Consider the following 122,028-nt stretch of genomic DNA (forward strand, 5'->3'; position numbering starts at 1 on the left):
ATTTTGTTGATTCATAACCGTTTTCTTTCTGTATGGAAGGATGCAAGAAGTTAAATACAGAGGAAAGGCAGGTAATCCTGAGGGCAGCACGCTCTTCTTGAGGCTTTGTTGTTTTTCTTGAAAATTTGCCAATTTATCACCAAAATTCAGCTATGATGAAAATTCCTACTACACTTCAGCAAATGAATTTCAGAGACATCTTGGAAGTAGTATATGTAATATTTGCAACACATGTAGAATTTAAAAACGTGCATGTCAAAAAATAAAAATCAAGATTAATGGGTGCTGAATAAATGTAGACAATATAGGAATAGTCAGTACAAAAGAAGTAGCTGGCTTTGATCATATAGAATGAATGAAGGTCACATCACAAAAGATAGATTTATTTAACCACAATTTTCCCCCTTTCCTTCTTGTCTAATTTGTTTTGCCATTTGCAGTTTGGATGTTGCTTATCCCAAAATGAAATATTTGGTAGTTTGTAGGGAAACACCCATGTCATAGAGTTCTCATAAAAATGCTGACTGTACAGGCAGGCCCAGTCCCAAATACACATTAAGCAGATGGCAAGCAGATAAGATTCTTTTATCACCTTCAGGAAAGCCAGTATCCAACTTTTCTTTTACCATTTTCTTTCAGGCATGACACTTCAAAACAAGATAGGCTCTTCCACATTATTATTAAAAAAAATTATATTGGGCGGTATGTTAGGGAAAGTCTAGAAATTAGGGTGTTGACATCCGACAGTTCTCTGCTGATGTGCCTCTTGCTCAGTTATTGGTTTTAATTAAGAATCTAAAACAATATTGAAACTAGTGTAGGAGGGAATCCAGAAATGCCAAGGTAGGTGTCTAGGAGCACATTTAATATCCTGTGCATCACTAGGCCTATCCTTGCTCTGTGCTATGATGACAGAAATTAAGGCAATGCCTTCTAAAGGCTTACGGAACAAAAGCACCAGCAGAAGGCATCTATTTAGGTGCTTCTACTCTCTAAGAAGCCTTTAATTAACTGATGCATTAAAAACACCAATCTAAACATTTTGATGCAGCAAGGCGGAGACTGCTTGTAAAAATTGTTTTGCTAACGCCTTCCTGCTGTTCTATCGAAATGATTATTTACTTTAAAATAATGTTGCCTTGACAGTGTATAGTCCCTTTATAATACAGTCAGGATGAATGTGCATAACTGCTCTCAATTATTTACGGAAGAGCTTAATTAAAACTAGTGTTGACTTAACTACAACAGCAGGCAAAGTCAGATGATGCATATGAGACATGTTCCAGTGGTAATGTTTTGCTTTCACTATAAATTTAATTTGTTACTTGGTGATTAACATTTTTTGATTATTCCAGTCACAAACCTACCATTAGAGTGCACTGGAAAGCTTACAATATCCCTCTTATAAGAGATAACATCAAAGCAAGTAAGGCAAAGGTGCACATAAAATTGCATTAGTTAAATTAGGGGTTTTGGAACTGAGGTGTACCTCCCTTGGGGAGGTGCAGACACAATCCAGGGGACGTATGAAGAACTTTTTAGTTACATTGTTACAATACATCCATCTTTCCCAAAATTGCATTGTATTGTTTTCATTGTTCATTATGGAATTTTTGGGAGGAGGGAGGGGAAATGTCAGTTAAACAAATGAAATTTAAAGTCAGTTGTGCCCCAAATATCAGTGTAATAGCTGGACACACATAAGCAGTGAAAACCTTAAAATTAAATGCAAATACTGTAGTTATTTGTATTCAGATAAAACTGGCAAAAGCATTTATTTCAAAAAGTCACATGTCAGAAAGTTATCCTCAATTAAAAAAGAATCATAATGCTTTCTTCATGTAAATGAATTACCCAATAATACTTGTAGCAAACAAGCAAGATCGACTGCTTAGCAATTCAGCAATTGGCCAATTCTACTTGGTGGAAGATTATATTGAACCCTGTTTTCCTCACCTTCAAGTATGATAACAAGCTGGTTCCTCCATTCAAGTAAATAGATCAGCTTCAAGCAAATGATGGTTTCATGGCATGCTGAAGCAGAACATGGAAGGCTTGCTCACTTTAGACATGCATTATTAAGATAAAAAATGGGGAAGAGAACAATGGAAAACTCATATCAAAATTAAGTAAAATAGTGACATGTTCCTACTGAACAATAAAAGGCAAAATATTCAACATAATTCTGAATATTTGCATCTCAAACGTCTGAAGATTGTGTCATAAAAATAAAAGGAACAGCAAAATAGTTCTGAGAGAGGGAACCTATTATAGATTATTTATTAGCAGAGTTAACTATGGTTGTCAAGGTTCTATTTTTGTCGTTAAAATATTTAATGCCCCCCAATTAAATGTAAAAAAATTTATTCAATCTAATTCAATATGTGATCACAACAGAAACATTAAACACAACAAAAGAATAATGGTTTTGCTACTGAATTAAAAATAATTTCACATTATTCACAGTACATTTGAATCAAAGATACAGAATAGTTTCTGAAGTTTAACCACAGAATAAATTTCAAATCCACACACTGCACCAGGTGACATTATGAGACTATGTGTTATCTGTTTTAAAAAATCCAGCAGGTAACAAAGGGCTAGTGCTTATACCAGAAATAACACTCACAAGACTTTTCCTCAAAAGAATTTTACAAAGTATTTATAGCACTGAAAATCCTTGAAGAAATCCAGCAGTTTGCAAATACAGCTCCCTTTCTCTCTCTAATTCCAGAGTCCAACTGAATTAAACTTGTAATTCTTCTCAGTAGTTAGAAGATACAACTAGTATTCTATACTTCATATTTCTTCACATATTTTAATACTGGAATACTAGTTGGTCATAATATACATTTTATACATTTTTAAAATAGTACATTTCTATAGTTAAAATAATGTTCATTTCAGAAAATCATATTTTGTTAGCATTCATTATTGCAAACGAACATGAAGCCCATTTTGTTTGTTTAATTTCTGATGAAGAATTATTTACCAATTCTTAAAAAGAACAAGTTTCTACCATTTGCAGTGAATATTACACTGTTGAATCTAGCATTATCTAGTTCTCTAATGCTGCTGACACAAATGCCACCAGTAATCCCAGGAATTGGAATTGATTACATAGATAAATATGACTTCACACTGATATGCTTATTTCTTGTATCGAGAAAAAGATCGCTCAAGTATCATTCCTAAATCTCAACTCTTTATGTTCTAAGAAACCCCTTTCATTTACTAGAAAAGGATTTCACTATGTGCGTATGTAGAATTAGTACCATTACTCCAAGTATTTGCTGGGAGGTTCCATCAAAATCAAAGACACTTAGAAAATGTATTCTCAAAACAAAAGTAAAGTGCCAGATGTCATAGGAGTAAAATATTAAAACAATTCCTATTTAAAAAAGCCCTACTAGTAAATAGAATTTATATTATGTTTATAATTTCCTGAATACTTTTGGAAGTATAGGCAGAATACTTCTACATATAGCTTTATGTTATCAGTCCTGGTTTTGAATCTAACTTTTATATTTATCTTGAACTAATAATATCCATCATTTGACTGGGATTCCATAGTACATTGGTACAAAGCAATAACTCCAATATTGAAGCTTGGTTACAAGCAGATTGTGATTCACTTTTTTCATTTCACAGCAGGCAAATGATACTCAATTGTATGTAGTACAACTTACAATGAAAGGACTAAAGGTAAACCATCGGATGAAACTTTTAAATAAAAAAAACTTACGTTAATATTCCAAGTGCTTATTAAGAACAGGCATGTTCAGTTTTTAACATTCTAGAAATGTCGGCTATTTCGACAGGTAGTTTTGGACTAGCAAAGAGTTATGAATTTACTGCAATGAGCATACAAAAGATATTTCAATACAGTCTGCACATAATTTATTGACTTCATAAGTGTTTGGCTGTTTCAGAAAACCCCCAAAAGGCAATATATCCCCACAAGAAATGGATTCAGATGTCTCCTGCCACAAAGAAAAATACATTAATGAAAACAAATTACATTCTTAAGCTTAACAACTAAGTAGAATTCACCTTGACATTATATTGTCCTTTATTAGTCTATGTGGAAAGGGAAGAGATACAAAATGCAGCAGCATCTCATCCAATCTCGGCTCCTGTAGCTAACTAATAGAATTGTTGCAGAATATAGGAAATGAGATTATAAGAGTCTGACAGGCATACTGTAGTCATTTATGCACCTTCTTGCTCAGGGTAGTTTAAAATTTTCCGATGAGCTTGTCGCAAATATTGCTGCTGTTTGAAGTAGACTTTGAAAGCTCCTTTTATAGCAACAAAAGCAATTCCACCCTAAAAATAAAAGGGAACAATTATTCAAAGCCTACCAGAGAAATTCAATCTTTTTTTAAAAAGTGGCTTTTTATACACATTTGTAATATGCCTTGAAGTTAGGTTAATTAAAACAGTTTTATATAAATACTGGGGACATGCCAATCTCTATCATAATGTTATTCTGAAATGTTTCTCTTATAAAAAATATTTCATGCTGATTTTACACATTATTTTGGGTTTTCTTAATTCATTCACTGGGAGGGAGGTGTTCTTTCTGTTAATTTCTCTTCCCCCCCCACCCCTCCCCCTGTGTTCAAATGACCTTGAGGAATCAGATTTGGATTCTAATTTCTCTCAAGTTCTCAAACAATAATCCCTGGGTAATATTATGCTATAATTCTGGGCAGCAGCTACATTCACATGACTGCCCCTATCTTATTTTCTCACTTCACATTTTTCAATTTCTTCCATGAGCTCCCTATTCGGAAATTCAGCACCTCTTTCAACTTTTATTTCATGTCTCTCTCATCCAAATATTATCACTTATTTTGCTGAACAAGAGCATAATAGAATGTATTTATATTTTTATTCTTTGAAGTTTCATTTTCCATCCTTTAGCAAAGGTAAAAATACTTAATCCAGTACAGTGCTGCAAAAAAAATTAAGTCATTGTCACCTCATCAGTTTATTGAATATCTTCATCTATCTTCATCTCTTTCAAATGTCATCTCCTCTATTTTGATCTTTTTGTAATACTCTGCTCCCAGATTTGCTTTCAGAACACTTCAATATTCAACCTTAAAGCTGAACACTGGCTTTTTGCCTCATCTTGGATTCAGTCCACTCTTCCTGTCCAGGGCCTTGTTTCCTCACTAATCTCAGATTTTATATCCCAAAAGCTCCGTCACTGCTTGCTCTTCAAAGGACAGCTTTTTCTTTCCTTTGCTGCCTCATAAGTGATGCTGTTCATCTTACACTCTCTTAATCCCACCTTTCAAGCCTTTGACAAAATTCTTCAGCAGCTATCCTCCCAGTTTCTCAGTGGCAAGTGCTGCATTTCTCCACATCATCAAATTCCGTGTGTGTCAAGCTGCTAACAGCACCACGAAGCAAGATTCAGTCTTATTAATAAGGTTTAATGCCAGGAAGGGATTAGATTACAGAATCCTGGAAACTAAATAAGAAAACTGTTTTCTTAATTTATTAGTCTGTACTTTAATGAGAATTCTATATGTGTTGCCCAAATTTCTTTCTCATACTTTCCCTAACTAATGGACTGAGGCTTCATTCAATAGATGGGGTGAAATGTCCATTTGCTCATTTGCCATGTTTTTCAGTAACACATTTCATTTCCAATTCTCTTATAGTATATATTTGCATTTAAAGCTCCCCTTTATCTTCCAGTAGCAGTAATAAAATTTTAATTACGTTAAATAATAATATTTTGTCATATTTTTAATTATGGTAATTCATGTAACCTTGATATCAATAATTATCTAGATTGTATTCAGCTTGGTTTAGTTAATTGCTAAAAAGAATAACTTTTGAATACTGTGACTTGTGATAACAAGCAGCATAGAAGCTGCTGTTGTAAATTTATGCATTTATATAAAGTATTTTGAACCCTGATGACACATAGTTATGGCCATTATGATCTAGAAGACACTAATCTGTGAATCTCAGCCTTGGTTCTACATACACAACTCTGTGTAAACTGACTTTCTTATCTATTGTTTAGTCAAAACAATGAGTTAGGAATAAAAAACTGCATCTAGTTCAATGTTTCCCAATTTTGGCAAATTGAAGGTGAGTGGACCTCAACTCCAGAATACTTAGTACAATTTTTTTTTCAAAAATAAAATTATAACACAAAAGCCATTATCAAAACCATTTAAGAACCACTTGTGTTCATCTGCCATTGCCCAAGAATGTAATCTATTTATTTATTGATTTTACTGATTAGCCCTTGGGCCATAGGGCAGAGTTCCAGAAACAAATTATTACTAAAATTTGATAAAAGCAATTTAAAATGGAATTGGACAAAATACGATTTAAAATGAAATTGGAATAAAATACAGTCTAAAACTGAAATTGGAATAAAATACAATAATTTAAGATATAAAATATGATAAAATTATATTTCAGTGTCACCCTACAATCTACCCCAATCAGTCCCACATATGCAGATCTCAACTGAACCATTTTGCCTAAGTACTGTGCTGTGTTAAATGTTATTTTCAGATTCTGGCCACATGTAAGGTAAGTTGTTTTGATATGGGGATCTCAATGGGTCATTCGTTTGGTATAGAGGCCAAGGTACCTGACTCTCATCCTCTTATACAGGCAACAATCAAATAGGATGTGAGCCAGGTCTTCTACTTCTGCCCAAGAATGTCATCATTGCTAGCCACCTCCTGCATCTGGATTAGGGAACTGCCAGCCTCTTGCTCATTGAACATAACAAGAGGTCTGGGGACAGATAAGTTCAATTGCTGGGAAAGAATCTTGATGAAAGCCCTCTGGACCATATCAAATCCATGGTCTGAAAACCTCTCATTCCTGCAATAAATCATGTAATTATACAATAACAGGATTTCTAGGTATGACTGAAAATCAGTTCTGAATAAGGCAAGTCTGAGAATTAAAAAAGTTTCAATATGGACTTATAAAATCACTAGTCAGTCTTGTGAAATGACAGTTTTTAACATGAGGAAATCCTGCTATGACACATGGGTACATCTTACACAATAGATTATATCTCAAAACAGGTGGATTCACAAAAAACATGAAGGTAAGGTTATATTTGATAGTTTATAGTTAGCATGACATAGGAAACCAGCTATTTATTAGATAGGTCTATTTCGTGAAATAGCAATTGTGACTCATTAAATGATTTAAAGCTATGTATGCAAAATTCAGGCAACCCTGGTCAAATTGTATGTTTCAATGGCATTCTACACAAACAAAAGTTGACACAACCTCTACTTGATTTCTGTAACTTTGAATGTATATGTAACTTTTACATACAGTTCTTTACGGTTTTAAAATGAGAATTTAGGTATTTGTTTTACAGAATGTTATTTAGCAGAAGGAGTATAAAAACAATTATGTAAAGAGATGACAAATGGTTAGAAATGTTTCTATAATCTTGCAGTTTTACTTCTACAAGGAAACTTCAGCTTACCAAAATTGTTCTTTGAAGATTAGAATTAACACTGCTGAACATCAATTTTCCCACTATTGTGGCGATTGTGGGAAAGACAAGAGCTCCACATAGGATACGAGTAGCGGAGACATGATCTGCTAAAGGGTTAGCCTCAGCTGGAATCCGAGGAACAGGACATCCAATCCCTGAAGAAAAATACCATTGCTAACTAAATATTAGGATATATACATTAGACATTTCTATGCAACAAACTTTTCAATGCAGTATTTTAATTTTATTCACATTCAAAAAAATTTACACTACATTTTTGTACTAAATTTCATTAAACAAAGTATGAATTTTAATAATCCTATACAAAATAAGTTTATTTTTTATATTTTGGTTTTTTTAACCTACTTCGTCAATTGAGATAGAATTCAACCAGAAGCAGCAAAAACTGTGCTAGATAGGCTTTTCCTTAAGGAAGGAGAAATTTGCTCTACCATTTCACTTTTTCTCACTGAAACCAAGCCCAGCCTAGATATTCAAATTTTGTAGCATTACCTGGAAATATGCTGTTCAGTATCTGCAGTTTGTTAGAGTACTTTCGCCACAGTCTAAGAACGTAGTCTTCCCAGCGGATCATCTTTCCCAATATAAGCATAACTGGGATGGTGGGAAGTCCAATTAAAAGGAATAATGGATCTGCTCTCTCCATGACATCAAGGCCCTCTTTATGACCCACAACCTGACCAAAACAAAACTACACATTACTACATAACTATTACAAGCACCCCATTTTTATTAACACATAATCATTTTATAAAGGATTATTCAAATAATGTAGAATGTAGAAAAAATGCTTTTAAAGGGTTCTGGCGATCCCAGCTGAATTGCCTAATCGCCAGAACCTTTTAAAAGCATTTTTTTACAGCCTCTTCGGCCAAAGAAGTTGTAGAAAAAAATGTTTTTAAAGGGCTCTGACAATCCCAGCTGAGCCGCGTGATCATCAGAGCCCTTTTTTTTCACTTTTAAACGCATTTTTTTCAGTTGAAGAAAAAATGCTTTTAAAAGTGAAAAAAAAAAAACCTGATGATCGCGTGGCTCAGCTGGGCATGGGTGGGGATGGCAGGGATTTTTGCTATCGGTTCTGCGAACCACCCGCCACCATCACTACCGGATCAGGCGATCTGGTCCAAACTGGGAGCATTTCACCCGATATATAAAATCTCCCTGTGTTAAGCTTGACTGCTAGTAACCACATGAACATGTCCATGTGGTTTCATAAAAACAGTATATAGAGGTTTGACACTGGCTTCTTTTGCGGATTTTTTTTTAAGAGGCCAGACAATGGAATGGCTCTCAAATGTTATTTATGGCAGTCTCTTATTTCTATTGGTGGTTTCATATCCAGAAATGAAGTTTTTTTAAAAGATTAGTCAAGATCAGTGAGTCATTGCCACTTTGTCACAAATGTCTTTACCAGTTGCTGAAGTAATACAGGTAATACTTGACTAATGAGACTGGATTTCCAGACATAAATTACTGCATTTAATTTGAGGCATTCACATGAGCGGACCTGATTTTACATCATTTTTTGTAGCAGTCATTAAGCAAAACATTAAGGCTGATAAACAAATTATGTGGTTGTAAGTGTGAAACCATTCTTCTGAATACATGTTTTTTGCTGGCAAAAATATTGCAAAATGCATTCATTTGTCTGTGGGATGTTGCAATTGGTTGTAATGACCCACTTGCAAAGTGCCCAAAATGCAATCATGTAACTATGGGAAGACAGTGTGTGATATAATGTTTTATGATGTCCAGAAGTGCTTTATGGACCAAAAAACACATTCCAGGCCCATCATTATTTTGAATGTTGACCAATTGTAAATTGAAAACTATCCGTAGACTCATAATGAAAAAATGTAAGGCAGCTCAAAAGAAGCAAAACTCCCACAAAATGAGGGAAGGGGAACAGGGAACATAATCTGGACCTAGGTGTAGTAAACTGGGTTTTCCAATCCTGCCTTAGAATTCTCTTTCTTACCCACCCTCAAGGGCGTCTTCAGCAAATCTCTAGCAGTTTCCAGCTCAATTACAGTAATTTAACATTTAGAACATTATCTGAACCTGCATCACTGTTACAGCTCCATAGGTGACAGCTGTCCAGTAGATAGAGCCCACCATTATTCCAGCTGCAGCAAATGGACAGGCTTTTGAGATAAGACGATCTGCTAAGTCCAAGACATAAACAACTGGACCTATAATGTAAAGAAGAAATGAGATTCTGTAGCAATCATCATAAGCTGACAAAGGAGCAACTAGGCAAATGAAATTTATGTTTTATTAGTAAATTTTATAATTGTATAAATTGTTTCTTTCTGCAGAAGTATATTATTGAGCCTTTCCAAGTAACTTGGAATACATATCTGTACATCTGTAATACATATATATAATATATATAACAACAGAGTTGGAAGGGATCTTGGAGGCCTTCTAGTCCAACCCCCTGCCCAGGCAGGAAACCCTACACCATCTCAGTCAGATGGTTATCCAACATTTTCTTTAAAATTTCCAGTGTTGGAGCATTCACAACTTCTGCAGGCAAGTCGTTCCACTTATTAATTGTTCTAACTGTCAGGAAATTTCTCCTTAGTTCTAAGTTGCTTCTTTCTTTGATCAGTTTCCACCCATTGCTTCTTGTTCTACCCTCAGGTGCTTTGGAGAACAGCCCGACTCCCTCTTCTTTGTGACAACCCCTGAGATATTGGAACACAGCTATCATGTCTCCCCTAGTCCTTCTTTTTATTAAACTAGACATACCCAGTTCCTGCAACCGTTTTTCATATGTTTTAGCCTCCAGTCCCCTAATCATCTTTGTTGCTCTTCTCTGCACTCTTTCTAGAGTCTCAACATCTTTTTTACATCGTGGCGACCAAAACTGGATGCAGTATTCCAAGTGTGGCCTTACCAAGGCATTATAAAGTGGCACTAACACTTCACGTGATCTTGATTCTATCCCTCTGTTTATGCAGCCCAAAACTGTGTTGGCTTTTTTAGCAGCTGCTGCACACTGCTGGCTCATATCTAAATGGTTATCCACTAGGACTCAAAGATCCCTCTCACAGGTACTACTATTGAGCAAGGTGCCACATATACAGTACCGGTATACGATATATTCTTAAACAATTTAATCTGAAAATGGGGGAAATTGAAAACACTAAACTGGTAACCTAACTTCTTGCATCATGATCTTAAAAACAATATGTGGTATATTGTTCCACCCTAGTTTTTCTCCTTCATTTTATTTTCATCCTTATCACAATTAGTAACTGTTCTTAACTCATGGACCTCCATATATGGCTTTCTTATTGTTTCAAGTGATGCCATGCCACTTTTTTCCTCTTTGTCCATTTTGCAATTAGTCTTTATTCTATGTTGCTCAAATACAGGCCATTAACAGAAATTCTCTTCCAATGCTGCTAAATTACCTAATAATTCTTCAGTGTATTTGCACTTGGATTCGGGATGGTTTAGCCAATCCTGAATTAGCTGATTAAGTTCTCCCCTCGCCCCCCTGCAAATAGTGAACTAAGCAAGGAAGGAATAGCACAGCATTGGAATTTTTTAATGTACCTTATTTAGTCAAGTAGAGGAAACACCACTCAGATCATCCTTTCTTTGACTAGATATCTGAAACTGATTGTGGGCCATTCTAATTTTATTTCCAAGGATAAAAGAAATGTTGGGGGAAGTGGTGAAAATGCTTTTAGTGTAGAGATGCCCAACAAATTTACAACTACAATCACCTATAAATATTAAAGAATATATACTACAGATGTTAAAATAATTCCTATAATAAAAAGAGCATTGAAACAAAATTAACAAAGAATAGATAGAGAATCTTAATCTTTTGGTCTTCTGGAAAGGTATTATAATTTGGTTTCGCTTGTTAGCTTGAGGCCCTAAAGGGAAGCTCACTGCTGGATGTGGCTGACAGGGTAGGAAGATTTCATCCTCTTTCCTTGGTTCTAATTTGAATAGTTTTTAACTTTTTTTTTGGGTCAAACACAAAGAATCCCTATGTTAAGTTGCAGCACAGAAGATTTATTGAAGCCTATACTCAAGAATCTAGTTAAGTAATAGTTAGCATTAAATTGGCACTAGATAAGGGTCAAAGAAATTCAGAGGGGGCTGGACTTGGATTGTTTGTGGCAACGTAAGGGTTCTAAGGCAATAACATGTTTAACTGCATCCCCCAGCTCTGCCTGCTCTTTGCCTACATTTTTCTATTTATGGGTTTTATGGTTGTATTGTAACCCACCCACACTCACCTTATTGGGGGCACAGGCATCACATAAATTCAATTAATAAATAGAAATTTATTTAAAACAGTAAAAAAAAACTTTGCAACCTGATCTTAAATAATTGACAAATTATGAAAAGTATATGCCAATATTTTAATGAATATATTTTCACACAATATTTTTCTTAAAATCCAGTCTTAAATTATTTCCCTTCTAAATTAAATTATCTAACCAAGCTGAGCAAAATCCTTATATTTCCTCACCAAAATTACACCAACCGTTCTAGCCTTTTAATTAAGTAGATTGGGTTACTGTAAAATATATTTAGAATAGATTTATATTTAAGGCAGTAAAATTTAGAAATGCTATATACTATAGGTAAGGATACAAAGGTACTGGTTTTAAAAAGTGAAGACTGTATGAAAATGGATCGGTCATACTGTGTATATTTTTTTGCAGTCTGACTTCTGAAGAAAACTTCAGCATTTTATTCAGCTGCATTTTGAGTATACCAATCTAACTACAACCTGCCTTAATGTGAAAAATAGAGCTCATTTATTTTCTAATATTGACATCTTCAATAGAGTTCTGAGCTTTATAAATAACAAATATTTACAAAAAATAAACAATGTGTATTTTACAATAAAAGATCTGTTTAGGGCAATATTTCAGCTGCTAGACCCTGAAAACCCCGCTCAGTTTGTAGTATTCCTTAGGCATAGAAGCTGGCTATGATCTAAGCCAATTATTCTTTCTTAACTCTAAATTGGAAAGTTTAAAAAAAATCTACCTACTAATTTGCATGTGACGTTCGATAAATTATCATAATCTTTAATAATAGTAGTAGTAGTATTATTATTATTATTATTATTATTATTATTATTATTATTATTATTATTATTATTATTATTATTATTATTATTATTTAATTTTTATACCGCCCTTCTCCCGAAGGACTCAGAAGAGAATTTGAAGAGAATTTCCTGCAATGGATTGATTTAGGATAATAATGATAATAAAGTCAATTGCAAAAGGCAGTTCTACTTGGAACAGCTTACATTCTGTGACAATACCTTTTATACAATCAAACAATATCTGCCTATCCCGGGTCTGGGGAAATACTTGAGGGGTGAATAAAAATACCAAATCCAGCCTAAACATCTGGCTAGCAGTGTGATCAACCATAATAATTTTACAATTTTACATTAAAATTGGCAGATTTCTGTGTGATTTTTTCCCCAGCATAATTGCATATTAAGGAGACAAAATGATTTATAAGCAAACACATGTAATGCTGACATGGACTAGAAACGGATATCTCTGTTGAATTTTTATACTTTAGACATTTATACCCTATGTACTTTATTACTGACTTGTCGTCTAATAATAATTCTTCCCTAATGCCATAAACTACACTGAAGATCTCATGTAGGATAAAGAACTTAATAAATATTAAGTGTTAATGAAAAACCCTAAAGCTTGCCACACCATATCCACATTTTCAAATACAGGAGATTTGTACTTAAAACCTTGGGAGGAAAAACCTGTTTCAGCCAATATGTGTGTCTTACCTAGCTTTGGAAATACTATCAAGTATTCTGCATTGCACTGTGGACAGGCAACTCGAGCTGTACTGTTTCCTCTTTGTTTTTCATCTACCCAACGCTGTAGACATGTTTGGTGAACCCATTTTGTAGAGCCTCTACATCTGCACGGTCTCACCCATTCGGCTGTTCTGTCATCCTCATCAGTAGCAAAACAAACCCAGCAACTCCTGTAATTCAAACACAACTCTTATCTCAGTTACAATTACAAACAAGAGCAAAATATCCTCATTTGTCTCTATACTTTCTTCTTTAAAAAAAACATTTCAATGTTTTTATTCATCAAATAACAACACAGTAAAAATACCAAATGAAAGCCTCACATCTTTGACTAGTATTTGGAAATCTGAGTTCCAGCGAGAATCTTCATCAACTACTACGTCTTCTTTGGCAGAATCAATCTATTACAGGATGAGTGTCTCTTCCCTGATGTTATGGAACGTGATGGTTATAACATCCAGATTACATCTACTCAACCCACCAGAGCAGAGAGGAAAGGAATGTCCCCTCTCCTAAGAAGATACATCTGATGGGACTAGAAGGGCCTTCTCCATAGGGGTACCCTCCCTTTGGAACATCATCACTGTAAATATTAGACTGCCACTCTGGCACTCTTTCGCAAGACCCTAAAGACCTGGTTTTGCCAATGGACCAGAATGGGAGGGAATCCATCAAGTGGTTTGTTTGAATGCTTGTTATTGGGGGAGAGATGAGAGTTGGGGGTTATTGTTTTTACTTTTTTATATTATGTTTTTTATTATTTGTAACCCATCTCAAGTCACTGAAAGTGAGTGGGTAGCTAAATAAATAAATAAAACAAAGAAATATGCAACGTAAATAATGCAACAATATTGCGTGCAAGAATTCTCTTTCATGCATGGAAGAGCTGAACTTGGCAGGAAACTTTTCTCCATCTGCATGATGACTCTGGAGATTATTTAACAAGTGCAACTGGAAGCAACAGGATTGTGGTCATTGAATGAAGCAGTCAGATGGGCATTTCACTTAGACTGCTTTGTTCACTGATCAAGATTCTGGTTACAATTTTTGTTGTAAATCAAGTACTTAATTGTAGTTTGAACAGGTAGCCAGGAAGTAGAATGAGTTGTCATTGCAGTCATTTGGCAAGAATGTAGAAAATATAAGGCATTGGTTACTCTAAGGGATGAAATTTGTCAGAAAATGTATCTTTTTTTTTTATTATTATTATTATTATTATTATTATTATTATTATTATTATTATTATTATTATTATTATTATTTATTCGATTTTTATACCACCTTCTCCTGAAGGACTCAGGGCGGTGTACAGCCAAAATAAAAACAAACAATACAATATCCAATTAAAATACGAATTAAAAAACTTATTACACAATTGGCCTAAGACTTTAAAACATATAAAAATTAAAAACCCATTAAAATTCATAATAGAAGTTTAAAAACCCAAGAGAAATTTAAGCCAGCCCCGTGCGAATAAATAGATGTGTTTTCAATTCGCGGCGGAAAGTCCGAAGGTCAGATATTTGGCGTAAACCAGGGGGAAGTTCGTTCCAGAGGGTAGGAGCCCCCACAGAGAAGGATCTTCCCCAGCCGACATTGTTTGGCGGACGGCACCCTGAGAAGTCCCTTTCTGTGTGAGCGTATGGGTCGGTGGGAGGCATGAGGTAACAGTAGGCGGTCCCGTAAGTACCCAGGCCCTAAGTAGGCGTTTTAGAACGCCTATATTTTGAGAGCTTTTGGCAATGTTCAATACTATCAAATATAATGTCTCCCTGGATCCCCTGAATGAAAGAGGGTTGGATATTGTTTTATAATGGCTCCAGTCTTATCAGAGTGGGCATTTCCCCCACATCCTGGACATAAACTGTTTCAACTCCTACCCTCAAAACGACGCTATAGAGCACTGCACACCCGAACAACTAGACACAAGAACAGTTTTTCCCTGAAGACCATCACACTGCTAAACAAATAATTATCTCAACGCTGTCAAACTATTTACTAAATCTGCACTATTAATCTTCTCATCGTTCCCATCACCAATCTCTTCCCACTTATGACTGTATGACTGTAACTTTGTTGCTGGTAATCCTTATGATTTATATTGATATTGATTGTTCCTGATTGCTTATTTTTACCCTATGATTATCATTAAGTGTTGTATTATTAAGTGTTAAATTGTACCCTATGACCATCATTTGTGTTGTAAATGTTGTACCTTGATGATCTTTTCTTTTATGTACACTGAGAGCATACGCACCAAGACAAATTCCTTGTGTGCCCAATCCCACTTGGCCAATAAATTCAATTCTATTCTATTCTATTCTATTTTCTATTCTATTCTATTCTAACTGTGAGAAATAGTTAAGTCCATGATTCAGCAATGCAGAGTGCCATATGACATGGCTTCCTTCTTCCCTCCCATATTATTTAATATCTGTGTGAAACTGGACAAATATAGATTTGGGCTGAGATATCATTAATACATGGATAATACTATACAACTGAGAATACTCAGTTGTACATTGCCACTTCAGGCTAACTTGGATACAGTGTGGAGATCCTGATTTTATGTCTAAGGCTGGAAGAGACGAGATGGGGCCAAATCTTGCTTGGTGCACATGGAGATGACTTCTGAGGATCTAAGATATTATGCTATCTGTCCTCTAGAAATGCTGAGCAGAAAACACTGAAGAGGGCACTAAAGAATATCCAGTGACACTTGGGTCACATGAATATAAGTAAGCAGCTGGAAAGCATCTCTGATTCTTTATTAAATTGAAACCGATAAATTAATCAAACTTAATATGTTTAACTTTTATTAAATTTTAATTTAAATTACTCTGAAACTAAAACCCAATGTTTAATAACAGCTTTAGCCTTCTCAAATTCTAAGAATAATAGATGTTTGGGTGAGAGGAAGATTACATATAATACTTGTCCATCACTTAGGCCTATAATTGCCAAATGATATTAACTAGAGGAGCCAAGTTAAACCCTATCTGAACAAATAAAATTACTAGCTAAACGTTGGCTTCAATTCTGAGTAGCTTGGCTCTAGTCTCAAGGTTGCATTAGGAACATATCCAGGTTTTTAAAAAAACACATCTTAAGAAATCTTGTTGTGCTTTTTGAAGTTGGCATAAGCATTTAAGGCCACATCATACAATAACTGTGTAATTAATTCTGCAGGAATAATTTGATGGCAACAGGAATAAAGTTGCTTCCATGCATTTAATGAAGTCTTGTAAAAGTGCTGCAGCAGCACTTCTTTTCTGTCACAGGAAAGGCATAATAAACATAAGCACTTTTCTTTTAGAAGCCTGAAAAAGAACTTAGATAATTAAAAAAAATATAACTTGCTCTATGTCATAGTTGTCTATATGTCACCTTCCACTTCCTGGTACTGTTGGAAAGCCACATGATTTCTGTCTTTTGATAGTTAATAAGCAACTGCATCTCTCTACAGCAGAGGTGTCAAAACTGGCAACTCGCAGGCCAGATGTGTCACGTGCAGGCCACACCCATCCCACCTCTGCAAAGGCAAAAAAATTGTGATATGTCACAGGACATGATGGAGTTTGACACCCGTGCGCTACAATGTTCAGTGAGACTATTAAGACCCTCCTGGGTCAATGAGAAAATAATGGTGTCTTAAGCATAAACCAAAATAGGTAATTTTTTAGCAATGTCTAAGGGGCATATAGTTATATAACTATAATTACAAGTTATTCTAATCAAGGGAAAAAAGGACATATTCATTATTTTTTATCTTAATAACTCACAGTTAAGTCTTGATGGCTACGTCATATAAAGTGGAGGAAAGGAAAAACACATATTGGAATATTCTTGAAGCAACTCAACAGACTAAGTGGGTTAATGTTCATTTGAATGACAGCAAAAATAAAAGCATCAGTGGATCATTATACGTACTTATCAAATAAGTTTAAATAATACATACAGCACCACAAATAATGGATGAATTGCAAAAGAACTGTATAATTACTTTTATAGTCTTAAACCTTTAGCACAATATGAATAAATACTATAATGGTAAAGGATTGCTTTCTGTCAGATGATTTATCTTGTTATTGATACAGGAGAAAGCTAAATAAAACCACTGAAATAAGAATCTTAGCTCTTGCCAAATTTTCCATTTTCTTGTAATGAATAAAACATTACTTTTAGCTAGTACGGAATCAGACAGCAACCTAAAATAGAAAGAGTTTCCTCTGTCAAACAAAACACACTGTCTAAAAATCAGCTTGTGGTCCTTACTATCTCTTAAGAAAGGTACAATAACCTTTCATATTTTAAAGTTCTTGGATATGGTTTATTATATCAGCATTGGGAAAAGGCAGGTTTTTAAAAAAATTCTATGTATCTATTGCTTTTTAAATAAAATACTTATAAATGCAAAAGATAACTTTTCCCATTTTTTTCACTTACATATCAGTCAAAGATATTTCACTGAATGATTATAAACTTCCAGAAGTGGTCTAAAATTCTTTCTTCCAATCAATATATTTATCAATATATAAAAAGCAAACTGATCATATTTTTATTTTCTAATATTCTATGCTACAAAGTTGGCTATTACTTGTGTTCAAATTTTACAGAAAGAGATTTATAGAAATCAGAGAGTCAGAATCACTTTTCAGCTAGTGTGAGAGTTACACTGACAAGTTTTGTTAGCCCTGTGTGTGATAAATTAGGATAACACAAGAATATATGCATAGTCTTTTTACAAATCTAACAGCCATTTCAAGGTGTCAATACAATTATTACCTTTCATTTTTATGTTAGTTGAGGAAAGAATAGATTTGTACAATTCACAGCATTTCTATGCAGGATGTAACAATCCAAAATATATTGTCAGACATAAGTTTATTTCTTACTTTTATCCTGCCTTATTATTATTTCATTATTTTTATATTTAAAAAAACTCAAGATGATGAACATACATAATACTTCTTCTTCTGTCTATTTTCCTACCAGAGCAATCCTGTCAGATGGATTGGACTGAGGGAGAATGATTGACCTAAGGTCTCCCAACTGGCTTTCATCTCAGGAGGGACTAGAATTCACAATCTCCTAGTTCCCAGATTAGTGCTTTATTTACTAGACCAAACTAGCTTTCTTTTGAAGGCAAAGAGTTTACTTTCCCCTTTTTAAAATTGGCAAATAATAAAATAAAAACAAAAAAGCCTCAGCAACACTCAATGTTATGCAAGAAATGCCAAAATTTTCAACTGTTATAATTTTTGTGAATTTTGAATGCTGACTCATTTGTATTTGACTGACATTTATATCCTAGTTGCTCTAACTAAAAATAGAATTAGACTGTAAAGAAGAAGAAAAAATGTATCTAAAAATAACTGCAACATTTTAATGAGCCAGGATTTCAGTATATCTGAAATTAAGCATTTCACTATTTTTTAGGGTATATTCAAAGCACTAGAACATATGTCTTGGCTTTCAAGAGTAAGAATAAAGCTTTAAACTGAAGCACAGCTGGTACAAGGCACTGTTTTGTTCAGAACAGAATGAAGATCCTGTTAAACATACTGAATTATACTTTCAAGTATATTTTAATCTACAAGATAGTAAACTTCAGTTTTTAGAATTGAAAAGCCATTATGTGAACACTCTTAAGAAGCAATTTAAGCACCTAATCTCAATACTATTTAAAGATTCTACAAAGCTTCCTATTGTAGCACTAAACTAAAATGTGCTTTGTCATTCTGTCAGTAACACTACTCAGCCACTCTTTCTCAGCACCTATCACAGTTATTAATTTATCTTGTCAGTAACTTCACAGAAAAAATAAATGTGAGATAAAATGCCTTCTTAAATTAATCCTGCTTTGGGGAAGGCGATATTTTAATAAACATGTGAACAAAGAATCTAAATGCTATTGACAGAAGAGTCTTGTTTCACCTGTTATGTAAAAAGCTTAAAACATTTATTTTCTTTCTCAGAATAAACAGCAATGTGCTACTATCTCTAAAATAATCATATTCTAAAAACTGCATTCTGTGTGTTTACATATGGAAACCACTTAGCATTTGGAATAATTTCTCTTTACACTCCTTTTCAAAATAATTGCCATATTTAAAGAACAAAAAAAGATTTCAAAATTATTTTTCTATGGTGTACAATAATTATGTGGTAATTAGCTTTAAAAATAATGCAGTTGCAAATGGCATCTTAATATTAATCTAAGTACATAAAAAACTACATAAAAGCAGAATCATTTATTTTTTAAAATGGAATAAAAATATCTACTATCCTACAATAACGTGAATTATCATGACTTGATGACAATATATTTAATAGTCTTAATTATCTGTCAGATAACATATTTAGGGATACAGCCCACCAGCTCTTGAATTCTAAATAGAAAGTCAGTATAATATTTTTGCCTCTGTTACGTAACACTGCAAATACTGCTCAGCCTTTACAAACATTGATAGAAAAAAATGAAGAATGATTCTTTACAGTAAATGGCAGAGAATGACAATGCACATTTAATATAGTGCTGCTGTATGAGGAAAGTCTATAGAATAAAATAAAGCTTAAGTGGCTGCAAATGTATCTAGTATACATTCTAGGGAAAACATGCAGGGCGTAGCTTTTAAAATTCATGTAACTGGAAAGGAAAAGTGCAACAAATAGAGCAATCGGAACCCTTTCAAATGCCACCCAATAGGCCTCTCCCACTGGAATGCACTGGATAAGGTTTTGCTTTCACCTCTGGTTAAATCAAGCCCGGTCTTTCCTTTTTTGGCTTCTTCTGTCACACCAAATTCAGTCCCATGATGTTCTGTTTTCAGGCAGTTATCCTTCTGGACAACAGACAGAAGAGTTCTAAGCCTTTTTACATAACTGTCCCAAAATTCCTTTGGGATAAAAAAATGCAAAGGCAAAAATATGCAGAGCATGTTTTTTGAAATCTTTTCCAATTAATTTACCGCAGTAGCCATAGGACATGTCTGAATTTTGTTTTGTTAAGTAAAAACGTGTTGCATCTATGTGTATGTGTGTTCTGGGCCATTTCCCATATGGATACAATAGGCATTTATTCTTATCTTTTTTTTGTCCACTCCCAGCTGAAACTAATCTAATCTATTTTCAACCATTATCTTTATTGGGGGGAGGGGGGGAGGTGATTTCTAACTTTGGTCCTGTTTTGTTTCTGAAAAACAAACAAGAGTCCCAAACCCCTTTGTATAATTTCGGTCCATATTTTGCTAAATTGGGGAAAAAGAGAGACACAGATGTAGTTTGACTGACTATGTGCCATCAAGTTGGTGTCAACTCTTGTCATCCACATAAATCTGGCTTTTCAGGACTTCCCAGAGTGCACTCATCACCACAGCATTGGAACGTTTCTCCAGAGACCTATATGCAATGCATCCAAAGTATGATAATTTAAGCCAGGTCATTGATGATGTAAGTGAGAAATCTGGACTGTTTCATTTTTTAACTTGGCTTTCTCCACAATACTATCAATTTTTTTTCGAACAGTGGATCTCAAAAATATCAATACTTCCTAACTTGCTGCTTTAAAATCTACCTTTCATTTCATAAGGTGTCAAAGGGAATACCAATGCCTGCATTATTCTGATCTTTGTAGAAGAGAAATTACCTAGCCTTCGAATATTATTTCCAAGACCCTCATGACTACTCTGCTAAGTGTATATGTGTGCACACATACACACATATACTATAATGCTATTACAATATCAATGCAAAGCAGTAACATAGAATTGTTCTGTAAACTTTGCCTACCTAACATTAGAATGATTATTGGCTCAGAAAGGGGTCTAGTGATGTCTTATGTTTTTGCAAGTGACTCGAGGATTAATGGAAAGTATCTACCTTGAATGCCATATGGAAAAAAGATATAAATCACCATAATAAAAACATAGTATGTGTTATATCCCAAAGATATGGGATATATTTGGGATATAACACATACTGTGAATTGAAGCTATGTTTTCATCTAATTTGTCTGATGAAAACTGATGGAACAAATGCTCATGAAGCATCTGAATGACAAATGAAAAGAGGATGCGTACAAAGGTTTTGGGAATTGGAGAGTGATGATAGTGTTCTTATAACAAAATTGACTAAATATTGATTTATGTTTTAAAATTTTGTTCTTCTATAGATTTAGAAATGTTAGATTCTATTAGACTTTGAGAATCATGGGGCACAATATTAAACTAGATGTGGGAAGTCTTATATTCTTATTTGGCCACAAAATTAAGTGGTGACCATCAACCAACCATATATCCCTAGATCTACTTCATACGATTGTTTGAAAAGTAAAGTGGATGTGACAAACCCAAAACCATGAGACCTTGAATGAAAAGTTTCATATCAAAATATTAAATAAATATTTCAGTATGTGGTAGATCTTTTAATTATTATATTGCTTACTGTAAATCAGCACATTAAATAACAGCCATTTAGACACATTTCCCCCCCTTCAAAATCTAACATTGTCCAATTAAGAGTATTTCAGGATATCTGATACTGTTTAATGCAACATCATGACTGGAAATGTTTTGGGATTTTTGTATACTTCTATCAATAAATAATTAAAAAAACCCTTCAGATTATACATTTTTTATCATGGCTTTACATAGGGAATAACATTAGAAGTGCAAAGCAGTATATAAAAGCCCCCTATACTCTAAATAACTGTAAGATTCTGTTTACCTACTTTCTGCAAAACCTGTATTTTGCTTTTGGCTTAATGTCATTGTTTATGTTTCCAACATACAGACATGAAAAAATAATTTAAAACAAACATAATTTGGTTATTTATTTTTATAATCAAAGACGAACTCCTAAAAACTACATGTCCATTTTCACATATATATTGTAGAAGTAATAAAGAAATGGTTTTGGCACGGCTTTCAAGAATTTTTTTTTTAAACTTCCAAGTCTAATCTATGCTACACATGCTCTTTAGGGTAAAACGGCCATTGAATTTAATATAGAATTTAATGAAGTGTGGGAGTATACCCTTAGACTTCAGCATAGTTATTGCATATATTTTACTTTTCCTTGCTAAAACTTGTTTTTTTAAAAAATCATATTAATAAAAGTGATACACCACCCTTAAACTACATTTACAACTAACTGACCCCAAACTTATTTATCTTGCTCCCAATAATATCCAAGCAAGTGCCTATAGGATGTCCATATGATATGAGCGCAATTTTATGTTTCTGCTCATATTCCCTAATATTGACATTTCTGCTTTGATCTTGATTATAGCTAACATAATTTATAGCCATTCATAGCTTTATCTATGATTTTGACTAGTTTCCTTTTTAAAAACCACCCAAGTTTGCTCATATCATCCAATTATATAAGTTAGACACTTACAATTCTTTACTGTAAGATAATGGTTTATATTATATTAAAATGATATTTATACATCATTTAAACAGTATATTTTAAATAAAACCAAGAGATAAAACAACCAAAACTGCCATACAGGTTCAGAGCAATGGTCCGCCAACCATAGGATGAAAAGATTGTTCGGTAACTCACAAACCACCAGTTATAGTATTATTATTCCAGATCTATCTGCAGAAGAATAAAGGACTCTTTACTTGAAGGTTATGCACCATAATTAGCCATGCTGGTGCATTTTGGATAGGTAAGTAAATATTTTTAATTTCCCAGTACGACACACAGAGAGACTAACATATAGCCATCTTGCTAGCTCCTGACGGCTAGAACCTGGGTCTACCCACTACTAATTTAGCACTACATCACACTGATTTTCAATTACACATCAATCCCTCAAAAGTATTGCCCTAGATTTTGTAAAATTTATATACCACTTTGGAACATAGGATTCTCTCTCCTACCACAGTTGATCCTACTGAAAGAAAATAGATTTTTAATTAATCAACCTCTGAAGCAGTCAAATATGAAAAGCATGAAAATTATAGATGTTTGGTTTATTCCAATGATATCCTTTCTGATCAAGAGATATTATATTTACCCCATGATAATATCTTTTCTTTTATGTACACTGAGAGCATATGCACCAAGACAAATTCCTTGTGTGTCCAATCACACTTGGCCAATAAAATTCTATTCTATTCTATTCTGATAGATTGAATAGACTAACAGAAAGCCAGATATCTAAGTTCCTACAACTGACCCAATCATCTGATGCATACAATACTGCACAAATCCCACAAAATCCCATTTGTAGAAAGGTTTTGTATACTACCAATCCTAGATAGAAAATGTATCGTTATATAATTCATTCTACCTTGAATTCATCTGTATAGGAGTGGGGGGGGGGAGGGAGAAGCCTTATCAGGTTCTTAGTATTGTAGTTCTGCTAAGCTGTCTTTTTCTACCAGGTAATACTCTCCCAGTTTCTCAGCATGTAGCTTCTCCTGCCACTGTAATACTAAAGTTAGAGACCATGGACTTGATTCCTTCATTAAACTTGGTGAAAGTAAACGCCATGCAGATTGACTTAACATTAATTTGTTTTGCATCTCTCTTTGTATTAACACCTGATGCCCAGGCTTACAGCCATGCTGTAATCTTAATTCTGTCATTGCTGTCACTGCAACATTTTCAACCCAAATGTTTTTTTTTCCAGTGATCACAAAACGAACAAGATCCTGTGTGTTGATATCATCATATTAAGTCTCTGAAGCAATCAGTGCTGAAGGATAATGGCAAAAAGAAGGGAGGGAGTTAAAGCTCCATATTCGATACAGTATCCAAATTCAGTTCAATTCCACTAACTTCCTTATTCACCTATCTGGGATGTTTCTGTTTTTTGTTTTTTTTTAAAAAAAGCTAAACTGAGGGTAAACAATAATCAGATTAAATGCATTCATAAAATCAAGTCAATGCCATATATAAATGCATTCATAAAATCAAGTCAATGCCATAAACGAATTAATATTACGACTTCTAAACTGCTAACGGTACATAACATCAACTCAATTTCAACTGGAATATACGTTCCCAAAGGAGAGGGGTGGCTGTGCCCGAGGTGTCATTCATTTCTGCTTTTGAAAGATGCCGCAACCGCAACAAATTACAGCCCACAGACCTCTTTTTCCTTCCTTCCTTCTTTCTTTCCTTCCCTCGCTTCCTCCTAAATAAGCTAGCCTCTATTTCTTACCCGGCCCCTTTATTCTACCGGCCTCTCTTATTGTGGCCGCGTCTTTCAGCTGGGAGGGGAGGGCATTCCCAGAAGCTTTCCGCCCCCCCCCGCCGCGGTCGGCTCCGTGTGTCTCTGCCCCCTTGACGCACCTCAGCAGGTCACCCGAGTCGGCCGTTACTCGTCCCCCCTCCCCGCATATCTTTACTCCTGCTTGTCTTCTCCTACCTGTCCAGCGTCTGCGACACTACTAAGCCCGTCTGTTCCGACATCCTCCCCGGGTGCGGGAAACCCGGGGGCTCGGCTAAAACAGGCGCCAGCAACCACTCTAGAAAGTAAGGCCCCGAGCCTGCCAGGAGGAAAGGGGAGGGGGGAACCCAAACCACCACAACCCGGAGTGGCCCGACACGCTTTCCCTCGCGGCGACAAAAGACGCCACTGAGGACAGGCGCCACTCACACCTGGCAAGCTCCGAGAGTGAGCGAGCGAGCGCGCGCGCGCGCGAGAAAACGAAGAAAACGGGAAGAGAGGGGGAGGGGAGGGCAGAAAGCAAGGCCGCGCGGCCTCCGAGGAGCAAGAGACGAGAGGGAGGAGCGAGAGCCACTGCGCACGCGCCGGCTCTTACCTCACAGAGGAACCGCTTACTGTGCTCGGCTCCCTTCTCCCCCTCTGCTGTAAGCGAGACTGCAGTCAGCGCTCAAGTCACCATGGGAGATGTAGTTCCCGCTCCTCGCTACCCGTGAGGGGATTTAAATCCCCGTCCTCCCACCCCGCCCGCCCGCCCGCTCCTCCTCCTTCTTCTAACGGCGCGCGCGTTACGGTTGCTCTCACCCTGTCCTTAAGCCGCAGCTGGGTGTGTGAGCGCGAGGCGGGTGGCATTTTTGCCTTCGGCTGCGGACGCGGCGAGATGGCTACGCTCGCTGCCGGAAAGGTCAGCACCTCCTCGCCCCTGTCAATTTCTCTGCGAGTTGGCTTTTTCCTTTCGTCCACCTTGTCTCGTTCCATTCTTGGGGGAGTGGGAAAGAAAAGGCACTGATTCATAGTTAGGTGTTATGATGTGAATTATACCCTCCCTCCCCCTTCTCCCCACCCCGGATTTCCTTTTCTTACAGGTTTGTCTTCTATGGCGTTCTCCTATTTCCAAGTCTCACCGGTGACTTTTTTTTTTATATTATTATGTCAATTCGACCAATAAAATGGGTGGCTCCTTAGCTGTCAGTAGCCAGAAACAAAAACAAATTGCTGTCTTTTGAAGATAGGATAATATCTTCCCCTTTCGTCCCAGTCAGGCCATTAAAAGTAATGCTGAATTGGGAAGACAAACCCTGTCATAATTTTGGGGTGGGTTAGTGTTTCGGTGGGGTAATCTCTTAAAATATCATGTGTGCTCCTGAAGGAAGAGCTTAATGGAAATTGACCTGTTTTCTTTAACCTGCATGTTGTTTACAGAGATACATGAAATGGGGAAGAAAGAAGAAATACACCCTAGGCAAGAAGTGTTAAACTTCCAGCTATTATCTAAAATGTCATATCTTCCTCAAATTATATCAGGATGATATATCTACATAAGGATGATGCCGAATGATCTAGATAAAACATAGTACATGGGGGGGGGTGTCCTTGGTGCTCTCTGAGCTTGGTTGTTTTCTTGCATATGTTTCATTACCCAAACTGATGATGTTACCTAGTTTGGATAATGAAATGTCTGCAAGAAAACAACCAAGCTCAGAAGAAGCACGCAGGACTTTTCATTTCAACCCCACCTATAAATATTCTCCTCTATCGAAACATGGTACAGTATAGCTCAAGCTCTTTGTTAGAAAAAAGAAAACCAAGAAACCTAACCAATGGCTTGGTTCACACCACACACTTATCCATGCATGGTTAACAGAATCAGAGTTTACTCCATTAACCCAATTGTTTTTGAGTCTGAAATAACAGATGACACCACATAGGCTAAGTTCCCTCAAATGGGCTTTGCTAAAATATGTATGGCAAGTTGCTTTTCGTTATGTAGCTAGGGTGGGTTTTCTTCTAGGAATGTAACAAAATAGTGCTAATTTTACTTTAGCTTTGTTGTTTTTTTAATATAGATTAAATAGGCCCATCTGGTTTAGAAGATTGCAGATGGCTTTAGTTTAACAGTTAATAGGGATTGAGCAAATATATCTTTTAAATTTGTAATCAAAAATTACACTTTGTTTTGAAAAGGGTGCTCTCATTTCTAAACTACAAATTTAAAACTATCCAATAGCCTAATTTGGTCATTTTGGTTCCAATGGCCTAATTTAATGATTTTGACTCTCCCAAAGAGAGACAAATCATTCTTTTGTGTAGAGCTAAAGCTCATTTATTTATCAAGAACTAGCAATTTTTCTCCTACCAATTTTAAATACATATCAGCTGCTAATCTGTTTTCCTGATAAACACTAACAAGACACATAGTAGGATATAATGATTTGTACAGCTATTTTAATAATGGGATTCTTATTTTCAGGGAACTAGTTATTTCCTTATCAATATGTGAATTGGATATAAAAACAGAATGTTATTATGTTTAATATAGAACTCTGCATGCTTAATTTAATATGAAAAAAACTACCTGTTTTTACATTCTACCCATAGCATTTGATATCAGTTCCATATTAATTTTGCAACATAAGAATCAGTGTATACTAGTTTTTCTCAACATGATACTTCAGTTATGTTGTATTTCTAATTCTGTTAGAATTCTGTCTCATAGCCTCATCATTTTCCTTAAGGGAATCATGAACCTACACCAAGTTGTGGATTGAGGGACAGTGTTATACTGTTGTAAATATAGCAGCAAGCTGATCCTGTCTTTTTTCTCAAATCTCTCATGTTCATTTACTTTTTCTTTCAGTTTTGGGTGTAACATGTTGTTTTTAAGAAACATATGACTATTTAACTTAAAAGACAAAATGTACCTATCTTTTATACTATTTCTGAACTTTTTGAAGGTACCACTTATAGAAATACAGAACAATATTTGACTTTGAAGTGATAGTCCTTGTGCAACTCTTTGGACTTTCTATATGTTTAACTTCTGAATAACCTTTCATTATGTAATGAAACAAATGTTGAATTCAACCAGTACTTAGTACTCTGGATATAGAAATGAATAGATAGAAGAAACCCTGGGGAAAGAATGAGTAGACGTCACTGTATCTTCTGCTCTAATAACACATAAATGCTTGTTCTCCAGGGTACATTCTTATTTTGCTGCTTCTGTTTCAAAATACTGTAACTTTAAATAAAAATATTCCTTACTGTTCTACATTTGAAGAGTTTGCCCTTACATGAAATTGTTTATTTTTATGCCCTTTTACAACATAAAATCTCTTCCAAGTCACATTTGACTCCTGGTAATTTCAAGGATGTGTCTATTAGGGCTTTGACAATATTCAAAATTTTATGAAAGATACTTCCAATGACATTATTTTTTCTTTATCTTGAACTAATTTACAAAATCCAAATTTGTGATTTCATCTGCAAATGCATATACTAGTATGTTTTTCCTAACACATTTTACATTGCTTTCCTTGTTCAGAGAATAATGAGAAAACAGACATTTTGTTTCCAAATATATATTAATGACCTTGTAATACAAAAATTCTTTTAGTAACTTAATCTTCTAAGGTTTCAGTGGAATCTATCTAGAATGTTTTATTCATTCATATTTTGTGTTGAGCCTTTCCTCTCTTTCCTATTAAAAGAAAACATGTTATTTATTAGATATTTGAGCCACGTTTTATATCTATTAGTACTTCCTCATCTATAGTATAAATGAATTTTTACCCTGATTTTATTTTTTATTAATTTGGTAAAACAACAAATTGCAAAAATAAGAAAAAGGAAAGGAATACTATACATTGATAAAATAAACATTACAGGGAAAATTTGAAAGGAAAATACAATTACAGAATGAAAATAAAAATAGTTTATATAAAAAATAAGAAAAACCATTCTAATAGCCTTTCTCTCTCCTCCCCCCCACCCAATTTCCCCAATTGCTACTTAAATATTTTTATACCATGGTTTGGACATTTGTGATTGTTGCTCATTTTTATTGTGGATTTTAATTATTTTTAAACAGTTTCTCTTTTTCCTCAGAAGCCATATTTCTATATCTTAGCTTGCCTTCTTGGGTAATACATTTTATATAAAGGAACCATTTCGGCTTGAATTTGATGTCTCCTTTGATCTTAATGAATCACATAGCTTTCTTTGGAGACAATACCAAAGTAATTTACCATTACCTTTTTCATAATGTTTTGACTTCTTAATCTAGTCTACAGGCCTGGGATTCCAAGTAATAACAAGATCCAACTGTTTAGCTTTCTGAGATTAGACAATGCTGGCTAGGTGCTGCCATCTAGCTGGGCCATCCACAGTATGTATTGATGTGATTTACATATGACTAATTCTAAGAAATTTTGTTTATCATAATTGCTTGATTATTGTCAATTGTAGGACACATGTCTCACTTCAAAGGAAACCAGAGTGACTTATATTCCCAATACATGGGGTTAGAACAATAAATAAAAAAGCAAATGAGTCAAATTAACAAAAGCAAGAATTTTTGACATTAAAGATAAAGAAAAGAGAAAATAATCACCAAAAGCCCTTCAAAAAGTCAAACCCTAGAATCATATAGAAAATCAAAAAAATATATTACTTCAACTAAGTAGTAAGCAATTTACAATGTTGGTATCACAAATAAAATAATCTCACTCCTTTTGAAGACCTCCCTAAGTGAGTCAGTAAAAAGAATTTGGGGCAAAACAATGCTGAATGAAATAATTGAGTACTATGAATATATGTGGGAGAAATTATCCTTGCCATCTTTAATTATACATTTAAATTGGACTAGAAACTAAAATGGAAACTAGTGCAGATCAAATAACAGGGTAATGTTTCAGCGTGCCATCTTCAGAGAATAGGCTGGCTTTCAACAAATGGATTTTTTGTTCTGTTTGGCTTCTTTTAGTAATTTAGTCTGGAAAAGGCAATTGACGGTATTTGGCTTTAACATGCCATCGTTAATAAAAATACATTTCATTCAGTTGACACCATCTGTGGTGTCAGATGCTCTCAGATTGTCCACCTAAGACTAGGAATGAATATAATTTGCCCTTGCCCGTAAATGCCAACTGTCCAGTAAAATGGATCTCTATTGTATTTATTTTTCCACACATCCAGACTTCCATGCCACTCTCAGACATTAGATTAAAGATCCAACTGCTTCCCTCAAAAAGAACAAAGTGGAGACTAAAGTATAATGATTTTGAGAGAAAGACCCCTTGAACCACATCTGCTAATTTGCTCAGGTATAATTAAAACATGATTTGGATAAATTCCAATATAATTTAAAAATTCAAAAATATGAAAATAAAAAAGTTCCTTGGTATCTTAGCATATAATATCTGAAGCTACTTTATGATGGAATGCTTAGATCTTTTATTTCTTCCCCATGTAATTTTGTCAGACAAAATGCAACTGGCAATAACTGGAAAAATATATATTTCTGTGCATTAATTTAGCATTTAAAAGTTAATCCATCCTGTTATTAGAAGTGATTTGTAATTCTAGCATACTGGTTAGTCACATAGAATTTTTAGTAGGAAAATGCCAGGTTTAATGTTTTGGAAAACATTGATTTATATATTTGCTCATTCTTATCCTTGTTATATTTGACTTGAAGACATATGAATATTGTTAAGTAAGTCAATTACTTAATAAAAAGGATGTTAATATTTTGATGAAAAAAGTTAAAACCTGTCTTAAGTCAATTCCTGTATGTTTCTTAAAATTATAATTTCTTTATTTACAGTTACTAACTAGAAGTTTCCCACCATAAAGAATGTTGTAAATATATAGTACCAGAGTTTCTACAAGTAAAATCAGTTATGGAAAAGAGAAATAAAATTGTCATATTATCCATGATAGATTTTAATTTAAAATCACATAAGATTTTGTTTATGAATGTATGTGCACGTGTATACATTGCCTGAAGAGAATGTTTAACTTTCATTGTAAATAGGAATAAATACTAAGGGATTTTTTAAAAATCCATGGATGTATACAAGAATGGAATATGTATGATTTTTTTAAAAATATTTGCAAAGCAGGGAAAAGGAGGGACACACTAGATCTGAATATGTTGATAAATATATTAAGCCTTTTTAATGGAATGAAATCCAGTGCTTAGTTAAGGTCTAAGGTTATAATAACTTACTTTGGGCAGCTATTACCCGTTTGATTTTAATTCAGATACGACACAAATCTCAAAAAAAAACAAGGAAACGTTAGCATTCTGATCCATGTCTAAATTAAGACCAATTATTCATATATGATTAAATAACTATTAATTCCAAACGTACCTGTTAGGCCAGTTTTCTTTGTTGAAAATCCATACAGCCGTAGTTCCTCTTATTAAACGTGCGTCGCTGCTTTGAATAGTATACTACAGTATTCTCCCAGCCTGCCTCTGTTCAAAACAGCTCATTCGCAGAAGACTTCAACCCCCACAATGCCACTCGCGCGCATGCGCCTTAAGCTTACAGTTGTCAAAGTGCTCTTGCCAGAGCAATTTCTATTTATCATATACCAAACCCGAAAGAAGGAAATAGACATACTGTCCCTACCTTTCATTGATCTTTAAATACAGAACACTCAAAAGGTAAATGTTCTGGGCATCTGGGCAGTATGGGTTACTGCATGCAAATGAAGTACGAAGGGGATATTATTTTTTCCGTAGTATACTTTGGATTGACACAATATATTCAGTGGGAGAAAAAGGGGTGGAGGAATCAGGGGACTCTAGATATTAACCTACAACTAGATGTTTAGCTACCTGCTTTTTTTTTTTTTTTTTTTACTAACGTCCTTTTTTTTTTCTGGTTCAGACTGCCTACATTCACTGTGGATTTTGACCTTGAGAGGGAAAGGTGTGAATTTTAGTGAAATCCTAAGTGTAATATGAAGTTCATAGTGGTATTTAAATCAGTTATTATAGTATAGTTTATCATCTACATTGGAAGACATAGTTTTAATAATATCCTTATTTATAGAAATGTTTTCATAAATAGGTATTTTAAAACCCGGTGCAGAGTAATATCCCCGTTTTTCCCCCCTTTGCATGAAATATTTTGTGTAAATTTTGTCCACACTACCACTTTGATGAATTTGATCCGAGTGCAGCTAATAGAAAACTACACAAAGGCTTTGATATTATGGCTTGCTGCAGTGCTGCTTTAAAGGTTTGCCTGCACCCCCTACAGCAGCGTCAGAACTGCGTGCAAAGATGCGCTAGTTTACTACTTTTGGGGATTCTGAATTTAACTTAGAAGACTCTATATAGGCACTCTCCGCAACACGTTATTTTTAGCTCGTGTGTAGATCAGTAGTGAAGAAAATTATTTCTGTGAACTATCCTGCTGTGGATTAATACCGGTACAATATATGCTGCTGGCTGTTCTTACTTGATTAACTATCTGTTTGAAGAGGAATGATAAATTTATGAATCCCTGGAATATGAGAGATGTGAGAAAGAAAATTACTATGTTCATAATTCTCTTAAGTCCTCTGAGCAGCTGCTGTTATGACGCCTTGATTACTTCTATGCAGTTAAATAGCAAGAAAAAAACGAATGATTTTAATACTGGGTAAAGGGGAGGGAGGGAAGGAAGAAAGCCAGGATACAGCACTGGATTTTGAATGTTGTATTACTAACTAAATCAATTTACAAGTTCTGTATGTTAGATGGATGACTGCCTTTAGTCTATTTTACTATTTTACTTTTTCTCATAGCTTTCTTGCTATAAAAGCTAAGGAATGCTAATGAATATTTTTACAATAAATTTTACAATTTATTACATTTTAAACTGCCCAGTAATAAAAGATTTTTGGAAGAATATTAACATGAATGAAAGCAATGATACCTATATGTTTCTGAAAGTCTAGTTATTTACAATGGCAGTATTTTAAATGATGTATGCATATTCTAATCCTGCCATTTGCCTTTGGAAAATTGTTACAGCTGTTGAATACTTTTATCAGTTTTGACCGTCCCAGTATTTCTAAGCTAAAATAAAATATTTTTAAAGACGGATTAATCGTATGAATGCATTCGTGTTATGAAGGAGTATAACTGAATTCAGTTAACTTTACTCTCAATCACAACGCTGAATTCTTTAAAATTTACGAATAGATTACGTTGTGTTGTATTTAACGTGTTTGAAAGGAATACAGAAGCAAATAGAAAACGAACTAATTATTAAGCCGGTTTTATCCAAAATGGTTGTTAAAGTAAACCAAACTGAATATTTTGTTATGTAGGGTACTTTCCCACTCTCCCCTGTAATTTAAAGAGCAAAATGTCTCGTCTTGAGCGTTTACACTTATTCTAGATTTTAGATCGCGGATGGTGAACTGTTTCGCATTAGTTGGCTGAACCTTTTTGTTGATTAATCAAAATGGGTATTCGGCTCCTTTAAAAGTCTATTCATAGGAAAGGGGTGGAGAAGAGTAAAGGCTGCTGTCTTTTTAACCTTGCTGAAGGACGCAGCAGTATTTATTGACGTATGCAAATAACAGGGGAGGAGGAGGGTGTACGGAAAAACAGGAACCAGAATCAGTTTCTCATTGCAGGGCGAGAGCTCTGAGTTCCGGTATAAGAGAAAGAGACGTGGCGAAATTGCTGTATATCTGTGCCCTATAAGCACATTTTTCCTTTACACTGAAAGGAAGCAAGACATCGAAAAGGGTGAAACCTCTTCAAATGTGTTTTTAGAGGCAATGGGAACTCTAATCGTGCCGATTCAAACCGTTTACCCCTAAAGGGAGTGGGGGTGGGGATTACGTATTAGTATTGCTGTGTCTTGCAATTTGCGGCGGCATTATACTAGCAGTGGAATTTTAGTGAGCGGTGGGAGACTAAAGCAGCTTTATGAATGTTAATACTCTATGGTTTTTCCTTTTCTCCTCGTTTCAGCTGCGCAAACCATGCAGGATGATTTACTGATGGACAAAAGCAAAGTCCAGCCTCAGCAGCAGCGGCAGCAGCAAGATCCAAACGCAGCAGAAGCTCCTTCTACACCCATAACGTCAGAGACACCCAAACCGGAGGACAGTCCAGTGACTAGCATCGGCTCAGCAGCTCCTGCCCAAAATAGCAAAGAAAAGATGCAAATGGAGTCTCCCATCTTGCCGGGCTTAAGTTTCCACCAGCCTCAGCAGGAGCCTACAGCCAGCACGTCCTTGTCTCCCTCCTTCGGAAGCACTTGGTCTACAGGGACCACAAACGCAGTGGATGATAGCTTTTTTCAAGGGATTACCCCAGTTAATGGGACAATGCTTTTCCAAAATTTCCCTCATCATGTCAATCCTGTTTTTGGAGGCACTTTCTCCCCCCAGATTGGCCTAGCTCAGACTCAGCACCACCAACAACAGCAGCAGCAGCAACAAGCACAGCAGCAGCAAAGGAGGTCACCGGTCAGCCCTAATCAGGCATCTTTTGCCCAGAGAAATGCTGCTTATAGCCATCAGCCCATCATGACCAGCAAACCTTCTTCCTCTTCCACCTCCACCTCTTCTCCTTCCAGCTGGAATAACCATCAAAATGCAGCTTGGAGTACACCTTCCAATCCTTGGGGTGGGCTGCAAGCTGGCAGAGACCCTCGAAGGGCAGTAGGTGTGGGAGTTGGTGTGGGAGTTGGAGTTGGAGTGCCATCCCCACTCAATCCCATTTCACCTCTTAAGAAGCCCTTTTCTACCAATGTTATTGCCCCACCGAAATTTCCCCGGGCTGCTCCTCTAGCTCCAAAATCCTGGATGGAAGACAACGCCTTCAGGACAGACAATGGCAATAATCTGTTGCCTTTTCAGGTAAAGTCCTTTCTTGGAGTGCAAAACAAGGGATGGGGGAGAATGGGCAGAGATATTTTAGCATTTGTCTTATAATTTAATCCTGTCTAAAAGTAAATGTTTTTGTCATTACAGCTTATGCCAGCATTAGGTAGCAGTCTTTCTTCATATAATTAAACCTGTATACTTGTAGACAGCATTCACATATGTTAGGGATTCAAAAACAAATCAGATTATTTCTAGGCTCCTTGTTTCCATTTGATTTTCAGTTTTAAAAATATTTGCATTTTGGTTCTAATTCTTTTCCTTAATATTTATTATTTGCCTTCCATTTTATTCATTTTATGCATTTTAACTAAAATAGTATTCTTTAAAAATGCCGAAATACAAAGTTTTAGATCTCATCTAGGTGGTTTCATATTGTAAATTAAATTGTATGACCAAATCCAACAACACTTGAGGAATCTGTTTAATTATCCTTTCCACATTAAAGGGCCAATCCCTTTTGCTTAAACTGCTCTGCCTCACTAATGCTGAGAAATGAGGTTCAACAGGATTGTGTTTGCAAAATTAGGCATATGAATGCAAATAACATGCTGAAATTGCTAAAATGTAATCATCATAATATGTCCAGGGTGTGGATTTAAATAGATTCAGGAAGAGGCTTGGGTGTGTATTGACCTGAATAGCATTTACTATTAATAAGAACATGTATCATGGCAATACAGAGATTAAGACACATTAAAATATTTGTGTAGAGTAAACATTTTTATTCTTTCATATTCAATATCGGAGGAAAGATAGAATAGGACATGACCTTCACAGCCATATTGCAATGGGCCTATTTACTAGCTATATAAGCCTTGAAATATTTAAAGCGGCAGTGTCTTGCAATGGTTTTGTTATCTAAGAGGTCAAGACAGATCAATTGCAACAACTGAGACTGAGTAAAATTGAAGCTTTGCAATTTTAATGTAGAATGGAACGTTAGTTGGTATTAAATGTTTTCTTAAAGCATGTGGGCCAATTATTCAGTTATCTTATATCCAAATCAGTTTATTAAGATAAAAGCTTTTCTGTATTTTAATGTATTTTACCTATAAGCTGTTATAAATATACAGTATATTAGATTCTTTATGCAGTGAAATTAACTAATTTTGGTTTTGCACTACTTCATTTTTCAATACATACAATATAAATTATTATAAAAAATACAATATATTCAGTGGTAAAGAATATCAACTTACTAATGCTGTTTCGTTTCATTTAGAGAACTGCTGCCTTTAGACCTCCATTTGATACTTAACTCTGTTTGAACAAAATAGTTAATAATTTTTATTGGTTCTGCAGTGTTAAGGGTGGGGCATGTTTCTGCTACTTAGTATTAAAATCTTAAAACTAAAGGAAAGATAGATTCAGACAGACTTTTAAAAGTCATGCTATTTTTTACAATTGTATTACAGTGTTGCATTCTAAAATTCATAATTACAGTAAGGTAGTCCTCAATTTATGACCACAATTGAGCCCAAAATTTCTGTTGCTGTGAGACATTTGTTAAGTGAGTTACCCCATTTTACAACTTTATATCCTGGTTGTTAAGCATATCACTGCAGTTGTTAAATTAGTAACTCAGTTGTTAAGTGAATTTGACTTCCCCATTAACTTTGTTTGTGAGAAAATCACATGACCTTGGGACACTGCAACCATCATAAATATGAGTCAGTTGCCCGGTTGCTAAATTTTGATGGCGTGACCATGAGGTTGCTGCAATGGCCATAAGTGTGAAAAATGGTCATGTCCCTTTTTTCAGTGCCATTGTAACTTTGAATGGTCACTAAATGAACTCTTGTGAGTCAAGGACTATCTGTATATGCTTCTAAATATGTAAAATGATAAAATAATTATATGAATATATTTTTATAGAAATTTTAGTAAACATAATTAAAAAGATAAAAACTAATAGAAACTAAAAGAACAAAAAAGGAAATGCAGAAAAAATATAGAATAGAAAAATAGAAAAAAATTAGTAAAAAGAAAATATATATAAAGAAATGACTTTCCCCTTCATCATAAATATGCACAATTTTAGTAACTTATTGCTGCCTCTTAAAATGCAACAAATATCTCTTCTTCCCTTATGTCTCTTATAATAAACAGCTCCTTAAAGCCTCATCATTCAGTCCTTATTAGCAAAGATCTATTAAGAATTACCAGAGAGAGCAACATATCTATTTTAACCTTGATCAAACAAACCAACTTTATATTCCTTCCTTTTACTTTTAACAATCTCTATCTTTAATCCTTTCAAATATGGTTCTGGAATTTGATTTGTTTTAGTAATTTCTTTGTCCGTTTTTACAAAACTCTTCAAGACTTTTAATAAATGTATCTTGTAGTTCTAATATGGAATAGTTATTCAGGTCATTCTTTTGATTTGTTATTTGTATATCCATTTTAATTAGGACATCAATTGGTGTCATTTGTATACCCTATATATCTTTTTCCATATTATAGGCTGTCATTTTTAAATCCACTTTCAAATCAGTCTGTCTTGTCCAGTAAAACTTGTTCTTCTTTCATACCATCCTTTAAACATTCTATAAAGGGAGACAGGTTTAAAATTAAGTTCTGGGTCCATTGCTCATAAATATCCTTTAACATTAAAGTATTCTGCTTCATTCTTTAACAGTAGTTCACATTTAAGTGTGATTTTAATTGCAATCTTTAGTTCTTCCTGGTTCTCTCTAGTGTCCAATGTTCAATGTCCCAGTTATCTTTAAGAATTCAAAAGAAAAGTATTTTCCCATGCAAAGATTTTTATAATTAATTTCAAAATCTTATTTCAAATCCCTCCAGACCCTTACTCCATTTGTAATTTTCCAGAATTAATATTCTAATTACTCTTTTGCTGTTTATTCCAAAAATGATTTTTTTAAGTCCTTAAAGTAATTTCTTTTGCTAAGGAAGTCTAAAAAACCTTGGTCAATTCAAAGGTTCCTGATATCTAAAGAGTAATTAACAAGCAATTCCCAATCATGATTAGAAATGGCTCTGACTGCAGTTTAGGCAGACTACTAAACTCACCAGATACCATTGTCTTCTGGTCTCTTCATAAGGAGCAACCATCTGGAACATGACCCTGAATCTTCTCCCTGTTTAAAGAATAATTTTGAAGAGCTGATGTGCTTGCTGGCTCTTCATTCCACTACAGTTGTAGATTCTACTTTTAGTAGAGCCATCTTCAGTTCTCCATTTTTCTCTCTGAAAACCCAATATATGCTTCTAACAATATACAACATATTGGCATTTGAAAGCATAAATATTTATGCAAAGATAGATAAAAAGTATTGGTATTCTAAATTATATTGTTGGTATAAAGTAAGGTATAACACTTTCCTAATCAGCCTTCCATCCAAGGTCAGTAAAATGAGGACTCAGATTGTTGGGGGCAATATGCTGATGCTGTAAACCAGTGGTTCTCAACCTTTATAATGCTGCAACCCCTTTAATACAATTCCCCACGATGTGGCGACCCCCAACCGAATCGCGGTGATAGGCAGCGATCTCAGCGCGCCCCAGCAGCCGCAGAAGGGGGAAAAAAGCGGCAAACTGTTTTTTTGAATTTATCACGCCTGAAGCCGTATTGGCTAGCGATCTGAACTGCTTGCGATTGCCTTGAGGACGGAGGCATTAAAGCGGAGACTCCTCCCCTATTAAGTTTATTGTGCCTGAAGCCAAATTAGGCTAGCGATTGGGAGTGATTGCAGCTGGCTTCAGAGGGAGACATCAGAGCAAAGATTTCTCTTTTTTAATTCATCGCGCCTGAAGCCGAATTCGGCTAGCGATTTGAAGAGCCTGCAGCTGGCTTGTGGAGTCAACCATTGGAGCACGATTCTTCGACTCGCAAGTATACGTCCCATATTTCCGATGGTCTTAGGCGACCCCTGGCAAATCGTCATTCGACCCCCAACGGGGTCACGACCCACAGGTAAACTGTTGTAAACTGCTGTAAACTGTTTAGAGAGGACAGTAAAGCACTGTGAAGTGGTATATAAGTCTGCTATTGCTATAGTGCAGGAGTGTCAAATGTCATCACGGCAGCATCACGTGACATATTCGGACTTTTTTCCCCTTGGCTAAACCAGGCGTGGCCAACGTGTGACTCATCCGGCCCGCAGGCTGGGAGTTTGACAGTTATAATATATGAAAGCAATAGTGTGTTTTGGAATATAAGCCCCAAACTGAAGGAATTTATGATAAAAGAATGCAAAAATAACCCACACTCCTTTTTTAGGAACTATAATGCTACATTTTACTAAAAGCAAACATACTTTTTAGAGATTAAATGTGATCCTCAATTGAACATATATTTGTAATAGAAGGAATGGACACTGTAGGTTTATTATATAAGATTATTCCCTTTTGCCCTTTCTCTCTGCCCTGCCAAAGAACTATTTTCTTTTAGAGTTGTCTTCTAATGGCAACTGATATTTGTTCTTTTGATATTACGTACAAACAGGGCCATTGTGTTTTTGCCAAACCATATACCTAGATTTTTCAAGATTAGGATATATTTTATCTTCAACACTACATTTCCGTTGAATTTTTTATAATTATTTGAAGTATTTAAATATTTCTTGCTTATTCTAAATGTCCCAATGTTTTTATACTGACAATTTGGCCATTCTTTGGAAGAACATTTCATTTTGAACACAAAGAATCTAGTTATCATGAATGTTTTGTATACTGAATATAAATGCAGAGATTTATGCATATTGATTTAGTAGTTGTTTAGTTGTGTTTTCTATTTCCCTGACAATCCAAGGAACCATGGTTCTGAAATTAGGGCATGAGAATGTTTTATCATTCTTATAATACTTATTAAAGTATTCTGGTTTTATTGTTGTAAGCCCTTACAATTGAAAATTAAGATTTAATAGTAGGACTCCTTGACCTGAGAGCTTGAGTACTGTTAAGAACACCTAATGTCACAATGATTGTTTTCAGTATATGATCAACATTTTGAAAGAACAATTAAGCAGTTTATTACTGGTTTTTGGTGCTGTCTAGGAATATATAATTTTAACTCAGTAGGTTGTGTTATAATCATGTTGGAACTATAAACATTTTTATACTTTGTGAAATTATTAGCTTGGTAAAATATAATGTATACATTTTTATCTACTGTAAGATTTATAACTTTTTAAAAGACACAAAATTGTCAATATGTGACAGTATTATGTCACACATACTATTGCACTGTCATCCAAACCAAACATATACTATTGCACTGTCATCCAAAGAAATAAGAGCATGTTAAAATACAAAAAAACCTCTTCCATTAATTATGGACATCAATTATTTGCTGTACTATATTTAATCAGCACTGCATAATATGCATGTAGTTCAGTTCAGTCTTAGAAAGCAAGTCACTCTTGTTTACAGATATACATGAGGGAACAAGTGGCATACTTAAAAAAAGACAACCTACTCTGCACATCTATTTATATAATGTGCTCTTAAGTGATAGAATGTACAGAATATTTTTATTTATCAGCTGTAAGCGCTAAGAAATCTCTTTTATCCACATTATCCACATTATCTGTTCTATAGCTTGTTCTTCTTTAATATCAAACTATTATTTCTCATTTTTCTCATCTTATTTAATTACATTTAAGTCCCAGCTTGCTTAATAGTTATTGTGCAAGATAGCATTGTTCTATGGTGCTTATGGAAGATCCTGCTTGACTTATTAGCAGGATATCCTGGAACTTAAGATGCCTTTTGCAACAACACATAAATTCAATTCTCTTCTATAGATTTTTGAAAAATGGTGGAAGCCATATATTAACTTTTCAAAATAGGTAATATTTTTTTCTGCTTTGAGCATTCTTCATTTCCTTTGATTAGACTCACAAGGGAACAGTTCAAAAACCTTTGACCGTATACAAAATTCAATAATTATAGGATAACAGTTTGCTTTTGTTATATAGAAGTGGGAGTAACATTTTTATGTTATATTACTTCTTCAATCATATTCTCCTAGTAATAAGTGTTATATGTTCCACATATATTATGTTCAACAATGGAAAAAGATATAGTATCTTGCTATGATTCTAACATTATCAAAATGTCCTTTGATTATTGCTGACAATTGTTGAAGGTGATGGGATGATCTACATCACTTACTTGAAAATATATATTGTATTCTCACTTATCTTATCAACTTTTGTTCAGCGACCATTGGAAGTTATGACAGTGTTGGAAAAGATTACCTATGATCTTTGAACTTATAGCCGGTGGGGCATAACTGTAACCATGAAATTGCAATTTCAGCGCTTAGTAACAGGTATGCATTTATGTTTGCATGATTGCCATTTGTGACCTTCACAGACAGCTTCCGACAAACAAAGTCAGTGGGGAAACTTGAAGGAAGTTGCAAGTTGCAGTCAAATGATGTTGCACTTAATCGCAGCTGGAACTGACATTGTAAGCTGGATGTGATCATGTGATGGTTCACTTAACAGTCTGTCTCATTACTTATGACAGAGTTGCTGGTCCCAATTATGTTTGGTAGGTGAAAACCACCTGTATTGAAATTTGGTTTTCAGAATATCAAGGACTTAATGTAGCACCCAACTTTGTATTGGTTGATTGATTCATTGATTATATGCCATCAATTTGATGTCAACTCTTAGCAACTACATAAATTTTCTTCATGGTAATCTATATCTAACCTAATTTTTCAGGTCTTCCCATAGTGTACCCATTGTCACTTTAAGAAAGCATATCCATTTTGCCGCTGGCGTGCCACTTCTTTCCTTTCACTGCAACAGGATCTTCTACAACATATATGTAATGTGTACAAAATATGATAATTGGAGTCTGGTCATTTTAAAATGGTACTCATCTTCTTGCAATCCAGTTTCCCTTTAAATATATTTAGCATGTAGGCTGACTAAATAAGGGATGAGTTATAGCCTTGCCTGATACTTTTGCTAACCTGATGCCAATCTCTTTTGTCTGTTCTATCAGTCCTATGGCTTCTTAACCTGTATTAGGTTTTTCATGAGGGCAGTGAGATGTTGTGGGATTCCCATTTGACATGACTGGTACAATGAATAGCCTTTCTATAATTAGTAGAGCACATAGTGACTATTTTGGGGTGGTTGTTTTTTCTTCCTCAGTTATCCAGTGTGCATCAGCAATAATGTTTCATTTTCCTCAGCTTTTTCTAAAGCCAGCTTGAACAGATGGCATTTTCTTGGATGTTGACATTTAATCCATGGTGGATGATCAGAAGTTTTAGTTTGCTAGCATATGAAATTAAGAATACTTTGCATATTCTTTAAAGTTTCCCTTTTTTTGGTATTGGAAAATAGATTAACTTATTCCAATCTGTTGTCTACTGTGTTATTATCAAGATTTGCTGACATAGGTTAGTTAGAATCTTCCCTGATTGGTCTTTTGTTGTTTGCCATATTTCTGTGGTATATTCCATCACTTCTTATGGCCTTTGAACCTGGTAATGACCAGAATATTATTTTAACTTCATCTTCTAGTACCACAGGTTCTTGTAAGTGGGAAATATATTCTAAGGCAGGGGTGTCAAACTCATTATCATGGTGGCATCATGTGACGTATCAGGACTTTTTTCCCCTTTACTAAACCAGGTGTGGGCATGGGCAGCACATGACGCATCTGACTCGTGGACCGGGAATTTGACAGCCCTGTTCTAAGGGATCTTGGATGTTGACATCTCTACTGTACTGCATTTCAGTTTATTGCTTCCATCTTCATTTGATTTATAGGAATCCCTGTCTATTTGTATCCTTTAGCACATCAGTTTGAGGCTGGATCCTCAGATATCTTTTGGAAGGCTTTCCTTGTTTTTTTCCATATCTGTTTTCATCTGCAGTGCCTTTGCAGGTGTTGTAACATTGTTTCTTGTCTTTTTAATCGCTCTCTGAAACTCTTTGCTAACTTTCTTCTTGAGATTTTTGCCTCTCTTGGTTTCTTTTCTTGGTAGTTTCTGTAGTTTTGACATCCCGTTTGTTTTCTTCTGTTTTATCTTTGGCGGTCCCTTTTCATTTATCCTTAACTCTGATTTCATTCCACAATTTTCATGGTTGTGTATCAATGGGGCTCAGGACTTAAAAGCTATTTCTAATGTTTTCCTCCAAAATGGTGGGTATATGCACATAACAAGTTCATATGGTGGAAACTGGTTGGCTTTCTTCTTCTGTAGCTTAATTTATGATTTGCACATGAGTGATTTGTGATTTTTTATACAATCAGGATTTGGCTATGTCTTGATTTCTCTCCTCCCTTTAGCAATCTTTTTTACTTTCTCTTTTACTTCTTTGGATAACAAGGGAGATACAAAATTCTGTTTTTTGCATTTCTTGCAGCCTCAACCATTGTTATTTGATGCTGTTGTAGTGTATCTTTGATGTTGTGTCGTGTCCCACTCCTCCGCTGACAGCCGGGTCAGGGAAATCCGAATCAGGCTTGCCTCTGCAGCTCTGCCCAAAGTCTTAGCAAAGTCCTCAGAGCAGGCAGGAGACCAGTAAGTGACTTCAGCAAGATAAGTTCGACTTTGCCTGACTCAGAGACTGCAGATCCTTTATATAGGCCATGGGGTGTGGCTCCATGACTCAGCACTCATTAAGGCCTGCCCCTCCCTTCCTTCTGTTGCCTCCGCCTATCCAATCTTCTGATGCGAGGGTCACTCCAATCAGCTGTTGGAAGTAAACTTTCCTCAGGCTCACATGCTGTGGAGGAGGGGGAGGGGTCTAGCTGCTCCATTTGCCTGGGCATGGGGCCAGGGCTGGGGCCGGGGGATGCTCCCTCCTCTGCAGCTTGTCTGGGCATGGAGCCAGGACTGGGGCCGGGAGGCATACATTCCTCCGTGTTCGGGAGCAGATAAGTAGACCCCGGCTGCGGTGAGAGCGGACAAGACACAACACGTTGTCTCTCCATCTTCTTCTGGGTCTTTGTGTTCTTTGGCCTTCTCTTTTTATATATGCCTTGTATGATATAGAATCCTAAAACATTCTCTTCGGGTAAACAAACATGTACTTTGTATGTACTTTAAAAATGATTCTATTTCAGTTCTTTCTCTTATGATCCTCATTTTTTATTTTATCCCTTCTGGCAGCTTTCTTCAAACATGTCATTTCCATAGTGACTATTACATATGTTTTATTGCAGATGTCCAAGTTTGGCAACGATAACATAACGGAATGAATATGCTTTGTATGAGATTGTTCTTTGTGCTGATCAGTACTACCTTGTGTTGTAGGCGTGGAACTAGCTGTCAATACTTCCTCAGCCTTACTGCAATATATATTAATCTCTTGGTCCATTTCCCCAACTTCAGTGAGTATCATTCCTAGAAGTTTGAACTCTATTACTATGTTTAGAGTGTGCTTTTTTTCTATCAATTGCCTTTACTTCTTTATTCTCTTTTGATACTTACTTATTTTGCATTCTTGATTCATGGATAGAAGATCCTTAGCTGTATGTGCTATCAATGCCTGTTTGTTTGCAAAGAGTAGTTTATTTAATATTAGTTCCATTCATGGGCTTGGCTGTTTCCTTATGCTGTCAGTGTAGGTGATGAATAATAGTGGTGATAGTACACATCCCTATTTTACTCCAGATGTTACAACAAAGGGTTCTGATGTTCCTTGGTTTGTTCTAATTACACTTCTGCCAATGTTGTATAAGCTTTTACATAATCCAATAATATGTTCACTTACTCCATATTGGACCATTGTTTGTCACAATATTTTTCTGTCTATTCTGTCAAATGCTTTTTTTTGGTCTACAAAAGCTACAAGGAGTTTCTTATTGTACTCCATCTTTTTCTATTAATTAAGTATAAAAATTGCATCTGTACAGCTTCTGTTTCTTTAAAATTAATCTGTTCTTCTGCTAGCTGTGGTTCTATAGTTGAATTTAATCTTATTTCTATTACTTGGCATACATTTTTTCCTACATGGCTCAAAAGTGAGATGCCTTGATATTGTGTGGATTCTCGTCTATTTCCTTTATTTTTCCACAGTGGAATTATTATTGTGTGTTGCCAATCTGTGGGTGCTGTTAGATGTGTCCATGCAGCATTAAAGATTCCGTGTAGCCATCTGATGCTGCTTTCCCCTACAGAATTATTTCTGTTGGTAGCCCATTTATTCCTGCTGCTTTGTGTTTAGGTAACTTTACAACTCTTGCTATTTCTTCAATCATTGTTTCTGGTTCTAACAATATTATTTTGTAGTCTTACACAGTTGCTTCGTGACACTCTCCTAAAGGGTTGAGGAGTACTTTTGTATAACATTTGTATAACTCTTTTTCAACTTTCTCATTTCTTTAATCTCTTTATACCACCATGCAGTGTGTTTGGTCCCATTCTGATTTTTCCCCACTCTTTCCTCATAGTTCTTCTACAAAGTTAAGCAGAGTAGTTTAGCAATAATGAAGTCAATTTAATTTCTGTGTATTCCCTCTGATACACATATATATAGGCATAATTTTAGTTGTTTGAAGACAGTGTTAGCAATGAAGAAATAATTGGATTGACAGAAATTGATTAAATGGTCTCTTGCTTTATTTCAATTTCCTAAACCACATAATCCAGCTACATTTTCCTCATTAAACCTTCCAACTTCGTAATTCCAGTATCCAATTGCAAGAAGTTCATATTGCTGGAGTGTTCTGTCAATTTGAAACTTAACTTGATTATAAAATGGATCAACTTCCTCTTCTACCTCAGAAGAAGCATAAATTTGGATGATTATCATATTAAAGAGTTGTCTATGAAGTCTGATATTATTCAATCACTGATTTCATTGTAGTCAAGTGTTCTTGCTATCCACACCCTAAAAGTAAAAGCATTGTTCCTTTTTATTTATGTGTATCCTGCCTTTATTATTTTTACAAATAACTCAAGGCAGTGAATATATCCAACACACCTTCCACATCCTATTTTCCACACAACAACCTGTGAGGTGGGTTGGGCCAAGAGAGACAGGCTAGCTTGCCTGTAACCACCAGATCAAATTTCCTTCTTTGTTTTTCATATTCTGAATAGTAAACAATGTGATTTTCTGACTGAAAGTGTCCAATCCCAGTCCATCTCAATTTGCTTCTGCCTAAAATATCAATGTGCAGTAGTTTCATTTCATTTTTCACTGCGTTGAGCTTTCCTGTCTTCATGTTTCTTAAAAATTGCATAATCCTACTTCAATTCTTTCTTTGCACCTTCGGTTTTTCTTTTCCTGTATGGCAACATCAGCAGTGAAACTCTCAAAGGCTTTATCTTAGCCACATCATAAACACAATTAGTAGTCACAAAAATTCTCAGCTCTCTCTCAGTGGCATGTTGAATGTCATCCACCTGAGGCACCCATAATCTAGCACATATTTTATTTTTTCCATCTCTGGAAAACACGAGTGATTTAACATTGCCTTCTGCTGCATAGTATTAATTGCCATCTTTGCTGTTGTCACTAAAATGATCATATATATGCAGCAGCATCTACTTTCATTAGGTATGAGATTTCTGCATCCATCTCTGGCCTGTTTGATATTTCAGTGTCTTTCAATACCATCAACCATGTATCCTGAATCAATTCAGATGATGGAGGGTGGGCGGCATGGAGTTATTTTAGTTTGCTTCCTTTTTTCATGGTCAATTCCAGTCAGTGATGTTTGTGAGACTAACAGTCTCATCCTTGGCCTCTATTATGTGAGTTGCTTCAGGATTCAATGCTCTCTCCTCTCCTGTTTAATAAGGCTGCTGGGTGAGCTCATCGACTAAGTGATGTCAGGTACCTGTTATCCTGGTGCCTGGAAGCTATGAGGGTCTGGATGGGTCTGGCCCGACTGTATTGTTCTCTACTTGGGGCTCCCCTTGGTATTTGGAAGCTTTAACTGGTTCAGAATGTACCAGTGCAGGCACCATAGGAACAAGTATTACACCTCTGCTCCATGAGCTGCATTGCTGCCAGTTTGCTACAGGTTTCACTTCAAGATGATGGCTTTAACTTTTAAAGCCCTTCGTCGCATGGGACCAGGTTATCTGAAGGACCACCTCTCCCCAACTATATCTGCTCATCCCATTAGATATGACAGAGAAGATATGTTATGGGTACCATTTGCCAAGGACCTGCAGCCATGGTGGTGGTGTGGTTAGAATGCATTATTGTAGGCTGACTCTGCCCACTGCCAGAATTTTGATCCTGACTGGCTCAAGGTTGACTTAGCCTTCCATCCTTGTGAGGTTGGTAAAATAACGACCCAGATTTTTGGGAGAAAAATGCTGACTCTGTAAACTACTTACAGAGTACTGTAAAGCACTATAGAGCAATATGTAAGTCTAAGTGTTATTGCTATTTGGTGGGGCCCAGGACTTAGGCCTTCTTTGCTGTTTTTTTTTATTTTTTTATTTGCATTTATATCCCGCCCTTCTCCGAAGACTCAGGGCGGCTTACACTATGTTAAGCAATAGTCTTCATCCATTTGTATATTATATACAAAGTCAACTTATTGCCCCCAACAATCTGGGTCCTCATTTTACCTACCTTATAAAGGATGGAAGGCTGAGTCAACCTTGGGCCTGGTGGGACTAGAACTTGCAGTAATTGCAAGCAGCTGTGTTAATAACAGGCTGTTTTAGCAGTCTGAGCCACCAGAGGCCCTGTTGTGCCCATCCTATGGAATTCTGTGCCCCATGAAGATAGCTTGGCTCCATCCCTTTTATAATTGTAGAAGACCCAAAACACTCCCTGGTTGTGACATGAGACATGGAAGTTTCAGGGAGCCAGAGGCATTTTTAGATTGGCTCCATTGTGGTTTATTTTTACTCTTTTCAGGTGCTTTGCATATTTTAAATTTCTCAGTATTTTTAGAATTTTTATAAGGATGTTTAATATTTTTGTAATGATTGTTTTTATATATTTGTTTCTATTGATCTACATAGTCAGAAATCAACTTTTTGTAAAAGAGGCAGCCAATAAATGTGAGAAATAAAATAAATATTATTCTGAAGAACAATAAGTAAATAAATGAATAATTAATATAAATGAATCGTAAGAACTATGATTTTATCACTACAATCATACAATCATTATTGCAATATTTCAGTGACTATTGTCAAACTATATCATTACTTTGAAAAAATGGATTAAAATGCTTGCTGAATTATTTTTCATAAAACTTAGATCCCAACAAAAGATTGATTCCATTTAATTTGCCAGAAATCATTTACTGAGAATAGAACAGTGAACTAAAAAAGTTGAATTCATTACTGTATTTAATTCAAAATACAAAAGCAAGAAAAAGTTCACCAGAGAGCACAGCCATTGGATGGATGAATTTTAAATTGTATTAATAAGATTGTCATGACTCTTTCTGTTGGTAATAAGAGGCATTCTAATAACACAGTACAAGATTGCAATCAAACAGCTTCATATCCAAATGTTCCATGGGTAATTGCTTTTCCTCAGTAAAAATTAGAAATATTTCCTTTTCTTTCTAAGTAGCTATTGATTCTAAAGCCTCAATAAGCCAAATCAAAAGAATTAAATGTCATTTAATATAACCTCTATATAGTATTGAACTTTAATATTAAAATACTATAAACGGATCCCCAGAGCACATATGTCATTTTACCATTTTGCATTGAAAACTTAAATTCTTGTGTAGGTGGTCTCAAATTACAACTATAATTGAAATTGGAACTTCTGTTACTAAATGATGTATTTTTTAAGCAATATATGCCTTTAAGCAATGTATGACCTTTTTTTGCTGTGATGGTAAAGTGAATCTGGCTTCCCCCAATGATTTTGCTTGTTGAAAGTCTCTTGGGAAGATCTTAAATAGTGATCACGTGATCCCAGGACACTGCAACTGTCATAAATACATGCCAGTTGCCAAGTGTTGAAATTGTGATCATGTGACATAGGAATACTACTATAATGGCTGTTAAGTGGGAGGACTTGTAATAATTCACTTTGAATAGTCATTAAGCTAATGGTCATTATTCAAGGACTATCTGTAATCCTAGAAATATATTTAGTGAGCTATCTATGGGTAATTATGTCTGTGGTATTCTTCAGGTTTATATTCTATTCACTAATTCTTTATTTAAAAGAATCAAAAACAGTGTAAATTGTGTAAAGCCTAATACAAGCCTACCTTTATTTCAAAAAAATGTTCCTTGGACTAAAAAAATAGAGAAAATAAAAATGGCAGCTACAGTATATACAGTTTAGTGTTTTAAATGTGTTCCATCAGCTAGGAAAAAAGCAAGAAAAAATTATTGTAGTTGGTGTCCTTGGAACTAGATGGGATGTTAAAGCATCCTCAACCAATCTCATTGTACATATATTGTGCACTGACAATAAAGATTTGAACTGAATTGAATTGGAATCCTTATTAGTTTACATTCTAGTGTCTGGATGCTTTGTGATTGCCAACTTGCAATGACTGTTACTTTGTGAATGAGTGTTTTGGCATGCTCTCATAATCCCAGAAGTGTCCTTTGGGGTTAGGTTTAACTAAACTACCTATTCAGTTCTTAGTATATCCTTTTTATGTTCAATGCTAAATCATAAATCTGAACATTTGTTGATGCTACCATGTAAAAATTATGTTATAATTTTGAAATCAAGTGATACTTATAGCCTGCCTTTCATTTAGAAGCTCAGGGTGGTTCCTTCCTGTTTTTCCCACAATAATCCTGCAAAGTTAGAATTAATTTTAAATACATTTTGCAGGAATGGTGTGAATTGTGGCTGTAGGTTTGTGGGCTATTCCTAAAGAGAATTCTGGCTGTCATTTCTGACACCCCTTTTGTGTATGGTAGAGTTAGTTTTTGCATGGTGGTTGGCTGTATGGTGTATCTGTGTTCAGAATACAAAGTTTTTGGGATAGCCATTACAGAGAAAGACATCTGGACACAGCTTCTTTTGTGTGCACAGGGATGGTTGCTTGCGAAGCTGAGGATCTGGTCCATTTGCATGGGTTTGCAGTAAATGTTTCCAGTTCGTCATTGTCTACTAATTTCCTTATGTCTATGTCAAGGAATGAGAATCTGTGGTCTGTTTCCTCTTCACATGTGAATTTGATCCCAGGGAATATGTTATTGAATAGGTAGTGTGTTTCTTCAATTTGGGAGCATTTGATGATGACGAAGTTGTCATTGACGTACGTGTCCAGAATTTTGATTGGATGGTGGGTATAGCTATGGATTCGAGTTGCTACATGATTGCTTCTGCTATTAGGCCTGATATGGGTGATCCCATAGGGGTACCTTGTCATTGCTTATAGATATTCCAGTTGAACTTCAAGTATATGTGGAGGCATAGATCCAGGAGTTTCATGATGGTGCACATGGAGTGTTCTATGGTGGCATCATCTTTGTGGGTATAGTGTTTGGTGAATAGGTGGTGTATGGTTTGTTTACCCAGGTTGATGTCAATTAAAGTGAAGAGAGCGGTGACATCAAAGGAGACCATGATTTCTTCTTGATGATGATGATGATGATGATGATGATGATGATGATGACGATGATTAATTATTTATTATATTTGTATACCGCCCTTCTCCCGAAGGACTCAGGGTGATTCACAGCCAATAAAAACACAGTACATACAATACAAATTTAAAAAACTATATAAAAAACTGATTCAATAACGGCCTAAAAATTTAAATACAATTTAAAACCCCATTTAAAGCCCTGATTAAAACCCTGAAATTAAAACTATGTTCAAGCTAGTCCTGCACGTCGAAACAACAGCGTCTTCAACTCGCGGCGGAAAGTCCGGAGGTCAGGGAGTTGACGAAGCCCCGGAGGCAGCTCATTCCAGAGGGCGGGAGCCCCCACAGAGAAGGCCCTCCCCCTGGAGGTCGCCAGCCGACATTGTTTGGCTGACGGTATCCGGAGGAGGCCCTCTCTGTGAGAGCGCACTGGTCGGTGTGAGGCTACTGGTGGCAGTAGGCGGTCCCGTAGGTACCCCGGTCCTAAGCCATGGAGTGCTTTGAAGATGATAACAAGCACCTTGAATTGGACCCGGAAGATCACTGGGAGCCAGTGCAGACTGCGCAGGAGAGGTGTCACACGGGAGCCACAAGGTGCTCCCTCTATCACCCGCGCAGCCGCATTCTGGACCAGTTGAAGCCTCCGGGTCCCCTTCAAGGGGAGCCCCATGTAGAGAGCATTACAGTAGTCCAGGTGGGATGTAACAAGGGCATGGGTGACTTTGCATAAGGAAGCCCGATCCAGAAAGGGGCGCAACTGGCGTATCAGGCGAACCTGATATTGATTTTGGTGTGTTTGATGCATTGGAGAAATTGTTCTGGGAAGTTTATTGAATGGGTCAAGTCGTTGACCAGGTGTCTGAGTTTCCTCTGCATGCTTTTTGCTAGTTTGTATGTCAGTGTTCTAGGTACAGACACAATTGGGGGTAAGGGGATCCTGTTCTTGTGTAGTTTGGGGAGTCCATAGAACCTGTGTGGGGGAGTCTTGTGGTTGCATGTTCTTTCTCTCTAGTGGTGTTAGCTGTTATCAAGCATCTGAATTTTGGTCACATGACCATGGGGATGCTGCGTCGTAAGTGTGAAAAATGGTCATGAGTCACTTTTTTCAGTGCTTGCTATAACTTTGAACAGTCACTAAAAGAATACTTGTAAGTCAAGGACTACCTGTATTATGTATGTATCCATACATATAGGTAATCCTCAATTTACAACAACAGTTCATTTAGTGACTGTTCGAAGTTACAATAGCACTGAAAAAAGTGACTCATGACCATTTTTCACACTTATGACTGTTATAGCATCCCCATGGTCATGTGATTTGTGGATGCTTGATAACTGACTCACATTTATGACAGTTGCAGTTTCCTGGGGTCATGTTATCACCTTTTGCAACCTTCTGAGAAGCAGAGTCAATGGGGAAGCCAGATTCATTTAACCACCATGTTACTAATTTAACAACTGCAGTAATTCAGTTGACAAATATGGCCAGAAAAGTCATAAAATGGGGCAAAACTCACTTAACAAATTTCTCACTTAGCAACATAAATGTGCTCAATTGTGGTCGTGCTTTGACCTGTATAGCTAAAAGAAAAGAAATGATACAACTTTGCAGTCACAAAGAAGACAGATGGTGCATTTAGAGACATTAGAGGTAAAGGTTCTCCTCGCACATATGTGCTAGTTGTTCCCGACTCTAGGAGGCGGTGCTCATCTCCGTTTCAATCGAAGAGCCAGCGCTGTCCGAAGACGTCTCTGTGGTCATGTGGCCAGCATGACTAAACGCCAAAGGCACATGGAACCTTTCCACCAAAGGTGGTCCCTATTTTTCTACTTGCATTTTTTACATGCTTTTGAACTGCTCGGTTGGCAGAAGCTGGGACAAGTAACGGGAGCTCACCCTGTTACACGGCACTAGGGATTCGAACTGCTGAACTGCCAACCTTTTGATCGACAAGCTCAGCATCATAGCCACTGAGCCACCAGTCTCTTATTTAGAGGCATAAAATTGGGCAAACACAGGACAATATATTCACATAATGGTTGGAAAGGAGAAGTGACAAAAAGTAGCTATGCTAGCGAATTACTTCAGGTTAGAATGGATAAATGTCATCTTAATTTCCTGTAAAAGGAGCTGTCTTCAAGAAATCTGACTACAGAAAAGTAGTTTTATAATACCCCAGCAAAACAGCAGAAGGAAATACTTTCAGACTGGCTAGATAAATGCTAACAAAACTTCTGATCTGTAGTGGAGGAGATATAGAAAGCTGATACATAACCCTCTATATATAACACTATAACACTATAAACTGAGCTGCCGTGTTAGGAACCAGACTGATTTGAGGATCGCTGACCCAGTAATGTAATGTTACATCAAACTTTTTCAGAACCTTTCTGAAACCTTCAGTAAATATGTCCATACTTCTGAAAAAAATTCCATACATGTATTTTCTAGATAGTTTCAATCAGATTTCTTATGGAGATCTTAGGAAAATGTTCTCTGTTTTCCTGTTCTTCATTTCTCCAATTTCTCTGATAGTCTTTTGACATGTCCTCCTTTTATCCATGCAGACTGAGCCACCATTTTTTCTTACAATTTTTAAATTTCACCCCACTGTTTTTTCTAAAATCCAATAATGCTTACAGTCCTTTCTCTGTCCATCAAAACAATCATTTAATCATATTTGTAAGTAAAGGCAAACATATGCTTATCCTATTCTTCTGTCATGTTTCAATTACACATATTTGATCTTCTTTCTCTTAGCATATGAATCAGGCAGTAAGTTGAATTTAGTTTGGAATAACTATCTTTGAAGTAGAAGGGTCTCATGAACAGACATGTGATTGTTCTGTGAAATATATTTATTGTAAAAGTGAAGGAAAGTGATGATAATTTAAAAAGCTTGAAAAATATTCCACGATTTAATTCCTTTAAAGAAAAAAGTAGAGAAAATTGATTTAAATTTCATTTCAACTTGTCACACCCAACAAACTGATATCACAGAGAAGTTATATGTATGTCACAGGCAATATGTGAAAAGCTGGCGTTGTATAGAATGCCTAGGAAATCTATGGAATGTAACGTTTTTAGGCAAAGTATGAAATATCTACGTTACTTTAATATGCTGCCGTATATCCTTTCCCTAGGCATTGTATATCATACCTACACATTGTGCAGAATGACAAGACTTATTTAGGCAGAGTATTAAAAAGGAGTCATGAAAATGAAAGAAGAAATGCAAAATAAAGTACAGTACTTTCTTAGTGAAATAATAAGAAAAGGAATTTAACCTATTTGTTGCAACAAAAGTGGCTAGAATGGCATTTTAGTGCGAGTGTTTTATATTTTGCTGGTTTACCTTTTGGTATTGCATAAAATACCTAGGAAATCTGTGAAATATTAAGGGTTTCATACTTTGATGTCCCATTTTTGGAATTTATAGATTTCCTAGGCATTCTATAAAATGCCTAATTTCATACATTGATTATAACATTTACAATGCAAGTGCACTTTGTATATTTTTCTAAAAAAGCTTAGTTATTCCAGATGTTTTTTAAAAAATTCTATTTAAAAACACTGATACGCCAGTGAGAGAGGGACAGGCCTTCTTAGTGGGGAAAAAATTGCCAAATCAGTGTTACAAAATCAGGGTGGATAAAAATCGATGATTTAAAAAAAAATGGATTTTTTAAAATTTAAATTGGTTTTTTTTATTTTTTTCAAATTTTTTAAATAAAATGCTTTTGGAGTAAAAATCTATCTAAAGATAGTTTTCTATTTAAGATACATTAATAATTTAGTTTATTTAGCATGAAATGGATTTTAGTTATGTAGCATGAGGCTGTATATTCTGCAGTATTTAGCTCTTCAAGCTAAATAGGAAAAAATATTCATTTTGTTTGCAAATAATAATATTAAAGATTCTAACTACCAGCAAAAATAAGTCCTTACATTTAAAGAGCACCTGTCATTTCAGATCCATCATGGCAGCGCCTGTTAGGGGGCATCCAATCACCTGCTTCACTTTGTTGTGTCACTGCCGCATCACTAGCCGTCCCATTAAAGTGAATGGGACTGTCGGTGAGTCAACAGCAGATCAGAGGTGGAACCACTGTAGGATAGAGATACAGTTGCTCTTTAAAAATTATTAGTTACTAGTGATTTAAATCATGATTTAAATTGATTTAAATCAAATCCACCCTGTGCAAGGTGAAGATAAATACGCACAGTTCTCTGTACCAAAATTATTAATGCACATTAGAAAAGTGAAAAGCATCATCAATTGAATCTCTACATATCAACAGAAATTTTAAGAAGGCTGTGTGTTGATGAGTGTATCGTGAAGAATAAGCGCACTCTACTTATGTATAGAGTACATAAGGCAGTCCTGAGCTTCATTTTGAATTGTCTTTAGGTTATAGCATGAGAAGCACATGTAATGGAAAAGATGAGAAATCATTATCTTGATTACTATCAGATTCAAAATATGAATGAAAGTGGTCCAATAAAGCTAATGCAGAGATATTGAATTACAAAAGGCAACAACTAAAAATGTAGATTAATTAAAAGGATGTTGAATGAGAGACTCAAGAGACTAAACTTCAGGATACTTGCCTTTTTTTGAAAGCAGTATTGTATAGAAAAGCACACAATATATTATGAAAAGCAGAATCAGTAATGTAATATAGTATAAAAGGTATTTTTTTAAAAATGGCAATTTGTTTAAATTTGGAAAACAAGCATTTTACTGTAATATACATGTATTTTTTAATTGCTATCAATATACAACAGTGGTAAAATTAAGGCAAAGCAGAAATGTCAGCAATTCACTACTGGAAATCTAAAATGATATTGCAGTATCTATGTGGATTGCCATTGAAAAAGATTTTGGGAAGGGACCATGACGTATAAAAAATGTTAAAATTCAAAATACGCTCTATTAAGTAAAATTACATATAATGGGATTTTATCAATGAGTAAATATGAATTGTGCTACAAGTACAGTAATAGGACTGGAATTAATAGACAAATTAAAAATGTCATTTATTTATTTATTTATTTATTATTCGAATTTATATACCGCCCTATCTCCCAAAGGACTCAGGGCGGTTTACAGGCATATAAAACATCAATATCAATATACAAATTAAAATAATCCTTAAAAAACTTATTCTAGCGCCCGAATTATTAAAAATAGAAATATAAATCAAATATAAATATTAAAATCAATTTAAAACCCCACTAAATTTAAAAATCTAAGCCAGTCCTGCACAGATGAATAAATGTGTCTTGAGCTCGCGACGGAAGGTTCGAAGGTCAGGAAGTTGACGGAGTCCTGGGGGGAGTTCGTTCCAGAGGGTGGGAGCCCCCACAGAGAAGGCCCTTCCCCTGGGCGTCGCCAACCGACACTGCCTAGCTGACGGCACCCTGAGGAGTCCCTCTCTGAGAGAGCACGGTCGGTGAGAGGTATCTGGTCGCAGTAGGCGGTCCCGTAGATAACCCGGCCCTATGCCATGGGCGCTTTAAAGGTGGTCACAAAACCTTGAAGCGCATCCGAAGGCCACAGGTAGCCAGTGCAGCCTGCGCAGGATGGGTGTTATCACGGGAGCCACGAGGGCTCCCTCTATCACCAGCGCAGCCGCATTCTGAACTAACTGCAGCCTCCGGATGCCCTTCAAGGAAGCCCCATGTAGAGGCGTTGCAGTAATCCAGGCGAGGCGTCACAAGGCGTGAGTGACCGTGCAAAGGGCCTCCCGGTCCAGAAAGGCGCAACTGGCGCACCAGGCGAACCTGGTGAACGCTCTCCTGGAGCGGCCGTCAAATGATCTTCTAGAGACAGCCGTTCATCCAGGAGGCGCCTAAGTTGCGCACCCTCTCCATCGGGGCCAATGACTCGCCACCGATGGTCAGCAGCGGTTAGCTGACTGTACCGGGATGCCGGCATCCACAGCCACTCTGTCTTGGAGGGATTGAGCTTGAGCCTGTTTCTCCCCATCCAGACCCGTCGGCCTCCAGGCACCGGGACAGCACTTGATAACCGTTGGGGTGGTCCGTGTGAAAAGTACAGCTGGGTGTCATCCGCGACAGCTGGTACCTCACACGAACCCACTGATGATCTCACCCAGCGGCTTCATGTAGATGTTGAACAGAAGGCGAGAGGATCGATCCCCGCGGCACCCCACAAGTGAGGGGCCTCGGGGCCGACCTCTGCCCCCTGTCAACACCGACTGCGACGGTCGGAGAGATAGGAGGAGAACCACCGATAAACGGTGCCTCCCACTCCCAATCCCTCCAACCGGCGCAGCAGGATACCATGGTCGATGGTATCGAAAGCCGCTGAGAGGTCTAATAGGACCAGGGCAGAGGAACAACCTCATCCCTGGCCCTCCAGAGATCATCCACCAACGCGACCAAAGCCGTCTCCGTGCTGTAACCGGCCGGAAACCGGACTGGAACGGGTCTAGATAGACAGTTTCATCCAGGTGTAAGGAAACTGATATGCCACCATACTCTCAACAACCTTCGCGGCGGGTTGAGACCGGACGATAATTACCTAAAACAGCGGGTCAGGAAGGCTTCTTGAGGAGGGGCCTCACCACCGCCTCTTTCAAGGCGGCGGAAGACACCTCCACCAAAGAAGCGCTCGTAATCGCCTGGAGCCAGCCTCGGTCACCTCCTGCGTGGCCAGCACCAACCAGGAGGGGCACGGGTCCAGTAAACATGTGGTGGCATTCAGCCTCCCAACAACCTGTCCATGTCCTCGGAGCAACAGGGTCAAACTCATCCCATAAAATGTCACCAAGACCACCCTCAGCCGCCTCACCAGATCACCGCAATCTTGGTCCAAACCATCCCGGTTGAGCGATTTTATCGTATAGATAACCGTTAAACTCCTCAGCACGCCCCTGCAGCGGGTCATCCCGCTCCCCTGGTGTAGGAGGGAGCGGGTCACCCAAACAGGGCGGCTGGGCGGTTATCTGCCGATGCAATGAGGAGGCGTAGCTACGCCTCGCTTCCTCAATGCCACTAGGTAAGTCCTAGTATAGGACTTCACTAGTGTCCGATCAGCTTCTGAACGGCTAGACCTCCAGGAACTCTCTAGGCGTCTTCTCCGGCGCTTCATCCTCTCAGCTCCTCGGAGAACCAAGGAGCCGGTTGGGACCTGCGCCGGGTCAGAGGTCGCAAAGGCACGACACGGTCTAAGGCCCCGCGCGGCCCGTTCCCAGGCCGCAACAAGTTCCTCAACCGAGCCGTGAGCCAGACCTCAGGAAATGGCCCAAGCTCCGTCCGGAACCCATCCGGGTCCATCAGGCGCCTGGGACGGAACCAACGTATCGGCTTCGTCTCCCTGCGGTGGTGAATGGCGGTCAGAAAGTCCAGGCGAAGAAGAGAGTGATCTGACCATGACAAAGGTTCAATGACTATTTCCTTTAAGTCCAGATCTCTCAACCACTGACCAGAGACAAAATCAGGTCCAGAGTGCCACCCCAATGTGAGTAGGGCCATCAACTACTTGGGTCAGGTCCAAGGCCGTCATGGAAGCCATGAACTCCCGAGCTGCCGTCGATGACGAGCGGAAGATGGCAAGTTAAAGTCCCCATGACTAAAAGTCTGGGGTCTCAACTACCACCCCAGCCAGCACCTCCAGGAGCTCGGGCAGAGCGGCTGTCACGCAGCAAGGAGCCAGGTCGTGACCAGCAAGCCCATCTGACACCTATGACCCCACCTCACAAGAGGATTCACACCCGGCAATCTGAGGTACAGTGGTCTCCCTCGGCTCTAGACTCTCTTTAATAACAACCGCCCCACCACCCCTACCCTGGGCCCTCGGCTGATGGAATGCACGGAAACCGGTGGGCACATCTCGACCAGGGCACGCCCCTTCAGTGCCCAACCAGGTCTCCGTGCGCCTATAATATCCGCGGCACCCCTGAATCTGATCATGTATTAGGGGGCCTTATTGGCCACGGACCGTGCGTTGCATAACATCAGGCGAAGGCCCAGGCTCTGAGGGTCTTGACCATCCGGGACGGGAGAAGGAGGGGATCGAGCGCGATCGCCTGCAGACATCGGCGCGCCCCCAAAACGATGCGGTCCCCCTTCCGCCATATCTGCCCCTCCACTTACCGTGCAAATGGAACCACCCTCACCAAAAGGAACGTAATCCCCCTATAACCTCCAGACCCATTACTAAACCGCCGCCCAGCGCAGGACTGGCTCCCACCCGGCGGGCTACTCCCAATACCCGCCTAACCTCCCACCCCCTCCCCGACGGGTTCTCTCCCCTACCCGTCGAATCCCTCCCCCCCCTCCCAACCCTTAAAATCCCCATTAAAACTCCCCTTAAAAAATTTCTTAAAACAACTAATTAAAAAGCCCCTAAGCCTCCTATTTTTAGCATGCCACCTCTCAGGGCTCCAAAGCCCGTCCTCAAGGTGGGCCCTCGATAGTATGGAGGGCCAAACCCGCGAGAGAGGGGCGTCTCGCAGGGCAAGAAGGTCAGTCATTAAATCCAGTATATAACTAAATTCTGAAACTCAATTCAGAAATTAATTCTACAAGAGATGTATGCAGCTTTTCATTCAAATAGCTCATTTAACTTGTGATTATGAGAATATTTTTTAAAGAATGTGATTTAATTGAAAAGCCTTATTCTGGTGATCTAAAAAAAGATGAGATACAGATATTAAACTTTGACATGATTAATGTCACAGTTTGTCGAAGTAGAAACAGCATGTCTTTCCCCACAAAACATGTTGTTGTTGTTGGTTGCGAAGACGTGTCCGACCCATCGCGACCCCATGGACAACGTTCCTCCAGGCCTTCCTGTCCTCTACCATCCCCTGGAATCTATTTAAGCTCACGCCGACTACTTCAGTGACTCCATCCAGCCACCTCGTTCTCTGTCGTCCCCTTCTTCTTTTGCCCTCGATCTTTCCCAGCATTAGGCTCTTCTCCAGTGAGTCCTTCCTTCTCATTAGGTGGCCAAAGTATTTCAGTTTCATCTTCACGATCTGGCCTTCTAAAGAGCAGTCAGGGTTGATGATTTCTAGGACTGACCGGTTTGATTGCCTTGCGGTCCAAGGGACTCGCAGGAGTCTTCTCCAGCACCAGAGTTCAAAGGCCTCAATTCTTTGGCGCTCAGCCTTCCTTATGGTCCAACCTTCACAACCATACATTGCTACTGGGAAAACCATAGCCTTGACTATACTTTTGTTGGCAGGGTGATGACATTTTGTACCAAACCGTAAATTCATTGAAAGAGTCAGTTGAAGTTCAGTTCTACTTTAAGGTACTGGTATAATCAGCATTTTTGTCCCAGTGTGCATTTTGTTTCCTTGCACATAAAGTTAAGGTTCTATGGCTTCAAAGCAATTGATCCTGACTCCAGAGTTCTGATTCTAAATGAAAAAAGAAAACATTTAAAAAGAATTAAGGGATTTGATAAAATGTTTTTTTATTAAATCAGGTACTGCATAAATAATAAGAGGGAAATCTGTTCTCTATATAAATCTTTACTGTAAAATAATTTTGTCCAAATCTAATTGATTCCTTATCTCCATAGCTCAAGCTATGTTTGAGTAAATCAGTATGTCTAAAACTTTACCTTTACATATAGGTAGCACTTAAGTTCTGATTATTTGTTCAGTAATTAAAGTTATAGCGGCATTGAACAAAGAGACTTACAACTAGTCTCCAAAGTTGTGGTTGATGCAGCACTCCTGCATCCTGTAACCTAATTATTAGTTGCTTGACAGCTGGCTTGTATGTACGACTGCAGGGGTGGTTCAACTACCCTCCACCTGCCTATCCCTCTCATCTATGCCCTTTTGACTCCCTGTCTGCCTCCCTAGCTGACCTTCACTGTCTTCTTGCTCCCACTGCTTACCAAGCATGCCTGGCCTGGCCCTTTGTGAGGTAGCTGGTGGCTGCATGAGGCTTTCTTCTCCAGGTCATGCATGGGAATTTCTTCAAAAGACCTGGGGAATCTGGCTTTATGTGGCCAGCAGTTGCCTCATGAAGGGCCAGGTGAGCAAACCTCAGCAACAAGAGCAGCAGGAGCAAGAAGACAGCAAAGGTCAGCTGGGATGGCAGAGTGCAGGGTGGCAAGGGTGTCCAGAACAGTCCCTTTATATTGTTGTACTGGAACTTTCTGGGGCATCTGGGGATTTCTGAAGTGGCTGCTTTGCACTGCAATGCTGGGCCCTCCCAAGGAGAGTAGAACTTCCTGTGGTGGCCCCAATTTTTCATGTTGTGCTGTGGCTCAAACGCATCTTACAGCCCCAGAGCCATGACACACTGGGAAGCTCCTGAGCTGCTATGATTCTGCTTCTCTGCTAGGCAGGGTAATAGATGGCCCAAAGGACAGAGATGAAGGGAATAGGGGTTGGGAGAATTGAAGGGGAAACTGTCCCTTACTTTGGAAAAACTGAGACTTGGGACTAAGAGGGACAATTCTGGAATGGCTTAGATCAGGGTAGATTCTCCGCTACCAACCAATGGAATTCAATTAACATTGGCAATGAGGCTTGCTGAGATTGCAATTGCTAAGTGATGTTGTCATGATGTCACACAACAGCATCACTTAGCACTATCTGTCAGGAGGGTTTCAGCTCCATGTATAGCTGAAATCCTTCAAGCGGGCAACATTTTTGTTCTCAAAAGTTCTTGCATCCCGCCAAAGGAGTTCAGCTCCCCTCACCTAGTGCCTGGAGGAGAAATCCTTCCATAGGCTGCAGGAATGGAGCAGAATTTCAGGATTTCAGCTCCATTTCGGCAGCCTGCTGAAGGATTTCAGCTCCCTCTTTCCCCTCCACATGCAACCTTCCCTGGCAGCTTCCCCGTTGACTTTCTTGGGAAGCTGGCAGAGATGGTAAATGGGAATCACTGATTGCCAGGGGCTTGGCAACTGGTTGTAAATGTGTACCTGTTGCCATGTGCCCAAAATGCAGCTGCGTGACTATGATTGGGGCATGTTTTATGATGGCTGGAAGTGCTATACAAACTGTAACCAAACCATTGTAAATTTGAATGGTCATTAAATGATAAGCCATAATTCAACATTATCTAAGCACATGCAAAGGGCACCTTGTTAAAGATTTCCAAGATATCTGATAGTTTTATATAATTTGATTTTGAAAGGATACATAACCTAAAATCACTATTTGTGCACAGTTTGCCTGAGAGTGAAGATAGAATCATTTGCTAGGTGGCAATAATGTTCAAAGTGTCATTAATGATGACTCTTGTTTATAAAGTAATATTACATTAAAAAGGTAAAGTTAAAGGTTCCCTCTCGTACATATGTGCTAATCATTCCCGACTCTAGGGGATGGTGCTCATCTCCATTTCAAAACTGAAGAGCTAGCGCTGTCCAAAGATGTCTCTGTGGTCATGTGGCCAGCATGTCTAAACGCCAAAGGCGCACAGAACACTGTTACCTTCCCATCAGAGGTGGTCCCTATTTTTCTATTTGCATTTTTTACGTGCTTTCGAGCTGCTAGATTGACAAGTACCAGGCACTCGCCCCATTACATGGTTAATATCACATTAAACAGCAGGCCTAATACTTGTATTTTTAAAAACATTTAAAGTATAAAATAAATAACTACATACAAGAGAAAAAGAAATAAGTGGATGGAAAATAAAATATCTGTAAATAAACAAAATTTATACTTATAAAATTTAAAAATTGTTATTATTTCTTTGATTAAATGAATATATAAACTAATATCACATGAGATACTTGCAATCATTACAAACCTCTAAACATTAAAATTTATACAATATGGATATCACTATTTGAAATAAATATGCATGATGTGATAGAAAAATAAAATAAATAAATATTAAGTACTATTGGTAAATACAATATTAATTTCTAGATTTCCTTTTATTGTTCTCCATTGTTGAATACAACAAATTATAAATATTAAGATTGCCTCCACTATTTTTACATTAAATATTTGTCCCATAAAAACCAAATCCTAAATAGCTGAGTTTGCTTGTTGTATGACATGTAATATTTACAGAAGCTATTCTTCTTTAAATTTAATCAAACTTATGTTCTAGAGCTGTACTTTTACTTTTGCCATTAATAGATATTCTCCTAGTTTGGTTTCTGAGTATGGTATTGTCAGCTAATTGTCACTTTCCCTGTGTGGCCTTCAGCATGTATCTTAATATTTTTTAAAAATATTTGTTCTGGAAAAGTTCCTAGTAGAAAAAAAATGAGTTAACAATTCAAACTGTTTTGATTTTTTTTAAAAAAATAATCCTGTGTATTTATTTCTAGTACTTTTGATTTTTTTTACATAAAAAAATCTACATATGACAAAATATTCCTTTGTATTACATTTCAAGCATTTATTATTTTATGATTCATCTATTTTTGCAATTATGGGTTGGAGCTATGTACAATCTGTAAAACTGTTAGTACAATTTTTCTCTTAATTATAGCTTAGGGTAAATTCCATCTCCATCCACTCTTCCATAGTCTTACTTGTTATGTCTCTGTATAAGATTTTAATAACAATGTCTGTATACAGTATATATGTGTGTCTGTGTCTGTACACACACAGACCTATCTCGGTTGTGTATAAGCATTTCAAATTCTATCATTTGTCTTGATGTCACTTTTTATTCTAGAGATCTGTGAATTCAAGCATGATAAATTTTGACGCTCACCAAATAATTCTTGCTGTGTCTTTAGCCACTTCTTTCAGTTTTGTAATTTCAAAGACTACCTGTTAGATTCGGGCAATAACGAGGCAGGAGACCAGGGTAGTGACAACAGCTCTTTACTATATGGTGAACCCAGCAACCAGGCTGGGAAAAACCTCTCCTTATATACTGTTTAACGTGCTTCAACCAATCAACAACGTGCTTGTTTCCCAAAATATTTAAAGATACATTACACTCCTTCCCTCCCAGAAAACACTTTACCTATATATTTACATTTATTTACATATTACTTTTCAACGTAATCACGTAAATAGACTGGGCGTCTCCTGACTCTTCGGACCTACAGTTTCTGGGAGCGGTTTGAGTTTGCCGGAGGGGCTGTTTGCTCCTCTCAGCTCCTCCTCTAGGCCATCCGGCCCTGGATTATTTTGAGTCGTCCCTGCTGTTTTCTACAGGAACCTGTGGCGTCGCTGGACCTCCGGAATTCAGTTAAGTCCTGCGATTTTCCGGGTTTGAGTCAGCTGTTGGTTCAAACATAGAATAGTCAGGGCCTGTTTCGTCTGATTGTTCAGCTCGTTTCCTCAATTGATCTATATATGTCGCCTCCATACTCGGCCATCCGTAACTCTACCAAGTATGATTTTGGACCTGTTATGTTTAGAATTTTCCTGCTACCCAGGTCGGGCCCTCACCATAGTTGTGTGCCCATACCCGTCGCCTATATCCATTCCTCTTGTCTTTTCGAGTCCCCTTGTATCCCTCTGGTGTATAGTTGGGATTTAAGCGGTCTAGTGGGCACCTGAGTTTTCGGCCCATTAGTAATTCGGCAGGGCTTCTGCCGGTGGTGCTGGGGTTCTGTGTTGGACGGCCAGGAAAATATCTATTTTTTTGATTGCCAGTCGCCTGGCTTGAGTCTGGACAATGCCTCTTTGCGCTCGGACGAACGCTCTGCAAGGCCATTCGTCGCAGGGTGGAAAGGCGCCGAGAGGGCATGTCGGATGCCCTCTTCTGCCAAGTATTCCTCAAACTGTGTTGCCGTGAATTGCGGGCGTTATCGGAAACCAATGTGTCAGGCAACCCGTGTGTTGCAAATAGGTGCCGTGGGACTGAGATCACGGCCTCGGCTGTCATGGATCTCATGAGAATGATTTCCAGCCATTTGGAGTAGGCATCGACTACTACCAGGAAGGTTTGGCCGTGGAAGGGGCGGCAAAATCAATGTGGATTCTCGACCAGGGCCCTTGGGGTCTTTCCCATTCGAACCGGGGCCGTTGGGGTAGAGGTCTGGACTCTTGGCAGGCCTGGCATTTCCCTACCCTTTCAGCAATTTCTGAGTCCATTAAGGCCACCACACATAGCTTCTCGCTAGACCCTTCATCCTAACGATCCCTGGGTGACCCTCGTGGAGAGATCCAACACCCTTTTCTTAATTATAGCTTAGGGTAAATTCCATCTCCATCCACTCTTCCGTAGTCTTACTTGTTATGTCTCTGTATAAGATTTTAATAACAATGTCTGTATACAGTATATATGTGTGTCTGTGTCTGTACACACACAGACCTATCTCGGTTGTGTATAAGCATTTCAAATTCTATCATTTGTCTTGATGTCACTTTTTATTCTAGAGATCTGTGAATTCAAGCATGATAAATTTTGACGCTCACCAATTAATTCTTGCTGTGTCTTTAGCCACTTCTTTCAGTTTTGTAATTTCAAAGACTACCTGTTAGATTCGGGCAATAACGAGGCAGGAGACCAGGGTAGTGACAACAGCTCTTTACTATATGGTGAACCCAGCAACCAGGCTGGGGAAAAAACCTCTCCTTATATACTGTTTAACCGGCGGCTTCAACCAATCAGCAACGTGCTTGTTTCCCGCCAAAATATTTAAAGATACATTACACTCCTTCCCTCCCAGAAAACACTTTACCTATATATTTACATTTATTTACATATTACTTTTCAACGTAATCACGTAAATAGACTGGGCGTCTCCTGACTCTTTCGGCAGTACAGTTTCTGGGAGCGGTTTGAGTTTGCCGGAGGGGCTGTTTGCTCCTCTCGGCTCCTCCTCTAGGCCATCCGGCCCTGGATTATTTTCCGAGTTGTCCCTGCTGTTTTCTACAGGAACCTGTGGGCGTCGCTGGACCTCCGGGAATTCAGTTAAGTCCTGCGATTTTCCCGGGTCTGAGTCAGCTGTTGGTTCAAACATAGAATAGTCAGGGCCTGTTTCGTCTGACTCGGGTTGTCCGGCTAACCGTTTCCTCAATTGATCTATATGTCGCCTCCATACTCGGCCATCCGTCAACTCTACCAAGTATGATTTGGGGCCTGTTATGTTTAGAATTTTTCCTGTTACCCAGGTCGGGCCCTCACCATAGTTGTGTGCCCATACCCGGTCGCCTATATCCATTCCCCTTGTCTTTTCGAGTCCCCCCTTGTATCCCTCCGGTGTATAGTTGGGATTTAAACGGTCTAGTGGGCACCTGAGTTTTCGGCCCATTAGTAATTCGGCAGGGCTTCTGCCGGTGGTGGCACAGGGGGTTCGGTGTTGGACGGCTAGGAAAATATCTATTTTTGATTGCCAGTCGCCTGGCTTGAGTCTGGATAATGCCTCTTCGCTTGGACGAACGCTCTGCAAGGCCATTCGTCGCAGGGTGGAAAGGCGCCGAGAGGGCATGTCGGATGCCCTCTTCTGCCAAGTATTCCTCAAACTGTGTTGCCGTGGAATTGCGGGCGTTATCGGAAACCAATGTGTCAGGCAACCCGTGTGTTGCAAATAGGTGCCGTGGGACTGAGATCACGGCCCGGCTGTCATGGATCTCATGAGAATGATTTCCAGCCATTTGGAGTAGGCATCAACTACTACCAGGAAGGTTTGGCCGTGGAAGGGCGGCAAAATCAATGTGGATTCTTGACCAGGGCCCTTGGGGTCTTTCCCATTCGAACCGGGGCCGTTGGGGTAGAGGTCTGGACTCTGGCAGGCCTGGCATTTCCCTACCCTTTCAGCAATTTCTGAGTCCATTAAGGCCACCACACATAGCTTCTCGCTAGACCCTTCATCCTAACGATCCCTGGGTGACCTCGTGCAGGAGATCCAACACCTCTTTCTTAATTTCTCTGGGATCACCACTCTATCCCCCATAGCAGGCACCCCTTGAGCCGAAAGTTCCCACGTTTTTACAAATTCTTTAAACGCCGCCCGGGCGCAGCGGCCACCCTCTTGTACCCAACCGGTACAGTCCTCAAAATAATGTCGGTATGATGCCCGAGCCACCTCCTTAGATGTGACTGGGCCAGAGTCCAGAGAGTCAATTAGCAGAATGGGCGTCCCGGAGTGGGGTCTTCGATCGCCCTGGTAGTGGGCATCTGCTTAAGCGTCCGCATGCCCCAACTCTTTTCCGGTCGATGCTGCAGCTTGTAGGAATAAGCGGCTAAGAAGATAGTCCATCGGGTCAATCGTGGCGAAAGTGCCACAGGCGTTGGTGATCGCCAGCCAGTATCCTAACAGAGGTCTATGGTCTGTAACAATTTCAAAGTCTCTCCAGCGTATTCGTGAAACTTTTACCCCTGACACAATGGCTAGCGCTTCCTTATCCAACTGGCTATAGTTCCTCTCTGTCGAGGACATCGTTCTGGAGTAGAAGGCTATTGGGGCTTCTGTGCCGTTTGGAAGTCTGTGGCTGAGCACAGCCCCACCCGTAAGGGAGGCATATAAACCAATAATAATGGCAATGAGCTATGATACTGGATCAGTAAACTATCGCTCGAGTAGGTTTTTACTGCTTGAAAGCCCTAGCTTCCGACTTTCCCCAAGACCAAACAGTATTCTTTCCCAGAAGCTTATGCAGCGGCTCAGCAGTTGCCTTGTTTTTAAAAGACCGTAAAAATTCACTAGACCCAGGAATGCCTGTAGCTCTGTTTTGTTTTGGGCGCTGGAGCCTTTCTTATTGCCTTGACCTTGCTCTCAGTGGGGTGAATTCCTTCTTGTCTATTCTGTAGCCCAAGAACTCTCTGATTCTACCCCTATCTGGCATTTGTTCACTTTAACCTTTAGACCGGCTGACGGAAAATGCCCAGAACTTTTCTCAAGCGCTCCCCAATTCCTTCTAAATTTTATTGATATCAATACATCATCGAAATAGGGACTACCCTGGGAGCCCTTGCAGAAGTCGTTCCATTAAATTTTGGAATAGCCCCGGTGCCACACTCACCCCAAATTGTAATCGGGTACACTTGAAAGCACCCCTGTGAGTTACAATCGTTTGGGCTTCGGCTGTGTTGGCGTCTACGGGCAGTTGTTGATAGGCTTGAGCCAAGTCTAACTTTGCAAAGACTTGCCCTTGCCCCACGAGTGCAGCAAGTGTTGCACCACGGAACCGGGTGGCGCTTTTCTGTAAGGCTTTGTTTAACATCGCCTTGTAGTCAGCGCAGATTCTAACTGACCCATCTGGTTTCACTGGGGTGACGATTGGCGTCTCCCACTTTGCGTGATCGACTGGCACCAGAATCCCCTGATTTATGAGCTTGTCTATCTCCTTGTCAATCTTAGGTTTAAGGGCAAAGGACTCTCCTTGCCTTTAACCTAATGGGGCTACCTGGGGTCTAAGTTGAAGGAAATAGGGGTCCCCTTGTACTTGCCCAGGCAGTCCTTGAAGACATCTTGAACTCGTTCATGAGTGTGTCTTTTAGGTTACAGTCACTTCTGTAGATGCCAGTCACTCCCATGCCCAATGCGGAACCAGTCTAGTCCCAACAGACTTGGCAGGGTCCCTTGACTATCGTGATGGGCAGGGTCTTCTTGTGTGGTCCGTACTCGGCGGACGGAGGTGGTCCTCGAACAGGGATGCGATTCCCTTGGTAGTCGTGCACTCGTAGCCGTTGTGTTTGCAGTTTGCGTTTGGCGGTTTTCGGCAAAGCTTTGCAAAAGTGTCCCAGGACATGATTGTGATCGCTGACCCTGTGTCCACTTCTAGTCGGCACGGCACTCCTTCTATCTTCGGTCTGGTGAAGATTTTCTTCTCCACGGGTTGCTGCGGCCTATTACACGGTCGTTCGATTTGAATTGCGTCCTTTTGTTTTGACCAATCGCGGGTCGCCTTGCGATCCAGCGCTCTGATTAGTCGATTTGAATTTTCGGCGGGAAGGTTGGGGTGCTCGACAGACTTGAGCCAGGTGCCCTTCTTCTCGCACCGCCGACATGTAGCGTCCTTGAACTTGCATCGTTGGCGCTGGTGTTGCCCTCCGCAACTTCCGCATTCATCGGTCTTCTTTGCCCCTTCTCTCGGTGAGGCAAACTCCTTCCTCATCCTCGCCGTCTGATTCGGTCTGGATTTCTTCACTATGGACGGGGTTGATTTGCTCGCCGTTGGCGTGGCGTAGCTTTGCAGGGTTTCCGCGCTTGGGTGGACATCTCATGAGCTCTGGCTTCGTCCAGGCGTTTGCCAGCGTTAGATTGCTTTTTGATAGCAGCCGCCTCGCAAACGCATGTCTCTGACCCCACGGATGAGTTGCTCTAACAGCTCCTCATCCAAGTCTCGGTACCCACAGTCCTTGGAGGCTTTTCGCCGGGCGGCCATGTAATCCCTGATGGATTCGCCCTCTTGCTGTCTGCGCTCCCCAAATTCAAAACGCCGTACGTATTTGGACGGTGTTGGCGCGAAATGGTTCTTCAATAGATTTTGCAGAGTTTGCCACGGCACCGATTGTACCGGCGTTGGCTCTGCCAGGGCTTCCGCAATGTCGATGACCTCAGGACCGCAGTGGCTCAGGAAATATGCCCTTTTGCGGTTGTCTGGAACTCCTTGCAGTTCGTTTGCTTCTAGGAAGCTTTCGAAACGGGTCATGTACGTTCCCCATTTCTCCCTGGCTGGGTCAAACGGTGCGGGCGGAGTGTAGCTGGCCATCTCCGCGTTTCTGCCCTGAGTTCGCTGGGTTCGGTTCTCCGTGCGTTCAGCTCGTTCCTGGTGCTCTTAGCCTCGAAATCCCACCTTCGTCGCCAGTGTTAGATTCGGGCAATAACGAGGCAGGAGACCAGGGTAGTGACAACAGCTCTTTACTATATGGTGAACCCAGCAACCAGGCTGGGGAAAAAACCTCTCCTTATATACTGTTTAACCGGCGGCTTCAACCAATCAGCAACGTGCTTGTTTCCCGCCAAAATATTTAAAGATACATTACACTACCGGTACACATAATTTGATTATTTCTGAGCTTCGATAGTTATAGTAAATTAAAAGTTTATTATTTACACCCAAACACCCACATACCCACACACACACACACACACATTCAAAGTGATTGCCTAAGCCTGGGAAAAGACACAGTTATTTAATTATCTTGAAATAAGATTCATTGTATGCAGATCCTGCAGATTCTGAAGCTTCTTGCAGAAGATTTGAGGAGCCATATAAGTAGTCCTCACTTAACAACTACAATTGGGACTGGCAAATCTATTGCTAAGTGATGTGACTGTGACATAAAATTTAACTGTTGGATTCTCCATTGATTCTGCTTGTCAAAAACTGGCTGTGATGCTTGCAAATGGTATACATCTAACCGCAGGAAATTGTGACAGTTGTAAAAAACAGTTGTTTGCAAAGTGCCCGAATGTCAATCATATGAATAAGGGAACACTGCAATAATAATAAATGCAAGGACTTATTGTAGAGTTACTTTTTTACACCTCAAAGCTTTGAACAGTTGCTAAACCAGGCATTATACTATATGTATCTTTTACCTGTCCTGTAATTATACTTCAGTGAATTGCAATATATGCTGGCTATAGACTGTAACAATTGACTGGATGATGTTAGAATGAATTAAGGTAAATATTTCTATCAACAAACTAGTTCATAGTATTTAAATATTTAAATCCTGCAAATTATCTCTGTCTTAATGTATCTATATCTATATAGGATAGCTTTGATTATCAGCAAAATAATTTGGTCTGGATTTAATTTGCAGGATAGAAAGTATTTATAAACATTTTAAGTTATTCAGGAAAGAGAATATGAGCAGGTTTTTATCTAACCCCGGTGCTGAACTAAATATAACCATAATTTATATGTGATTGGCAAATGCTCAGTCAATTGTATAAGTCTAGGCACTTAGTTAAAGAAGTAAGAATAATGAGCTTTTATTTTTGTCCAACAAAAAGTCAAAATTTATTAGAGTGACTTGCAGTGTTCCTGCCAGCTTTCCTATTCACTTTGCTTGTGGAAAGCCAACAGGGAAGGTTGCAAATTGTGATCATATGACCATAGCTCATTGCAACATCATAATTGCAAGCCAGGCACATGAGTGCCCGGATCATGATCATTTGACCAGGAGGATGCTGCAATGTCCACAACTTTGAGGATTGGTTATAAGTTTCAAGGTTAGTTTTCTTAAAGACTCTGTTCAGAAAGTTTATATGAGCATATTCCAACAAAGGAGTCTTTAATTACTTCTGATCTCTAGACTCTGTCGAGATGCCTGATAAATTCAATAAATTAGTATAATTTTTTTAGTCAGTAGACCTTGAAATTACACTGGCTAATATCTTTCTCTTTAATCAGCTGAGGTACGGTTACCTATTACCGACTGTTAACTTGGTCTCCTGTGCTTTTTGAGGTAGCTGTAAAGCTTACGTGTAGTTGCCGAACTATTGATTTCAAACTTTTTTTGTGGTCTCCAAGTGTCCTTTTTATTGCTGTTTTAGATGCAGCATTTTCTGAGAATTAATAGAAGGGCCAATAAGAGGGGACCTTAGGAAGGCCGTTTTGCCTATGAATAAAGCAAGGGAAAAAAGGAGAGGGATGAATTTTCTCCTTTTAATTTACATATATTCAAGTTCTGTGTCAATTTTAACACATCCATTTTATGTTTAGGGGCATCAGAAGTTTAAAAACCCTCTGGAAAATCATATGACTGTTAGGGGCTTCTGTCTTCACTTCCCATTTCATCATTTAAGCAATTGTAATTGTTAAGGCAGTGATGGTGAATCTTTTCAGCACAGAGTGCCAAAAAGGGAAACACACATGCACGCATCGGCACCAAGTGCCGAAAAGGGAGCACTTCACGTGCAAAGGCCAGCTGATAGTTGCGTGCGCATGTGCGCCAGAAACCTGGAAGAGGAACGGGCACTGCCGCGTGTGCCCGGGTGACATGGCTCTGAACTGGCATGTGTGCCATAGGTTTGCCATCAAGGGGAACATCATGTGTCCATGTCTGTACTTTACTTCCTCTTTTCTATTGACTGCTTGTCAGTGTTCTGACTTAGGCTCCCTTAACAAATAGGAGGCAGGAATTGGTCCCGGCAAAACATATTTTATTTACACGACTGTGAATTACATTCATTCACAGTCAGCAAGGTTTGTCCAAACAGTTTTTGAAAGGAATATTTCTCAACACACCTTATCTTGTTTGGCAAGCTGCCATGTAACTTGTTTTCAACTGCAGTACAAGGCAAAACTTTGCACAGAGTCTCTCAGAGTCACAGAACGAATGAATTGTTTCCTGCAAAAGCCAACTTCCTGTTCGCTCCTCTTTTATTTCCTATGGGAGGGGCCAATCACCTCCAAGGTGTGGCTTTACTCGCAAGTTGACCCTGTTTTCTGAGTTGTTCTTCTGGCAGCTTGCGCATGCGCACACTGGGAACGGGCTCCAGCTATTCCTCTGCCTCACTGCAGTCTAACTCCCTCTCTGCCTCTGATGCAGAGTCCTCATCCGAGCTTTCTCCAGCCCCCAGGACTAGCCCAAGTTCCTCCCCAACCTCCTCAGTGTCTGTCTATGCTGCCACAACTGTCAATTGCAAAACACACAAATTGTGATCATGCTGCAATTATTATAAATGTGAGGTTTAGTCGCAAAGCTATTTTTTTTACACCATTTTAACTTTGAACATTTATAAAAAAGGCAGTCAAAAATCAAGAATTACTTTTAAGTGTAATCCCTAGTTACTAATAGATTGCCATAGATAGTAAAAAAAGTGTTTTTAAAAATAGCATTAAACAATAAAGTCAAATTCTATGTCACAGTGATTAGGAAATTTCCTTTGATATATCTATCACTAACTGTTAAGCACAAATCCTGGAGTGTTCAGGTATTTCTCTGTCCTGGAGGCAGCCTGGATGAATTTTAGCTGCTCCAATATTGTACCAGATTCTGGGGTGAAGCCATGCAGCCTTGGGTGCCGCAGCCTGTACTCCTGCACATTCCAGAGCTTCAAGAAAGATATTTACAGTAAAATAAGTGACTGATCAGTGATGGAGAATATGAGGAAGACATGGGACCTAGTGGGGTGGGAAAAAGGCCCAAGGCCTGTGCGGACCCAGCGATAGAAGATGGGGGAGATAGGCATGGGCACCTCTGTAGTACCCCTGCAATACATCATAAAGGTAAGTGGATTGACACATCCCAATTTTGTTCACATGCCCATGGGAATGCTGCAGTTATCATAACTTTGAAACCAGATAGTAAGTAGTTTTTTGAAGTTACGACAACCAGTTATAAGTCAAGGACAACCCGTACTGAGAACAAACATAATAGTCTGAGAACACACTGAGGCATTTGATTGCTCATTGTAGAAAAAAGTTGATTATGCAAAAGAGTTAGTATGGTATATTCTAAGGCAGGGGTGTCAAACTCTACTTTATTGAAGGCCGCAGTGTTGTGTTTGACCTTGGGCGGCCGGGGTGGGTATGGCCAGGAGGGGTTTGGCCAGCTCAATGTCACTCCTGTCGGGGGCACCTATGGTCACTCAAGCAATCTGCCAGTGAAAACAGACTCCCAACCCACTGGCAGAGGGTTGCAGGAGGCCTTGGCAGCCGAAAATGGAGCTTGGGAGCCCATTTTCGCTGGTAGAAGCACCGTGGGCTGATCCTTCGCTGTTTCCAGGGTGGCCCTGCAGGCCAGGTCTAAGTACCCCATGAACCGGATCCAGCTCCTGGGCCTTGAGTTTGACACTCCTGTTCTAAGACAAGCCACATTGAGCCCCTTTTCTTACCAGTAAATCCCTAGGGTTGGATTGGTAGTTTCACAGTTTTCTGGGAGGAAATGACAGGAGTTAGGAGAAATGTACCAAAATCTTCCAGTCTTTTGTGCAGTTACTTGCTATCTTGACCTCTTTCCCAAGGGAGGAATAGCTCAGGCACGTTTAAATTGGGCGGTTGGTTAAAGAGGATAGTATTATGCATTAATTCATTTGCAGAATTTAAGCAGTGATATTTGCAGAATTGGCCATCCATACATTAAATGCTTGTCCTATGGAGACTTTATTCATTTCTCTTTCTTTAACTTCATTATTTATTTATTTTATTTGAATTTATATCCCGCCCTTCTCCGAAGACTCAGGGCGGCTTATACTGTGTTAAGCAATAGTCTTCATCCATTTGTATATTATATACAAAGTCAACTTTTATTGCCCCCAAAAATCTGGGTCCTCATTTTACCTACCTTATAAAGGATGGAAGGCTGAGTCAACCTTGGGCCTGGTGGGACTAGAACTTGCAGTAATTGCAAGCAGCTGTGTTAATAACAGAGACTTAGTCTGCTGAGCCACCAGAGGCCCCTATTATTGCCTTTTGTATTTTTATGCAAAGCACTAAAAAGTTAATTGGTAGAAAATTGATTTATGAATGAGTTTATCATTATGTTGAATAGAAAACTACCAAACAGAATGTTTAAAATATATTCATATTTTAACTTTTGTATATTCCATGTATATAGTTCTGTAAATATGCTAAAAGGATAAATTCATTCATGATGAAACTGTTGGTTTTAGCTTCTTTTTCTTTGTTATTTTGTTTGTAACAATTGGTGACTTAGTCACTTCCAGAACAAAACATACTGTGTAGCTTGGATTCCAAGCAATAGTCTATATATTATATAATGTCTGGACTGGGAAGCTCAGAGGAAGTATTTTTCTGCTCCAGTTTAACCAGACAAATTTAAACTTCTCTTTTAGGGCATTTCTACTGAAGATTTTGTACCTCTCTGACAGTAGCTTCAATGTTCTATTTTAGGATTACATGCATTGTGCATCTAGGTAAACTTATTTTGGGTACAGCTGAGGCACTAAAACTTCTGTTTTTAGCCATGAAACAGTGGAACTTCATGGGGCTTCCCATTCACAAAAACTCTTCCTCAGCCATAAGTGCTCTGGTGCATCTTTAATAACCCTTTATCAGCAAATCTAATCTTAATTTTTCTAGTCAGTTTTTAATATGCCTGGGCAATGCTTTGGATCCAGCTCTAAATAATGTTTCTAAATGCTTGGAAACCTGAGAATAAATATGGTTATTTTAATATTTTTTTTTGCCTTTTTAGTCACACTATTTATTTATTTTATTTATTTATTTTATTTTATTTATTTATTTATTTATTTTGTCACAGCAGTATATATGAGCATAAGCATGAAATAACTATACAATATATAAGCATATATATAAGCATAAGTATGTAATAACTATATTAATTGGATATAATGAAAGGAAACAATAGGACAGGAATGGTAGGCACTCTTGTGCTCTTATGCACGCCCCTTAATCACAAATAAGTGATTTATTTAAATAACCATATTTATTATAACACATTCTGCTAGAGAGATGTTCCTTCAGCACGAGCCTGAAAGCTTAGAAGACTAAACCTCTGGTCTTCGTGACCAACCCAGATTGGATTCTGCAAATAAGTGTTTTGTTTATACTCCAGTGTATTCAGGAATACCGCTTTCAGTTCACATCCAAACCACTGTACATTCTTAGTTTCTACTTAGGTTCGTAATCTGTATATAATGTTTGTATATATGAACAAGCCCCATCTTAATCCTGGCAGTCATTTGCTAGGCATTTTAATGATCATTAGAAAAACTATTTTGCTTGTAACAGTAGCAAGCACTGAGTACTTGCGTACAAGTACTTTGATGTTGCTGTTAAACTTGGGTTTTGTGGCACCAGCACTCCTTTAATTGGGAATTTAAATGTAGGAAAAATTACATTCCCATGATCAGACAGTTCAGATTTGGGAGGAATAGGCAAATATACAGAACGAGTATTGGAAGTATGATAAAAGGAATAACTCCATGTATATTTCTTTCCAGCAGTAAACAAGTTCAGATCAGCTACACGTTTGAATATAATTTGTGGAAATAAATTCCTCTTAAATGATAATTATAGTGTGTGTATGTGTATGTGTGTAGATTGTTGTGTAAATCAGATGGTTCCTCCGATTATACTTACTTTTACAAGTTGAACTTGGTAAATGGAACCTAGTGCTGTATTTTCTTCTGGAAGATGAAAATTTAGCAAAAAGAAAGTATTTGGAGCCCAAAATGTATTAACTTTTTATTTTATTCATTTTTTAAAGAGTATAAATGTCTGTTGAGTGTTAATTCTGTGTACACTTTGTGCTTGCACTAAAAAAATAAAATATTTCTGGCAAAGATTTTCAAGAGCTGCCACATATTGCTTATACTTCTGTTGTGCTTCAGTGCATTTATCTGCTCCCAAGTTGTTTGCACAATTTTACTCTACCCAAGGGTTTTGTAGCAAAATAATTGCTTTATTTTGCAAGCTAAAAGTGTAGAACTTTCCTTGGATGCAAACAGTATTATTTTCAGGATATATTTCAAATTAAGATGATTTCATCTCTTGGTTACCTTGTATCTTGGCTTCTGTTTATCAACATACTTTGAAATGTAAAATTCATTTTGGTTAAGTATCTGTTTCTGTATAGTATTTAACTTTTTGTAATCTTCATAGAAATAGCAGTATTATTAAAATAATTGCCTTATGTTGCAAGCAGAAGAGGCAGAACCTTTCCTTGGATGCAAATGGAATTATTTGTAGGTTAGATTTTAAATCAAGCTTATTTTATTTCCTTGCCTACTTTGTATATTGGCTTCCGTTTATCAACATACTTTGAAATTGCATTTCTGGCGAAGGATAAGTATGGTCCTCCTGTTCATGTGTCCTACTGTTCTCAACATTTTTTAAAAGAATTATTAACTTGACCTTTGCATATTTTTGCTAATCTTACAATAATTTGTGATGAATGGAAAAAGTGTTAAATGATTGCATTGTTTAGTGACAATTTTGTAACAGTCCTTTTTTTGTTTTGTTTTGTTTTTTTCCTAGGACCGGAATCGGCCCTATGATACTTTTAACTTGCACTCTTTGGAAAACTCATTAATGGATATGATAAGGACTGATCATGAACCTCTTAAAGGTAAACACTACCCTCCCAGTGGCCCACCAATGAGTTTCGCTGATATAATGTGGAGGAATCATTTTACAGGTTAGGAATATTCATATGTTCATACTTACCTTAAAAGAAAATCAGCTTCTGCTATAACATTTTGATGTGGTATTGCTTTTTTTTTTGCTAGTAAATAAATTGCTAAATGTTTAAAGCTACTCCTTAATTTTAGAATCTCAGTTAACTGAGATGAAAAGTAAGTATATAGTATGATTAATGATGCAGTTAGATGTCAAATCATAGTTTATACCTTAGCCTTTTTCTCCAAAAAATATCTTAGATCATCTATTTTAAATTTACAGTCAAAGAAATAAACGTAATGTTAAAGCACCTGTTTTTGTTCTATTTTGAAAGGAGTGTGTGTAACAAACTGGTGGCATGTGCATTTTAAATCTTGTTAGATAGGTTGCCAGAGGCTTTTGACATATATAACTCCCTAAGTAAACAACTATTACAATTAACTGTGAGAATTTCTCACAGTTATAATTTCTCATGAAAGGGCTGGCCCTTTTTCTACAGTTTTCCTTTTTATTTTTAAGAACTCAGTAAGTGTGCAACCTGGCACATGAATAAGAACAAACTTAAAATTAGAAAAAAAATTATTAATCAGCTCCAATTCCTAATTCAGTATATTTCTTAAGTATAATCCAATCAAGGAGAAACATAAATGGTCCAGAAACATTTACTAACTAAAACGTAACATATGTAACTTCTTTCTGGGTAGTGTACACAGTTAAATTAGAACAAATCAAATAATGTTCATGCCTCTAGAATTGACAATGCCATTAGTCCTTGTATTAGTGGTATCCCACCTGAATTATTGTAGTAGATTTTTTTAACAGGCCTTCCTAACTCTGTTTTCTGTACACTATGCAAGACTATTTGTGTGTTTCTAGATCTTTCCCAACCCATCCCTACTTCTCTAGCTCCTTTCATTGATTGAGTTTTTAGAGGCATTATCACATCCAACACTGGTTTATGTCATTATTTTGTTAGTTATATAGTTACTTTGTTCAGAAGTGATAATGCTAGTGCTTCTTACTTGTAGTTTGTATTAAGATTCTAGCAAGGCTAAGTGAAAAATATACAGTTAAAGAAAAAACACTTTGTTTGCAAGACTGTCCAAAATCTCTATTCCAAGTGCAGTCAGCTGAAGTCATGTGTCTAAAATTATGCAATTCACTTCTAACCCTTTTTAATTCTATACATCTTGAATTGATTGCTTGAAAGCCAGGGAAAGATTTTTCATATTAAATATGTTTAATAAATTCATGCTTATCCTTTTTCATTTATTGGAAAATGGAATTATTTCAGAATCTTTAAAAATTTGAGAAGTAATTGAGCAGTGTGCAAAGGTTCTTAAAATTAAACATTACTTAGCTGTTTAGTCAGCTACTTTCTAATATATGCATGTATATATTTAGAATGCATGTATATATTTAGAATATTCTTCTACTGTCTCAAACATCTGTTTAACAGAGGGGAATTGTAGAAATAAGAACAATAAAAAGCTTAAATATGTATACTAAAATAGTTGAATAGCAAAGTATTAACAGAATAATAAAACTGGAGAATGAAATTGTTAAAAGCTTGGCAGAATAATGTCTTCAATTAAGGACATCAAAAAGAGGCTATGTTAGCCTTCTTAGGAGCAGAAAGATATTTCTGATATTTTAGATTATTAATCAATGTCACTGTTTCAAGGGTATTATGGTTTTTAAATTACATATCAAATGATCTTGTTACTTGTGTTTGTAGAAGCTGAAATTTGAAACTTACTATCCACTATTACTGAATAAAGAGACTTGACTGGTTTCCCTCTAATAAAGTTAATTATTATTGCTGCTTGCTGTGATGTCCATTGGGCAAAGGTCATCAGCCACTATTGCAATCTGGCAAGAAGTTAAAAACAGCCTATAAACAATTTTCAGACACAGGGTAACAGGAAAGTGGTCACTTTCAGGTCAACTGACATTTGCAAGCCTGGATACATAGTAGATTAAATTCTGAGAGATCCTAACATAAGCTAACAAAGGGAGCTTGGAATTAGCCCAGCAGCTATATTCTGCTGTATAATATAATCACCATTAATAAACCTATTTAAAATTACCACACACAGTTTCCTGAAAGTCTGGACAAAGCCCTCTATAATCACTGTATACATCTTTAAACTGGTGACATAGAATGAGGGATGTTGTCTATGGAGATTCTCAGTCATCCAGGTCATGGTTGTCCCAAAGGTGCTTTTTCAAGAGGCAACTGGACTTTCTGGTTTTTCTTTGAAGACATTTCGCTGCTCATCCAACAAATTTCTTCAGCTCAAGGAGCTTCTTGGATGAGAAGCAAAACATCTTCAAAGAAAAACCAGAAAGTCCAGTTGCCTCTTGAAAAAGCACCTTTGGGACAATGAGGGATGTTGTTATAAAAGATAAAGGCTGGCACTCTCTTAACAAAGAGTGATTTATTGTTTGCTCTGATTCTCTTGCATTGAAACTACCAACCAGTATTAAATATATAGTCTAGAGGTAGCCGTTTAATACCACTCTCATTCAGCAACTGTTACAGTGGTGCTGAACAAGTAGTAATCAGTCCTCAAAGTTCCCACAGTCCCAGCACTCATGTGGTCATGTGGTTGCAATCTGGCCCTTGACAACTGGCCTGCACTTACGACAGCATCGTATGATCACCATTTGCATCATTCTCTGCTGACTTTCCCCAAGCAGAGCCAAAGAGGAAGCCAGCCGGGCAGGTGGCAAGTCACTCCAGTAAGTTGCAGGCAACCCATGTACCTTCCCCTGCTCTCCAGTAGCCACTTACTGGCCTGCTGGGGACTTACTTAATGATTCTTTCTTAATGCTGGCAATAAATATTATTTTGAACCCAAGAATTTCAACCAGAAAACCAATTGTGTCTGTAATGGTTTCAGTCACTTATCATTTAGTTTTTAGCTCTTATCTTACTTAAAAATTATTAGTTTTGGATTGTGATTCTTGGGTTTGGCTGAAATAAAATAGAATGCATTCAGTTTTCTGCATCCGTGAGATACTTTTGAAACTGTGTCTATCGTTACTAGTACTATTGAATTAAATAGTTTCTGTAATGTATTTCAGCTTTAATTTGAGTGAAGAGCTTAAAATCATGACACTTTTAGGTTAAATCTCTTTATATTGCAATAACATATAAAGTATGTGTATGGTTGCATGCATATATGCACACACATTATATACACATTATACATCTTGGCAGTTTTGATTTTCTGAGAAGATAGTTGTTAAGTATAACTTAAAAATAGAAAGCCAAAAAGCAGGTGACAAAATGTCAGGCAGCCAGTCCCTGGTAGAGTGACTTGAATGAACACAACATGCACACACGCACATCAGATGTCACAGATTTGGTTCTATTTTTGTACTTGATTTTAGCAAAGCAAGAAAAAAGTATTTTTAAAAGTGTTTAGTGCCATAATTACAAGCTTCACTTTTATATTACCAACTCATATACAAACCATTTACTGCAATTTGGTTATTTGACAGTTATTTTGGCAGAATTTTGTTTGCCAAATGGGATTCTTCTGGACTCTTATCTGAAGTTTAGAAAGGATTTGTTTGCTGTTTCTTCCTTGGCCAAGTAGAAGATTGTCTTGATACCTTTTACAGAAATGCCAAAACTGCTAGGTTAAGGCCTGGAAACTGTTTTTGGCAGGGGCAAAACTGAGTACACTTTTTGTAACATACTTAGATTCTCCTATTCAGAAGATAATATTCTTGCTTCGGATCTCTTTATTGAAGCTAAATAATAAACTTGTGGATTATCTTTGGTGTTTGCGATAGGGGATAATAATTCCTGCTGAAGAGATTAGCCATTGCTATTGAGTTTATATTTACATTATTTTGTTTAAATCATTCTAGGGAAAAGAATAGGATAACATATTAAATTTCAAATAGCGTGGAATAAATTACTGCTTCCATGCTTCTATTAATTCTTGTGAAGTGCAAGATGTTCTAAAATTGTTCTACTTAGAATATAACAAGTATTAGCTCTTATGGATATTTTTATTGTTTCTTTCTTCCTTTTTATTCTTTAAATCTTTCAGACAGCTTTATCTACAATTCTTATTGTAAAGGCTTTAATTTATGGTATATTTTCTATTATAAGATGCTAAAAACCAGTTTTACTGATTTTAAAAGCTGATTATTTCCCATCGTACTGTACTTGGGGGAAGAGGAGCTTTTATGAATTCAGTATGCGCACCTTGTTGACGTCATATTATCAATTAGAGGCTTCCCACCCTTGTTTAAAAGAGATTTCTGTGATGAAGGTATCCTAGAGAACTTAAAGATTTTGGAAGTTTCTAGGGCTTCATATAGACTACCTTGTTTATATCCTTATAATAATCTGCAAGGTACTTTATTATTCACATTCTTACAATATAGATGGAGAGGAGACTCAAATTAAATAACGGAATAAAGGTGCTTTCAAGATATATAAGATTCAGATCAGAGACTCAATGATTAATATTTCCATTGTCTTTACCACAACACAGTCTTGAATGAATTAAAGAGGCTTGTAAGAGTTTCCAGAAGCAGAAGATTTCATACACTCACGAGTTAATGAGAATCCAAACTACCGTACACATATAATACAGGCTTTCGCTTTTCTTGAGGAAGCATAAGCAAGTTATTTCTACTCACACTATCAGTAATCAGCTAAAGAAACACTAAAGAGCTAATAGTTAGTCTTGACAACAAGAAGCTGCTAGTATTTCTTCCCAGATTTCTCTATTGAGTCAGTGGGATGGAGATGAGGGAATAACATGTTTATTTTTCCTCCAAAGCACAATAATTAACATTAGGTACTGTTTCTTGTTATAGTTAATTAATTGAAAAGTATGTTTTCTGTTAATCTAAAAATCAAATTCCAAGAATTAGAAATGAGCAGAACTATTTCCATTCTAAAGAAACCAATAAAAAGAGATTAACATGTTTAGGTTCATTTTTTTCTCGGACGGTTTTTTATCTTTTACCTTTAATGAACATAGCATATAGTTATTATTATATATCTTTTATAGAAGAAGAGATGGAACACATTTTGAGATGATTAACACTATTCATATCTGTTTGATTTTCAAACTGTAGTTTTTTTTAAAAAATTAACCCTAGTGTTAAAATTTTATTTTTTTAGGTCGTATGGGTATAAATTTTCATCATCCGGGAACAGATAACATTATGACACTCAATAGTAAGTTCATATCTACTGTATTTTGTACAACCTGTATATTCAATATGCTTTTGTGTTTACAGTATGTGTCCTTTTTGATTGCAAAGGGAAGGGAGTAGAAATAGATAATATAAAGGTCTCTGGACATCATTCAAAAGTCTATCATATTATTCTAAACTGAAGGGATTCCTGTTAGAAGAAAGTTGATCGCAATACAAGTAGTCCTTGACTAACACTTTGTTTAGTGACTGTTCAAAGTTACAGTGGCACTGAAAAACTTGATTTATGACTGTTTTTCACATTTAGGATTATTGCGACATCCCCATGGTCACATGATCAAAATTCAGATACTTGGCAACTGACTTATCTTTAGGACTGTTGCAATGTTCTGGGGACATGTGATCACCTTTTGCGACCTTCTGACAAGCAAAGTCAATGGTGAAGCCAGATTTACTTAGCAACTATGTTACTAATCTAACAACTACAGTGATTCACTTAACAACTGCACCAAGAAAAGTCATAAAAAGAGGCAAAATTAATTTAACAAATGTTTCACTTAGCAACAGTAATGTTGGGCTCAATTGTAGTTGTAAGTCGAGGACTATCTGTATTGTGATTGTAAAAATTTGTACAGTATATTGGAGAAACCTAAAATGTATGGTAAAGATCTTCTGGTTTTTGGAGCCTCTTAGGAGTCACAGCCCCAAGTGCTCTGACCATTACTGGGACTACTGATTTTTACTTTCCATATTCTCTCTAATTCCTTATGTTGCTGTCACTTGGCACTGTTACATCTATCACCATCCATCATGGCTACTCTCTGATTCCTGTCTATTACTCCGATGTCTGGTTAATTGGTCAGTACCTGCCTGCCCATCTGGATCTGGAAATTGGGATCTAGAAATCAGGATCTTAGCCCTATTATTCTCCATGACCTTCTGTGGAAGCCCTGTTCTAAATTAATCCATTCACAGTGCGGATGTTCCTGTACACCATGCCAGCTGGTTGTGCCATTCAGTGAAATACCCTACCACTTATTGGTAAGATTGTCCCTGAGGTCTCCAGAGAAATAGTCTTCACCCTGAATCCTGTCCGGTGAGGTATACCCCTCCTTCTATGGATCTGGTATTTATTGTCTGTTCTTGTGCTGCTATCTTTTAGTCCAGCCCTCTCTAGCCAATTATAGTATTTCCCAATGCACCCACCTCAACTATCTATCAATGGTAAAATCCCATTCAGTGTCTTGTCTTGACCATAGCTGCTGTTCTGCCCCATGACTGCTGTTACCCAGGCATTCTCTTAGGCATCTCCTCTGTGGGTACCATCTTACTGATGTTCTCTTGGATGCTCTGGGTTTCATACAGGACAGTAACTGACACCCATCAGATTCCGTCTGTCCTCTTTCCAGATGATGTACAGTCTCTTTGTGCAGTGTCAGTATTCCAATATATATACATTTCAATGTATACATTTAAACATTTAAACATTTAAACATTTTCTGAAAGAGTTGAATGTTTGGTTGACTTTCTTTCTTTGGCAGGCAATATCTACTTATTTTATTACTAGTAATAAAATTGTGTACTACGTGTTTGGAGCATTATAATTATTTTGTTAAATATGTTTTAAATAAATTCATTTAAATCAAGGATAATGTGGTTTTCTTTTTTTAAACTCAGCATAGATTTTCTTATCTATTTGCATAAGCAATCTAGTTTGTTTTGAAGAAGAATAGCAGTATGACTAAAGTCAGAGTTATGCACAACCTAAATAGATTTTGTTGTTGTTGATACTATTACTTATCAGATCTGTCTCCAAGAGTTGATGAATGTCTACAAATTTCTGATTATTGGGGGTTTTATTTTTTATTCCATAAACATTCATGTTATAATTAATAATTCATAGGAATTGTATTGTATTACTAATGTGAACTTAATAAATTATCAGAAATCTCATTTTTATGCACCTTGACATTAATACACAGCTAGTGAATATGGATGTATTCATGTTAGCACAGTGGAAATGTTCATCATAATCAATTGTTGAATTAAATTGGTTTAGTGCAGGGTATAGGTTGCTCTTATTTGATTATTAATGAAAGATGCAACCATGTTTTCTCTTCTGACAGTGCATTAAATGCATTTATGTGCTCTTTGTATGATTCTTTTGGCCACTTAGCAAGCAATGTCCAGTCAATATAATCTATCTCATAAATATGCTATTTGCTTTTGCACTTTATTCTAGATTATATTCCTGTAAACTAACTCCAGTAACTGATAGGCTTTTAAAATATAATATGGTCCAAACCACTGGGAAATAATTAGGACCTAGCAAGATACTATTTCTTGGTATCATCACTCCCAGTATTTTAAAAAAAAACCACTAACAGCTATCTCTTTAGCATTGGCCAGTGCTTTGCTGCTCTGAATTAGATAGATAGACAGAGAAGACCTATGGTTTATTAATTTTCTTATTTGAGGAGTGGTCAATTTACAACTTATTGATATTCAGAAAAAGGAGATCATTGGGTCAACTAATTTTTGCATTTATCATGTGGATAATAGTTTAAGAAAAAATACAGGTATTTTAGATACACAGATATGTATGAAAAATTATTTGCTTACAGAAAAGAAAACAAATTGGCTAACATATCAGTCCCTTTTACCAAATGGAACTGCATATTTCATGTAATTTGATTGCAATGTGGACAATAGTTTGACTACAATTAAAATGAAATATAATCTTTTAAAATGTAGAAGGTAATGAAGCAGTGATAATTAAACATATATGTTTAAATACGGAGAACATATTTTGAGAAATTAAACACTATTAATATTATTACTGTACAATGCGTTGAATTTAATTCTACAAAGTACTTCAGAGCATATGGGTATGAGTATAGCATTTCTCATGAACCCTTTAAAATAGCTGTATTTTTTCCTTGAATTTTATAGCAGTTTTGTACTGTAGCCATAAGACCCTGGGAGAAGACATGATTTCTTTAAAGATTTGCAGATAGGTATAGGCATTAAAACAGGACTAATTACCATGGCATCTTATCTATTGAAAATCATTCCAAAAGTTAAAAGTAATTCAGACTGGATTAAATATCTACGTTTGTTTCTTGGTACCATTTCTTATCACTTGTTGTCTAGCTAAATATAATACATTCAATCTCCACAATTAGTCTATCTTCCCAACAAAGTACAAATAAAAAAGGTTTGCAATTAAGAGTAATAAATCCATTCCCCAATCTTCCCTTGTCCTCTTTAGAAAAAGAATTTATCAGTTCTCCATGTCATGATTCTGCTCTTGTAAACAAATGCAGACTTGAAGTTCAGCGAGATGTATGAACTCAACTCAGTTAGTTCTCCATCTGTACAGTCGATATCTCTTTGATTTGCAGCTTTCAAATCAGATTCCTCCAAACTATATGCCTCCAAATATTTTCCATGACCATTATCATCTCATCAAACTTTCATAAAAGCTTTCAACTAAAAGTTGTATGTTGCCAGAAGGTCTTTTCTCAGATTTCAGCCACTGCTTTGTCTGTAATCTCAAACATTATTGCTTTATGAAGCTTAACCAGAGAACAAAGAGGCTGAAGCTGAAGGAAAAAGGAAAAAAATTTCTGGATATTTCGATCCAAAACTAAAAGAAAAATTAAAAAGAAAAAACTCCAAGTACTTTGCAAATTAAAAAGATATAAAAGCCCTGTGGTGAGAGTCCAATATTAATATAAATCAAATGAAAGCACTTCACCATCCAAAAGCACACTGTGTTTCCATACGGAAAGCAAAATTTATTTAGAATAACAGCATAAATCAAAGGGAAAAAGAAACAAGAGAAGAGTTAAAAGTCCAGCAAGGGGTTGAAATAAATCAACATTCAGCTGGCTGGTATACTTTTAAAGATATAAAGCAAAGTAAAAGCTCAAAAAGTGAAATTAAGACCAGGCATGCTTAAAAAAACCTGAATGCTGGCACAAAGGTGGATGCCCGCAACTTTTTTTAAAAAAATTTTTTAAAAAATTTATTTACATTTATATCCCGCCCTTCTCCGAAGACTCAGGGCGGCTTACAGTGTATAAGGCAATAGTCTCATTCTATTTGTATATTTACAAAGTCAACTTATTGCCCCCCCAACAATCTGGGTCCTCATTTTACCTACCTTATAAAGGATGGAAGGCTGAGTCAACCTTGGGCCGGGCTTGAACCTGCAGTAATTACCAGCCTGAGCTACCACGGCCCTTTCTAACTTTCTAATCGCTCCAGACTCCCCTTCCCAAATGGGTCCACCACCATCCAAAAGTCATCTTGGGTTCCTAATTTCTTCCATTCAAATCCAGGGAGCAGCATTGCCAAACAGTCAGTTTAGGCAGCAAAATCAGCAGATCCTCGGCAAGAGAGAAAAATCTCCTTACTGTTCAGCAGCCATCTTGGGGAGAAGTCTCAACATGTGAAACAGTAGTGGATTTCAATTTAGTTTGCTACCGGTTTGCTCGTGCGCTTGCATGTGCAGAAGTGTCCGGGCAGGTGGACGGAGGTTCCCGCCACTGCCGCTACCAGTTCGCCTGATCTGGGGCGAACCGATAGCAACTCACCATTGATGTGAAAGGTCATTTTGTACAGTTCAACAGTTTTTCTCACATGTTGAATTGTACATGGGAATGTACCTCTTTAATGCAGTACTTGAAAATCCATGCAGAGTCTTTCATGTTATCTCTGCACTCAAGAGAATTCACAGATGCTACCTTAAATTTGCTTTATTAGGTTTTGTCCTTTGTATGCTTATTACATTTATTTATTATGGATTGATTAGTTACTTAAATAAAGCTGAAATACAGGTAGTCCTCGACTTACAATAGTTCACTTAGTAAATATGGTAAATGGTTAATTTTTAATTAGCATTTTTCTTATTTGTGTTTCAGTATTTGGTGTTGGTATTTAGTTGCCTATTCTACAGCAGCTTTTAAAAGTGTTCTTTATGTCTTTGTATCTAGTCCTTCTACATTAATTTCGGTGAATTTGGCTCCATTTTTCCTGGCCCTGTCTTTCCTTCAAAATGACCATTTGTTGCAGTGTTTAAATTAACCCTGAAAGAAATACATATGTAAATTGTTTTCTATCTTTTTTTTTTAATTCAAAACGTTTTACAAAAAAATCCCCCTTTCCCCAACCCCTCCTTCACTAAACCCTCCCCTCCCCTGACTTCCCGGATGAAGCACAAGGTATAGTTAAAAATAAAACAAACATATGCTAAGAAAATTTTCCCCAAAACTATTATACCAATTTTCCCTTTCTAGCTCTGACTTCCTCCTAACACATTCAAATCCTTCAAGAAAATATATATATATATAAAAATAAGAAAAATTAAGAATTAAGAATAACAAAATACATAAATCAATAAAACAAATTAATCCTAAAGTATTTAAAATCAACTAAAACATAAAATGCAATCCAATTCATAAAATATCTCCTTATAGCTTCTATAACCATATAATTTCCCCAGGTCTTCCTTACATAAACTCTTTCAAAATATTCTATTCAAGATACAATACAACACATTATAAAATTTCAATACCAAGAATTACAGTAGCTATTCAAATTTAGTCCATCCTCGTCAAAATCCAGTATAAATCCAAATACCTAGTCTTTTATACTAGATATAAAACATATAATCAACCCATTTCTTCCAGGTCCTGGTCATTGTCTTTCAGGGACAATAATATTTTGTCTATTAATAATTCAAAGAATAATACTTTTGTCTCTTGCCATTTTTTTGATGCATTAATCTCTGTCTTTCCTTCATTTCTCCTTTTGAAAAGTCAGTCACAATATTACCTAGTAAATCCTTACGTTCAAAATCCACAAATACTACCATATATTCCATCAGTCCAAAGAGAATTTACCTACCTTATAAAGGATGGAAGGCTGAGTCAACCTTGGGCCGGGCTTGAACCTGCAGTAATTACCAGCCTGAGCTACCACGGCCCTTTCTAACTTTCTAATCGCTCCAGACTCCCCTTCCCAAATGGGTCCACCGCCATCCAAAAGTCATCTTGGGTTCCTAATTTCTTCCATTCAAATCCAGGGAGCAGCATTGCCAAAGAGTCAGTTTAGGCAGCAAAACCAGCAGATCCTCGGCAAGAGAGAAAAATCTCCTTACTGTTCAGCAGCCATCTTGGGGAGAAGTCTCAACATGTGAAACAGTAGTGGATTTCAATTTAGTTTGCTACCGGTTTGCTCGTGCGCTTGCATGTGCAGAAGTGTCCGGGCAGGTGGACGGAGGTTCCCGCCACTGCCGCTACCAGTTCGCCTGATCTGGGGCGAACCGATAGCAACTCACCATTGATGTGAAAGGTCATTTTGTACAGTTCAACAGTTTTTCTCACATGTTGAATTGTACATGGGAATGTACCTCTTTAATGCAGTACTTGAAAATCCATGCAGAGTCTTTCATGTTATCTCTGCACTCAAGAGAATTCACAGATGCTACCTTAAATTTGCTTTATTAGGTTTTGTCCTTTGTATGCTTATTACATTTATTTATTATGGATTGATTAGTTACTTAAATAAAGCTGAAATACAGGTAGTCCTCGACTTACAATAGTTCACTTAGTAAATACGGTAAATGGTTAATTTTTAATTAGCATTTTTCTTATTTGTGTTTCAGTATTTGGTGTTGGTATTTAGTTGCCTATTCTACAGCAGCTTTTAAAAGTGTTCTTTATGTCTTTGTATCTAGTCCTTCTACATTAATTTCGGTGAATTTGGCTCCATTTTTCCTGGCCCTGTCTTTCCTTCAAAATGACCATTTGTTGCAGTGTTTAAATTAACCCTGAAAGAAATACATATGTAAATTGTTTTCTATCTTTTTTTTTTTTTAATTCAAAACGTTTTACAAAAAAATCCCCCTTTCCCCAACCCCTCCTTCACTAAACCCTCCCCCCTCCCCCCTGACTTCCCGGATGAAGCACAAGGTATAGTTAAAAATAAAACAAACATATGCTAAGAAAATTTTCCCCCAAAACTATTATACCAATTTTCCCTTTCTAGCTCTGGCTTCCTCCTAACACATTCAAATCCTTCAAGAAAATATATATATATATAAAAATAAGAAAAATTAAGAATTAAGAATAACAAAATACATAAATCAATAAAACAAATTAATCCTAAAGTATTTAAAACCAACTAAAACATAAAATCCAATCCAATTCATAAAATATCTCCTTATAGCTTCTATAACCATATAATTTTCCCCAGGTCTTCCTTACATAAACTCTTTCAAAATATTCTATTCAAGATACAATACAACACATTATAAAATTTCAATACCAAGAATTACAGTAGCTATTCAAATTTAGTCCATCCTCGTCAAAATCCAGTATAAATCCAAATACCTAGTCTTTTATACTAGATATAAAACATATAATCAACCCATTTCTTCCAGGTCCTGGTCATTGTCTTTCAGGGACAATAATATTTTGTCTATTAATAATTCAAAGAATAATACTTTTGTCTCTTGCCATTTTTTTGATGCATTAATCTCTGTCTTTCCTTCATTTCTCCTTTTGAAAAGTCAGTCACAATATTACCTAGTAAATCCTTACGTTCAAAATCCACAAAATACTACCATATATTCCATCAGTCCAAAGAGAATTCTTGATAAACATTAAGCCTATAAGTTTTTCAGTTCGGGAGACAGCCTCCTGTAGCACAAATTCTGACATTTCATCCAAACTATTTAAAGGAAACTTCTTTACATCAACTTGTTTATTCACGATCATATCTTCATCCATTGCATTTAAGTCCTGTTTCAGTTCGTATTTTGAGTAATTAAATACATTCTTTCTGTGTAATCCTGTATAAAGTCACGAATCCATTCTTCTGAAAGAACCTTCATAACAAAGTTCTTGCTGAAAATCCCCTTATGAAATACTTAAACAACGTAATATGATCCAACAAACCAGAATCCAACACAATAAGATGATGTCTCCATTCAGTTTTGATTTCACAGCAAGCTATTTGCAGTTAGTCTAAAACGCCATTTTAAGAGAAGGAAAAAAAAGAATAATTTTTCTCTCTTTAAAAAGAGGAGGAAGTCAGGAAATCAACAATACTTGCAAACCAATAATTATTCACTTATGCTTCTTCCGCCTGCTTATAAATCCACAAAAAGAAATCAATTGTTAGCAGAACTTGGACACCTTCCTCTTTCCTGCTGTTGCAAGAGACGCTGGATAATGGAGATAGGAGGGATTGAAGGACTCACCTTCCAGGACTTTGCATAACAAAACAAAGCCCCTAAGGAATCTACCTCTCTCCCCTGCTCGTTCCCCTGCTCTCTCATTCAAAATGACCATTTGTTGCAGTGTTTAAATTAACCCTGAAAGAAATACATATGTAAATTGTTTTCTATCTTTTTTAAAGTGGAAGATTTGCTTTATGATGCTTCCTTCTCAGTTAATATAATTTAAAAGTTGCCTATGTTATTTTTCAGTGTTTACCACTGTTTTTTGTTTTTTATTTTATAAACTATATAAGGAGCAATAGATTCATTTAGCATTATATACTTATTTCTAGAATTCAGTGATATTTATATGTGTGTTTTGAATTCGAAACACATTTTACAGTATCTATCTACATGAAATTAGCAGTTTGAAACCATTAAAAAGCTCTAAATAGTAATGCCACAATGAACATTTTATAGAAAAAAACCTGAAATGATTTTGCTGGCAGATAGAGAAAGATCAATATATTACCAATTGCTATAAAAGTTTAAATGTCCACTATGTTAGCTTTCTAGAAATAATGATTTATGCGGCTGAATTTCACAATCTCCTGTACCTAAAATCTTTTTTGGTTCAGAAACTGAATGCGTATTTCTTACCCAGCCTGTACTAGCTCATTCAATGGGAGAAGTAGCAGAACATACAAAAAAGGCGAAGAATTATTGAATTCTTCATTTCAGAAAATTGGAATTTCAGAATGAAATTGTATAACCAAGATTATAAGGATATTAGTTTTGATAGTGAATACTATATATTTAATTTACCGCATTTTCAGTTTTATATTTAGCCATTTAAAGTAATATGACTTGATCTAAAGGATGGTATATAAATTAATTTATTAAACAAAATGATTTTTAAAACTTATTTCAATTAAATAATTGCTTGAGATTGTTTTTTTATAAAAAATAGCACTCATCTTTAGTGTCAAACTTTAGAATCAAATTCTTTAGTATCAAACAGTGGTGGGTTTCAAATTTTTTTACTACCGGTTCTGTGGGTGTGGCTTGGTGGGCATGGCATCACTTGGTGGGCGTGGCTTGGTGGGCATGGCAGGCGAAGGATACTGTAAAATCCCCATTTTCTCCCAGCTGGGACTTGGGAGGCAGAGAATAGATGGGGGCAGGACCAGTCAGAATTTTTACTACCAGTTCTCCGAACTACTCAAAATTTCCACTAACGGTTCTCCAGAACTGGTCAGAACCTGCTGAAACCCACCTCTGGTATCAAATATATTTTGCCCATGTATTTTAGATATCTAGAATTGTGCTATATTTCATATGCTTGATTCACATTTAAATATCTGAATTATTTTGTTCAAAGTTGAGATTTGCAGAAAATTATAAATATAATAATTCTTATTGTGCCAATACCTATTGTATTTTTTTATTTACATGCAGCCAGAAGCTATGGGCGGAGACGAGGTAATTTTTTCTTTTGAATGCTTCATCAGATATGGTTATGAGAACAACAAATTACAGAATAAATAGCTGTATATTTTTGTAAAAGACAAGAATTGCTTTTCTCATCCCATAACAATGATACTGGTCTTTATCCTGTTCAGTAGCTTTGCAATTACCTGAACATAATGAAATGAGAGTATTGAAAGAGCACTGCTATTAAAAGCTAAAACTGGGAGGAGTAGAAAGGATAATTGGCTTTATCTGCTTAAAGAAAAAAAATGCAATATTAATATATTCCAATAGTAAGCATACAGTTTTTCTTTATTTTAAAAACCTGATAAAACATATGGGTAAGCTTTATGCTCTCTGTGTTTAAGTAAATAAATAAATAAAAATAAATAAAATAAATAAAAATGTGTTCAAATAGACTATTCCAGGAATCTGGAATAAAGACTTACAAGAAATATCCTGACAAATGCTTGGGCAAGCTTAAAGTCAAACAGCAGATGATTTTATTAGCAGTCTTCGACCTCCCTAAGAGATATGAAATAGATCAATATGGTTTCAGAGGATGGAACATTGCCTATTTTCATTTATCAATTATTTTCTTGAAATCTGTTTAATGTAGATGATAAAAATGCAGCCTGTATTAATATGAAATCATAGATTTTGCTCAAAAGGCAAATGCTGCTAGCAAAACTGATCCCGGAAATGACTGGAGTGGTGGAAGTATCTTTTTCCTCACTACAATATAAATATATTTAATAAAATATATTAAAATTAGTTATCTGAACACAAATACATGTGAATGAGGGATATTTTAAAAATCTTTGTTTTATTTTAAATTAAAACTCGGATCTAGTACATTTTAGGGACTTAGAACAGAGGTCAAATTAAAATTTTAAATTGCAATGGAAAAATTTCTAGGAGAAGTGTAATTTCAGAACTATTCTTTAAAATATATTTTCTTCATATTCTGTATAGCCCAATATATGCATTCTGCAACTACACAGGACAAAGTCTGTAATTTTAAAATTGGATAATAAATATTATTGACCAAACACTAATTCCTTACCTCACATTATTACCAGTTTTACCTTTCTGCTCCATTGTTTTTTGATTGCAGGCTGCAGCACCATTAAAATTGACCTTTTTTTTAATCGGGTGAAAGGAAATAATAGGGGTTTTTTTGTCTTAATTGTTTCCTCACCCATCTCCCACTTAGCAGTTCTTTGCATCAGTTGGTAATCGGTCAGTATAATGCTTATTGTATATTAGTTCCACTATAGCATGAGATTGTCACGTTGTTTGTTTTCCTTGCTCGATGACATGCTGTCCCCTTGTCAGAATTCAGAGACAAGATCTGAAGCTGTTCTTTTTCTCATCTTCATGAACTGGATGCTAAAGCCAAAACTTTCCTGACTTTGCGAGCCTGGCATGTCTTCATTCTGTTGCTCTTATTACCAGTCTCTTCCTATAGATTCTAGAACAGTGGTATAAGACGTGCAGCTGTCATCTGGCCAAGGTAAACATTGCCAGCGTTGGGAGGTGATAGAGGAAAGATAGGCAAGCTGGTGCTCTTAAACTCTTTTATTTTGTGTTTCATCTCCCACTTGCATTTTCCAGGATAGCTAGGATAATGGATTTTAGGAGTTGTGTCCAAAGCATCTGGAGAGCACCAGCACCAATGTATTTATTTTTTCTGAATAGAACATAATGGTGGTCACTTCGTATCTTTCAGTTTAGTTGGGATAATTTTTTATTCTAGGCAAGTAACTGAATTTGACTCATCAAATAAACCAGTCAGAATTAACATCTTGGAACTTGTCAAAATCAATTTGCAATTTGCTGCTGAATTTGGATAGCTTGAAGTTACGTATTTAAAAATCTCTCTCAGTAATTAAGTCCTTAATGTTTAAAGGATATCCTCCAAAAATCAAATAATCTAATTTGCAGCATGTTAGTTGTGCTTCCTTTCATAAGAGAATGTTACGGACAGAGAAATATATACTGCTGTGATTTTTAAATAACTATTAATACTGCTGATGATAATGATGACAGTCTGCTGATAATGAGAAGTACTGACATAATGTTGATACTAGCAGAAATAAGTGTAATACCTACAGATGATTAAAATAATTGTGAAGATTATAATAATATCTATTATCTATTCTATTTTGGCTCTATTTTTCTACACTGTCTCTACCCCTTTTTTTTAATGCTGCCAACATCAGTTGCAGCATTCAACTTGAAAAGAATTATCTTTCCCTGTCAGGATGTTGATTTTGGAAAATTTCTTCAGAGCAATTGTTTTTCCATCATGAATGGGCTTCTATTTGTTTTTGCTCATTGCTGAGGATGAAACTAAGAAAAGGAAAAGAGCCTAGAACCAATGCCTTTGCAGATTGTTTCTTGATGCACAGTTGCATTTAGATTATAATATTCTCAATTAGAAATCATAGTTACTAATAGATGAAGATTAATGAATTGATTGTGCAGAATCTAAACATATTTGCAGTTTGATCCCTTGGCTAAAGTAGGTAAAATTTTTATTTGATGAATTAAAATTACTAGTAAAGTTAACTGACATATTTTTCTTATAGAATAGATAAGGCTACCTGATTGTCTGGGTTCTAGTTTTCTTTTGCCTATCTTTTGCCAGTCTCAGGATAGAAAAAAGCCAGGCATGCATTGTCACTTATAAGTGAATTTAGATATAAGTTGTTTAGATCTAAATCTTTTTTTTCTCCTATTGTTATGTGGGGACAACTGTCCTTTTTTAAATTTTAATTGGTAATTATGAACCAAAATTATTTTAGTATTCGGTTAATATGTGACTTAACAAGAATTGTGAAGTTAAAGTAAACATGGTCTACAATGTTGCCAAAAGAAATTCAGGAAACTGAGAAATATTCTATGCAAAGAACTAATGATTTGCAAACCTACTAAACGTATACTAACATTAAAAAAGAATATAAAATCATTACAAGATGGTTAAGGCTATCCATTCTAGATTCTTTATCTCAAGCCTTCTAGATTATTGGGTTGCAACTACCATAATTCTAACTTATTGTACTGAGTGAAAAAATATATATAATTTAAAATACCTGGAGCCTGTCTGTTCTGTAACCAAGTGAAAGTTAGGTCATGACTGTTTGGGAATGTCTTTCTACAATTATTGCTTTGTATCCTAAAATAAAAAAGCCAATTTGGGTCACTTCGAGTCATGGTTGGGTTGCTTTTATTCCTGGTGACTGCTTGGACAATTCCCTGCAATTTTCTTGGCAAGATTTTTCAGAAGTAATTTGCCATTGCTTCCTTCCCAGGGCTGAGACAGAGTGACTGGCCCAAAGTCATCCAGCTGGGTTTCTGTCTAATATTGGACTAAAATCACAGTGTTTTAGTTTCTAGCATGGTACCTTAACCCCTGCATCAAACTGGCTCATTTTATATATATATATATATATATATATATATATATATATATGGCCTGGGAACTGGAGGGTTCTGTACAGTATCTTAGCTGTTCCTAGTATTGCAGTCTTCTAGACAGATATCTCTGGGATCTTTCAGAGTTACTGTCCTGGTTTAGGAGTCACAACCCCTAAGTGATCCTACCACCACTGGGGCCACTTTGGCTTTTACTTTCCACATCTTCTCCAGTTCCTCCTTCAGGGCCTGGTATTTTTCCAGTTTCTCACACTTCTTGCTGTTGCTGTCATTTGGTTCTATTTTATCAACCATCATCTATCATCATCACTATCTTCTGTCTTCTGGTCCTTGTCTGTTGCCCCAATATCTGGTTGATTTTTAGTACCTTCCTATCCATCTGGATTTGGAATTCCCATAGGATCTTAGTCCTATTATTCTCCATGACTGTCTAAGGAATCTCCCATCTGGATTTGAGGGTCTTGTCCACACATGGTGCATAGGTTTCTGTACATACTATAGTGCTTGCTACTTGATTGTGCCATTCAGTATAGCCTGCCTGCAGTTTTCACCCTGACAGCTTGTGTTGGATTGTGTCTGAAGTTTCTCAGTCTGTACTTTAGGCCCTGTCTAATATGGTAGACCTCTGCTTCTATGGAACTGGTGCATCGTGCTGGTCTTGTGCTGCTATGATCAGTGCCTCAGTGCTGTCTTTTAGTTTGGCCTTTTCCAGCTACTGATAGGATTTCTCAGTGCCAGCCATCTCTTGATGGTCCATCTTGAGTTGGGTGACTGTTCTGTCTATGAGCAATTATAGTTTTGAGTCTCAGGTATTGTTCATTATGCCTACTGAGCTATGCTCAAGTATTGGCTCATATGGTCCTGTGGCTTGACAGCTATGATACCTGATAGGACTTTCCATGTTGTGGAAAAGTATGTTATCAGCTGCTCATTGGAAGGGTGCTGTTAGCTTATGGGGATTTTTCATGATCAACATTGGCCTTCCTTGTGTTGACCTATCTGGGTGGGAGCCAGCTCTTAATAACTGGTTCAACTGTACAGCTAGGTATTCATTCATTGCTGTCAGTCTCTTTAGTCTGTAGGTGTGGATCAGGTCTGGGCCAGGTGCTGTCCAGCTCTTCATGTTCTTGATCCACTTTTAGAGTCTGCTACTGTGTAGTGACTGGTTCCTATTCTGGAGGATTTCTGTGGTCTATTCTTAAGCCATGCAGCCACCTTACTAGTGTTAATGTATCTTCTCTTTCTCTGCTATATTCTTCCAGTACTATTCAGTATTTACTGTTGGTAGCTCTGCTGTTGCTGTGTTGTTGCACTGCAGTTGGGAGGATATCTTGGATGGTACTTTGGGAAACAGGACCTTTATCTTCTTGGCCTCTGTTTCTCTAGCATGTCTTTTTAGCCTGGTAGCCAGTGTTGTGGGCCTTTGTTTAGAGTCTAAGATTTTAGATCAGGGGTGTCAAACTTGATTTCATTGAGGGCCGTATTGGGGTTGTATTTGACTTCGTGAGGCCATGATGGGCATGGCCAGCTCAACATCACTTGTGTCAGGGGCACAGATGATGGCCCAAGTGCTCTGCCAGTGAAAACGGGCTCTTGAATTCTACTTTCGGCTGCGATGGCCTCCTGCAATCCCCTGCCAGCAAAAACTGAAAAAAACAAAAAGGCATGATTCCATCTAAAAGGGGTGTCAAACTCAAGGCCTGGGGACCGGATTTGGCCCATGGGATGCTTAGATCTGGCCCACAGGGCCGCCCTGGAAACAGCGAAAGACTTCCCACGGTTCCTCTGCCAGTGAAAATGGAACTCGGGAGAAGAACTGCAGGCCAGTCCTTTGCTGTTTCCAGGGCTAAGCCCCCAGGCCTTGAGTTTGACACCCTTATTTTAGAGGGAATCATGCCCTTGTATTTTTTCAGTAGACAAGTCTTACCCTTAATTGTTTCTTCCTTAATCACCCACACCACACCCACCACACCATACCCACCGCACACCACCCATAACTTCTCTCTATGTTACCTTGATCTTATCCTTCAACCTCAATTTCCAGGGAGGGTATGTACTATGGTTCTTCTTGCTTGTATAGACAAGCATCTCCAGGATTACAGGGGTTGTAGCATATATCAGTTCTTTGATTTGAATATCATGGAGTGTGTGTATGTGAGAGAGAGAGAGATCCATCCAATCTTGGAAAGTTATATCAGGGCTGGTGGCGGTGTGTGCTCTCTCTCTCTCTCTCTCTCTCACACACACACACACACACACACACACACACACACACACACACAGAGGTTGGATCTTTCTTTCCTCCCGCCCCCCCCCGAGAACCCCAACCCTGCCTGTCCCATACAGGTACCACCCTCACAAGTGACATAGAGTTGGTCACACCCACTCAGTCACATGACTCACCCAGCCACGCCGACCCAGCCAGTCATTAGGGTAGAGAACCAGTTGTTAAAAAATTTGCAGCCCACCACTGAATGATCCATTCATTTATGCTGCTAAGTGAGAGATTTGTTAAGTGAGTTTTGCCCCATTTTATGACCTTTCTGGCCATTGTTCTTAAGTGAATCACTGCAGTTGTTAAGTTAGCAATAGGATTGTTAAGTGAATCTGATCACAAAAGGTGATCACATGACCACAGGACAATGCAATTGTCATAAATGGGAAGTTGCCAAACTTCTGAATTTTGATCACATGACCTTGGGGATGCTGCAACAGTTATGTGAAAATCGGTCGTAAGTCACTTTTTTCAGTGCCGTTGTAACTTCGAACGGTCACTAAACAAACTGTTGTAAGTCGAGGACTACTTGTTACAGTACAGGGTGGGGATGCGGTGACATTCCAGTTCAGATATTGGCTGCCCATCCAGTTGTTCGTCTGGGTCTTGTTGAGTCTGGGATGTAATATGCAGTGGTCTATCACAACTTGTAAAAGCAGCTTCCTCTTCACTATGTTTAAGTGTTGGGTAACTAGCTGTTTTTCAGTTAGTTTAAATATAGGCCTTCTGTCCATCTCATACAGTTCATATATCCCCTCTCAGCAGGTCTACTATTGTTGTAGCATTTCATCAGTTTCAGATTCCATTGTTTGCTTTGTTCCAGTAGCCCTTTTACATTCAAATTGTCCTCATTCGCCAATATTTGGCACGAACCTTGTTACTCTGAGCAACATCTGAGCCAGCACGACTCTTTTAGTTCATGGCACTCTCATATCTGAGGTAGGCAATTTGAAGTGTTAGAGCAGATGTTTTCAACCTCGGCAGCTTTAAGACTTGTGGACTTCAACTCCCAGAATTCTCCAGCCAGCATAGCTGGCTGGAGAATTCTGGGAGTTGAGGTCCACAAGTCTTAAAGCTGCCAAGGTTGAAGACCTCTGTGTTAGAGGGTCTTTGCCCAAAGATCCGTACTGGTACTGTAGGCACAAGCCAGGATTTGAAACCTGCTTCCTGTGTCAAAGGGTGACACTTTAACCACTATGCTACCAAGCTACTATACATCAAACTGGCTACACACATAAGAGAGTGCACATGGACATGCACACATACAATCACATTTCTAATTAACACTTATCTGTAAAATAATAATATCAGTGCATGTCTTAAAAAGCAAAGGTTAAGCAAACTTCCAGAATTTGAAGTAATAAAGATTCTGAAAATATTGAGAAATTCAGGAAGTTCAAGTCAGATGTTTTGAATAATTTGTACTGAATGGCTGCAGCAATGGCTCATGAAATAGTTCAGTTGTGTTGTGATGAAAATGGTCATGCCGTTACTCAAATTATTAACTAGGGCAATTTATTGGGTTGCTCCTATTCCAAAAAATATACTTATTGAAGATTTGTGTTTTTGCAGATATACCCATAACATAAACACAATGAATAATCCCCCTAATGTTTCCTTTAAATAATCTATTTTAGAATTCTTGTTTTCTTCTCTACCAGTTGGACTCCTTTTGGTAACAAAAACAAGCTTTGATCTTTTGTAGAAGAAGCAAATTTTATTTCTGTAAGCGGGCATTAGGAGAAAGGTCCTTTCCCTTGTACCAAGATTAGGTCATGTAAACACCTTAGTATAGATTTATAAACAACTTAGTATATGAAATATTTTTTTAAAAAAATGCTTAACCCTTTTATCCTGACTTTATTTATTTTTTATAGATAACTCAAAGCAACAAACATACCTAATACTCTTTCCTCTTCCTATTTTCTCCATAACAACAATTCTGTGAGGGGGGTGGGTAAGAGAGAGTGACTGGCCCAAAGTCATGCAGCTAGTTTTTCATGTCTAAGGCAGCACTAGAACTCACAATCTCCTGGTTTCTAGGTCAGCACCCTAACCACTAAAGCCAACTGCCTCAGACTTACATACATCGGTTTGTTTTGAAATGTTTATCATTTATAAAATGTTCTGTTCATAATATTATTTATATTAACTTTAAAGTAGTTACTAAAAAATGAATACTAGTATCTTGAGCCACTATTAACTAGTGAAATGATAAGAGAATTCAGTACTACTTTTTCAGAACAAGATATTTATCTTGAAAGACCCTTGAACTTGCAAAGTGACTTGCAAATCTGCACAGTACTTGAATGTGGAAGTCGAATTAACCAATGTTGTATCTAACAACTTTCTAGGTGTTTAGGACAATTTCTTCTAAGCAAAAGTGAGAAGAGAATAGGGGCTGGAATACTGTGGTGTAGATTATAATATAATTTAACATAAAGAGGTTTATTGAAGGAGTTTCTTGCTTCATTGTTACCATAGCAGCCAGCAGTCACCCAAGTTAGTGAAAAACCTTTTTCAAGAAAATCAGTGTCTCTCCTAAACAAATTTATTAATCTTATTTATTTATTAATCATATTTATATACCGCCCTATCTCCCGAAGGACTCAGGGCGGTTTACAGGCACTTAAAAATACATAATACATAAATACAATATAAAACAATTAAAAAACTTATTCTAAAGCCCGTTATTAAAATATAAAAACAAAACCCAATTAAAACCCATAAATTTAAAATCTAGCTCAGTCCTGCACAATTAAATAGGTATGTTTTAAGCCAGCGGAAGGTCCAAGGTCAAAGCTGACGAAGTCCGGGGTAGTTCGTTCCAGAGGTGGGAGCCCCCACAGAGAAGGCCCTTCCCCTGGGCGTCGCCAGACGACATTGCCTCGCTGACGGCACCCTGAGGAGACCCTCTCTATGAGAGCGCACGGGTCGGTGAGAGGTATTCGGTAGCAGTAGGCGGTCCCGTAAATAACCCGGCCCAATGCCATGCCCAATGCCCAATGCCAATGAGATACGATCTGGTTTGGAGCAATTCTCTGCTTCATAACTGGCCCCCACATTCCTCCCCAGGAGTTTTCTTGAACCTGGGAGTGCTGGCTATGCGATGGAGAATTTCTCCAAATGGGGTGATCTTCTGCATCCTATCTCATTTTTTAGGAGAAACACTGATCCTTTGAAAAGGCTTTTTACAATTCAGAGCCAAATATAGATTTCAGGGCCCAATAGTGGAAAAAAACCCTTCCTTATAGGAAATCCCTTAGGGTCTTGCCAAAAATGTAATCTCGTTTGAGCTGAGCGAATAGCTATAGAGAGATATCAAGGTTCTTTTCTTGACAATAATGTTGAATTAATTTGATGTTGCTTTCACTGTTTAGTCTAAATCAGGGGTGTCAAACTCAAGGCCCGCGGGCCAGATCCAGCCCATAATGTGGTTGGATCGAATCCCTGGGACCATCCTGGAAAATATAAAGGACCAGCCCATGTCGCTTCGGCCCAGTCTACCCGCATCACTTCACCCACTCTACCCAATATGAAGAGGAAACATGCCAGCAGTTTGGGGAGTGGCATCAAGCTGGCCACACCCACCCAGCTGACCACAGCCATCCAGTCAGCCATGCCCAGTGAGTGGTGGCAAGCTGGCCACGCCTACCCAATCAACCATACCTGCCCGGCCCCCCCAAAGTCAACCACAGCCCTGATGCAGCCCTCAATGAAATTGAGTTTGACATCACTGGGTCTAAGCCCTGGGATTTCTAGTTGGTCTCCTATCCTAATATTGTCATCTTGCTTAGTTTTTTCAATATAAGCCAAGATTTCTAGATGCTAACGCCTATAATATATTGCAGTCCATAATATTTGCATAAATACATGCATGGATACATAGACACACAAAGAGAAAAAGAGAATTAGAAGAACTTGGCATTATTTGCTTATGCTTGTATTTTATTTTGTTGGTTTCAGGAAAGAAAGTTTATTATGTGGTCAAATTTATTTTGAAACAAGCACCTTAATTAAAAAGGGAAATGTACAAAATTGTTCAGGTTTTCACTTAAATTAGTTACGCTTAAAACATATTGTACAACAGTGAGCAAGGTTTATGAATGCTGTGTGAGTCATAAACATTCTAAATGATGGAACATATTAATATTTCATATTGGATTTTTATAATCTTTATAATCTGAGTGTCAGATAAAGAACATTAAATATGACAGATCTGCTTTTAGGCTTAAGTTCTAATGAAAATGACCGTGTTGGGAGGGACAAACTTGTGAATTATAAGATGATTTTGTGGGCATGTAGGTTCAGTAAGCAAAATACGTTACTAGTTCCTGATAACTCTTCCTTTCCAGGGTGACTAAAATTAACTTTTGAATTCACTTCAGCAATTTGCAAGTATATGTTGAACAGGACAGAATAAACGCTTAATAATATCCTCTGGGCAAGTGTTCAAGCCAGCCATCCCTAGAAAAGTTTCTAGACTATGCTTGCATCAGAATTATGGTTTTCCATATATAGGACTGGAGAGTATGCCAAACCACAAGTAAACACAAATTGATTGGAGGTATAGCATGTGAATTTATCTCTACTTGATTAGTTAGCATGAATATTATGAATGTATGCTTGTAACCCATCCTCAGCAGCTAATGACATTCTGTTTGAGTGACTGAAGATCCAGAATTCAAACTGTTCTAATTTACTTGAAAATATATTTGTATGTAGAATATGATATGAAAAATTTAAAATATTGAAGGAAAACAATAATTTGCATGTTAAGCTATGTAGATTTATTAATGGAGCGCATCTATGCATATTTGAATCAGATGTGTAAATGTCTGATTTTTAAGCCACTGTAACATATTTCACAGGTCGATCTTCACTGTTTCCTTTTGAAGATGGCTTTCTGGATGACAGTCATGGTGACCAGTCTTTATCATCAGGTCTCAACTCCCCAACCCGCTGTCAGAATGGTGAAAGAGTCGAACGCTATTCTAGGAAAGTGTTTGTTGGAGGTCTGCCTCCTGACATTGATGAAGGTACAGTGGAATGGTGGGAGGAAGGGTAAAGGGATTTTTTGCCCTTTAAAAATTACTGACAGGTAAGGCTCAGCGATATAGTGGCCTTTCATTTCTTTAAAAACCAGATTAATAGAGTGAGCTCTTATATTTTGAGTGCATGGATTTTATTAATTGAAGAACTTTTGTACATGCAAACATATGGAAATATAAAAAGGTGTAAAAACGATTGGGTCTCATTTTTTTAAAAATAAACCTGTTTATATGTGTATGCATTCAGTCATATACATATACACAGTATATATGTGTACACACACACAAAGACATATCTATTCATCTTGACTACTTCTGCTTTCTTCCCCTTCTCTATTGCCTATATACAAACAGAGAAATAGAGGAGACAGAATAAAATAAGATAATGTTGATAACACCATCCCAGTGACAATTAAACTTCGGCAATTTAGACTGTAGTCCAGTAAATTCCCTGAATCCTATTACTTACTACGTTTAAATATACCAACACAGTAGTGAATTCTGTTCAATACCTTAGACAGAAAAAAATATCATTGCCTGATAGAATAATTTAGTGATGATAATATAGTACCTCTAATTCTTCTAGTATAGGTAATCCTCAACTTACAATCACAATTGACCCCAAATTTCTGTTCCTAAGGGAGACAGTTGTTAAGTGAGTTTTGCCCCATTTTACAACCTTTTTTATAAAATGATTGCAGTTAAGTGAATCACTGCAGTTGTTAAATTAGTAACACGGTTGTTAAGTAAATCTGGCTTCCCCATCATGCTTGTGAGAAGATTGCAAAAAGTGATCACAATATCACAGTGATAAATATGTGTCAATTGCCAACATCTGAATTTTGATCACATGACTGTTGGGATTCTGCAAGTTATATGTGTGAAAAATGGTGATTAGGCTTTTTTCCATGCCGTTGTAACTTTGAATAGTCACTAAATGAATGGTTGTAAGTCAAGGACTACCTGTATAATAACAACAAAGAATCTGGATCAAAATAGTTTAAATTGATTTACAGTCCTAATTAGTAATTTCTCCATAGGACAGTGAATATAAAGTATTTTTTATTTTTCTGGTGTTACTTTTATTCATATTGAACCAGTTTAGATAGCAGGACTGTTTTTCCATAGCTAGAGCTACATCTACATTACATATGAGCAGTATACTAGCATTAGTCAGTAGTCCTCAGGTTCATTGACAGGTTCTTTTTCTGCTGCATTTTTTTAAAAAGACAAAAAAACTAGACAGATACAAGACAAGACAAAGAAGTTAACACAGAGTAAAAAAAAAATTAAGAAATTTGATTCCAAATAGGGTTTTGTTTTGAAATATTTTGAAATATATAAAGTGCAAAATTTAGTGAAACATCTTGCTTTGATGTACAAGTAGTGCTTCAAATACACAGTGACTTTTTCCAGTATTTTGGAAGTGTTTCCAACAGATATTTAGGGTAGCTGGCAGGCACATCTGCTTTTGCCTTTGACACGTTCAGGGTTGGAATAGCTCTTTTATCAAGTTCAAAACACCTCAAAAATGCTCAAAACAGTTCGTTTATGATTTATGATCTATGACATCCCTTTGTTGTTGTATATGTACACACCAAGAGCTTATGCACTGGAGACAAATTCCTTGGTTGTCCAATCACACTTGGCCAATAAAAAATTATATTCTAATCACTGCAGTTTTGAAATGAATCACATGATCATTAAGCAAATCTGGGTTCCCCCATTGATTTAGCTTGTCGGAAGCTGGCTGGGAAGGTTATAATTGGTGATCACATGACCTGGGATGCTACAACCATCATAAATACATGCCGGTTGTCAAGTGCCCAAATTTTGATCACTGACTCTGGGGATGCAATGATGGTTACAAGTGTGAAGAACTGTTTTAAGTCACTTTTTTCATGTTGCTATAACTTCAAACAGTCACTAAATGAATGGTTGTAAGTGAATGACTTTCTGTTCTTTAAAAAATCAGAACCATTAAGGAAAATTAGTTTTATCATTCATTTTTATTTCTGATGAATCTTAATTATTCTTTTGTTATAGATGAAATCACTGCTAGCTTTCGTAGGTTTGGACCTCTTGTGGTGGACTGGCCTCACAAAGCTGAAAGCAAGTCATATTTTCCACCTAAAGGTAATTATATCAGTTTTGTGAAGCAGGAAAATGTTCTTCTCCATGTATAAGTACATTTCTAAATGCATTGTTCAGTGTTTGAAATATTGCCTTCATCTTCTTTGTCATCTATAACTTTTGTTATCTATTTCTGTTCTAAGGTTGAATATGCCATTGCATGTCTGCAGTGAAATTCTAGCCATAATCATACTGTGTTTTCTGTGGTTTTATAACCATTTTTCTGGATATCCTGCAACACAGGGGTTATTTGAATCTTTTGTATAATAACTATCCAGACTGGGTGGGTAATTTCACATAAAGATATTGGTATTATTCATGATAGGACAATCAATACCACACTTTTTAATCATAATAAGTACCATTTTCCTAAAATTGCATATACTAGTATGTAAGTACAATTTTGACTTGTTCTTCACTATTGTAGAAACAGTGTGATCAGAGCACAGAGTGTAGGATACAAATGTTTTTGTACCTTTTTAAAATATCCAAACATTTCCTTTTCAGAATAATGTCAAAATAATTGTCAAAAACTTGGTTCATAATAATTACTGTTAAAAACAACTGCATTTATCCCAGTAACTTTTTAATGTTTAGAGCACTCTTTAAAATTTTCTTTGCAAATGCTAGTGCATTTACTTGTGATGAAGAATGAAGTATATCTTTCAATAAGTGTAAAATATCTATGAATGAGAAAGTTAAAACTACCTTGATTATTTAAATGAAGCTATTAATATATTAACCTATAATTTTTTTTTTGTAGTACGCTTTTTATTTTTATTTTATCAGAGGCCTAATATGCATTCAGTTTCTAATTAACCACCTGATTACTAATTATCTGTGGATTAGTTTCAGTATTGTCTTTTCATTAACAGTTTAGCCTTTTCAGTTTGTGCTAAAGATTATAATCTGACAGAGATTCTGCTCAAATGCTAGGAAGAGTAGATAGCCAGCAATTTCTGTATTCCCCAAAACACTATGAAATCTTCCTCATTTTTATCTTTTAGAAGCAAAGGAACATACAAGAATAATGAGGGAATATTTTTCACTCATAGCAGCAGCATTTCATAAGTTTTTCCAACATATTAAAATTTTATCACATTTCACTTCTATATGCAAAGTGGAATTTCTGTGCTTTGGTGAAGAATCATTTTAGTGCAATGTTTCTTTCTGCTTATAGCATTACTGAATTTCTTCATACCATCTAATATAATCTAACTTCTTTAGGACTGGAGAACTCCAATAAAGAATTACTGAGTTCTCAAGGCATCCTGCATTTTGGAAGATTAAATCAGTGCTCTCTTGTGTTTATTAAAAACATTCTTGAGTGAAATATATTTTAGCAGGAGACAAGGATATAGGCTTTTCTATTTTTTGCCAGGGCACTAATATGAGAAACAGCTTTCAAAGTGCCTGCCAGTTGCCCATGAATGTCTGCCTGAAAGTGATAAACACTTTGTCACAACTGTTCCAGATTATTTATAACTGACTTCTGAGCTGTCAGAATTTTAGCAGACACCTTACAGCATAATGATTAGAAACTCGGTTAGAATTCCCAGAATTGCAAGATCTCAGCATTAGATGGGAGATTGCCTCAACTAAAAAGTCCACTATATAATACCTCAGTAAAGTTCTCAGTGCTAGGTGTCCATATTTAAAGTTCATAAAATAAACACTAGAAACATGTCTCCACAATTGAGCCTGGAATTTTCATTGTAATTCATTATAGTCATTAAGTGGGTCACCACATTTCCTGACTTTGATTTTACGACTGTTTTTACAATGGCCATAGAAGGAGTCACCACAATCACTAAGCAAATCATGTGGTCATTAAGTGAATCATATTAAGCAAACCCACTCTGCGAAATGGGCTTTTTTTTTTTGCAAAAAATGATGAAAACTGGCAAAAAATCATGTGACTACAGGATGCTGCAGCCTGCTATAAATTCAGACCGGTTGCCAAACACTTGAAATGAGATTATGTGACTGGTGAGGTGGGGGAGGATGGCAGTTTTAACTTCAAGGATGAGTCATAAGTAACTTTTTGGGATTTGTCGTAACGGTATTAAAGTCACTGGTTGTTAAGTGAGGATTATCTATATATGATTCATAATTTTTTCTCTTTTGGGTAGTTCTGTGTTTGAAAACAAAATGTCTCTATCCTTCAGTGCAATAAAGTAGTTCATTTCTTTAAAACAAGGCATTCAGCAGTTATATTTGACGAAAATTCCAACTAACTTGAAGCCAGATGGTAACTGCAAAAAACTAAAGCTCTGGTGTATTCTGGTGTTTCTTCCCTTATTCTTTGGCTTCTTATGCACCTAAATTGCATCCGTTCCTTGTAGCAATATATACAGTAGCTGCCAAATAAAAATATTGCCTGCATTACTGTAGTAATCAAATCTCTGCTTCCTTTGCATGTTTCACATTCTTATGGGAGGTATATAATTAGAAGGCTATTAGGTTGCTGGATGCTATAAGAATGCTGATGTTTTTCCTAATCTATTGAAACAATTAACATCTTCTGATTTTTCCAGGGATCTCCAGATGCTCAAATTTTAACCTTTAGTCCCCAAATAACCTCCTGTTTGTTAATCCATCACATTTATTGATATGACCCTTGGGATATTGTTAATTGTGCATGATCCCAAATAATTCATCAGGCTTTCCTACTTTTTTTGGATATTTAACCAGCAGATTATAGTGCTAGTTAATTATTATAAATTCATAACTTGCATTAATTAGGTATGTTGTTTATTCCGTTAAATATGTTTTTTGTAATTTCTATTATTCTAGTGATTGTTTAGTTCACAGAATATCTTTTCTATTATTATGTAAATATTATGTTACTAAAAAAATCACAAGTGAAATATATATAAATACATTCTTAAAGGAAAATCAATTCTGTCCAATCTCATAATCATAGCTTATAATGTACAATTATAAATAGAACATTGGAATGCTATGAATTATATAAATGGTTGCACACAGATGACTTTTTAAAACTAAAGCTAAACCAAAACATAAATAAGAGAGATGAACAAGAAATAAAGAAAACACAGAACCACCCAATTATTAATTTGGTTCAGTTGTCTCTAATAAGAAAATATTTGATACATAGATAATTGTAAAGCCTACTATTATGAAGTGAATAGTTTAAAAACTCTAAGCTAGAAAAACTATCCTAGAATACCAAAGGGGTTGGCTATAATTTTTATATATCTTCCTTGAGTAATTGAAAAAATAATTAAGTAGCAGATGAGCAGAGAACAAATATTGTCCCTGTCTTTGAAAATATGAAAAAAAAAAGATCCAGCAATCTATAGATCATTCAATCTTATATAGATACCTTTACAAAATCCTAGAACGATTAATAAACACATTCATATATAAAAACCCTGAAAATAATGCAATAAATATATGCAGTCAGCATGAATTTGCCAAAAACAGGTCTTACCAGATTAACCTTATTTAATTATTGGTTGGACAATTTTTCTTAATTATAGGAATGCTATAGACATGCTATATGTTGATTTCAATTAAATATTTGATACCTCATGATTGCTTATTGGCAGAGTAGTCATAAGTGAATTGTAAAAACATGAAAAAATAACTACATGTAGTCCTTGTTTAGTAACCAGTTAAACTGCCTCATTTAGCAACTGTTCATAGTTATAGTGGTGATAAAAAAGTAAAATTATGATCATTCCTTGTATTTTCCATCTTTGCAGTTCTATAAAGTGAAGATAAGCTGAAGTAAGATCATAAACACAGTTGTGTTTTCACTTAGCAACCGCTTCCTTAACCACTAAATTCCAGTCCCAGTTGTGTTTGCTAAACAAGGACTACCTGTAATGTTATGGTTTGGGGTCAAGGATATTGTGTTTTTGAAGACATTTTGAAAATACTGTGTTATTTTACAACCTTCATGTTATATCTGTGGTTAGTTTGTGGTGTTTTTTTTATAATTTATATTTACTAACTTTATTATTTTTCTCCAAGGTTATGCTTTTCTGCTGTTCCAGGAAGAAAGCTCTGTTCAAGCTCTGATAGATGCCTGTCTAGAAGAAGATGGTAAACTTTATTTATGTGTATCAAGTCCCACTATTAAGGATAAACCAGTAAGTAAAATTATAATGTTGTCATTTCTTTCAATAATTGAAACAAAATGTTCTGAAAAGGAGTTGCCTGTTCAGTTTGATGAGGGCAGTTTTAGGACTATAATCCTGAGTTTGTTTAATCTTCTTAAGGTAGTACTAGTCATCTATGTATTCAAATATAATCATTGCATCCATTATACTGTCTGGGAATCCTAAAACACTCTGTCCTGGTCTTTAGCATGTGTTTAAAAATTCTTCATCTAACAAAACAGCTGTAATTAAGATGCAAGAAGACAAAAAAATTACCTCAGTGCTGATTTTGCTTATTCAACATATCTAAACTCATTATGATCAGAGTCAGTAAGCATTGCAACATTCTGCTGACTTAAGCTTTAAATTATGTTACTTTCCCCACAAGAGAATTGGGGAGATACCATATATTTGGATTGTTTAATCTGTCATACAGAATGATGATTAAAATTTTATTGTTTTCCTTGAGCAAATAAATAAGAATATAAACATACAGACATAACAAACAAGCAAATAACTAACACAATTTCTCTCTTTCTTTCTCTCTCTCTTTCTCTTTCTCATATATATACACACACACACTGTGTGTCTGTGTGTGTGTGTGAAAGAGAGAGAGCAATGTACTTCATAATATGCAATGATCTGGAATCATAATAACTAGCATAGAAGTATCAAATAGCATGATCTTGCCTGTATCATATTACATTCAGTTGAGTAATAGGAATAGCAGTAATAATATTCCATATATATATATGGAATTGACCAGTAAATAAACATATGGCTTATATGCTGCTCAGTTCAAAAAGGTTGGCTTACAATAATGCAAATATAAAATATTGGGCTATTTACTAAAAAGAGTCAGTGAAAACAGAGTGATTGTCTCAAATAACACAAAATAACTTGACTCACTGTTTCAGATTTATCAGTTCCATGTGAACCTTCCCCCTATATTGTTACTGAGGGGAGAGTGTAAAAATTCTACATAGAATGATATTTTAAAAGAGTAAATAAAATGGTATTAGCTGTGGATATCCAACATCTCGTTATTTCATATATAAGATTTATCAGATTTTTGAAAATGTTCAGTACAAAATATTCAAGAGCTTATTTATTTATTTATTTATTTTTCATATTTTTATACCGCCATTCTTTGAAGACTCAGGGCGGTTTACAGCCAAGGTAAAATAAACACATCGCATACATTAAAAGCAATTTTAAAAATCTAATTCAAATAGGCCAATAAATTTTAAAACTCCAAAATGAGATTGTTTAAAACCTTTATAAAAACCACCCATGTTAAAATTGCAATTAGGCCAACCCTGCCCGATGAAATAAGAAAGTCTTGAGCTCGCGCTTAAAGGTCCGGAGGTCAGGGAGTTGGCGTAGCCCCAAAGGTAGCTCATTCCACAGGGTAGGAGCCCCCACCGAGAAGGCCCTCCCCCTGGGGTCCGCCAGCCAACATTGTTTGACTGACGGCACCCTGAGGAGGCCCTCCCTGTGAGAGCGCACAGGTCGATGGGAAGCTGTTTGTGGCAGTAGGCAGTAGACGGTCCCGTAAATATCCCGGTCTCAAGCCATGGAAGCGCTTTAAAGATGATAACCAACACCTTGAATTGCACCCAGAAGACCACCGGTAACCAGTGCAGCTTGCGCAGGAGAGGTGTTATATGGGAGCTACGGGACGCTCCCTCTATCCCCCGCGCAGCCGCATTCTGGACCAGTTGAAGCCTCCTGGTGCTCTTCAAGGAGAGCCCCATGTAGAGAGCATTGCAGTAGTCCAGGCGGGAGGTAATGAGGGCATGAGTGACCGTGCATAAAGAGTTCCGGTCCAGGAAGGGACGCAACTGGTGAATCAGGCGAACCTGATAAAAAGCTCCCCTGGCGACGGCCGTCAAATGCTCTTCTAATGACAGCCGTACATCTAGGAGAACACCCAAGTTGCGCACCATCTCCCTGGGGGCCAATGACTCGCCCCCCACAGTCAGTGATGGAACTAGCTGACTGTACCGGGACGCTGGTATCCAAAGCCACTCAGTCTTGGATGGGTTGAGTTGGAGTCTGTTCCTCCCCATCCAGACCCATACGGCCTCAAGGCACCGGGACATCACTTCAATGGCTTCATTGGGGTGGTTCGGGGTGGAAATATATAGCTGAGTGTCATCAGCATAAAGATGACAACTTACCCCAAAACCACGGATGATCTCCCCCAGCAGCTTCATATAGATGTTGAACAGAAGAGGCGAGAGAACCGACCCTTGTGGCACCTCACAATCTTGCGGCCGATCTCTGCCCTCCTGCCAACACCGTCTGCAAACAGTCGGAGAGATAGGAGGAGAACAACCAAAAAACGGTGCCCCCCACTCCCAAACCCCCCAACTGCCACAGCAAGATACCATAGTCGATGGTGTCAAAAGCCACTGATAGATCTAATAGGACCAGGACAGAGGAGCAACCCCTGTCCCGAGCCCTCCAGAGATCATCTAACAATGCGACCAAAGTCATCTCCGTGCTGTACCCAGGTCTGAAGCTGGACTGGAATGGGTCCAAATAGACAGTTTCCTCCAGGTACCGGGGAAGCTGCCATGCCACCACACTCTCAACAACCTTCGCCACAAAACGAAGGTTGGAGACAGGACGATAATTAGCTAACACAGCTGGGTCCAGGGAAGGCTTCTTGAGGAGAGGCCTCACCACCGCCTCTTTCAAGGTGGTTGGGAAGACACCCTCCGCCAAAGAAGCGTTAATAATTCCCAGAAGCCAGCCTCGTGTAACCTCCTGAGTGGCCAGTACCAACCAGGAGGGACACGGGTCCAATAAACATGTGGTCGCATTCAGCCTCCCCAGTATCCTGTCCATGTCCTCGGGACCCACAGAGTCAAACTCCCCCCAAATAATATTCTCAAGAACTGCCTCCGTCGTCCCACCTGAATCTACCCAATCAGCGTCCAGTCCGTCTCGGATCTGAGCGACTTTATCGTGCAGATATAATCCAAAATCCTCAGCACGTCCTTGCAAGGGGTCCTCCCGAGCTCCCTGAGACAAAAGGGAGCGGATCACCCTAAACAAGGCGGCTGGGTGGTTATCTGCTGACGCGATAAGAGTGGCAAAGTATTCATGCTTTGCCGCTCCAATCGCCACTAGATAGGTCTGAATATATGACCTTACTAGTGTTCGGTCGGATTCGGAACGGCTGGCCCTTATCTAAATTCAGATAGCTAACTGCTTAAGTGAACAAACTAAATGCTTCCCATTCAGATAGATCACTTAGCCGAAGCAAATAAATGCATTCGCTTTTCACCCAACTTGCCTTTTGCTTTCAAAATGTTATTAAGTAGCAAAAACTATATTTTTGATTGCAGAGGATATTATTTGAACATCCTCTGTCTTTCAAGGGTTGGATCATAAAGAGTTTTTACATTTCCCTCCCCCCCAAGTAAGTAAATAAATTACTTTTTAAAATTATTTAAAAAGTCTTCTTGTTATTGAAAGGAATTTAACATGTGGTATTAAGTGGAGGTAGAGGCAGTTGTTCAAAAAATATAAACCCCTTTATATAAAATGAAATTAGGAATGTGTTACAGAAATCCTGGTTTCTTTCTATCTTATAGTACTTCTTAAGGAAGGACATTTTAAAGAAAATATTTATCTTAATATATTATCTATTGAAATCATAACAGGCATTTAGTTCAGGGTTGTGCATGTTTAATTTGAGAAGCATGAAAAGGGGAAGAACTGCTTTATCCCTTTCCTGTTTACAAGTTCATCAGCAACCAAAATCTTTATGCTTATGGCAGCTGAGTAGATGCTTATCTGCTTATCCTTCCTTCCTTCCTTCCTTCCTTCCTTCCTTCCTTCCTTCCTTCCTTCCTCCCTCCCTCCCTCCCTCCCTCCCACCCACCCACCCACCTACCTTACCTTACCTTACCTTACCTTACTTTACCTCACCTCACTTACCTTTCTACCTAGTCAGTTCAAGGGAGGTGGAACATAGCAAGCTGAATTGGTCCCGAGACTGGGAGGAGTGTAACAGAGAGGCAGGCTCAAGTGGACAATGACGCAGTAAGGATATGAAAAAACAAACTATAGCTACCTGCTACATCGTCTTGCCCCAAAGACACAAGCCAATAGGGTTTTCAGATGGGCAATTGTATATTAGCCAGACAGTAGATCCAGTTTGACGGGGTTTTTGAAAAGACAGATGGAGTCTGTAATGTAGTGTAGTGTAGTGTTAGCAAATGAGTTGATTGGATCAACACATTCTCCTAGGCAGGATTTTATTTTAAGTTGATTTTTTAAAAATCCAATATGTTTTATTTTTAATTTTTAGTTCAGATTCTGTCTCTATTCCAGTTTGAATATATAGATTTAGCATCACATTTTGCAGGAATCTATATGCAATTTAGGGATACAACTGGCCCTCCGGTCCCATAAACCAACCCTATTAGATTGTCTAGTATCATTTATTCTGGAATAAGATCCTACATGCATATTCAGGAAGTCCTTGCTTACTAACCATTCATTCAGCAACCATTTGAAGTTACAACAGGACTGAATAAAGAGATGTACAACTCGTCCTCTAAGATGGCATTGGCATACATTTAGATAGTTGCAGCATCTCATGGTCCCATGATCACAATTTGCAACCTTTACAACCAGCTCCTCACAAGCAGAGTCACTGGGGAAGCAGGAAGGTGTAAGCCATGCTTACATGATGTCAAATTAAGGGCCGGATAGCTCAGGCTGGTACAGCCTGTTATTAAGAACACAAAGCCTGCAATTACTGCAGGTTCAAGCCCGGCCCAAGGTTGACTCAGCCTTCCATCCTTTATAAGATAGGTAAAATGAGGACCCAGATTGTTGGGGGGGCAATAAGTTGACTTTGTAAAAATATACAAATAGAATGAGACTATTGCCTTATACACTGTAAGCCGCCCTGAGTCTTCGGAGAAGGGCGGGGTATAAATGTAAACAAACAAACAAACAAAAAAATTAATGGCCCATGGTGATTTTCTTAATGACTGCAGATGGAAGTCCCAAATAGTCATGGTTATGCGATTTTTCATTTTACAACTACATCACTTAATGTCAGAGTCGACAGTCCAGTTGTGGCCAGTAAAATATGTAAATCATTTTATGTGGATATTTTTGCATTTAAGATTTGATTGCTTCCTAGATTGTAATAGCAAAAATGGATACTGTAAGGAAAGGTTATTAATTATAGGAACTGAACAATTATGTAAACTACAAAATAGACTGGACTTTATTCTCATATGAAAGGAAAAATTGAGTGAGTCAAGATTGAAAGGATAGAAAAAATTTTCTGTGATATAAACTAAGTTGTTGAGTACTTTGTTAAGACGTATGTCAAATAGTTTATGAACTGTCGTATTCTTTGTTCTGCACCTGAATCTGAAGTTGTGTGTTTTTCATCAAAATTGTTCATGTTGCAACAGCAAAATCTTCACATCTTCATTTTTGCAGATGCTTTACTATTCTATTCTGTTCTGTATTTATCAACTATTCATCATAGGTATATTGGATGCTTCATATTTGATCTAAGTTGTATTAATATTATAGATTCTCTATGTTGCTTTGGTATCTCAAAGAATAAGTTTACACATTTTGTGGGCATCCTAAATAAATAAAATAGTAAGCGGCATGTCTTTCTGCTTATCTTAATATTCTATGTTGCTATGCCATTCAGAAGTGAACCTCTTAACACTAATTTTTCCTACTTGCAAAACAAGTAGGAATTTTATGATTGGCAGACATTACTGTAAAAGTAAGATTAAAGAGATTCCAGGATGGTCTATAGAAATTTATCATTTTCTATGGTAGACAACCAATGTATGAGAGTAATCTTGCTATATTGGCAAAGGCTAATGTGTATTTGGTGTTCCTTAGTTAATATAGTCATGAAACAAGGTCAAGCCACAGTATAGATGTTATTAATGGTTTTACTTCACGTTTTCAGGGAAAACATATTGTGTAAAGAGGACTTCTAAAACATTCAGCCCATGAGTTGATTTTGATACATATAGATAGTTAAAACACTGCATAAAAGTTGTTGGTCTTAGATTAATTTTCAAAAGGCAGATTAAAAGGAAGTTGATCTTTGGAATATTTCAGGTACAAATTCGACCTTGGAATTTAAGCGACAGCGACTTTGTAATGGATGGTTCTCAACCTTTAGACCCCAGAAAAACTATTTTTGTGGGAGGAGTTCCACGACCCCTCCGAGCTGGTGAGTAAAAGTATAAAAAGCCAGCTGACTGTGAAAAACTGCTTGAAGCTTGATAAAATAATCTGCCTAGTTTTATTTAGGGTATTTCAAATGAGTGAGTTCTACTTCTCTTCTTTTTGTGTATTTTCTATTTTAAATTGCAATTGAATGGAGCCAACTTGGTAATCTCACAAGTGATTTTTGCTTAATACTCTTCTCTCTCACTCTCCTATATTTCAAATTTTCTTCAGGATGATTGGGAGAGCTTTTCAAGCAGCTATTACCAGGGGTTGAAGCTCAGGAGAGAAAATAAGTGAACATTGCAATCCTACCTTTTTATCCTTATAGGATAAAATAATAGGATATTATTTTATTTTATCCTTATAGGATAAAAAATGATTTTGGTTTTTTTTCACCAAAGGAGTCCTTCCAGTTACCATAGGCAATTATGTTAAATTCAAGAGGGAGTATTTTTTTAAAAAACCCTGAAAGCACCGTCATTTCAAGTGAAGAATGGCTATTTTCATAAAAGTACCACTAATCCCTTTTGTTTGTCATGATGAGTTTTCAACTTGAAAGTAATTTTCTTAAACTGGTGAAGTTGAGAGAACTGTGTGAGTCTCAAAGACTCTTCTCTGGGGTAAAGTAATAAATTTGAGTATAAAAATGATATGGAGAAGCATTTGAATAATCCTTTAGGGTTTTTTTTAAATGAAAGAGAAACAGTTACCACAGTCCTCATAACATATAGTTAATATTTAAAGTCTTTCTCTGGAAATATCAAATTATTTTAAATAAAAATCCTGATAATTCTTGGTACATATTTGAGTATTCAGTTCAAATTTACAAAGTGCAAGTTCTTTAGTATATGTCTCGGATCCCCAAATTTTTTGGACTGATGGGTTCATTTAGAATTTTGACATATATTCACAAAATGACTTCTGAGGGAAGGGATTTCCCGTTTACAAAATGCCTGCCAGGGGATATAACAGGTTCAGCAGCATCTATAAAAGTCCCAAAGACACCAAAATAATACATGTATTATGAAATCATTGTACAAGTGATGAGAGTATATAATTGTCCCATGATGTCTTGTATAAGAATGTAAATTGTCATTTGCATAATGACATAAACAAATATTCCTCACTTTTTCAGATGCCTATGGACAAATTCCATAGTACATAGTACAAAGTACATATTTCACTTACTAGCTTGTATTCTTTCTTATTTGGGTCCTCTTTCTTGTACTGCTTAGCATTTTAGATAGTTTATAAGAGACATTTGGTGGTCCCAGAGACATTCTTGGGAATAAAGATCACATTGGAGTTTGGCATTTTTTAAAAATAGCCTTTTAAAAAAGGTACGACTATGCCTATGCTACCGTACATATTGCAGACTTCGTAAGCATCTAGAATAAAAAGGCCAGTTTTTTTATTCCATATAGAATGTTACCGGTAAGAATATACCTAATTGGATTTCAATCTATTTGCTCTTGATTAATCAGGTTCAATCCAGATTAATATAGTTAGCAATCATTGAGTATAATCTATTGACCAATATTGACATGCATATTTTATCATCTTGGTTCACTAATGGGATAAGTGTATATCAGGAAATACCTGTATGTTACCTCCTGTCTATGGGAATGACTACAGATATTTCTCCCTTATCCACCACTCATTCAGTGACCATTCAGAGTTTACAAGCATATTAAACAAAGAGACTATCTGTCCTCAAAGTTGTAGCCATTGCAACCTCTCTGTGATTTGCAATTTGGGCACTAGACAACTGGCGTGCAATTACAATGGTCATAGTGTCCCATTGTCATTTGTAATCTTCGTTAGAAAAGCTAACAAGAAGTCACAAGTCACTGTCCAGTAATGTTGTGCTTAATGGCCTGTGGTTATTCACTTAATAACCGTAGCTGGAACAGGTGAACTGACATTGTAAGTCTGCCATGGTTGCATGACTTTTACATTACGACCACATCACTTAGCAGTGGAATTGCCAGTCACAACTGTGGTCAGTAATTGAAAATTACCTCTACTGTTATTCTAAAAAAAGGTTGACCTGAGACTTCTTTCAAATGATTAGTTGCATCTATTTCTTTAGAGTATGTACTGTATACAACCATTACTACTATAAACTATTGACAAAATCACTGACATGTGATTTCTTTTAATATAATCCAGTACTAAAAACAACATGTTCCAAGAGAGAAACTTTTCCTTATACATTGGCTAATACTTTAGCTTTTGTCTCTATATTTGTAACATGTTTAATTAGTGGTCTTCTTTGCTATTTTATTTGTAACTGTTTCTTTTAAGTTTTGTCCATTGTCTAAATAATTTTAATAATGTTTAGATTAGTCCTTCTATATTGCTTTCTCAAATGTACCCTTAACTCTATTTTCTACTTTAAATTGGTCTTTTTAACCAAAGCTGATATCGAGATTGCTTTATTCTAGTTTCATTTGATTACTTAAAATCAACTCAAGATTTTTTTAAACATGGATTACTGATTTTGATGCATCTATTCTATTTTTATTAATATGGCATGTATTTCATAGTTTCAATTTTTAGTTCAAGCCATTTAGGGAGAGGTTTTTGGAAGTGGTGGTAATAATCTCCTCCTTTGGATATTTGGTATCCAAAGTATATTTGATATTTACATTAATTATCTCAATTAAACATACACTCCTGAAAAAATATATTGAAATACTACCTATGATTACTACTAATGATTGAAATTGCAGTGGTTTTTTTAGTTATAATAGTCTGCTGATAATGGCATTCTTTTCTTATGGCTAATCAAATTTTGATGTATGTTTGTCTCTTGTGTGATAGGTCAGAGGTGTTCTGTATTAGATTTCTTGGGGGTTTACTCCATGTTCTATTTGAGGAAGGTCTTTCTAACTCCTTTTGCCCCTCCCCATTGCTCTCAATGTTTTGTAGTTAATGGAAGACAATTGAGGGATATGCTTCCTAAGAAATAAGTAAAAAACAGTAGTAACAGTATAGAAGTGCCAGAGATTCTGAAGATTACATTTATGGCCATTTTACCATATTCCTGTTCTTTTATAGTTGAACTAGCTATGATTATGGATCGTTTGTATGGAGGAGTCTGCTATGCTGGCATTGATACAGACCCAGAGTTAAAGTACCCCAAAGGTGCTGGTAGAGTGGCTTTCTCCAATCAGCAGAGCTATATTGCTGCTATTAGTGCACGCTTTGTCCAGCTCCAGCACAATGACATCGATAAACGGGTAAGTGAAGCATCTTTGGTTGGCTTAACTCTGCAGACATGTTGCACAGCTGACTGGTGAAGTTGCACCATTTATTGATCTGTAATCCAGGATTACTCAATGTGGCTAAAAGTTGCTTTACAGAGGCCAAGACTATAATATAAATAGTACGTTTTTCAAAAATGCTTTAGAATAGGTAGGAGTACATGTTTTGATCATAGTGTCTAATATGTTTACAAGAAAAATAAAGCAGTATGAGAAAGGTAGAACTTCTAATAAAATATTAAAACTAATTATATTTTAACATGGAACATAAATATGCCTGATAGTTTTACAGATATTTCTCTTTTTTTGACTATTTGTTCAGCATTTCTTTGAACTTATGGTGGCAGTAAAAAATTAGTCTTACAACTGGTGCTCAAATTAGTGGCCATCATAGCACTTGGCAACTGCCATGCATTTATGATGGTCATAGTGTCCCACAGTCATGTGATTGTCTGTTGTAACCCTCACACCCAACTTCCAATAAGCAAAATCAATGGGGAAACTGGAAGAAGTCACAAGTTATGGTCGCATGACATTGTACTTAATGACCCACAGTGATTCGATTAAAAACCATAGCTGGAACTGATGTGATAAGTCAGTACAGTCCATGCTGTCACACAACTGCACCACTTAGCAAAAGAGTTGCCAATCCCAATTGTGGTCAGAAAGTGAGGAATATCTGTATAGACCTTTCCGTTCTAAATCTCTAGTGAGGTTAAACTTGAGAAAAAAGAGATGCTAAACATTCCTTGTAATAGGGAAAGAAATGACAGTAATATTTTAACAAGGATTAAATTAAAGGCAGAGTTTCTTTGGTAATTTACGTAACAAAAACCAAGCTGTCAGTTTTGGAAGACAATTTCGTTGGGGGTGTTCCTTGGAACCATGATACAAGCTACAAATACTGTGAAATATGGAAATTTAGCCGTGATCCTGAGCTCGAATTGCTGGAATCAATAGCTAGAATGTTAATACCAAGGGAATTGCTGCAGGATTGATAACAAGGAACTCTTGCCCATTATTCATTCTTCTTGTTCCCTGACCTGTAAGAGAAAATTGCAATAATATATGACCCTGATAACTCTCCTCTTTTCCATTTCTATGTGTTATTTATATTTTTATATCTTCTAAATGAAAAGCCTCCCTCTTTCACTCAATGGGCTGTCTTTATTTTAAAGCTAGGACATTCTGGCTCTCGTCTGCTTTGTGAGAGGTTGCACTAGAGTTGTACGGGGTTCTGCTCAATTCTGATGTGCAAGACTCATTCCCAAAAGTTCTTTATTTACTGACTGATTCTGTACCTGTCTCCTTTTACAGGTGGAAGTAAAGCCATACGTGCTTGATGATCAGATGTGTGATGAATGCCAGGGTACTCGCTGTGGCGGAAAATTTGCCCCATTCTTTTGTGCCAATGTTACCTGCTTGCAGTATTACTGTGAATACTGTTGGGCGAGCATTCATTCTCGGGCTGGACGAGAGTTCCACAAGCCACTCGTGAAGGAAGGAGGCGACCGGCCCCGCCACGTGCCCTTCCGTTGGAGCTGAGGCCCGGGCTGAAGGCCAGCAGTACTGGAGCCAACTGGATTGAAGGGGAAAGGAGTGCTGCCTCAGGGCTTTTGTGTTCTGGAAATCTGTGCATTCATCCTTGACTTTAATGAAGAGATGGGTCTTTTTATTATGATGATGGTTATGATTATAATGATGATTATGATGATGATTATGATTATTTACAGTCACATTACTGGATGCTATGTCCAGTATAATACAAGCCTAGCAGAGTGTAACTGTACTGATTTTGCACTTTGATTCACACAAACATCTGCTTGGTACCTTAATTTCTTAACTGAGACTTGTCACGGCTAACAATAAGTAGACTGCTATGGTCATCAGCCTCCACTAGGTTGGTGTATATGTGATTAAGATTTTTTTTTTAATTATGTACTTTTATTTTAAAACTGGAGCATGCACTTATTTTCAGAAACTTTGATTTGCCCCTAGCACATGATTTACCAAAGGTAACACTCACAAGTAGGTGGCAGATGTAGCAAAAATTTACAGTGGATATTCAGCAATCATTCAGAGTAGGAATAACCCTAAACAATATTTAGTTGCTCTCTATTTTTACTGATAAGGATGATACCTCATAAGCCGGATCACATTTTCTCCATCCCCACCTCCCTATCCCTTTTCTGTTTTGCTGAGGGTTTCCTATTTGTTTAGGCCTTTTAGTGTTACGTAAATGTATGCTGCAATAGCTTTTGCTGCTATTAAGATGGTATTACTAATACCACATTACTCTATTCAAGTTAGGGTATCATTTAAAAAGATAATTATGTGATTTAAAACAGTGATGGCTGCTGAAAGAAGATCAGTAGAGCATTCAGAAAGCTTCCAAGGAAGGTCAATAGTTTTGACTGCATGTTTAATCAGGTTGACGCATGCAATAATTTTTTTTATAGATGTCTAATACAAAAATCTGCCCACAGTGCACCAATTAAGATTCTATGTAGGCTACAAAGTACTCAATAAAATAATTTAAAACACACACACACACACACACAGAGGTTACTGACTGGAGGAAGGCATGTCTAAGTCTATATAGATGCTTCTGAAATTAAAATCAGACCATAGCCGTATCACCTATATTACAACAAGATATTTTTTAAAAAGAATAGATGTAGAAATATCCTTAAACAGATTTGTGAATGATAGACGAAGTACTTTGCGGTGCTCTGTTCTATATTGTGCAATTTATTTTATATAGTAAAGTGATTATGTCTAGTACTGTGATCAAACTAACTGTTTAAGCCTCTATGTCTACCATTCACACCCTTTTGAAAAAGTTCAACCATAGACACAAATACATATGCACACTCACAAAATAAATGTTGAGCTCTTAGTTCCTATCTCATAAACGCTTGCACTATTTATGTAGCTGCAGCCCATGTCCAGGAAACCAAAGAGCTCACAATAGCATATGTACACTACCAGCTTAGATAGCGGCTGATAAAACGGGGCACATTTTTGATTGGGCATAGTGGTGCTAAAGAAATGTCTGCATACAAAAATTAACTTGGGTATGATATTTAATTTCTTAAATCCTGGATGTATCCTGTGAAGCTTGAATATATTTGAAATCTAATCTGAACAGTGGACATTTTTTTAGCATATAATATGGGGCTACAAGGCAAACACATAAACACATATTAGTGTGCTATTTATGAAAATGTGAGAATGTGTACATTATTTTTCTGGATTTTCTGTGGGTTTGTTCTCTTCCTCCCCACCCCCATCCCTAGTTTTGGAGGTCTGGGGACAGTCTGACTGGATATGGCGCCATGTAGTAGATGTTGAAATGTCCCCATTTTGAGTGTTGTGATGGCCTTGTTGTTGTAACTTTCTACATTTTCTTTTAGTATTCAGTTGGAATTATTGGCTTGGGGTGGGAGGGGGAGAAAATCTTTCTCTGTTGAAAAAAATAGTTTTTTACTGGTTTAAAAATATTCATTCTTCTTGGTATCCCTTTTGCAATTTCTCCTGGGCATTTTTGTGATATTGCTTTATCTAGCCCAGCAATCTATTTTGTTTTGTTTGGGGTTTTCTTCTTCTTTTCCCTTCTTTTTTTCATCTATACAAGATTTGTTATGCACTACTTTTTGTAACTAGACAGTTTTCAATAGTTGGCAGATTATTCTTTTTTAAAGAAAAAAGGCATGCTTTCTGACTGACATGATCTTTTGCAATACCTCAATTTTGAAATATAGGAAAGAAAATATTTTCTAAGTAAGTTTATTCAGAAAAAATATATATTAATTTAATTCTGTGAGGAAATGATTTAACAGATGGGTAACTTTATTTTTTTCATGCTTATTTGCGTTTTTGAAAATGAAGAAGTTAGAGCTTTATAACTGTATTGAAGATCATAGCTATCCTACCGAAGTCTACCTAATTATGTGAAACAATTAAACATTTATGAAGAAATATCCCTTTTCCACATACAAACATAGCTGGAAAGAAAGGAAAAAAGGGGGGGGAAGAGATGCTGGAAGTTATGTAAAACGATGAGATTAAAATGAGTACAGCGAGGAAATTTAAAAACAAACTGCTTTGGTGCTGGAAGTTGTGAACAGAAGGTGAAAAACCTGTTTTGCCCTTAATTTGTATATTTATAATCAAGCGATTATGCACGACTGACCAGAATTGTGAGAGTTCTTCTGTTTGTATTTTTTAAAGATAATTTTTAGTTTATTAAATTATAACCAGGTCCCCTTTTGTTTTGTAAATGAATGTGCCCCCCTCCCCAGGTTGTTAATATCTTACCCTATTATTCTAAGAGGGTCCTTCCAGAAAAGAAGTTATTTTTTAAAAACAAAGTGTTCTGAACTGCAACTGGATGAAGGAGCCCCTGGGTACAACAGGCCCACTCGTGGCCTTCCCTCGATGCGAGACTTGAACTAGTCGATTTTCTTTTTGAAAGCAACTTAACCTCGACTATTTGTTGTTATGTGCAATACTGTTTGTACTGTTTGTATAAAAAAGAAAAAGAAAAGAAAAAAGGCATAAATCTTTATTGCAAATTTATTTTCATTGCAAACTTTAGACATTGTGATTCACTAAGATCATTTTTCTACTGTCAAATATGTACCTTTTCTTCATGCTGGTATTTTTTCAATAGTAATGTAGCCTTTGT

At 37.1% G+C, this 122,028-nt stretch overlaps 2 protein-coding genes across 12 annotated transcripts; one reads left to right on the plus strand and one right to left on the minus strand.

Moving 5' to 3' along the window:
* Positions 1-1,739: 1,739 nt before the first annotated feature.
* MARCHF5 (membrane associated ring-CH-type finger 5) lies at positions 1,740-25,124 on the minus strand. Of its 2 annotated transcripts, none has more exons than XM_058187135.1 (6): positions 13,694-14,530; positions 13,338-13,540; positions 9,590-9,720; positions 8,021-8,204; positions 7,496-7,662; positions 1,740-4,329 (listed from the first exon to the last, which is right to left on the minus strand). In XM_058187135.1, coding segments are annotated over exons 1-6 (804 nt in total). In that variant the 5' UTR covers positions 13,696-14,530; the 3' UTR covers positions 1,740-4,212. The 2 variants fall into 2 exon arrangements, with proteins under 2 accessions (XP_058043118.1, XP_058043117.1); XM_058187134.1 differs by lacking the exon at positions 13,694-14,530 and adding an exon at positions 24,760-25,124 and having other exon boundaries at positions 1,741-4,329.
* A 198-nt stretch (positions 25,125-25,322) lies between these two features.
* On the plus strand, positions 25,323-119,303 carry CPEB3 (cytoplasmic polyadenylation element binding protein 3). Of its 10 annotated transcripts, none has more exons than XM_058187126.1 (11): positions 25,323-25,462; positions 33,548-34,440; positions 75,763-75,922; positions 81,062-81,118; positions 90,785-90,808; positions 101,384-101,551; positions 103,610-103,699; positions 107,699-107,817; positions 113,956-114,070; positions 117,133-117,314; positions 118,656-119,303. In XM_058187126.1, exons 2-11 carry the CDS (start codon positions 33,559-33,561, stop codon positions 118,881-118,883), a joined length of 2,025 nt encoding a protein of 674 aa, XP_058043109.1. In that variant the 5' UTR covers positions 25,323-25,462; positions 33,548-33,558; the 3' UTR covers positions 118,884-119,303. The 10 variants fall into 10 exon arrangements, with proteins under 10 accessions (XP_058043109.1, XP_058043108.1, XP_058043110.1 ...); XM_058187125.1 differs by lacking the exon at positions 25,323-25,462 and adding an exon at positions 31,097-31,234; XM_058187127.1 differs by lacking the exon at positions 25,323-25,462 and adding an exon at positions 32,080-32,097.
* Positions 119,304-122,028: the final 2,725 nt, after the last annotated feature.

The sequence above is a fragment of the Ahaetulla prasina genome, chromosome 6 (assembly GCF_028640845.1).
Source record: "Ahaetulla prasina isolate Xishuangbanna chromosome 6, ASM2864084v1, whole genome shotgun sequence".
Classification (NCBI taxonomy): Eukaryota; Metazoa; Chordata; class Lepidosauria; order Squamata; family Colubridae; genus Ahaetulla; species Ahaetulla prasina.

Bases quoted from the DNA above. Each gene is read 5' to 3' on its own strand.
- MARCHF5 (XM_058187134.1), bottom strand. From the start codon at position 24,803: ATGTCGGAACAGACGGGCTTAGTAGTGTCGCAGACGCTGGACAG. The intron at 9,721-13,337 runs GTAAGACACACA...TTTACATTATAG, and splicing joins GATAGTATTTCCAAAGCTAG to GTCCAGTTGTTTATGTCTTG. The intron at 7,663-8,020 runs GTAATGCTACAA...ATTTTTCTTCAG, and splicing joins ACTGAACAGCATATTTCCAG to GGATTGGATGTCCTGTTCCT.
- CPEB3 (XM_058187123.1), top strand. From the start codon at position 33,520: ATGGTTTTTCCTTTTCTCCTCGTTTCAGCTGCGCAAACCATGCAGGAT. The intron at 90,809-101,383 runs GTAATTTTTTCT...CATATTTCACAG, and splicing joins AAGCTATGGGCGGAGACGAG to GTCGATCTTCACTGTTTCCT. The intron at 103,700-107,698 runs GTAATTATATCA...TTTTTCTCCAAG, and splicing joins GTCATATTTTCCACCTAAAG to GTTATGCTTTTCTGCTGTTC.